We start from the raw sequence: 133,820 nt of genomic DNA, 5'->3' as shown, positions 1-133,820 counted from the left end.
CCCCCCCCCCGAGAGCCTGATGGGATGGATCTGCAATGGGGCCCAGGAATTTGCATTGATTTTTTTTTTTTATATATAGTCTTCAGAAGACTTTTATTTGACATTCAAATTATAGTCCTAATCACAGAAATGGATTCCTGTGGTATCATCTAAAGTCTCCTGACAGGTCTTTGTCTGAAGACATGTCTGAACAGAGAACCAGAAAGCAGCAATACTTTTGGCAGTCACTGTTTCTGGCCATCTGGTAGCCTGCTCTTCCCGCCCCTTTCTCCGTAGCAGAGCTCCTGTGTGATTGTGTATCTAGGAAAGCTGACCCTATTTTAGCCTCAAAGTGGACGTTGAATAGTCTCAGCCAATCTTGACAATTTCGGCCTCCCTGCTAATGGAATCACCAGGCAGGGGCCGATAACTCTGAAAGATGTTTGGTAGGGGCTTTTGAGAAAGATTTTTCTTCTTGTCGAAAAAGAGACACCGAAAGAGAAACTGCCCTGCCTCTCTTTGAGCAAAGTTATGTGAAGACGTGATGTCCAGAGCTGTGGCAGCCTTTTTTGGAACATGAGTGGAAAGCTAAGAAAAATACGGGGATGCTGCCTGGGAAGCTGGAGCGACCTTCCAGTTCTGTGAAATAATGAAATATTCTTTTGATTAGGCTAGTGATTCTTCCAACTGTAATGTGCATCTGAATCACTTGGGAATCTTGTTAAATTTAAGATTATAATTTGACAACTCTCTAGGCTCCCAGTGAGGCTGATGCTGGAGGTGTAGGGTCTCTACTTCCAGTAGCAAGGTAAAAAGCTTCTGCACAGCAAAGGAAACAGTCGATAAACCTAAAAAGCAACCTATGAAATGGGAGAAGATATTTGCAAATGTCTTAGCAGGTAAGGGGGTAGTATCCAAAATCTATAAAGAACTTACCAAACTCAACACCCAAAATCCAAAAAATCCAGTCAAGCAATGGGCAGAAGACATGAACAGACATTTCTGCAAAGAAGACACAACAATGGCGCACAGACACATGAAAAGATGCCCCACATCCCTCGGCATCAGGGAAACACAAATCAAAACCCCAATCAGGTGTCACCTCACACCGGGCAGAATGGCTAAGATTAACAAGTCAGGAAACAACAGATGTTGGTGAGGATGTGGAGAAAGGGGAACCCTCTTACACTGCTGATGGGAATGCATGGATTTTTAAAGCACCCCTTTTCCATGGTCACTTGCCTTTCTTGTTGTTTAAGGAACCCACAGGGCATGAAGGAGAACTTATAGCTGTTCCTAACTGGAGTTAACAAGATGTTCCCAGGTTCATCACAGAAACAATAGCCCACTTTTCTTCATCAGTTAACTCAAAACATCACGTTGAGTCCCCTTGTTTTGGTAAATAGGAGCTTCGGTCTCTACCTTTAAGAAATCTATATTGTCTGTCATTCTCTTAATCTTCCATGGTAATAAATAGAATGATTTGAAAATGTTATCTTTTCCCACACATCAACAAAGAGAAATGTCAAGAGGTTTTAAAAAATTGGTTTCATACCATTATGCTGTTCTGTAAACCGAATATGGCTATTTAACATATTTCAGAAGCTAGATTGATTGCAGTATTGAGACAGCGAATTGATTGAAATTACTCTAATTCAAGAAATATTATCTATCTGCTAAGCATAATGTATTTATATAAAGTTTTATGTATCACTTAAAGCACAACTAGAATTGAACCCGACATGGGAGAAGTCACAGGCTTCAGCTGATACGGAATTACTTTATCCTCTGCAGAGCTTACTAACTAGAAGGTGCTTGAAAGTTATTATATTGATTATAATACCATAAATAACTGTAAAATAATGGATTTTTCCCCCTTAGCACACACGTATTTTCTCTCTTTTATTCCTAATGCAGGGGTAAGCAGAGAGGACATTTTCATCCAGCTACTCCACGTGGGCTCTCATCCAACAAAAGGGACATAGACACTAAAGAATGATCCTACAAAACACTAAATATATCATTTCCCATTAGCACAGCGCAGATCCTATTCCTGGTAGTAGAAATTAGGCCATGCTAATGTGAGAGCCTAATAATGAGAGCATAAAAATTAATACACATCTCTACAATGAGTTTCAAGTTTCCAAGAATCAACTACTTCTCTTTTTAATACGCCAACTGGCTTTTGGTGAAAGAAGAAGAAAGAATAACTCAGTGATTAAATTTGTGTCAACTTGGGTGGTCGTGGCACCCAGATATTTGGTCGAATGTTATTCTAGATATTTCTGTGAAGGTATGTTTTAGAAGAAATGAACATTTAAATCAGTAGACTTTGCATAAAGCAGATTATTCTCCATACCATGGATGGGCCTCATCCAATGAGTTGAAGGCCTTAATAAAAGAAAACTGACCTCTCCAAAAGAAGAGGGAATTCTGCCAGCAGATTACTTGTGCAGTTGAACCGCAGCATCAACTCTTCCCCTGGTCTCCAGCCTGTCAGCCAACCCTGCAGACTTAGGACTTGCCAGCACCCGCAATCACATAAGCCCATGAGCCAATGTCTTAAAATAAATCTCCATCTCTTTCCCTCTTGGTTAGATAGATAGATAGATACATAGATAGATACATAGATAGATACATAGATAGACACGTAGAGATGTCTATCCTATTGATTCTGTTTCTCTGAAATAGTAAAGGGTTTGCAAGTAATACTTGGAAGTAGGCATGTGGGAGGGAGCAAGGAATGAGCCCTAGAAGGAAGAGGCAACTCTCTTAGCAGCTAACGTATCTGTAATGAATTGAGCAATCACACAGACATCAGACCAGTCGAGGCACCTTCCAGCTGTGACACAAGTCTTTAACCCCAGGCTAAACCATGCAGCCGGCCTGCAAGTAAGCAGCCAGCAACAGCAAGAGGGGGCTCAGGGTAACTCAGCCCTATTTACCACAAAAGTTTGAACTCTCCCAAATTGCCCCTGCTTTGTTTCTTGAATATATTCAAGTGTAGGGGAAGAAAAATAATTTTCCCTTTTAGGTTCTTGGTCGAGACTTTCCTGTAATATAAAGACAGATTAACAGAAGAAAAACAAATTTAATTATGTACACACATATAAACATACAGGAGCCCCATAAAGGTATGAGACTCAAAGAAGTGACCAGAGCAGGAAAGTTTTATACCTTTTAGACAAAGAAACAATAGATTTGTGAAGAATTGACAAGACAAATGGGTTTGAGCTAGGGGTAGTAGAATGGTGAAGAAGTAACAATGTTTGTTTATGTAGCCTTCTTAGCTGTAAATTCCCAGACTCTGGTGATAAGGATGTCTTCTAGCCTCCTGGCCCAGGAAGGGTACCTTTCCTGTGGGAGATTTATTTGCTGCATTTTGGAGTGTACTTCTTGCACTGGCTCCAAAATGCATGTTTGTGAGTGACATATTCTGAACTCTGGCACAAATTAGCCTCAGGTTCCATCTCTGGCCGCCACCTCCCCCCTCTTCATCACCATCATCCCTACCACCTGATGATAGCTTTTGTTTCTTCCACTTAACCCTTGGCAGGCTTCCATGGACATGTGACATGTGTCTTCTAGCTTTATCTACTCTTGACATTTCTCCAAACAGGTCCCAATCTCAACCCTGTTCCTAGGATGCTGACCATTCATTAAGGAGAGACTCATATTTGGTCACTTAATCTTAGCAGCAGGGTTTTTCTTCACTGTAGGCTGGTAAGGCTCTCTTGGTTCAGGACTCTCATCTTTTCTTTACTAATACCTATAGAGACTTTATAAAGGAAATAAAGATATTACTTGTAAAGAGCTAAACCTATAAGATGGTATTAATAAAATATAACTTACTAGATGGCTAATTAAAGTATATATATATATATAATATATATATATATATATACACATATATATATGTATATATATATACACACACACACATATATATATAAAACAAATGCAGCTGACCCTGGAGCAACACGGGGTAAGGGGCCGTTAGGGGCATCCTATACAGTCGAAAATCAACTATAACTTTTGACTCTCCCAAAACTGAACTACTAATAGTCTATTGTTGACCGGAAGCCTTACCCGTAACATAAGCCATCGATTAACACGTATCTTGTATATGTATTATATACTGTATTCTTACCTTAAAGTATGCTAGAGAAAAGAAAATGTTATTCAGAAAATCATAAGGAAGAGAAAATACATTTTTAGTACTGTACTGTACTTATTTTTAAAAATCCACATATATGTGGACTCACACCGTTCAAACCTGTGTTGCTCAAGGGTCAACTGTACAACAGATATGACTACCATTTATCTTCATTTTATGGAGGGGAACACTGAGGCTCAGAGTTTTCCAAGAGATTTGTCAAGTCTCACATCTGGTTTTAAATCCATATTGGTTATCAGATTCCGGAGCTGATATTCTTAACTACTGCAGAAAACTGTCTCCTAAGATTCTCTGGGAGATTGGGATACTAACAACAAAAAAATAACAACAACAACAAACTTCCCATTACGGTAGAGAGTTGAAGGGAATTTGGTATCCTTACAAATCTTTATAAATGACTCCTGGAAGATGCATTTCGTTGTTTAGAATATATAAGGCATTTATCAGTAACTGATAAAACCAGAAAAGCAAAAGTGAGCACATCTCTGTAAGGAAATGTTCCTGGAGATAAATGTTTGAATGCATTCAAATGTTTAAATGTGATGATTATGTAGGTCACATGATTTAGTGCAATTACTTCCCAAAGTAGGTTCTGAGGTACAGCAGTCCTGAGAAACTCTCCTTTCCAAAAAAATTCTAGGGTTAAAAGAGTTCGAAACGATTGTATATTTTGGGACACCTGGGTGGCTCAGTCGGTTAAGTGTCTGCCATCGGCTCAGGTCGTGATCCCAGGGTCCTGGGATCAAGTCCTGGGATCAAGCAGGGAGCCTGCTTCTCCCTCTGCCTGCAGTTTACCCTGCTTGTGCTCTCTTTCTCTCTCTCTGACAAATAAATTTTTAAAAAATCTTTTTCTAAAAAAGAAATTTTAAAAAATGATTGTATATTCTTGGAAATTCACAAAGCACTTGCAAATAATTTTGAGAAGCTCTGCAATAAGAATGGGTATTGAACTGTCAGCCCAACATGTCCCAAGTGTATTTGCCTACGGAACAACTTTTTGTCATTGTGACACTTGTTAACAGCCTTTAGGATTGCTGTCCTTCAAACCCATTTTGGAAAAGAACATTTTATAATAATGAAGGAAACAAAAGTAACACTTGCTGAGCACTATTATTCATGCTCCTCAATCCTCATGACAACTCCAGGCTGGTGTCACTGGATTTGGGCCACTTGTTTTTGTTTGAGATCTCATTAAACAACCCCTGAATTCTCAACTCAGGCAATGCCTTCCCCACGTGAGTGCTAAACAAGCACTATCCCTCGCTGTCTATGCAGCGTTTGCCTTACCTGCCGTTCTGGTCATTGCATCCTCAACACATTTGGAGATCCTGAAGGCCATTCAAAGAAATTCTACCATTTTCAAACAAAGCTAAAGAACAGCGACGGGAAGACTCAGAGCCTTGAGGTGGATGTTGACGGCCATTGTGGGTCATAACAATTGGATTTTTTTCTTTATTCTTTATTTTTTAGAGAGCCTTTGGCTCTCTCTCTCATTCTAACAAACCCGCATTAACCTTCCCTTCCCTTGAAGCTTTACTCTCTCTCTCCTTTCTTTCAAAATCAAACTTCTGAAGAGAATCATCACCAGTCGCTATCCTCATCTCTTGTCTTTCACTCAGCCCCCTGCAGTCTGGCTCCTGTTCTTATACTGCAATAAATTTACTTGACAAAAGTCACCCATAATCTCCCAAGGCAATTTTATGGCAGTTTAAAGCTTTTTAATGCGAGAAATTTCAAACATAATTAAATAGACCAATGAGTATAATGTGCTATTTGTCCCAAGTACCCATCCCCCAGTTTCAAACAATTATCAATTCATGGGCAAGCATGTCTGAGGTATACCACCATTCCCTTCCTTCTCCCAGTATTTTGAAGCAAATCCCAGACATGATGTCATTTCATCCTTAAATATCTCAGTATCTATCTCTGAAATATAAGAACACTTTTAAAAAAGCATAACCACAACCTTCATGGCCATTGTCTATTTCTTCTCCCACTCAGCCTCTCTGCATCATCTTAATGCTGATATGTTCTTTCTTCTTGAAACTTTTTTCTCCCTTGTCTTCTTCATTAGTTCTTTCTCCTCATTATTATATTTCTCCTGATGTCCCTCCTCCTTCTCTAGCAACTCTTCCTCTGCCACTGCTACCGCATAATCTCTGCCCCACTTTTCAATAGCCGCCCTGCCCCCTCCCTCCAGTACTGTCCTGGGCACTCTTGTCCTTTTTATTCTGTTTCAGAGCTTCTCAAACTTGATGTGCATAAAAATCACCTGGAGCTAAAATGTGGATTTTAATTCATTAGATGTGGTGTGAGGACTGAGATTCTGCATTTCAACAGGCTTTCAGATTATAACTTTGATGCTGATTATATTAGTTACCGATTACTGCATGCACGTTACTCCAAAAGTTAGCAGCCTAACACAGCAAAGGTATTATTTCACAGTTTCTGATGGGTCCCAAGCCCCAAAAGCTGGATGGGTCTGGATCAAGATCTCATAGAAGGTGGTAGGCCAAATGTTGACCACAGCTGTAGTCATGTAAAGCTCAAGTAGGGCTGGAGGATTATGTGCTGCGAGAGTATCTCACCCACATGACTGGTGGGAGGAGCCCTCAGTTCCTGATCCCTGGGTAGTTCTAGTGTCCTCAGGACATGGCAGCTGACTTCCTGCAGAGCTAGCAATTCGAGAGAGCAAACCAGAAGCCACAACATCCTTTATGAACTCTCCTTAGAAGTCACACTGTCATTTACACAGCATCATGCTCGTTACACAAGTCAGCCCTATTGGTTGTGGGAGGGGACAACACAAGGTCATGAACACCTGGAGGTGGGGAATCTCTTGGAGGTTGACTTTCACGCTGGTCTGCAGGCCGTGCTCTGTGGAGCAAGACTTGAATATATTGCACATTGACATCACTGGATGCCAATTGGATATCCCAATACCCTTGGAAGATTTTGTTGTTGTTACTCCTATGGCACCAGATTTCATTTATATACAAATAAATCCTAAATTTTTTAACAACCCCCCCCCCCAATTTTCTTGTGAGTTCTATGCTTGTAACTGTCAAATGGGCATATCTTACTATTTGAGAAGCACTTCAAACCCAGTATGCTCCAGAACGAACTCAAATCTGCCCTCACCTGTACCCCTCTGCCTGAGCCCCATCATCTTAGCATAAGATAGAGTATCACCATCGACACAGGCATTCAAGTATAGAACCTGACAGTCAGCGACTCCTGTTGTATCACTTTCGAACATCAAAGTGGTTGCCAAGTCCTGCATTTTTGTTTTCTAAATACTGCCCTTCTTCACCAACCACAGTGCTCCCGCCCTAGGATCAGAGCAACCGGCCTTAAGACAATTTTCCTTAACTAATTCAACTATGATCAAACTATTTACATAGTCACCTAAAATTCATCTGAAACATTCCATATATGACAGGTAAGCGTCTGTTCCTTTTAAGAATTTCTGCACACTTTCTCTTTCTCGGGCGGGGGGAAGGTCTCTATTTCACCTACTATTTAGCCTTAAAGATTTTTTTAAGCATATCTGTCTAAAGACGTTTCCCTTTTCTTCCCTCAAGATTTATTTATTTATTTGAGAGAGAACGAGAATAAGAGTGTGCGCACGCATGCACAGGAGAGGGATGGGGGAGAGGGCTGACCGTGGAGCCCAAGGTGGGGTTCAATCTCATCATCACCTTGAGATCAGACCTGAGCTGAAACCAAGATCAGATGCTTAACCAACCGAGTCACCCAGGAACCCTTAAGGACAATGTAATCAATGTTGTTCTTCTAGTATGGTTTTAAGTAATATTGATGCATTTATACACAATATGATGTCAATCTCTTTCTGAATATGTATGGTTTTGTTTTTCTATTTTGAAAATTTCAGACTTAGCTAGCCAATGATGCTCTTTTTTATTTTCAAAATTTTCATATATTTATCAAATCTGTGATTCTCAAATCCAGTATGTCAAATGTTTTCAGTATTCTTGCCTTTGTTCAAACTTTTTTCCTGATTATACATGTATATCTTTGCTACAAAATGGGTTTATTTCATAAAAATAGCACATGCTCAATGTTGATTTCTGATTACTTCAGCCTTATGTGCCAAAAGTAAGAGTAAAAAGATATTATGGATATATCCAGTGTAATTTTAGTGTACTCTTCTGTTTTTCATGCTATCTAAATCATAAAGTGATGCTGGATTTGAAAATACTTATCAATATAAGTAACATCTTTTAACCTAATCTTTTAAACAAAGTGTTTTTTAAAGTAATATAGTTCATTTTCTTATTTGAAAGATACATACAAATTTTAAAAAATCAGTCATCATTAGGGCCAGGTTATGAACATTAGAAACCCTAAGCACTGAAAAGATTGCTTGTCCACTCCCAGTGTAATTCTATCTAAACCACAAAAACACAAAACTTACATATGTGTTGATACTGAACAGGTTATTTCTAGACTTTTTTGAAGCAATAGTTTGAAACCAAACTTTTCTCTCTCCTTCCTTCCCTCCTTCTCCCTCCCTCCCTGCCAGCCTTCCTCTCTTTCCTCTTCTCTTTCTCTTTCCCTGTTTGCTTTTGTGTGTGTGTCCTGTCTTGCTATTGTCCTAACTGTAGGTTTAGTTCACTTACTGCAAAATCCATTCTTTTCCGTGGCCCCACTCCTTCACTTAACTATATATATATATATATATATATATATATATATATATTATATATATATATATATATATATATATATTATATATATTTAGACATCTGCTATGAGCCAGGTGTTGTATCAAGTGCTAAGAATACGACGGTGAGCAAAAGAGAACCAGTGCCCGTGCTCTTGGAGCTTACAGTCAGGCCTGAGTGTTACTTGTTAATCATCATCATCATCATCTCATTAATAAATATAGAATTTCAGTCTGTGATAAGCATCTTGAAGGGACAAGGCAGGATGCAATGAGAGTTGATTCCCTCCTAATTTAGGGTGCCAAGGGAGCGTGCTTTCATGAGAAGGAGGTAATTTTTATTTTATTTTATTTTATTTTATTTTATTTTATTTTTAAGTAATCTCTACACCCAAAATGGGGCTCAACTCACCACCCTGAGATCAAGAGTCTCATGCTCCACCGACTGAGACAGCAGGTGCCCCAAAAAGGAGATATTTCTGAGTGGAGGCATTAATAAAAGATAGGCGCTAACTACACAAAGAGAGGAAGGACTGAGAGCAGTCTAGACAAAAAGAACGGTACGTGCAAAAGGCCTGAGGCATGAAGGATTTGCTGTACTTGCAGATCAGCAAGGAGGCTGGTGTGGTTGGAGGATGAGGGGGAGGGACAACCAGAGAGGCAGGTGAAGTGGGATCTTGCACAGCTTTTAGGTCTCAGGAAGAGTCTTGGTCTTTATCTTTCCTTAACAATTGAGAAACCACTGAAGGAGTTTAAGTAGGGACATTATAATATTTGTATTTTTAAAATATGCCTCAGGCTGTGGAGTCATGAATGATCGGGAGGGGAGAAGAGTGAAACAGATGGATGCTTTAGGACAAAATCAACCAGCTATGAAGGTAGCTTGGGCTAGGCTGGTGGCACTAGATGGGAGATAAGGGACACCTGATGCGTTTTCAGAAGGTACAGCAACACTGGAAAATGACTTATTCCATATGGAGGCAATGGGGAAGAAGCAGGTGTCAAGGCATAGAGCCAAGAGTGGTCAACTGGAGAACAGAATCTAGCAAAGAATTTATACATGTAAATATAAAGATAATTTGGGTATCAGTTATGTGTGAAGCATTTTCTCTAATCTTTTACAACCTTGAGAAGTAGGTGTCATCTCTATTTCTTGAGAGAGGAAACTGAAGGTCAAAGATGGCATGGTAGCCACTAGCCACATGTGGCTATTTATTTTCAAATTAAATGAAATAAGACTAAAAATCAAGTTCTTCATTTGTACTTGCCCCACTGCAAGTACTCAATAGCCGCCTGTGGATAGTGGCTACTGTACTGGCCAATGCTAAATTATAGAACATTTCCATTTGTGCAGAAGTGCTACTGGACAGCCTGATCTAAGTAATTCAACTTGATCCCATAGCTGGTAAGTCATGGAGTGGTGGTTTAAGAGCAGATCTGTTTGACTGCAAAGCCCGTTCTGTACACCAGAGGGGAATGGGCACCAAGAATGCTACTTGATTCTGAGCTAAAGGTGTCCTAGACAAGGACTCACTTAGGATGGCCTGATGTGGCCAGAACCAATCTGAGAATGCGCACGAATGAGATTAAGCCTTAAGGGGCCAAGCAGGTAGCCCTGGTTGAAATAGGAACTGATATAGGAAACAAGCAATTACTGATTTTTTGGCTTGGTCTACCCGCAGTGAGTATATGATTCATAGTCTACTTTTGAGGATGAAAGGGGGCACTATTAAAATCATGCCGGACAATAGACAAAAAGCAGGACCGTGCTGAGCACACCTTGTCATGCTGGTAATCAGGCACCATGGGTGATATAAATACACAAAAGTCACTTTAAATTTACCCTCATTTTTTGCAATTCTTATGCAATTATTCTTTTAGGATAATTAAAAACTGTAAGGAACTTGGGGCACCTGTGTGGCTCAGTTAAGTGTCTGACTCTTGGTTTCGGCTCAGGTCATGATCTCAGGGTCATGGGATCAAGCCCTGAGAGGAGTGTGCTCAGCAGGGAGTCTGCTTGAGATTCTCTCCCTCTGCTCCTTCCCAGCTCACATGCGCACTCTTTCTCTTAAATTAATAAATAAAGAAAATCTTTTTTTAAAAAATCATAAGGAACTTAAAAACACTTCAGCCCGTTGTTCAAGGAAAAATGAATAATTTTACAAATTAAAGGTATAACAAAAGTCTTTTTTATGTCATTAATCTAAACAAAAATGCCTACATAAAGTGACTGAGAAAAGTGCCAATGGTAAGCAGTGTTAAAATGAGAAGAAAATACAACGGTGATCCTTACTCAGAAATACCGCTTGCTTGCTGAGAGTTCTTGGCGAACTCACTCAACTTTTCAGTACCTCAGCTTTCTCATCTGTAAAATTAATTCCCTGTTGCTGCAAAACAAATTAGCCCCAAACTTGGATGCAGTTTAGCTGGGTAGATTGGCTCAGGGTCTCTCGTGAGGTTGCAGTCAAGGTGTCAGTGAGGGCTAGGGTCATCTCGAGGAGGGGCCTTCAGTTCTGCCCTCCAAGATCTTCACACTTGCTCCTGACGTGGCAGCTGGCGTTTCCCAGAGCAAACGATCCAAGAAAAGTTAGGGAGGGCAACTAAGATGGTTGCCCCCATGCCTTTTACAACCCAACCTTGGAAGTGATATAACATCATTTCCGCCATGTACCATTGGTCCCACAGACCACCTGGCACAATGTGGGAGGCAAACAGATAAAGCGGTGAATACCAAGAGGCAAGAATTGGGGACCATTTTGGAGGCTGGCAAATTTGCTTCTTTGGGCCTTTTGTTTTGCCTCAAAAGCATAACAAGAGCTGAGTGGAGAATTACTGAATGATTGATGAGTATTCCAGCTAGATGTTTGCATTAAAAGTAAAGATACTTGATGAATTATACATTGCATTATGCTCCTGAAATCTTAGAGAAAGAAGTCATTGCACGAACAAACTGCCCCGCCACTCAGTTATAACTCATACTTTGAGGAACCATTTGGGGATGCAAGAATGAAAGGGAAGAAGCAATGCAATATATACTACTTGGACATATTTCATTTAGTTGAAAAGTTAACTAAAAGCAAAACTTTAAAAGAACTCAGCTGAAGACTGGCATGTCTCCTTTTGAGGTGCCTCCTTTTGCGTGAAAACCACACAGAGAATCACACAGCTGAACAGGACCCAGAAGATAATCTATTCCTAGTCCGACACCAAGGTCTTCAGACCCAGGGAGTTTAGGAGGTTTATTAAAGTTACAGAGCTGATTCACAGCAGAGGCAAAAGCAAACGTGGCCTCCTAATTCCCAGTCCAGAGTTTATTTATTTTTATTTTATTTTTATTTTTAAAGATTTACTTATTTATTTGAGAGAGAGAGAGAACGAGCATGTTGGGGGGGGGCAGAGGGAGAGAGAAAATCTTGAAGAAGACTCCCTGCTGATCACAGAGCCCGACTCGGGGCTCCATCCCAGGACCCAGAGCTCATGACCTGAATCAGAATCAAGAGTTGGACACTTGGGGCGCCTGGGTGGCACAGCGGTTAAGCGTCTGCCTTCGGCTCAGGGCGTGATCCTGGCGTTACGGGATGGAGCCCCACATCAGGCTCCTCCGCTATGAGCCTGCTTCTTCCTCTCCCACTCCCCCTGCTTGTGTTCCCTCTATCTCTGTCAAATAAATAAAATCTTAAAAAAAAAAAAAAAAGAGTTAGACACTTAACCGACTGAGCCACAGAGGTGCGCCCCGGTCCAGAGTTTATGCACTGCTTATCAACAAGGCAAACCTGACCTGCTTGCTTAACTTCTGTTGCCTCACTGTCCTCATTTACAAAATGGAGATAGTATTAAAGCCTACTTTGTTAAGGTTATTCTGAGCATGAAATTAGTCAAGGCATAGAAGTTAACATTCAAAAAAATATTTCTTTTTATTTGTAAATATTATTCACCATGGCAAATGTAAAAAGAGCAAACAGCACCCTTATTTAGCAAAGGAGAGTATGGCCTGGCTTATTTCTAAGCCTGGTGACTAATCTTCTGTTGGGACTGCCGAGCTAGAACTTTAACTGGGTCACTCACAGAATTTGGAGGCTTAAGGAAAGGGTTAAGATCAAGCCAGGAAAACAAGTTCAATTCAAGTCTCCAATCCAAAGGATCTAGGAGAATTATTAGTAGGCATCTTGGAAGACGAAGAGAAGAGAAGCAGATTCAAATGGGCAAGCAGGAGATAGTTGTGTGTTCATTCCTGTGATGGGGTAATACTCTGGAATGACTTTTGCATATTCCTCATTCATGCTTTTGTGGGAAATCCAGGTTTTTAAATTTTATTTTATTTTATTTTTAAGACTTTATTTATTTATTTGAGAGAGAGAGAGCGTGCACGTGTAAGCAAGGGGAGGGGGAGACATCCAGGTGCCCCAAGGTTTTAAAATTTTAAAAACCATATTATATTTATATTCTTTTCATTTTTACATAAATAAAGTTATATGGCAATATATGATTTTAATTTTGAGCAGTGATTTTTAAAAAGTAGTGATTTTAATTCCAACTAAATGATGTTTTGGAAAAGGCAAAACTATGGAGATGATAAAAGAGCAGTGGTTGTCAGGGGTCAGTGAGGAGAGAGCCATGAATTGTCAGAGTATAAAGGAGTCTTAGGGTAGTGAAATTATTCTGCATGATATCATAATAGTGAATACATGTCATTATACATTCGTCCAGACCCATAGAACGTAACGCCAAGAGTGAGCCCTAGCATAAACGATAAACTTTGAGTAATAATGATCTGTCAATGTGGGATCATTGATAGTAGCAAATGTACCACTCTGGTGTGGGATGTTGATAGTGGGGTACACTGTGTGGGGGGCTGGGGGTTAGTGACAAGGGATATATGGGATTTATTGATTGATTGATTGATTTCACCCCTAGCACAGAGCCCAATGCAGGGCTTGAACTCACAACCCTGAGATTAAGACCTGAGCTGAGATCAAGAGTCAGAAGCTTAACCAACGAGCGACCCAGGCACCCCTTCTCTGTACTTTCTGGTCAATTTTACTATGATCCAAAACTGCTCTTAAAAACTAAGGTCTTCTTTTTAAGTATTTTTTTCTTTTTTTAGATTTTATTATGATTTTTTTTTCAAAAATACAAAATTAGAAAAAACAAATTGAATCCACGAGGCCAGCTTCAGTAATTATCAACACATAGACAATCTTGTTTAATCTATACTCCCACTCACTTCCCTCCATCCCCTCCACTGGGCTATTTTGAAACAAATCCCAGATATCAAACCATCTCATCAAGCCAAGTTAATTTTAAGGAGCTGAGAAGAGTGAACCAAGCATATTAGGTACTCATTATAACAGAAGGTCTCAAAAGTCCTCACCATTTTCTTCAGTATGCAATGATAGCTAAAAGTGGAAATCTCAAAAACTTCAATTTATATTCAGGCACCTAAGCTAATAATGTGAATTATTTTACTGTATTTTACTTTTAGATTTTTTCCCCTTTTATGTCTAAACATTTTTGGATGGTTTTTCTCTAAATTCACAGTAAGCCCATCCTTTTCAACTTCCAAATTTAATTTTTTCCATACCTTCTAAACAAAATCTGTTTATAAAAATTGGAAAAATATCATGACTACTGTCCTAACCACGTGAATAATTTACAAAAGCTCCAAGGGAGAAAAAATAGAACATTACAAAATAGTGTCTAGGTTGTCTTATGACTCTTTCATAAGTTTTAAGAAGTAAAACCTATGCTTTTATTATCATATTTTCTTGGCATCAGGACATCTCTTTATGGGCAGAGTTCTCATTTACCATTCAAGTGAGCTATTATGAGGCACAACTTGGCCACCATGCCTGGAATGCTACAGTCAGTGACCTGAGCTTCCTCAGGGACGAGCTAAGTAACTTCACATGACATGTTAAGGAACACTTACAACAATATCACCTGCTAACGAAAGGCAGGGCTGGGCATTTTCTGATAAATATTATTATAGGTCTTATTGCAATAAGGATCTCCGTTTACACATGGTATACTTAATACCATGTTTATCAGCACTACCTACCAAAACTCCACTGAAACTACAGGAAGGGAATTTTAAAAGATATAAAGCCAAAAGAATCAAGATAGAGGGAAAGAAAGAAAGAAAGAAAGAAAGAAAGAAAGAAAGAAGAAAAAAAGAAAGAATAAGGAAATGAGAAGAGAGCAGATGAAATGTCAACAAAATTTTGGAACCTGGGAAGTAGATAGATGAATAATAACTAAGGTAGCAGCCCAGAGAAAGCTGAGATTGAATTGTTACCAGGGAGAAAAGCCAATACAACGTAAGGTATTTCTCATACAAGGTACTTCCGCCTCTTATCCCGGTCACTGAGAAGACATGATTAACACCACACCTGCCTGCGGATGGGAAGTTGGGAGTAGGGCGAAAAACCGGAGGATTTCTTGAGATGCCACATAAGGAGCAGATATGATATAAAGGGTTCAAGATCCTCATGCACACCCTGTGTAGCCAGGCGAGCACCATTCCCCACTCTGGTGGAAGCGGATGGATTCTTTTTGAATCCTGGAGTCCATGGACTTGGAGATCCTAGACACAGGGGAAAGCAGTGGGAAGGGACTGAATTGAAAGCAGGTACAGAAAGCCACATCCTCAAAAGTGAGCCTTCCAAATCTGCTCCCCGCCACCACCAACCTCCATACAGCTTCTAGAACACAAGAGGCAGACTTCAATCTGTAGGCAGATGACTGAAGAATTTCTCTTTGGGGAAATCAATCAAATCAAGGGTGGGGTGGGGGGAAGGACATCGACATTCAATACTCGATCATGTGGTAATGAAGTCCATCGGTCAGCAAGGCCTACCATGCGCACGGGTTCCCGGAGGGTTTTTAGGGACCATGTTGCTGGCTGCAGAGCTTCAGAGCCTGGCTCTCTGACTGTCCCAGAGATTTGTTCAGCTGCTCAATAGTCTCCCTCAAATTCTCTTCTGTTTAACCCATCCACGGGAAATTCTGTCATTCACAACTAAGAATCAACACAAATACCGTACAATGGAAAACGGAATGGTACTCCCACATTAAAATTATAAAGTTCATTGATATGTCCTCATATACAAGGCGCTCCAAGGTGTACAAAAAAAGAAAAGATGCAGAATGATGTGTAGTATTCAAAAATAAGTAAAATAATATAAGAAGGACCTTTGGACTCACTGACTTGATAAAGTCAGCGAACTAACTTGGTAGCACTGCAAAATATCACCATACACTGGGAGTCAGGTTGTCATTGTGGAAAGAACAAAACTTTAGCATAAAATAGACCTGATTACTAGCTACTAAGTCCTTGGCAGATCTCTTATCCTTACCCTCTCTGAAGCTCAGTTCAGGCGCATGTAAACTAATGACAGTATCTGGTGCTGGAATAGACCATGGGACTGCATCAAAGCTATGTGCATACCTGGCAATTATACCTGGGCTGTGGGACCTTAGCATTATGAAAGAAGAAAATTGGCTAGCATTTTCCTCTCCATTTCCTCATCTCCACGACGGTCTGAAAAACACACTATAAAAATGTACAACCAGTGAAGGGGGTAGGCGCGGGTGACTAGGGGAATCAGGACTGAATAGCTAGACTGTCCAGACTTGAGGTGAAGTGATTTAAAGTGCTACTCAGGATGCAATGCAGTGGATAAGCCGGGAAACCAGCAACGAGCGGGTGGGTCCCGCAGACACCTCCAGCTGCCCCACAGCCCAGCCACAGATGTGACTCTGCCACATCATGCCAGCTGCTTGAAGGTCCACTTCACAGAAAGGTAGAATTAGGAGAAAAACTCTTGCATAGTCCAGTCCTTAAGAGTTCTGCTTAGGGCAATATCCACAATAGCCAAACTATGGAAAGAGCCCAGATGTCCACTGACAGATGAACAGATGAGGAAGATGTGGTGTAAATAATACAATGGAATATTACGCAGCCATCAGAAAATGAAATCTTACCCTTTGCATGATGTGGATGGAACTAGAGGGTATTATGCTAAGTGAAATAAGTCAATCAGAGAAAGACAATTATCATATGATCTCACTGATATGTGGAAATTGAGAGACAAGGCAGAGGATCATAGGGGAAGAGAAGAAAAAATGAAAGAAGAAGGGAGGAAGACAAACCATAAGAGACTCTTAATCTCAGGAACCAAACTGAGGGTTGCTGGAGGGGAGGGGGTGACTTGGTGATGGACATGGGGGGGGGTAAGTGTTGTGGTGAGCACTGTGTATTGTGTAAGACTGATGAATCACAGACCTGTAACCCTGAAACAAATAATACATTACATGTTAATAATAATAATAATAATAATAATAATAATAATAATAATAAAGAGTTTTGCCTAGGAAACTGCTTATGATATACCACTAAGTGAAGGAAAAAAAAGGTTAAAATGCAGTACATGGGCAGATACACGTATTTGTATGTGGGCATGTGTCTGTATGTGCATGTGCATGTGTGTATTTCCATAAGTGACTAGAAAGGAATATGTCAAAAGATCAACATTAATTTCAAGTTTAAAGCAAGGCCTCAGAAAAATCCAAATCCTGAGGAAAGAATAACCATTTGAAAGGGTAAGAGTTAATAAGCAAGCCAACCAAAACCCCATAAAATTCACTCCAGTTTGGGCAGAAATAAAAAATTAAAGTGGTCATCCTAACAACAATGAAATAAATCACCCTTCGGCTGCTGGTGTTCTGTTCGTCTCATTATTCATGAGGCCTGCGGATTTGTGGGCTTCGGTTCTTGGTTAGATAATGATCTTTAAGATTGTTTCTGGGTGTGTCTGAAGAAGGCAGCAGGGTGGGAGAAGTGGGAACTCCACAGTCCTACAATTCTTATTTTTGTTTCTCCCTCGCCCAGAAAGCTGATACTCTGGGTTCAGTCTTTTCCATGTATTGCACGGCTCAAGAAGAAGAAAACAAAGAAAACTTTTGCTGATAAATATATTGAAATGAGTTTGAAGTTAAGCGGTCATTTTCTGCTTTTAACTTCCTCCTGGAAAGAGATACTGTTTGTGCTTAAGGATTTTTCACGGCAGCAAATTATGTGCGGCGCTGTGAGTAGCGTGTGAAAACAGGAATAACATGTTTAAAGGGTAACATCCTACTAGCTATAATTAAAATAACACCTTAAAAAAATTTTTTTTACCTGTCCAGCTGAGCCAATGGTATTCTGTAACTAGAATGCCTCCATAAAATTGCCAATTAGAATGATACCAAGTCTTAAATACTAGAGTAAATAGGAAGTATTTGTTGGACAAGCATTTGAGTTCTATAGTATAATTCATTCAATTTTACAGATGAGAAAACAGGCTTATGGAGATTAAATAGCTTGCCCAAGGCCACATGTCGGGAAGTAAAAGAGCCAGAATTACAAACCAGGACGGCCTACCTGGGAAATGTTCCTAACCACTGGATGGCATGGCCTTACCAGAGCTGGGTTTCAGAAGCTGTTGACCTAAAAGTAAAATAGCTGGGTATTTTACCAGCAAAATGTGTTTATTTGGGAACAGCAGAGGAATTGCAAACAATTAGGGACATGCAAGCTACCACTGAAGTCATAGGCAAATCCAGAAAACAAAGGCCAAGACTGCTCTTTAATAGAGGAAAGGGGTGGTGGTGCCAGCGTGGCTGTTATAAACAGAGTCCATAGGCCTGAACTGGGAGTTTGACACGTAGCGACTTTTCATTGGCTGAGTTGTGACGGCCTCTCATTGGCTGAATCGTGATTGTCTCTCATTGGCTGAGCTGTCACCCGGCAAGGAGAAAAATCTTCCTTACGCTAGAGGGATAGTAAGAACGGAAAGTATGTCTGCTTTTGTTGGATCTACAAAGGGCTGCAAGGAGCGATAGGGTGTGAGAACTCCCCCTTTCTGGCCTCCCAACTCCATTTTAAATGAGGTTTCTTTGATTTAGTTTCACGAAGCCAACCGTCCAAAATGGCTTAAGTTGTCCAGTCACCTTTTCATCCCAACTCTTGGTTTCCCATCGCCTCCCTCCCCACCTTCACTACTGCTTTTTACACACTGATAAGGATGGCCAGGGCAAGTCGAGAACTATTGAAAAGTTCATTCTCCTCAGCGCAGATGGAGTGAGGTCAGAAAATAGATATTTCCTTTAAAGTACATGTATTTAGGACTCAATTTAAAATTAGTCAGGAGGGACTTGTTCTCTAAAGTAATACCATAGGGCACCTGTCTGGTTCAGTTGGTAGAACATGCAACTCTTGATCCTGGGGTCATGAATTCAAGCCCATGTTGGGCATGGAGCCTACTTAATTAAAAAAAAAGATTAAAAAATACCATAAATAAATAAATAAATAATTTCGAAGGCAATGATTGCATGTGGGGTGTGTGTATGTGTGTGTGTGTGTGTGTGTGTGTGTGTATGCATATGCATGTTGATTTGGGCAAATTTGGATTTCTTGGTATTTGGTTTGGATTAATACATTGACTACACCCTTACAAAGTACATCCAGAATTGAAAGAAAATACAGAATGAAAACAAGATGAAAGGACCACACTGGATTTATTATGAAATAGAAAACATTTTGTTTAGAAAAAGCAAGTGGAGTGAAAAAAATGCTTAAATATTATCTATGAATAAAAAACAAACAAACAAAAACTACTTTAAAAGATCTTTATACAAAATGTACAAAGGAATCTGATTAAAACTGCCCCTTATTCTGAAAGGGACAAAGTGAATTACTCTCTGGAGACAAACAAATCAGCTAGTATGCTGCACGGTGAATAATACTGGATGCCCGCTAGTTCAATGGCTTTCGGGTAAGACTGATTGGTTTCTGAGAAGTTGAAATCTTCTGAATTCTAAGAATTCTTAACATGGAAAACAGATAAGTAGGTAGTAAGTCATAGTTTACTAAGTTATTTTAACCTTTTAACTCACAAGTATTGGCGAAATGTTTTGTGCAAGGATGCCACATCAATAAGAATGGTTTCATTAAAAGCTTAAATTGATTTGGATTCCAAGCATAAGCACTTTAGGCTATCATTAGTGAATATTTTTATCAATATCTGTGGTGAAAAAATAAACTGCAAATATGTATTCACGTGTTTTAAAAGTTAATAAGTATATTTGCCTTTTATTAATCAATGTTGGGGTTTTGTTTTGTTTTGTTTTTTTTTAAAGATTTTATTTATTTATTTGACAGAGATAGAGACAGCCAGTGAGAGAGGGAACACAAGCAGGGGCAGTGGGAGAGGAAGAAGCAGGCTCCTAGCGGAGGAGCCTGATGTGGGGCTCGATCCCATAACGCCGGGATCACGCCCTGAGCCGAAGGCAGACGTTTAACCGCTGTGCCACCCAGGCGCCCCCAATGTTAGGTTTTGCACATAGCATGTATATTAAAGGAAATAGCAGCTGAGAATATTATAAGCTCCAGGAGGGCAGGGACCATGCTTGCTTTGTTCACAGAGAAACTATACGTTATAAGAGAGTGGGCTTTAACGGTAAACTGCCTGAGCTTCATCCTGCCATTTATATTTTCAGGGAATGTGAGCCTGGCAAATTATTCAGCCTCTCTTTATACATCCAGATGGGTGATTTTCCAGATCACCCATCTGTAAAATGGTGATGATATTAAAGGACCTACTCGCAAGAGTGCCGTGAGAGTCGGATGACACTATCCCCTCGGAGCAGGGGATGGCACAAATGAAGACCAGCTGTCATTCCTCAAGCTATATCCCCAGCCAGGCTCACACGCTATTGCACCAAAGCAAATCCTTGGTGGCTGTATCAGTGGATGACAAAGAATCAATTCCTTTTTTTCCTCTTTTGGATTTGTTAGCGGGTATAAACTGTATGGCAATTCCATGGTGTTGACGTACAATAGGCCCTGTGTACTGTTGATACGTATAAAGATCTTAGATCTAGCAGGAGAAGAAGCCCAAGTTACGAAAAGCACAAATCAACGTGTATCCTATCCATCTCCATTGCCGTCGTGTTTGGTTCTGATTAGGTATCTTTAATGGTTTTATGGAGAAGAAAAGGGGCCTGAAGTTAGTAGAGTACTATGGAAGTGAGAACGTGAGTAACCTAGTAGACAATTAGGTTGCCTCAGTTCTTAAACCACGTATTTAAAATTAAAGAGAAGAGGCTTTAGGCAGACTTTGAGTAATCACTTACTTGGTTTCAATAAATTTGAAAATCACAGAATTGATCCTAATTTTTAATTGGATAGATTTAGCCAGCAAATGCTCAAATTCAGTGTGAACCCAGATAGCCATGAGACACCCAGACTGAACGTACAGCACAAATAAAACTCAGTTTAGCTACAAGTCATGCTCCATTCCCTGGGAAGTGTGGGCGTCCTGTCTCCTGTTGTCCACAGTATCGGAGTACTCAGGAAGTGTGGTTTATAAATATCTCCAAGTGAATTCAAATGGAACAGAATCTCAGAGGCAACATTTCGTACTGTTTCTCATTTTGTACAATCACTTGCTGGGTTGAATTAATTTGAATTGTCAAGTCAGAAAAAAAAGATGATCTGAACTCATCTGTCTGGTACAGTTGCCAGATAAAATACAGGATGCCTAGTTAAATTTCAATTTCAGATCAACAGTGAATATTTACTTTTAGTAGAAGTATGTTTCAAATACTACACGGGACGTACTTATACTAAAAAGAAAAAAAATTGTTGTCTCCAAAAAATTGACTCTGAAATTCAAATTCAACCGGGAAGCCTGCATTTTTATTTGCTAAATCTGGTGATCCTATTTTCTGCTCATAATAAGCACGTACCTTTTTGCTGTAGCCACTGCTCCTCTATCCGTTCATGGGGAAGGGGAGGGATGAATGCCAGCCTAAGAGGGAGTGGAAAAGATTTCATATTTGCCTTGGCTTCGATCAAAAAGAAAAGAAATGGAGAAGGAAAAAAGAAAATAATAGCTTCGCGATGAACATTTTTGTCACATTAGGGCAGTCAGCTGTTTTCTACTTGCAACTAAAGTCTGTTCAACTGAGACTATTGGATCCTTCAGAAACCTCAAGTTCTCTGCAGTGGCCGTGAAGGAGAAAGGGACAAAAGGTGGCAGGAGACCATGAAATGATTTTCTCAGAGGCTGAGCCTGCAAGGTGGAGGCAGTGCAGGGAGGGAGTACGAGAGCCATCGCACAGAGGTTGCGGCCGTGGCTTTCAAAGTTTAGGTTCGTGGAATGTATTTAACTGCTAACATGGAATAATGGCCTTTTTCCCCCTTTTAACTTTTTTTTTTTTATAATAAACTCTGGAACAGACTGGTAGAGTTCCAATTCCAACCCCACTATTTAACAACTGTGTAGTCTAGGGTGAGTTACGAACAGCCATCTACAATTTATTTGGGAATACCAGGTCTGCAAGTGTGTGAGATTCAGTAAAAATAGGCAAGGCGCATCCCTGAGCCTCACACACAATGAGGATTATATGATTGTACAGAAACTCTGGGTTCTCAAGTGCGTCCTCCGGATTAGTGCGAAGGACCTGGATTCTAGGGTTTCCCTAATCTGGATTTGATTACCAGCTATGTAATAATCTCAACAAATTATTTAACTTTCGTAAGTCAGCTTCCTCATCAGTGAGGAGAGGTATAATGTAACAGTATGTTGATCCCATGGTTGTTGAGAATTTTAACTGAAATAATGCACATCATTATTTTTTTTACTTTATTCTAATTCCAGTATAGTTAACACACAGTGTCATATTCGTTTCCGGCGGACAGTATAGAGATTCAACAGTTCCATATATCACCCTGTGCGCACCACAAGTGCCCTCCTTAATCCCCATCACCTATTCGTCACAACCCCCCCGGGTGACCATCGGTCTATTCTCCATAGTTAAGAGTCTATTTCTTGCCTTGTCTCTCTCTCTTTTCCTTTGCTTGTTTGTTTTTTTCTTAAATTCTACATATGAATGAAATCATATGGTATTTGTTTTTCTCTGACTGGCTTATTTCACTCATAATGCATGCCATTATTAAAGGTTTGTAAGTGTTAGCTATTGTTGTTCTTGTTGAATGTTTTTCTTTTTTGGCATCCACAGTGGTTTAACATTCTGACTCTGTTCTTATGCCTTCATGCTAGTTTGCTTGTTGCTGCCCCCGGATGCTTTCCTTTTCCCTGCCAAAGCCAGTAAGCCTTTTACACACTCACCCAGTCTCTCCCTCCCAGCCCCCACCTCCATGCTGGCAATTCCTAAGTCTTTTACCTTCAATCTGTTCTCCCTCTTACAGCACAGCCCCATGCAACCCCCACCACCCCGATGTTTTTACTTCAGAGTACTACTATCCTCTCAAAACACGCACGTCCAAATAAAATTCTCGGGTCCCACTGGCTACTACTTTTCATTGGGGTTCCAGAGGAAGTAGCAGCTCTTTTGGATTTCTCTGCTTTTGGCAAACACTGTCATTCTCTAGCGGTCTCCACAGTAAAAACTTTGAAGTCACCTTTGACTCTCCATTTCTATCCTCCTTCTTGTCCACTTAATCACCACAGCACTAGGCCACCTACCAAATACCAGGAAAAGAGAAATCAAAATCCCTGACAAAAACAAAACTACCATCTTTACAAAGATACATCTGACAGGAAAACAAAATTAGTTATTATTTAAAATCTATTTCTCCCTTTCTCCCCCCCATCTTATGCACACACTCCCTCCACCCTTCTCAGAAGGGTAGATATTGATTGGTAATCGGAGTATCTTTTGTTTGTCATTTTCAGGATAAAGGCTTTTGCACATTTGGAATAGTAGGTGTGAGAAGCACACCTGAGAGAGCTGAGAAAAGTTAACCTGTCCTTCATGAAAAGGATGGGAGGTGGGGGTGGATGAGGTGGAGGTGGGGGTGTGCCAGGGGAAGGCTAAGGAGACCACGGCAGCGAAAAGCAGCCGAAGACGAACTCCAAGAGAAAACAGTTTTCTGACAAGCTCTTCCGGTAAGAGTGGGACCTGGGTTGGATCCTGGCGGTGCCACTGTGATGGCTAGCTACATGCGTCAACTTGACTGGCTGAAGGGATGCCCAGATAGCTGGGAAAACATTACTTCTAGGTGTGTCTGTAAGGGTATTCCCAGAAGAGATCAGCGTTTGAATCTACAGGGTAAAAGTCGCACTCACCAATGGACAGGCATCATCTAATCTTTTGAGGGCTGACAGAACAAAAAGGTGGCAGAAGTTGAATTTGTTCTCTTGCTTGAACTGGGATATCCATCTTCTCCTGCTCTTGGACATTGGTACCCTTGGTTCTTGGGCCTTCAGACTTGGATGGGAATTTACACCTTCACTTCCTGGCCTTGGGCTTTCGGACTTAGATTGAGACTTACACCATTGGCTCCCCTGATTCTCAGGCTTTTGAGTTGGAACTGGAACTATACCACCTGGCATCCCTAGGCCTCTGCCTTTCAGACAGCAGATACTGGGATCTTTGGTCTCCATAATCCCATGAGCCAATAACTTATAATAAATCTCTTTCTAGAGATATATATCGTATTGATTTTATTTATCTACTATTGAATTTTTTTTTCACAATCGTATTTTCCATTTCTGAGAACTCTTTCTTATTCTTTTTTCCCTTTTTTCAAAAGCTGTGATATAATGTTTTCTGAGAAATATATATATTTCTCAGGTATATTTGGTCTTTATCCATATTGCTGAAGCCATAAAGGTGACACGGATGTCTTGTTACTAATGAAGGTGATTTTGGATTCCACCGAAGGGTGGAGGCTACTTGCCAGGAGGACCAACCATGTGATTAGAAGGTTGGACCTCTCAGCCTCACCCCCTGTGTGCAGGGAGGGGAGAGGAGCTGGAGGTAGAATCAGCCAGTGGCCAATGACTTAGTCAATTTGACTATCTCATGAAGCCTCCATAGAAACCTAAAAGGACTGGGTTCAGGGAGCTTCTTGGATGGTGAACAGGCGGACACGCAGGGAAAGTGTCATGCCTGAAGAGGGCATGGAAGTGCTGAGCCCTTCGACCATACCTCCCCCTATGTATCTCTTTATCTGGCTCTTGATTGGTACCCTTTACCATACTCTTTAGTAAACCATGTTTCCCTGAATTCTGTGAGCCATTTTAGCAAATCGAAAGAACCAAAAGAGGAGGTCCTGGGAACTTCTGATTTATAGCCAATTGGTCAGAAGTACAAGGTAATAGCCTGGACTTGCAACTGGCATCTGAAACCCAAGGAGGAGATCACTGGAACCCCCAATCTGTGGCAGGCTGGTCAGAAGCACAGGTAACAGCCTGGGGCTGGAAACTGGTGTCTGAAGTGGAGCGTTTGGGGCAGTCTTGTTGGACTGAGCCCTTAACCTGAGGAAATTGGTGCTATCTCTGGGTAGATTGTGTCAGAATTGGGTTGAATTCTCTGACATCCTATGGGTGTCTGAGAACTGCTTGGTGTTGGGCAAAGGAGGGGGGTTCCCCTGCCATTGGAATTGGGTCCAGGAACCCTAAGAGTTTGTGTCAGTAAAACAGCGCTCTGTTCTTATTTCAAAATTCTCTTCTAGTTTTTAAATTACCTTTGCCAGGGGTAATTGTTACTGCTTAGATAGCTATATCTTCATATTGTAGCATGCTTTCTTTAAATGTCTGGTGGCTTTTCCCCCCTTCATATTAAAGAACAAGCTGGAAACATTAGGCTTGTTACTGCCTGTGGGAGGAGTTGGTCAACTAAGGGAATTTGCTTTGCTCTGAGAACTGCATGAGATGCAGGCACTGGAGAGATTCCCCCCCTCCCATTGCACTGGTTCATTATCTTTAGAAAAAAAGTCTTTGATATTTGCCAAGCATTCTATGCACAAGGATGAGGTGGAGACGTAATGGGATGAAGTTAATTCTTCAATACACTGGTTTCCAATGTCCATTTTCAATTTCATTTCCATCCTGACAGCTGGCATTTTATTAAATAATATGCTCCAAGGCATATTATTAAGTTAAAAAGTATGTTACAGAATATTATATAGCACATATATATGTATATAACACATAATGTATATATAGTGTGTGTGCGTGTATATGTATATAATGTATATATTTCTATGTATGTGTGTATCTGCAAGGAGGTCCAGCAAACAGTTAAACAGTGGTTATTTCTAGGTAAAGTAGTATATTTTTAGGAAGAAGGAAAGAAGACTATATGTTACCATATACTCAGGATAATACAGATTGTTTAACTTTTTAACTTTGAGTATATATTCGTGTATCATTTGTAATTGGATGTGCGTGTACATAAATAATAAAAAACAAATCCAAATATTAGGAGGGCACATGCTGTAATGAGCACTGGGTGTTACATGCAAATAATGAATCATCGAACAGTACATTAGAAACTAATGATGTACCATATGGTGACTAACATAACATAATAAAAAAAAGAATTTCAGTTGGTTCTTATCTCTGAATTCCATGAAGTGCCTAGTACAGTGTACTTGTGTATTTGTTACATAAACAGATGAGTATCTATGGAATGAAAACAGATATGCATTATTATTGCTGCTAAAGTATAATTTCTAAAAATCATGAATCATGAATCTCGTAAAAATATTAAATGAACCCATGTCAAAGAATTTAATGTATTAATTAATGAGGGAGCCAGAAAGATATTAATATCAAATGGGATTTTGACTTAAAATGACTTAACATTCTCTATCAGACAAAATTCGCTTACGTTGTCATGAGCAAGAACCATGTCCATGATTATTAGTTTTCCACAAATCAACTTTCATCTCTACAGAGTCATAAAATAGCCTTAGTGATCAACCACAATTGCTATAGACTGAATGTTTGTGTCCCCTTCCCAAAATCATATGTTGAAACTGTACCCTCCAATGTGAGGGTCTTAGGCCGTGAGGCCTTTGGGAGCTAATAAGGATTAGATGAGGCCGCCAAGGCTAGAGTCCTCGTGAATGGGACTGGTGACTTACAAGAATCATTAGACAGTTTGTTTCCTCTCTCTGCTCTCTGCCAAGTGAGGATCTGAGAAGTCAGCAGTCTGCAACCTGAGAGGGGGCCCATGAAAGAACTCAACCAAGTTGACACCCTGATCTTAGACATCCAGCCTCTAGAACAGTGAGGAATAAATTTCTGTTCTCTATGAGTCACCCAGTCTGTGGTATTTTTGTTACAGCAGCCTAAGATGACGAAGACAACAAAGGTGCGTCCCTCTACAGTATCAGATAACTCCCAGGGAACCTGCTGGTAAAGCCCAGCACCCACTGCAAGGACGGCTAAGAATCCCTTTAGCTCCCTTCCAAAACATTGTCAATTTATCCTGACACCGTTAGGTTAACAATCATCTGTTGTCTTGATGTTTTGAAACACTAATTAATCTCTTTTCTAACATATGTCAATGATTCCATAATTCTGAATAAATTCTTAAATCCATATATATGCAAATTGATACTATTCATGCATTCTCTTGACAAGATTGCCAAATGACAAGGTTGTCTAAATTTGGTTTGCAAGTAAGGCAATTCAAAGTTTTGCCTTATGAAAAGTTCAGTGTCCTTGTACAAATTTTTTTTTTATTGCACTACTTACCTCATCAGAAATGCTGGAAATATCTTGGCAAAACCCGGTTTAAGTCATTCTGGCACTTGTTCCCTAAACACAACAGTACAGTATTTATAGTCTGAATGATATGTTGCTAAAGCCAAGTTTGTTGACAAAAACAAAAACCTACGCTACAGTGTTAGGTCTTTCTTAAATATCTCAGGTTAACAACCACTCCTGGCCCACCCAGATACTCTCACCAATTTCCTATTCTAGGCTTTTCCCAACTGCTTGGAGGCTACAGACCTTTTCTGTTCTCATACATTTAAACACAGACAAATGCATCAAATACTCATTGATCAAGACATCACTTATTGCTGTTAAGAGGGTGGATGAGATCAATTCTTTGTAATAATTTGGGATATTAATATTAATTTGGAAACAAATAAAATCTCTTAAAATATGATGAAAATATTTTTAGTAGACAAATTGTAAAGGGGCAACAGACAAGAGATATTACCAGAGATACATCTAACATTAAAAGTCTTTTTTTCAGGGACGCCTGGGTGCTTCAGTTGGTTAAGCCTCTGCCTTCGGCTCAGGTCATTCTCAGAGTCCTGGGATTGAGCCCCCAGCGAGCACCCCAGCAAGCACCCAGAGAGCCCCGCCTTGGGCTCCTGGCCCAGCGGGGAGTCTGCTTCTCCCTCTCCCTCTGCTCCTCCCCACTGCTCACAATCTCTTTCTCTCTCAAATAAATAAATAAATAATCTTTAAAAAAAAAAAAGATTTTTTTTCATATGCAGGAATAAAATAGATTCACTAATGAAATAACTTTTTAAACATGTTTGCTGATGATATTTTCCAAACCAAAAATTAGGCTTCATAAAAATTAGTCTAGCAAAAGTTGTTTTTGGTTTTTGTTTGTTTTATTTTATTTTATTTTGCTGTGAGAATATGTTAATATGGCAACGTTTTTCAAGTTTTTGAAACCTTAATAATATTATAGTTATATATTGAACAAATACCCTTTACTGAAAAGAAAAAAGATACATGTAATTAGGACCATCTGGAAAATCCCAGACATGTGATCTTCCCAACCAACGATAGCCAATCTTTAAAGTGCTATACTTCATTGACTCAATTAAACCATCACTTTTTAAATGCACCATTATTTCATGTACTGCTAAGACAAATAAAATGGCCAATTCAAATATGACACAATGTTTTCTTACCACATCAACTGTAAGACACAGTTGATTTGCATGATTTCAGAAGGGTTGAAGTGTAAATAAAAAGGGAGTCCTAGAAGAAATAGGGCATGTGTTATGTCTTCCAACAGACATGAACTATAGCTTTTATTTCTCTGATCAGAAGGATTTTTTTACAAAGCGATCTTATGGTTATTATTGCATCTTTTCAAATTATTTTCTTCCTTTTTTCTTTTGAAGTATAATTAACATACAGTATTATATTAGTTTCGGGTATAAAACATAATGACTCAACAATTCCATACATTACTCAGTGCTCAGCACAATAAGCATAGTTACCATCTGTCACCAAACAACATTATTACAATCTTATTGACAATATTCCCTATGCTGTACTTTTCATCTCCATATCTTATTTATTCTACAACAGGAAGTTTGTACCCCTTCACCTATTTCACACATCCCCCCCACTCAGCTCCCCTCTGGCAACCACCAGTTTGTTCTCTGTATTTTAGAGTCTGTTTGTTTTTTTTTTTTTTGTCCCTTGGTTTCTTTGTTCGTTATTATTGCATCTTATAAGGAAATGACCCCCATTGTTAAAGTATAAGTAAATCAGAGTTTGTGAAGAAAAACCTAAGTGAGAAAGAGCCAGCCGTGGCAACTGTGGTCCCCAGTGGCTGCCGCCCCCACAAAGATGGTGCAAGCTATGGTGGCCTGTCCCAGTGTGTCCAGCAGTGGGGACCTCAGTTGGCTGATTTGGGGTATGGCTTGGACTCTACTCCTGGCTGCAGCTTAGCACCTTTTGTTTGTACCAGTTTTCTACGTGGGTTCTTCAGCTTTCCAAACAGTTCTATGAACTTCTTACCCTTTCAGTAAATCCCTTGTCTGCCTACACCAGCCAGACTTGGCAACGAAGAACCTTGACTGGTACCTCTGGATTTCAGCAATTTACTGACAGAGCTCACTGACGTAATTTGAAATAAATCAATAATTCAGCCCCTCTAAGGGCAGTTAACCAATCTCTTTCACTTCTCTAAATGACCACCTCCAAAAAAGATATAAATCCAGCCAGATTTAACATTAACAGAATAGTCGAACCATGCAGTATCGAGAGGACACATATATCTATTTTTTCAGTACATAACTTAAAAAGTTGAGAGTTCTTTTACAAGAGAATTAAATCACCAAATAATTTGCTGAGAGTTACTCTGATTCAGTGGAGAAGCTAGAAAGAGAAGGAACTCTATAATCACCACACCATATACAAGCTACCTGGCAGGAATCGATTCCAGTTAACAACAGGGTCTGCTGGTTTCGTTAGTCTTACTACCACTGAAGTATAAAGCAAAAATTAATTGGATAAGCTGATGTTTTCTTTGTACTTATTTGCAAAGTTGCCCTACCCCATTTATAACTTTTACTCACCTCAGCAAAGCCATGTTGGCATATCCTGTCTAATTCTGGGGGAGTTGAAGCTTCAGTGAGTTTAGAAGTTGAACATTGTTCTTGAGAAATGCAGCTTTTAATAATATAAACAGTGATCACAGATAACACTCCTGTAGTCCTTCACTATGAGCAGGGACAGCCCTAAGTATTTGAACCAATCTCATCTTCGTAAGGATTCTAGGAGGACAGTATTATTACCCTTATTCTCATTTTGTACACGAGGACACTGAGGCACAAGGGAATTAATTGACTTGACTGAGACACAGACCAGTAGGGGGCAGAGCTGGGATTTGAACTCAGGTTGGCTCCAGGTTTGTGCTTAGTTGTTATGATACAATGCCCCCTCTTAGAAGTTGTTTCTGCCGCCACCTATTTGCAGTACAGAGTGGACCTGGCAGAATTTGAAGTTTTCATACTTATTTTATACTTTTTGAAGTTTTTATACTACTTTATACTTATTTTTATACTTATTTTATAGTTATTATAAAAACCTACGTACGTTTCGATCCCAAACCCGGGCAGTTTACATACCGAACCTCAGGCGTTTTTTTCCTTGTGAAGTGGGAATAATAATAATTGTCCTGCCTACCTCATTGGTTGTTGAGTAGAACAAATAATGAATGTAAAAGTGCTCTGTGAAGTGTTTCACGAAGAGTTATTCCTTCAACTTCGAATGGTCATGTCAGTTAGCATGCGGCTGCAGCTGCACGTGATGTTCCACACAGTAAATTGGGTGACCGCTAGAAGATGGCGGAGCTGTGACTAGAACCCATGCCGCCCATATGTAAAACTTGTGCTTCTAACTACACCTCTGCACTCGCCCCTCTGATACTCAGTCACTGGAATATTTGCTGGTACACCATTGATTTCCCATGTCATTTCATTAAAAATAAAAACGTAAACATAAACTGTCCTTCAAGAATTTCCCACAGAATGTTTCTCTGGTAGGCCTACGTCAGAAATCCCTAACTCCAACTTACAAACTGACAGAGGGCAACAGCGAAAGACCAGTCAAGTGAGGAAACTATAACATGGGTGTCCAAGCAACCAGAAATGCTGCTTGGCTGAGGAAGATTTCTTCTTCCCCTGGCAAGCTGGGGACAGTCCAGTCAGGCACCTTGGAGGCTCTGATGTGGAAAGCAGCTGAAATTCCCACACAAGAGGAGAACGTTCATCAGTCTGGGAACATTCTGAGGATTCTCAGGGAAGACAGTGGTGACAGGTCTTTCCATTTTATCCACTTACCACTCCACACAAGGTCTGTCCATCTTTGGGTAAAATCAAACTAAAATGAAAACCATATAAATAATAATGTTAGTATTCTCTCTCTTTCCCTTCTAGCAAATCCCTTGCTAAGGGTTATAAATCATTCCAATATCACTAGTAGAAAATCTATAAACCAACCAAGAAGTATTGGCAAAGTGTCTCCTATGTGATTAGTCCATGCATGCGCTTGGGGTTTACAAGACGCCCTTTAGCAGATTAAACTCTCATAAAACTAACAGGTGAGGATTTAGAAACCATTATATGCCAGATTTTGTGTCACCGAACACAGTAAGCTCCTCGAATGAAGAAAAATGAAAGCTACCATGAAAAAGCACACCTGAAACAAATGTAACATTGTGTGTCCAAAAAAATGGGGGGAAAAAAAAGGCACCAAGAAAGTCTGAGAACATAGAGCTCAGGAAGGCCATTTGTGGTTGACTATATCATAATATATCTTAAGTAAAATGTGCAAGTCATTACTAGAACCCCTTTTAATATATATTAAAATCAATCTTTCTCTTTTCATATAAAGTGAAAAATGACAAGTAGGTACCTATCTGAGTCTAAAGTAGACCTTTTCATTACAAAACCACAAATACCATATGTCTTTCTTTGGTTATGCAATACGTCTGTCACTCATTCATTTCTTCATTCACCTCTCCAACAAATGTATTAACTATATGGGAGTGGGGGCCAGCACTGTGGCAATGGCTTGGCCTGTAAAGAGGAATAAACTATGGTTCTTGCCATCTGGGCTCAGTGTGATCATTTGACGAGTGGCAATAGCTATAATGAAGAAGACAAAGAAATTACTATCTCAGCTGAAATCCAAGAAGCAGGCAGAGCTTAAGGAAGGGTAACGTAACATAGTAAACCAGTCTATTTTGACAGTCTCTGAATTGGTCCCACTTTTCCTAGGTCAGGGAATACTATTTCTCCTTTCATGCACTTTTATTCTCTGTTTTTCCCTCCTGCTACTTGCCTTACTCTCCTTTCCTCCTGCAGCAAAAGAAGAAAGTCAAAGGAGCTATCAGGTTGACTAGGGAAGAAGGAAGGAGGAAACCTTTCAGGCACTTTGCTATGCTAGGTACCCCTCTCTTGAGGCATGGGGGAAAGGAAGGACTGGCCTCTGAAAAAGTGAGACTTCCGTTGCAGAATCCTGTGTGAGCTGAGAGGGACCACAGAGGCCATCCTCCCTAGTATCCACATTATAGCTGGGGACATTGAGGCTTAATGACTAATTCAAGCCAATGAGTTGCATCAGTGACACTAGAACTCAGGCTTCTTAACTTCCAAGAAGGCTAGAATGGACCAGTTGGAGCACTTCTAATGTTCCCTCTTGCCGAGTTGGGTGAAGGAGCCAGAGATGGAAACTTGACTACTGCCTTCAGCAGCCTCTTCAACATTATGTTCTTGACAAGCAGGCAGTCCTTCATGTCTGGTCCTCCAAAGAAATGGAGGACAACTGATTAACCTACTCACCCCATAGTGTTCTGTTCCTTAAAGTAAACCACACCATGACCGTCCCTCAAAGGACTTTTTTCATGTCTTTTATCATTTTTGTTACTTTTCCCGTGAATCTGATCTCTCTATATCCTTTTGAAAATATGATGACCCAATCTGAACTCAGAGCTTTAAAGATTCGTTTTGGTGAAATAAAATGATGTCCCTGTGCTCTGGTTTTTAATGCATCCTACTTTGACTTTTTGGTTTTGCTTGTTATTAAATTTTCAGAACAACGTGTTAGTAATGACCTTGAGAAATTTATATTGTTGATTCATTTCTCTTAAGCTGTCTGTTACTGAGTGGTGTTCCGTTTGTGTGATGGCCTGTCTCCCCTCACTCCCCCCCCCCATTCGTCAGCCTATCAGTAATGGCCAGGTGGTGGATACATGTCAAGAAAACTAATCACCTTCTAACAGGATTTGGAATGGAATTAATGCGGATCTTGCGCCCTTCCTGTTCCAACTTTAGCAACCCAAGGTTCTCGATTGCTTAGAGATTAGCTGGTTGGCAACTGCACCCCGTGACATTTTAGGGTCTGGGTTCTCTCTCTGGACCCTAGGCAGTGAATTTTGTGAGATCCAATACTCGAGTTTCTAGGAGACAGAGCTTGGGTTTGTGACTGAAACTGGCCAGTCCGTCCCAGGACACCCAGTGTTTCCGCATCTATTTTCAAGGTGATGACACTGGGCTCGAACGCCGCGAAGTCAACAAGTCCATCCTGCCAGACAAGTTTCTGCTTCTGGACGCCTGTGAAGCTCCGGCACGCCGTGGTGTACCAAGCTGATGCGGCCGTGGAGTCATTTCAAGGGGGTAGTGTGTAGCGCTGTCAATAGTTACCAGGCGTCTTCGGGCAGTTCTTCCAGCCCTCTCGGTTGCTCGGGAACGAGTCTACAAGTTCTCAACTTCACGGCTAAGCACCGTGCTCGGCAGTCCTCCACCTTCTCGCTCCTCCCCTTTTGTCCAGCCCGCGCCGCTCCCACCTTTTCTCAAGGCCCCCACCTGCGTGCGTGCAGAGACCGAGGTGGAGCCGGGGGGGAGATCGTGACGTCACCCCTCCGCGAGGGAGGCGGGGCTGTGGGAACCGCAGTGCAGCGCAGAGGGGCGGGCCGGGGCGGGGCCTGCGGCGCGTGACCTGGCTGCGGGAGGCAGGAACCCAGAGAAAGGTGTAGGGGGGCCGGGACCAGCCCGCTCTGGAGTCCGGAGGCGGGGCGGGGAGTGCCGGGGCTGAGGCGGCGGGCGCCCGGTGAAGCGCTAAAGCGGGTCACGCTTCCTCCTTCCCTCCCCGCCCCTTCTTCTCCTCCCACCTGGGCCTCTGCGTGGAGACGCGCACCTGGCAACCGGCGGCCGTTCTCAGTCGCGTCCCCGCCTTCTCTGCTCGGGCCGGGCGCCCCGAGCCTGCGCCGCACCCCGAGCCGACCCGGCCCCTGGCGCTCGCTCCTCGCCCTTCCGGCGGCGCGGCGCTCGCTGGAGGCGGCCTCGAGCGCTCGCTCGTTGATGCCGTTTTGGGGGTGACCCGGCGCGGCGGCTGCGCCTCCATGGTGGGGGCGTGTTAGTGGCCGCGGCTCTGCCGGACGTCGAGTGCGCGGCTGCGGGGTGGCAGAGCAGCCAGCCAGTGAGACCCCGCGCGCAGCTCGGGTTTCGGGGCGCTGGAGGAGGCCGCCACGGCCGCGCGGGAGCGGGAGATGTTGGAGCTGAGGCACCGGGGAGGTTGCCCCGGCCCCGGGGGAGCAGTGGCGCCGCCACCCCGCGAGGGAGAGGCGGCTGGCGGTGACCACGAAACCGAGAGCACCAGTGACAAAGTAAGTGGAGCCGCGAGAGGCGCACACCTGCGCCCGGGCTAGGTCCTCGTTTGGGCCGGGACACTTGGGAGCCAGGGTGGGGCCCGAGGAATGTGTGGTGAAGCTGAAGGCTGCCCGCTCCGCCTTCCTCCGGCCTGGCATTCTTTCCTCCTTCCTCAAGTGGGGTTGAGAACCCGGGCACCAGAGATGGTGCGTTTCCCAGGATGACCACGACTGCTGCCCAGCATAGCTGGATGATTCGACTTGACTACAATTCAGTTTCTTCCCATTCCGCTTCCCTTCCCTGGCATCTGAGGCCGAGGATAGAATCAGGACGGGAGCTGGCACCCTAGGAGCTGCCACCTAACACCTCTTCTCCATAGAGGAGCAAAGTTGGGAAGGACTAAAGTTAAAATATGCACCTTCGTTTCTAACATGTCTTTGGATCCTGACGCTGGAAGCTTGGCTTGCCCCATCAGCACTTTTTCGTTTTCTCTGCCCTCTCCCGGTATGATAGATTTGGGGGTGGGGGGTTGTTGAGAGTATCATGCACGTGACACAGTTGTAATCCTCCAGCTTCTTTTGAGTCCAAGACAGCGCATTTCTTCAGTCTATAGTGGATTTTTTTTTAAAGATTTTATTTATCTATTTGACAGAGAGAGAGAGACAGCCAGCCAGAGAGGGAACACAAGCAGGGGGAGTGGGAGAGGAAGAAGCAGGCTCCTAGCGGTGGAGCCTGATGCGGGGCTCGATCCCAGAACACCGGGATCATGGCCTGAGCCGGAAGCCGAGGCTTAACTACTGAGCCACCCAGGCGCCCCTATAGTGGATGTTATTTGACCTGACGTGGTAATTCCTGAGGACTTTTAACTCCTGTTCAATTTAAAGGTAGAAAAAGAGTCAAAGTTTGGCTTATTCCATAATACAGTGATCAAACTAGGGATTTTGGGAAAACAGAGCACTTTTATGACCTTTTAAACTAGATGGTTTAGGAAATTGGGCCAGAGAATAGACTGTTTCGTAAAATCTGTTTATACAATTCCATTGTATTTTAGAAGCTCAAAGCTCTTAAACTATTCCTAGAAACATTCTTCTTTAGAAGAAGCAGGTATTGCAGTTTGAATTACAGAAGTGAAGTGGATTGCCCAAGGTCAAGTCAATGGCCTTTCTGAAGTAGAACGTGTTTCCTGATACCCTTTCTTCTGGTTTGTACACACTCACTGGCAGTTCTGATTTGGGGAGGGCTCCACCTGCAACCTGATGTTGATGAGCTTGATGCAGCTCAAGTTTCAAAGCCCTGGTAGGAACATCACAGGATGTCATGAAGTAATAAATTTAACAGTGATTTTAGGAATGAAACTTTAGAATCAGTGGGATGACAGATCCTTTTATTTTCTACCCTTGATAACAGGAGGAATAAAATGAGTATCTGTGATAGAACATATGTGTCAAGGAATTACGCAAAATATAACAGTTTCCAGTTACTGAAGGTTGGTGTTACAAAGCTAGAAACAGTGGGCTGAGAATAGTCTTTGTGAAAACTGCCTTGGAAACTAGACCAAAAATAGAATTAATTAGGTTGGGATTTGTTTTGTTTTAGCACTGGTATAGTTTAGAATCAAGGAAATACCAGCTTCCCCATGTTGACTTCCTTAACCAGCAGAAGCTAACAAGCTTTTAATAAGAGAAAACATGTTCAGGAAGTCATGCATAAAATAACTTTTGAATGAATTTAGTTTCTTAACGCCCTAATGTATTTAAAATGGAAACGACTGTGATTTGATTTAACTCATTAGAACTGTTGTCTGTGACTGGGTTACCTCACTGCATATTTATTTATTTATAAATACCGCACTGTTGGTTTTTCACTAATATGTACCCAGCTGGATTTTGTTTTCTGGGAGAAGATGTTGCCATAAGTAACCCAGTCTGTTAAGATTCCTTAGACAATGATGAGCATTTTCAAACTGTCTAAAGTATCACTGCACTTCCAGAGTTTATCACAAAGAACTCTTTTTTTTTTTTTAAAGATTTTATTATTTATTTATTTATTCGACAGAGATAGAGACAGCCAGCGAGAGAGGGAACACAAGCAGGGGGAGTGGGAGAGGAAGAAGCAGGCTCATAGAGGAGGAGCCTGATGTGGGGCTCGATCCCAGAACGCCGGGATCACGCCCTGAGCCGAAGGCAGCCGCCTAACCGCTGTGCCACCCAGGCGCCCCAGGAACTCTTGACTGGGCAAGTTCTGAGTCATTGAACTCTATCCCCTATCTATCCTTTCTTATCAGGGTTATATTTGAATGCACCTATATTTTCAGGTCAAGGGCTGTTTTAAAATCAGTTTGCACATCAGATGCTGGTTAATATTTCGTCCATTTAAACTATTTAAATCCCTTCTCTGTTCAGGTAGAAGTAAAGGCAGAACTCTTGGGGAATTAATGAAGTGGAGGAGGTGCATTGTATTCTGCTGTTATAGTACACTCCTGTGCCATTTTGTAGTCTTTTTATAATAGTGTTGTTAACATGACATTCTCATTGTTCAGGACCAGGAGACATGCTGGGAGAAGGCTCTGTGCTGCAGAGAATTAGCCAGTGAAAAAGTGTGTCTTACCTGCAGGGGCGTATTTCCAGTTGTTAAATGCTGGAGTAATACTTGAAAGATGACAAGACCAGTCCCTCAACCTCCCAGGAGACATATGAGTTAAATTTATTAGAAGCCTGAACAGGCTCATTGTTAGCATAGAGGGCATAGTTGGACTCTACATTGGAGACAACAGGAAAAACTTTAAAGAGGAAGTGAGGGTTGAGCTTGAAATGAAAAGATTTCTGGGGACTCATCAGTGTGCAAGAGTTGGGGGCAGGGCGTTCTAGGCAAAGGGCATGAAGAACTGTTTCTTGAGTCAGCATTCTAGGCACAGGAAACTGAAATTAGTTTGATAATCCTGGAACATAAACTGTGTATGTTTGGGAGGTGAGGTTGGGAAATTCAAAGTCTTGTGGAGGAGGTTAGGCTTTATTTTATGGACCCTGGGAAGCCACTGGAATGTTTTTACAGAGGCATTAGCCTATCACTCTAGCAGCAATCTGGAGAAAGTGTTGGAAGTGGGAGATACCTGCTGCAAAGGAACCAGATAGGAGTGTATTGCAAGCCTGATAGATCTGAAATGATGAGGGCTTGTAGTAGGGGCAGGGAAATAAGTGTGGAGAGAGAATGTATATTTTAGATAATTGTTGTGGGACCTAGACTAGGGTGATTAGAGTAAGAGTAATACAGGAAAAGCCTGCTGGCAGACATACTTTGATCTATAACTTAAGATATTTTAGGGGAAGAAGCAAAAATTTGGGGGTAGTTTTGCAGGTTGAAAGTGAGCATGAGTGAACTGGGCTGGGCAGGGTTTGTCATTTTTTTTTTTAAGATTTTATTTATTTATTTGACAGAGAGACAGCCAGTGAGAGAGGGAACACAAGCAGGGGGAGTGGGAGAGGAAGAAGCAGGCTCCCAGCGGGACAGGGAGCCCGACATTGGGCTCGATCCCCGGACTCTAGGATCACACCCTGAGCCAAGGGCAGATGCTTCATGACTGAGCCACCCAGGCGCCCTGGTTTGTCATTCTTTAAAATAAGAGAGATGATTCAAGGTGGTGATGGAAACTGAGATGAAAGGTCAGGTCTGGAAATGTCAACTTTTGATTAGAATCTCAGAGAGGGGAGAAAACTGAAGACCGGACCTTGGGAGTTGTAGATGTAGGGAAGGAACCAAGATAATGAGGTCCTGCGAAGGAAGAGGGATTGCTTAGAGGATATCATCAATAGTATTTAGGAATAAAGGTGAGGCATAGAACACTGAGTTTGGCAAAAGATCCTAGTAGAAGCCAGGTTTTAGGTTGAAGAATATGAGAAATGAAGTGCTGGTGGTTATTGTCTGGAAGGGGCAGTGAAGGAGAGTACATGATAGCAGCTAGAGAGGATGTTCAAGTGAAGATTTGCTTTTTCAAGGGAGAGGAGAAGGTATTTGAATGAAAGAAGTCAAGGGAGAGTAAAGATGCTGAAGAGGATGGACAGCCTTAGAAAAAAGGAAACAGACATGGTGTGGAGAGTACAGAAGGTGAGGGTATCCAAGGAAAGGAAAGAAGGAATGGAGGGTGGATGTAGAAACATTTTGAAAAGCAGAAGAGGGGAGATCAAAGTGTTTGATGCTTTTGCTTTTTTAACTAGAATCTGAGAACCACGGAGCTTCAAGGGATCTTAGAAACAATTTAGTTCAACCCAATCTTTATATATATTTAAAAATAATAAACTTGGTCTAGAGAGTGGTTGTTATTGCCCAGAATGGCCTAGAGCAAGCAGCAGAGCTGAGCTAGAAGTCATCTCTGACTGGGACCTGTTTGGAGTGTTACTTTAGGGAGTGTGATGTGAAATGACCAAGAGGCAATTAATAGAATTATCACTCAGTGAAGATTCAGTTGAGCTAAAATAACACAATTTTGTTATGGATCAAATTAGCATAGTTCTTAACTCAGTAGCAGTATTGGTCATAGTAGTTGATGCTTGTAGAGTGATTTAGAGTTCACAGAGTACTTTCACATTATCGGGGAGGAAGACTTTCCTCTGCCCTTCAAGGTCCTCCTAGTTGGAGTAAGAATGAAATTGACATAAGACAGATTAACAGGAGAAAATATTCATTTTGTATGTACAGGGAATCAAAATAGACATGGAAATTCCAAAGACAGGCAACATAAGGTATACATGGTACATGAGGAGAAGGGGGTATATATGGTATATAAGGAGAAGAGGAGTAGGGATCTGGGGAGGGAAGGAATGCAATTTCACAGAAACATGAAAAAGAGTCAATGTTCGGTCAACAAAATGTTTGCTGGGCCACTGAGAAACAATGGGACATTGAGGACTTTGATCAAATAGGCATAGCCAGGTTCCTCCGTATCAGACCTTGTTCATAGTATAATATAGTTATCTGTGGTGATAGCTCTCTACCTGCAGCAAGTCCTCGATCTAAATTCTTTTTAGGTGGCTGAGGGGGAGATAAAGAGCTTTTCCTGAGTCTGCTGGGTTTTGATTGCTTTTAATTCAAAATAATCTTCATGTCAAAGTGGCCCATCTTGGGGCTGCCTGCTCTTGGCTGGCCCCTGTAGCATTGTACTTTACTTGTTCTTCACAGCGACTGTATGTGTTCGGCATAGCCACCATTTAATAGCTGAGAACAAGAAAGGCACTAGGTGTGATTTCGACCTGGGAATGCCAGGTCAAAAATGCCAAAAGAATGAAATCAGCAAGGCCAGATTGAAGTGGATGACCACAGATGAGGGTAGGCGGGGAAATGGACTGAAGGCCAAAGTGGGTTATTGAAGCTCTGGATGAGCTGAGAGGGATTGAGCAGTTGGAAGTCAAGCTAAGACCTGATTCCTGGACCAAAAGTGGGAGAGAAGGGGGTGCACAGGGAAGTTGTGGCTAGTAAAGGGGAGCACATGTGAAATAGTGTGCTGTAGGACAAGGTCCCTGGTACGCTTGTATGAGAGGCTGCTCCTTCAATACGGATTTTGGTTTGTGAGGTTGAGGGTGACATTCTGGGCAGTTAATTTCTGTCCTTCCCCATTTCAGATGAGTGTCGTTTCTTTTGTAAATAACTTTAGTATTTTTTTTAAATAAACTTTTAGCTTTGGAACTTGTGTTTCTATGAATTCTTCATTTTGGCACACTTCTCTATGGGTTGTCTTGGTATCACCTGTAAGTGGTAATAAACATTTTCTTTCTTTTTTTTTTCATTTAAATCTAGGCCATTAATAAATACTAATATTTAAATATAGACATCTAGAATACTGTTAACACTGATACTCCCCAATTGTTGATCAATTGTTAGTATTACCACCTAAGTAATTTTCCATGATTATTTTGTCATTTGCAGCATATTCATTTTATTTAACAACATTTTTTGAATGCTGGTTCCCCAAATATCACCAACCAACCAATTGATAAGACAAAGGTGAGTTTATGGCTTTCTGCGTTGAGGGAGAACAGCACCTCAACAGAGCTTTGGCAGAGTCTTGGAGTGGGAAAGGCAGGGTTGGATTTTAGTGAGAATTGGAAGTTTGGCTTGAAGCAGGTCTTTCAGTGCAAGGGCTTGTTTAGGACTGAGTAAAGATCACAAATAACAGTTTGGGTTTGGTGGCAATAGCCATGTAATGATTTTAAGACAAGGGTTCAAGGAATCTTAGAAAGAAACTTGTTTGTTGATGCTTCCTATTAAAGAGTTGATGTGTGTCTCAGAAGTTCTTTTGGTGAACAGTGATCTCCAGATCGAGTGTCCAGGAATAATACAGTTATGCTAATGCAGACAGTCACATTTTAAAGTCATGGTAATGGTAGGCAGTAAATTTTGGAGGTGAGAGAGGGTACTTTCTTCTCCTGTCTTTAAATTATTCTTGGGACATCTAAAGAATATGCTGGTGTCCCCATGTGAGTTTTTACTTAAACGTTTGTGATCTTGTCTTTAAACAGTTTATTTTCTTAATATTTTGAGAAATTTTATCATACAACGTCATAAGTTGCATCAGGCTTTGGGTGTGTACTGTGATGGACATTTTGATGCAAACACTGTTTTGTTTATCATAAATGTACTGGGGGAAAGTGAGACAATTTAAAGTAGTACTCTGGAAATTTAGCTCATATAGAAAAATTATGCCGTGTACATACAAAGTATGATTCTCCTTTATGTTTAACTATATGCCTTTTTGTTAAACATCTTCACATGTTTCTTCGTGGATGGCACAGCTAAAAATGAAGGTTTTTTTCTGTTTGTGTTTACTCTGTGGTTGGGAATGTCTTTTTTAAAAAGCCGGTTTTGAGTCAGTATAAGGAAAATAGGTCATTTAAGAATTTGTATACAGACACATTTCATGAGGCTTGGCTTGCTTCTCTGCATTGAGTAAATCCTTGTTGGATGCCTATTATATTTGAGGTTCTGATTAAATGTCATCTTTTTTGTGACTCTGTACCTTTGAGAAAAGGGGTGAGGCCGAGATTTGTTTGTTGCTCAATGAGTAATTGTAGAATATATAATAATTTCTTGGACTGTGGACTTTAACTGTATGGAATAAAGGTAATAAAGTAATTTATGGTTTGCAAAATACTCACTTGTATATAATGCCAATTTGAATCTCTTAACAATTGCGTAGACAAGGGAAATAGCCTTAGTTTACCCCTGAGGAAACCTAAATTCGTTTCCCAAGGTCACATGGTATTAAAAACTGGGATTTACCCTAAATTTTCTGAGTGAAAAAATGTAAAGGAGAAAACTAGGTATGTGGTCCTAAATTTATAAAATTAATGAAAATATTTACTTAGGAACTTATTTATTTATTTATTTATTTATTTATTTATTACTGTTACCACTTTGTGTGATTTTTTAAAAAACTAATTTGGCTTTTCTGAATTTGGTTAGAACCTTTTAGCTGAAAACCTGTAAATCTGTGATTTTAAGCAGCTAAATTCAGATCAAACAAAATAGTTTCTAGGGGCCTCTGGGTGGCTCAGTCCATTAAATGTCCAATTCTTGGTTTTGGCTCAGCTCATGGTCTCAGGGTCATGAGTTTGAGCCCATGTCAGGCTCCACGCTGGGCATGGATCCTGCTTAAGATTCTCTCTCTTCTTCTCCCTCTGCATCCTGCCCCCCCCCGTTCCCCCCCTCCTTGTGTGTGCACATGTGCACATGGTCTCTCAAAACAACAGCAAAAAACCCAAAATAGTTTTTCTTTTCTTTCTTTTTTTTTAAAGATTTTATATATTTATTTGACAGAGAGAGAGAGAGAGCGCGCGCACAAGCAGGGGAAGTGGCAGGCAGAGGGAGAGGGAGAAACAGGCTCTCCACCGAGCAGGGAGCCTGATGCAGAACTCAGTCCCAGGACCCTGGGATCATGACCTGAGCCGAAGGCAGACACTTAACCAACTGAGCCACCCAGGCGCCCCCCCCCCCAAAATAGTTTCTTATTCACTTATTTTGTGATTGATTAGGAGAAGAAATCATTTGTTTTTATTTTACAGGTGTTTATACTTTGATTCATTTAGTTGGGAAATGTTCCAGAAGCTATTTAATGAGAATGATGTCACATTTTGAAGTGACTCCAGAAAAGGAACTAATTTCATTAGTGACCAATTGGTTGTTGATCATATGCCAAGTTTAGTTATCTTTCTAAGTGTTTACTAATTTTCTTATCCACAGGGAGAGGTCAGAGTGATTTTTCATGTCATGTCATTGAATGTTTGTTTGCTTAAGACTCAGAGCTATCCACACTGTAAGCTTTCCTTTAAATATAAAATTGGAGTGCACAGGAAGGGAGAAACAAGAGTCAAGGCCAGGATGAGGAGCTCACAGCAATGGACATTTAAAGTTCTTTTGTGCTAACTTGGTGGCTAGAAAAGCAGTGTTGCTTTTCTGTTTCCTGGCTATGCTTGCAGTCCCTTTTATTTGCCAGAGCCTATGGCCAGCTATTGAAGAGCTTTATGTAAGGCTGATGAAGCCAGTCTGACTTCATCATCTGTCTGGCCCAGGTGGGACCAAACCTTGGCAGTTAAGATTGGGCTCAGTGCCACCTTCCTATTCCAAGCAGGTTATTTGAAAACAGCGTATGCTGTGGGTCAGCAAATGTTTATTAAGCTCATCTGAGACTTCAAATTTTACCTCGAAATACACAAATCCAGATCTGGAAAACAAAATTAGAATCCTCTTTCAAGGCTTGGGCTTTTCTTTTCACCCACTTACTGTGTTCATACTTGAACTGTTTCTGTGTTGTCTTTGAACGACCCTGGGGTGCCATTCATGTAGGATTTAATGTAGATGGTGCCTTCTGGAATTCTGCACATTATTATTACTTATAATAATTTATATTGTTATTAATAAATATAGAACTGGTACAAAAGGGTCATGATTGTAAGGAACCCCTTAGGCACCTAGCTAATCACAGCTTGAATTTTATATTCAGTATTTCCGTCTCTTGATAGGTTTACAGCATATTTGCATCCCCAAACAGTGTATTGCTTAGTTTTGAATCTTTTCCTAGCTTTTTATTATAAAAGTTTCTTTTTTTTTTTTTTAAGATTTTATTTTATTTATTTATTCGACAGAGGTAGAGACAGCCAGCGAGAGAAGGAACACAAGCAGGGGGAGTGGGAGAGGAAGAAGCAGGCTCATAGCAGAAGAGCCTGATGTGGGGCTCGATCCCATAACGCCGGGATCACGCCCTGAGCCGAAGGCAGACGCTTAACCGCTGTGCCACCCAGGCGCCGCATTATAAAAGTTTCTAATGTAGAAAAGTTAGAAGGCTAGTATGGTGATTATCTGTACGCTCAGCACTTAACAATTGTTAAGATTTTGCCAGATTTGCTTTATCTTGCCATATATGCATATGCAAATATTTCGTTAATGAACCATTTGAAAATAAGTTGCAGACCTCGCAGCTCTTCACTTCCAATATTAAATCATACATCTCTTAAAGACATTCTCCTTTGTAACCACAATACCATTATCATATTTAACAAAATTAATAACTTTCTTATCTACAAACAGTCCATATTCATATTTTCCCATTTGCTGCCAAATGTGTTTTTGAGATTCCCCTCTTCCTCTGCCCTTTCCCTTCAAACCAAGATCCAAACATGGTTCATCCTTTGCAGAAAATACCCAAAGACAGGTTGTTGTTACTGTTTTTAAATAAATGCTGTTTTATTTTTATTTTTTTATTTTTTAAAGATTTTATTTATTTATCAGAGAAAGAGTTTGGGGGTGGGGGAAGTACAAGCAGGGGGAGTGGCAGGCAGAGAGAGAAGCAGGCTCCCTGCTGAGCAAGGAGCCAAATATGGGACTCGATTCCAGGACCCTGGGATCATGACCTGAGCCAAAGGCAGATGCTTAACTGACTGAGCCATCCAGGCATCCCCAAGGACAGGTTTAATCACCCTTAGTGCATATACTTGCTTTTCCTTCCAAAAGGCAAGAAGAGCTGTAAGCATTATTTCTCTCCCTATGGAGAGCCCAACACTAACATGATCTCAGATAGAATGCAAATTTGTGATGATAGTAATATTTTACGTTTGAATACAATTTCTCAAATTTCTGAGTTCTTTTGTATTATCCCACGGATTTTGACTTCAGGGATCTTTATTTTTAATTTGGAATTTAACACTCATATAAATGAGACATAGTATGATTTTAATGTATAATAGAATCGGGTGTCATTGGGGGAAAATCAGAATGAGCCAAAGTTTTAGCAAAGACTTAAACCAATAATTTTAAAGTGCTTTTGCTCTTATTTTCTACGTGTACTTATACTGTAGAAATTAAATTTACAGGGTAATAAAGAAACTTATTTCTTCAACTTTTAGCCATCATTTCCTAGACACATTTTCATTAAAATTTAGTATTTGGAAAATAGTAGTCCTTCGTAGTCAGAAGCCTTCATTTTACGTAAATAAATGCATCTGAGTTTCCACGCGAGGTAACTTGGCCAAGACTACTCAGCTAGCAAGAAAAGATGAGATCTTCTTATTTTAATCTTAAAAGTTAGCATGAGTTGACAGACTCAATTCATTCAGCACATATTTATATCTGTCTAATAAATGTCAGCCACGGGGCAATTCGTCTGCTGACTTCTTGGGATTCAAGAGTGAGGCCAGTAAATGGTATTTTTTCTTCTCACAAAGGCTATGGACTCCTGGAAAATGAAGATAAGCAAACAAATAACTTTAAACTAATAGGTAAAAATTAGGGAGATTGTGGAAACACAGTTGAAGAGCAGCTAACCTGGAACTGGGGGTCAGGGAAGACATTTCCAAAGGAAACAACCTTGAAGCTGAGGTCAGAGGGTGAGTGGGCAGTAACTAGGTTTGAGAAATGGGAAAGAGAAGATTGGAACTGGGATGAGACCAAAAGAGAAAGTATACAAGTTGTACTTTGTACATAGAACAAACGTCTGGATTCAAGAGAGTATGGCACTGTGTGACAACTGGGGAGTCATCAAAGAGTGGCTGGAAGAGCAGGGTCCCATCATGAAAAACAGTAAAAGCAATGCTAAGTAGTTTGACTTTATCCGGTGATGTTGGGCTGTGGAGTGGTAAAATCAGATTTGCAATTTAGAAAGATTCTTTTTATGTTGAAAATGAATTAGAGGAGCGCCTGCGTGGCTCATTTGGTTAAGCGTCCGACTCTTGATTTCAGCTCAGGTTATGATCTCAGGGCGGTGAGATCTAGCTGCATGCTCAGTGTGGAGTCTGCTTGAGATTTCTCTCTCTCCCTCTGCCCTTCCCCTGGTTGTGCAAATGTGCACGCTCTCTCTCAAATAAATAAATCTTTTAAAAAAATGAATTAGAGAGTGCTGGATGGAGGGCGGGGGACGAGCTACGTGAGAGAGGGTGATGCTCAGCAAGGATGGAGTGGTGGGAGAGGATGGAGATGGGGGAGGATGAATGACAGGCTTGGTCCTAACTGAATGCGTTTTGGTCAAAGGAGATGCAGGTGTTAAGCTGATAACCAAGTTTCAAACCTGAGTTAATTGTTGAACGGTTTTGGTGGTGGTGTTTTTACCTGAGAAGGGAATACAGAAGGGGCAGCAGGTTTGGTGTGGAAAAGATAGGTCAGTTTGCTTATGTTGAATTTCAGATGATGTTCATGGAAAGCCCACCCGCCTGGAAATGGCATATTGGAAGCTAGAGATGCAGGTCTGTTGGGAATTGTGAGTTCGCAGAGAGATGAAGAGGCAAGCTACCATGGGATCACCTGGTAGGTGGTGGGAGAGAACAGGGCCTAAGAGGAAGAGTGGAGAATCATCATCTTTAAATTACAGGCTTGAGAAGAAGCCCCTAATTTGGTTTTCTTAAACATTTTAAGTTCCTCCATTCAGCAGGCACCATGTTTCATGGCTCTGGTTGACCATTGTACTACTATTTCCTTTTTTCCCAGGATCTCCAATCACACTCATTTTCTTTGCGAGTTTTCTGTCTTTGTGACAGAGGATCCATACAAGAAATACAGCAACACAAGAGTCTGCTATTCACTGCAGTATTTGAGTAACATTGCTCTAAAATGTCATTATTTTGGAATTATCTTTCATTCTTTAGTTATTAGAATGGAATTGAAGAAGCCTAGTTAAATCTTAAGTGTTTCATTTTGTGTTTCTCTAAGGTATATAAATTAGAAATCAGAAGTTTATAAATAATAAAAATAAAAGCAGGGCAGCTATTTTGAGAACGTGTGCATGGGGACGGGGGTTGTGGCATGTCACCATTATTGCCAAGTAGACTTGGAAGTGGCTTGCTGAGAGCTTTAGTGTTTGGAGGAGCACAGTTTGTATTCTAGTTCAGTGCTTTTGTGGGAAAACCAAAGGCTGAGTTTCTTAACCAAAGGGCTGAGTAATTTGGCTTTCTTCACAGTAATGGAGTAGAAGTGGAATTAGTGCTGGCAACTTCTGATTCCTAGTCTAGTGCTCTTTTGGCGCATGGTGATGTTGCCTTAGGGAGCCACGGCCATTAGTCACCATCTCTACTACTGCTCACACCACGCCTACAACACTGGGTTACTGAAGTTTAAAAAAGAGTAGCAGAGAAAAGGAAAAAAAAAAAAGTGGTGGGTTCCATTGTCCTAGATGTCAAAGACCTGCTGGCGAGTCAGACTGACGGCAGATGCCCTGAGATTTTCAGGGGATGTTCTGTCTGGTGGTTTATTAGTCAGTATCTCTCTCTGTTTAAGCTGCTTTGGGGACAACTGACTCAGTCACAGTGGGAATTCAGCATGTCTATTTCGTTTGTCATTTTTGGTATGATGACACATTTAATTTAATGATTATTTAATAAGAAAGTTATAGTTAGTAAACAAGTTTATTATTGCTTTATGAAAACTGAATATACTCCCCCAAGGCTAACCTTTTATTTGGTAAGCTACTTAATGAGGAATTGGAAGACTTGGTACAATCATAATCATACCTTACTACTTCTTTGACTTTACTAAGGCCTCAGCATTCTATTAAATGCTTTTGTTTTATGGATGAAGAAACAGGTAAAAAGGGTGCTGAAATTTACCAAAACTTTGTTGCCCACGGGGACGGAGCTGGGTTTGAGATTCCTGAACACTCTAACTTCCTAGGCACTCTCATTCCTAGGATCACTTCTGGCTCAATGTTCTGCTCAATGCTCCCTCTACTTGTATTCACCTCCTGTGAATATTCTCTTCCTCCCCAGTTCAGCCCCTTTTGCCTCAGTTTCCCCCTCTGTAAACCACTCTTCCAAAGCACATGTATGTGTTGCACTCTTTACTCAAGGTTGCTGGGGGTGGGGGGTGGGGGGTGCAGGAGAGGGAAAGACATAGGAGTGGAAACACGTTACAGCAGAGCAAACAACTTTAAAACAACATCAGGCAGCTCTGTTCTTTTTTTTCTTTTTTTTTTTGAAGATTTTATTTATTTATTTGACAGCAAGAGAGCATGCACAAGCAGGGGTAGTAGCAGGCAGAGGGAAAGGGAGAAGCAAGCTCCCAACTGAGCAAGAAGCCTGACGCGGGGCTCGATCCCAGGACCCTAGGATCATGACCTGAGCCGAAGGCAGATGCTTGTCCGACTGAGTCACCCAGGCACCCCAGGCAGCTGTGTTCTCAAAATTCCTTGGCCACTCTAACCCTGGAAATTCCACAGTGACCACCTTTGTCTAAAGGCCCCAGCGTACACACACAGCTCCTGTACATGTACTCTTAGAAGGCAATTTGGGTTTTAAAACTTTATCAAAAATATTACCATCAAAGCAAATGCTTTTGATCATAATTACTTATCAGTAAAACAGAGATGATAATGTCTGTTTGACCTGCTTCACTGAGATTGTCTCTTGAGGATCTAATAAAAATGAAGGAAGTGAAAAATGCTTATATATACACATAAATTTATAAAATCCTATGCCAGTAAGATTCTGCATTTATTGTTGATGCTTTGATTGTAATCAAATAAAAAAGGGACTGTGCACAGTTGATCAGAATTTACATGGAATTAATACCATGTTTTCCCAGTTAAGTAGCAAAACAACAAAAATTTGATTCTTGTTGATAAATTTCTGATTTAGATACTATGGGAAGTTTCTATTTGTGTGTTTTGTTCAAATTAATCCTTTATATTGATAGATTTTAGCTAAAATCATGAAACTTTCCTAACGGGAGTACAACAGTGTTTGGTTATTCAAGATAAGTTAATAGTTGTTTCTTTGCTTCGAGTTACATAACCGAGATTTGACACACTGAGCAGTAAATAAATGCGTTGACAAGCAAGTGCTTTTTTTTTTTTTTCCAATTTTGCAAAGTGATTTTCCTTTTTACTTAATTTTAGGAAACAGATATTGATGACAGATACGGAGATTTGGATTCCAGAACAGATTCTGATATTCCAGAAATTCCACCGTCTTCAGATAGAACCCCTGAGATCCTCAAGAAAGCTCTATCTGGTTTATCTTCAAGGTATGATTGGATGAAGATGACTGGAATGGGTGCTCGAGAGAAGTTGTGAGGTTATTCTGGTTGATGTCATACATCTCACTTTTTCTAAGTTTTGGAGCTGTGAAAGAGAAGGCTTATACTTTTTCACCATACGTGAGGCATGGTACTAAGTGCTTGGTGTACATTCTTTCCTTTAATCCTTACAGTCTTGTGAAGTATGAGGAAACCAAGTCTGAGAGGTTAACTGGGGAAGGTTTCAGAGCTAGGAAGATGCAGACCTGGGGCTCTTGCCCTAATTTGTCAGATTTCTCAAGTGAGTGATCCATTTACCAGATCAGGTTACCTTTTCTGGTATTGGAACATCGAATAAAGAAAATTCCATATTCTCTGTTCCCTGTTTTTCAAATGCCAGATAGAAATAGGTCATTTTTTTTCTTTTAACTGAGTTTTAAATTATCAGCCCAAACTCTGTAACCCATTACCATTTTATGTTTGCTATAGTTTTGAATGTTTGGTCACCACCAAATTTGAGCTACTCTTATATTGCCCTCCATTGTATGCTTTACTAATATGAATTATAAAATTTATAAAAGCAAAATAAATATAAGCTTTTATCCTGATTAATGTGTGAAATCTTAAATGTTGGTATAGAACAGTGTTTTTCCAGCTTTTTTGACTGTGACACACAGTAAGAGATACAGTTTACACCACATCCCGAGACACACAAATGTGTATTTTAACTGTTGCAAAAATATTATAAAGCAGTTCTCGCTATTACTGTGTGTGATACCCTCTGATTTCTTTTGTTTGATATTCTATATTGAACAAAAATGCTGGATGTGACTTACTAAGTTGATTTGACTACCCAAAGGTCGTAACAAAAAACACTGGTTAGTCATATCTAATAAATGTAATATAAGTTTTTCTGTTTTTAATTCCTAGCAGATAACTGTATTTGAATAGATTGGTTCAAACAGAAGTTTTCATATATTTTTAACCAATAGAACAACTTTTTGCTGTTCAAGACGGAAAGCATGATTATTATTTTGATAGTTCTTCATCTCAGTTTTTCCGACCTCATTCACAGATGTACGTTTGCTTTAAAATCTTATCAGGTCTATCTCAGATCTGAAATTTTTTTTTATTAATGTTATATAAGAATGATGCTGGATTCCTGTGTGTCATCTATAGTAGATTTTCCTTAATAATGAGGGTTTTTTTTTCCTGGCATAAAGTAACAGTAGCAAGTAATAGCAGCTGGTATTTATTGAGCACACGCTATGTGCCAGGCACTACTCCAGGCTCTTCACACACATTGGCTATTCTCACAGCAACCCTGTCACACAGGTTCAATTGTATAAACCTGTTTTATACATGAGGAAATTGAGGCACAGAAATGTTATGTGCCACGGGTCATGCAGCTAGTAAGTGACAGAACCACATTGGGACCCTAGGTGTTGTGCTCTGTTCATAAAAGAATTGGTTTTTAAAAATGAACAATAATATAACCAGTTTCAGTCTTCTCAAACTTTGCCCTAAAGGCTACATGAATGTTTCAAAATCTATCTTATTTTAGGCTCTTTTTAAAATGATCAGTCTTACAAAGATTTAGAAGTTGTAGATGCATGGGATTAAACATACTAATTACATTTTAAAAGTACATGAATTGCAGGGGGAAGAGTCCTATAATCCTTCCCCCAAAATACTGACATTTATAATATTGTAATATCTACTGTTCAAAGCTTTTTTTCTTATGCATTGTGCATATATGTGTGTGTGGGGGGGTGTATAATATAAAAATGGTATTGTACTGTTTCCTACCTATTTACATTTTCATTCTGCAGTTTTAGGAGCAACATCATTAAATATGCTTAAATATTTGTAATGACTGCATGATATGTTCCATTGTATGACTGTAGTTCCATTTACTCAACTAAACGGTTATTGCTGGGCATTTAGCTGGTTTCCAAATTTTAACGATTAAAAACAAGTCTGTATTAAGCGTTTTTCTTTGTAGCTAGGTTAAGATTATGCTCATTTTTAAGTCTTTAATATAGAATATCAAGCAGAGCATAAGCTGTTGAAATTGGAAGAGGCCTGAAGGTTTTCAGTCACTTGGCAAATTGTCCCAGTCTGTTTTGTGACTTGTGTGTGGGTCTGTGTGAATGAATAGTCATTACCAGTTAAGTCTGGTTGTCTGTTAGTGAAGCTCTCCTTAAGCTATCAGTCTAGGTTAGTAGTTCTCATCCAGGGACAATGTCTTGACCCCCCCCCCCAGACTACACGAGTGGACATGTGGCATTTGATCATTTGTGGCATTTGAGACATTTTAGGTTGTTAAGAGAGAGAGCGCTATTAGCATGTAGTGGGGAGAGACCAGGGAGGACGTTAAACATCCTGCAGTACACAGAACAGCTCTTCACAACAAAGAATTCTCTGGCTCAGAATGTTATTACCACTGAGATTGAGAAGCCAAGGAAACATCCAGGCATAGCCTTATACTTGGTGCTCTTACGCTGTATGATGCATTTTTCTTCACTCAGGAACTTGCACACTTCCTGTTCACTTCCTTCAAAAGCTGATAGATGGATTTTCTCAAAACTCTTTGCCAGATGGTCCACAGAATTCTTGCTCATTCTTGACGAGTATCTCTGTATACCAATTCTTGGCTCAGCTGAACTGCCTTGCCAGCCCAGGTTCTTGATGACTCATGATGTTTGTGCCACTAGGAAAATAATTTTTTTAAAAAATTGTCATTACTTTTGAAATAAAAACCACTTAATGTTTGTCGTAACAGTAAAGCATTGTACATCTCATGAACGATTTGAGCAATTAGTGTATAACTACTTTAGATAATCACTTTTAAGGATACTGCTTAATTATATACTTTTTAGAAATCTCATTTCTAACTTATGTAGGTCCTGGAGACATGAGACTTGAATGCAGTTCTCCTTTACTGATTCTGAGTTCCTTTTTTCAAAGCAATCATGAGGTGATGACTTAGACTCAAAATTAAGACTTTTATTAATGTGATCATGGTAGTGTGGTAAACGAAATCAAGAATTTTGAATTCAGAGTCAGGCTATCCTCTGGTTTTTAGTAACAGTGTTTTTTTATCCCTCATATCATGCTCTGTTTTGAATTTAGTGGTTCTCTCTTAAAAGATGACTTTCTGTTGCTGCATCAATGGATATATATGTTATATTTAAGTATATTCTTTTATGTGCTTACCTTAGTATTAGGTATTCTTAGGAGATTTGGGGAATCTATTAGAATAATCAAGGGAGTTAACTCTTTGACCTTGTTGGGGGAGGGGAATTTTTCTGGAAGGGGGAAAAGCCATATAAAAGATAACCAGATAGGATATGTTCCTTGAGGGCTCAGGTTATCAGTTACCAAGGAATTTGTGGATGATATGAAGAAAGTAGGTTTTCTGTTTAAGATCTCTGGTTCTCAGCAGGTACCATCCTCTGAAGTTCAAAGCCAGACATCTAACAAAGGAACATACGGATATTGGCAACATTCACCTGGGGACTGATTTTTTTTTTTTAAGACTTTATTTATTTATTTGACAGAGAGAGAGACAGCCAGCGAAAGAGGGAACACAAGCAGGTGTGGGAGAGGAAGAAGCAGGCTCCCAGCGGAGCAGGGAGCCCAATGCGGAGCTCGATCCCAGGACCCGGGATCATGCCCTGAGCCGAAGGCAGACGCTTAACTCCTGAGCCACCCAGGCGCCCCAAGGGGACTGATTTCTGACACTTACATACTGTCCTCTTCTGTAGGTTCTGAACAATTCCGAGTCTGAGGATCAGTTATAAAGGAGAGCTAAATATGCTTCTGGGTTTCATGCACACAGGACAGGATTATTATCAGGAGACTGGGTTTTGGTCCTTTACCTCTGACTAGCTCTGTGACCTAGCCCAGTTCCCAGTCTATTCACTAATCCACAAAGAGTTATGTCTATAAAACTAAATGGAACCTTTCAGCCATAGCATTTTTTGATTCTCTGCTCACTTCAGTTCTGTCCTGAAACTTACAGTCTCATGAGAAATTTATGAGTCTACATAGTTTGTTACACAGTAGAGGGAAATAAAGTCAGGTAAGTACAATATGGCCACCTTATGAAAAACCTGGGAAGCTAGACGAAAGAGTTTCAACTTAATGTTGTTGGCATTTTAGATCTTGAGTGAGGAAATGACATTATAAAAGGGATATTTAAGAAATATCTAGACTGGGGCACCTGGGTGGCACAGCGGTTGGGTGTCTGCCTTCGGCTCAGGGCGTGATCCCGGCGTTGTGGGATCAAGCCCCACATCAGGCTCCTCCACTATGAGCCTGCTTCTCCCTCTCCCACTCCCCCTGCTTATGTTCCCTCTCTCGCTGGCTGTCTCTATAGCTCTGTCGAATAAATAAATAAAATCTTTAAAAAAAAAAAAAAGAAAAATATCTAGACTGTATAGGAGAGTGGTTGAAAGCAGGGAATGTAGTCAATACTTGATAAATGGATGAAGTCAGCTAGTATTTCTTTTTATAGACAGGAGGGTGAAGGCCTGTGTTTAGAACACAGCATATATATGTTACTGTACTTTAAGGTGAACCCAGATCTCTTGTAACATAATGTCAATGTTGTCATTTGAATTAAGAGAAATCAGAGAAGTCTTAAAGGAAAACTTTACTGTGAGTTCAGTGTAAAATGAGTGTAGAATAAATAAAACCAGGAGGAAGACAATTTTAGATTCAGAAATGTTCATATATAGGTATTATTAGAATCCTTTCGGTTTTACACAGTGGCAGCTGGCATTTTTCATAACATGGCCACAGAAAGAGTGACAATATTTGTAAAGTATGCTGGGGATGAAGTGTGAGTGTCCCGGGTGTGGAGGGAGGGCCACTGGGCAAAACCCCGGCCCTTCTGGCAGCCAGAGGACCGAGGGAGATCAGGCTCAGCCTAGCTGGGCAGACGGCAGAGCTCTGCTCTGAGGAACACGCGGAGGCCCAAGGGTGAGGAAGCACTTTTGTACTTACGGCCCTTGTCCCTAAGTGAGGAGAGCCAGCAGCACGCTTTGAGCACTAGAAGGAGATGACCGTCAGTCTGGTCTTGCCCTCAGTGACTGACCTTCTCGTGCCTTCTTCATGTCGCTGAAGTCGCTGTGCTCTGCAGTTTCACTTCTGCATTAACCTTTCTTTACTTTCTGTCATTAGAGGGCTGTGTTCTCTGTCTAAACCACCTTAATAAAATCGTTATTGTTTTTTTCCTACCCCCCCCCCCAAGGACAGAGTGACTTTTCAGAGGGCTTTTGCACCTGCCTTCTTCCCTTCCGAATGACCCTGGTGGGATGTGCACATATCCACACTGACCATCTCACTGGCTAGCCTAGTGATTCATCCTTAATCACGCTTGAACAAAAATTCCTTTCTTTCTTTGGCTAACATGATTTTTACACTTAATTTAGCTCCGAGTAAGTGAAGAGATGCTGTTTGTTTGCTTTTGGTTTTTGTTGTTATTATATAAGGTGAAGTAAGGGATTCTTAGAGTTAGGGAAAATCCATGTAAGTCTGGTGATACTGAAACCACACAAAAAAACTTTAAGAAAGAATACATTAAATACTAACTTTATAAACATTTTCTTTGTAGGTGGAAAAACTGGTGGATCCGTGGAATTCTTACTCTAACTATGATTTCAGTGTTTTTCCTGATCATTTATATGGGATCCTTTATGCTGATGCTTCTTGTAAGTGTTTCACATTTCCCTGAGTATCTCTTGCTTTGTTTTTCAGCACTGATTTGATTGAAGTAATATGAGCCTGTCATAAAAAAGAAGGTAGTTCATGGTTTGGTAACAGCAAATTTAGTTCCCTTAAGCATCTTCTAGTTCATGAAATTACCTGGACCAATCTTTTCTGTTTGCAAAATAGCCATTCAGTGTGTTCGCTCAGCAGAGACCAAGTATGCATAATAAATACATTTTGCCAAGCGTTGAATATTGCTAATGAGTTCACACACACACGACTTTATCGTATAGGACTATTAGCTAGATTCTTCACTTCAAGGAACTCGTCTAATGGCAGAGATATAGAAGTGACCATATGAGTAAATAGTATAGTACGTAAGTGGGTGAGTGCTGTGATAGAACTTGTTGGTTGAGCACAGTAAAAAAGTATCTAATCCAGCCTGAGAGAGAGAGAGAGAACAGGGAGGACTTCCAGAAGAGGTGATGCCAACGTTGAGTCCTGAAGAAGAGACTGGACAGGGGAGGGCAGTCCAAGGTGGGGACATCAGAAACCAGACGTGGAGGTAATGAGAGAATGCGGTTTGTTGGGGGTTTGCAAGCTGTGCCTTTGGAGGGTACCTAGGGATGAGACCAGAGAGGAGCAGAAGCCGTTCTGGGCGTTTGGGATTTTGTTGTGTATGGGAAGTCTTGAAGCCAAGCAGATATTTTAAGCTTTTAATTCATTCATTTAGCACATGCTTCCAGGGTGCCTGCCATGTGCCAGGCATTACCCTAATTCGGGGTATGGGATGGGGGTGCTGAGGAAAGCACACTCATCTCTTCCCTCAGGGAGTTTACTGTCTACACTTTAAAGAACTGATCAGAAACATAATTACAAACTGCAATAAGCATTTGAAAAAAAAAGAATAAGATGCTGTGAGAGCAAGGGGGGAGACAGAAGACTTTCCAGAGGTATTCTGCCCCACCCGTGGGCTGCAGTTTGAAGCCTCAGCAGGTGAGGCGAGAGGGGGAGGAGGGGGCAGGAGGGTCACAGCAGAAGATTCCCGTGTATAAAAGCCTTGATATCCAAAGACTCATGAATACTTGAAGCCCAAAGTGGTGGGAGTGGGAAGGAGAAATGCCCTTGTTTGACAGATGCATCAAGCACTTAGTGGGTGCCGAGCGTGTTTCTCAGTGCCCAGGGAGAGCCTGCTCTCAGCCAGATGCACATGTCCCTCTTTTTTGTTGTTTCTTTTTCATCATCTGGTCTCCATTTGCCTAGTCTCTTTCGCACTCACCACCCCGATCTCTGGCTGCTCTTGCCCACTTAGATGCTTACCTGTCTGACCTGTCTGCTCCCCTCCACGCGCAGTCCTATTCACCGTGAGAAGTATGGGCGATAGGACATAGTTTTCCTTTCAGTCTGTAAAAGAATAAATAAGTTCTGAAGTGAAATTAGACACGATTGGGGAAAAAATCCCATCACCTCCTTTTTTTTTCTGCTGTTGATAAAGTTCTCTTTCTTTTTTTTATTATAATAATATTTTTTATTATGTTAGTCACCATACAGTACATCCCTGCTTTTTGATGTAAAGTTCGATGATTCATTAGTTGCGTATAACACCCAGCGCGCCATGCAATACATGCCCTCCTTACTACCCATCACCAGCCTATCCCATTCCCCCACCCCCCTCCCCTCTGAAGCCCTCAGTTTGTTTCTCAGAGTCCATAGTCTCTCATGCCCATCACCTCCTAAAAGCACTTAAAGCAGCTCTTATTAGTGCCATAAAGCCCTTTCACTTTCTTTTTGTCCCCTCATTAATTTTGTACTTCCTTGGGGATATCAGGGTAACAGCAGTGAATAAGAAATCATGTTCTCTGTTCTGTTAGTTTGTTGACATGATAAAGAACTTTTTCTTACAAAGGAACAATGGAGAGTGGATAGGACAGCTTTAATGTGAGGCTGGAAGATGCTGAGCCTACAAGCCAGATAGGCTGGTGTGAGCAGTGCCCAGGTGTGAGCCCATGGAAGAGCCACTCCTAGTTGTCTCAGTGTGAACCCACGGAGGCCGATGAGTGCCAGCGACCACCACCTGCCTCAGAATTTGGGCCTTTCAGGAGTGAGTGTGTGCAGAGCACTTTTCAGTGCTGTGTGCTGAGTGGTAGGCCAGGGGGCGAAGGGATTGGGTGATAGCAGACAGCTCTGTAAGGCTTTGTGGAGGAGGGGACCTTTCAGCGGACCTGAGGGTGTATCAGGGTGGAGTGCGCACGGTGAGCAAAGGTCTGAACGGCTAGATGTGTCAGGAAAGGGCGAGCGGTGCCCTTTTCCTGGAGCACAGGGCCTTTGAACTTGGAAAAAAAATTGGGGATCAGATTATGGAGGGCCTTGCAATACTGTGTGAAGCAGTTTGGGATTTGTGAAGCACTGGGAAGCCAGTGAAAATATTGGGGACCGTTTACATTCGTATTCCCATAGAACAGGGGCATCCTCAGTACACGGACTCAGGCCGGTTTGGGGGGCTTCCTGTGAGTAAGTTCCATTGTTCTCCAAACTAAACTGTTCGGTGTGGTAACTCGGGCCAGAATTTGTGGATGAAGGCTAGTTTTTAACCACCCATTTATGAGAAAATTCAAAACACCTTTAAAGACATCCTTGTATATTTGGATTCTGATTTTCAAAAAGAGACTGATAAGCGCACACCTAACGTGCTTGGGCTTTCTTGTTCATTTTTTTCTACTACGAAAGGGAAATACATTTTATTACAGGTTCTTCCTTTCCTCGGTGAGCTTGATCAGCGGAGAACGTTAACGATGTAGTGAAGGTAGCTTTGACCTTACTGCTCTCATTCAGGTTAATTGTACGCACGCACGCACGCATACGCACGCGCACTGTGCACATGCGTACGTACGTCGTATTTGTGATACTCATGTGAAGGAGATGTGGAGGACATGCACGCACACACATGTGCACACTGTTGGTACTCAATGGATGTGTTTTAAAGTCCTATTTATACTCATATCCCTAACTAGGTCATTTATGTTTTGAGAATTATGCATCGTGTCTAGCTTGCATTTGCTCTACGATATCAGCACTCATAAATGACTAATTCAAGAGAGTCTTATTAAAAACTTATTTCTAGGGAATGGTAGCTACTACTTTAAGATGGAGCTCATAATATGAGTAATGAATAATAAGATGTTCCTTAAAATAAAAGGAGCTTTTTTCCCTCAGCCTTCCACTTGTAATACTTTTTTAGTTGTTGCATTCATAGCTTACAATCATACTTTCTAAGTGATGGAGATACTACAGCATATTTTGATTTAAAGGCAGAGAGTATAAGAGGTTTCCCCCCTCATTTTCTTGGAAATTTCTATAGGTTTTAATTCACATTATGTAATTTAGTTTTAAATAGTTTTTTTTTTCTCTCACATACACGAGTTATACAAGTGTGTTAAAATTACTTTGGGAAACCTATCCCTATCATCAACTACCAAAACCCAGTTAATAGTGCTACTTAGTATATTTTCTTTTATCCCTTTTTTATGCTTTAAAAATCATAGTTGTAATGATAATGTGATTAGACTTTTGTATCCTGCTTTTTGAACTAAATATTATATCGAGTGTTTTGTGTTGTTCCACCGTCTTTACAACCATCAACATCATTAAAAAAAAAATTGTTTTAGGGACGCCTGGGTGGTTCAGTCAGTTAAGCATCTGCCTTCAGTTCAGGTCATGATCTCCGGGTCCTGGGATCCAGCCGTGGGTCAGGCTTCCTGCTCAGCAGAGTCTGCTTCTCCCGCTCCCTCTGCCCCTCCCCCCGCTTGTGCCCTCTCTCTCAAATAAAATATAAAATCTTGTAAAAGACAGAGCACGCATGTGTGCCAGGGAGCAGGGGGAGGAGTAGAGGGGGAGGGAGAGAGATTCTGAAGCACACTCCTCACGCAGCTTGGAGCCAGATGTGGGGCTCCATCCCACAACCATGAAATCATAATATGAACCAAAACCAAGAGTTGGACCCTTAACTCACTGAGCCACCCAGGCACCGCCTCCCACCCGTCAACTTTAATACCTTCATGGACTTAGTGGAATGGAATGCATCATAATTATGAACTACTGTGTTATTTTCAGACATTCAGGTTATGTTTTGGTTTTTCTTTATGGTAAATAACACTATCCTGAACATATTAGAATGTAAACCTTTTTCATATGGAGGATTATTTTCTTTGAATAGATTCCCAAAGTGAAAATAGGCACTTTTATTTGGATAACTCATAGAGACCATAGTTCAAACTCAGCATATCCAAATCTGAACTTCTGTTCCATCCCCAGTCATTCTGTATAAATCTGTTTACTTTCACAGAAGCCTTCCCTGGTCTTATTCCACGTTCCCCGTTCTCCCTTAGACCCCCAGTTTCCTCAACCACCAATTCCAGCCAGTTCTATCTCCTCGATGTCTTACTCCTTATACCATGGCCCTCTGCCACTGGCCCAGTTAAAGGTTCATCTACACTCGACCGGTGGTGGTATCTTGCTGCCTTCCTGTCTCTACCCTTGCTGCCTCTCCAGTCCGTTCTTTCCACCTCTCTTATCCCCAACACCTACATCTGATCATGGCCTTTAGTGATCAGCATGAACTTCTTTGTGTAGTGCTTCATACTGTTTGCTGTGACTCTGTGACCAGGCTTGTCTCTCTCTGCTTCTCACCCCCATCTTCATGTCTCAGCAACTCTGAACTTCTTGTAGTTCCCTAACATGCCTCATCCTCTCCTTTATTTGTGGTTCTGTACATCCCTCTCCTCTGTCCCAACCGCAGCCTAGCCCCAGCGCCTGCCACAGGTGTTCTGTCTGGCCATGCTTACATCCACGTGCCTGTTTCCACACAGTGTTGTAGCCACCTGTGCCCCCTTGACAGACTACCCCTCTCTGAAGACAGGTGTCCTGTGTTATTTCTCTGAATCCTCAGTAACTAGCAGAGTAGGTATTTACATATTGGTGGTTGTTTTTAAGGCTCTTAACATGTTTATTGGGCCAACAGAGTCCTACCGATGTGCTTTGCTACCAGTATTGATGGCCTGGAATATCAGTGTCTGTGTGATCACCCAGCCTGGAAGATACACATATATTTTAAGGATTTTAGCTCTGTTCTTTTGAATCCCCCGTTTTCTCTTGTTTTCCAGTAGCTCTGTATTGATTCTACTTGCAAACTGTAATTGACAATCATGTACATATATGTGTATGTGCTATTAAAAGTAGTTCCCCCCCCCTCAGTAAAATACCACGTATAGTGCTAATGGTTGTTCTTGAACAAATGTGTTCATTTAGCAAATAGAAATTGCATCAGTGCCTCTGGTATTTTAAAAGCCCTTGGTTCTATAAATAGCATGGCTTTGCCATTTATTTTAACATCTATCATTGTCCCCTTTCTGTGATTATTTTAAAAAATGACTTTCAACATTATATTCAAAGCTGATTTGAAAGACACTATTTGAATTTCTTCTTGTCTTTATGTTATAAAGCAGTAATGATTTTTTTCTTAAAAAAACTATTTATAGTAGTTTGGCCTAATATTTTCTTATCATGCGGCTGGGGGACACAATTACTTTATGTGGTTGGACATGTAATAGGTATAATGGGGAAACACAACTTAAGAACATCCTGAACAGTAGCTGTGGGAAAGCTAAACTGTGGAGAGCTTAAAAAGAAATATCGAAGTATATTCTTGGGCAGAGTTTGGTAAGCTTCTTAAGTAAAGAAGCAGGTAAAAATATTTTAGGCTTTAAGGAAGCATGTATCTCTTTGTCACATCATGTTTGGGTTTTGTATGAAAAATATAAAATCCATTCTTCGCTCCAGAGCTGTACAAAACCAAGCCCTTGGGTATACTCTCTAGAGGCTGAAATAGTTTGTGTGCTATATTCACAAAGATTTTAATCTCTCGGTTCATGACAATAAGTGTTCAACTTGTCACTTGCTCTTTGAGTGTTGGAATTGTCTTAAGCCAAGCACTGGATATGATGCTACATCCTCAGGGATTACCTAAACTCAGGTTGGTGGATACGGCAGTTGGAAGGACTACTAAGTATAAATAGACCATCAAAAAAGGATTCATAAATATTAACCCATTTATTATGAATGTACACAGGACACTGTGCAGAAGAAACTGCATAGAATCAATTGGCTGGCCGAAGTGGCTGCAGATGTGGGAGGCTGTTTTCTGATTTGCCAGCGTAGCCCCACTTGGATTGATGAGAGCTGTGTGCAGCTGGCTATGTGAGAGTTGGCACAGCTGGAAGAATGAAGAGACCATGCCCAAACCCTGCTGGGTGGCAGGGGAAAGATGTTTTAATCATTTGTTCTGCCAGTATCTCTATCCTTGGAAAGCATACTAGGATGTATGATTAAAAATAAATATTTATAAGCAAACTTGCACATATGATCGTTTTCCTATGGTAACTCAAAAAATAAAATGGACGAAAAGATCATCCATCTTAAGAAGGATGAACTCAGAAAATGACGTAGTAATGAGGGATAAAGCCTAGTCTGTGACCAACCAGACTGTATCCCTCAAACTTTAAGCTACAGTGCTCCCTCCTACCCCAGGAAGGGGCTCTCACTTTTTGGATAAAACATTGATTTGCTTACCCCTTTGAAATATCACTTGATATTTGAGTATCATTCAAATAGCATTGACTATTCAGTTTTTGCAACTGACATTCAGAATAATTAAAAATGGGTAGGCTAAAGATTTTTAAAATACTTATGATAACAAATTGCATATTAAATGATGAAGCACAAATGTAAACACTAAGAGATGTATGTTAATGTGTTCTCTTGGTTTCAGGTTCTAGGCATCCAAGTGAAATGCTTCCATGAAATTATCACTATAGGTTATAGAGTCTATCGCTCTTATGACCTGCCGTGGTTTAGAACATTAAGCTGGTAAGTAATTTAAAACTGTTTCAGGTAAGAAACTAGGGCTCTTTTCTGAAGTTTGTAAAGGAAGCACCCTGATCAGTCAGTATCACACAGGTGACCGTGTAGATTGATTTTTGGAGGAAGATAAATAAAAAGAATGTAATTGGATTTTGAAAAGAAGACAGTCACCTTTAAGTCTCCCATCCCAACACAAATATTTTCATAGCTCATCTTTCAGTCTTTGCAGAGATACTTTATATCTGTATATACTCATATATACACTATTGTCCTCTTTAAAAAAACATTATATTGGGCACATTTTTATATCCTTTATAATTACAGTTTTAACAAAGTTTCAGTTTGTAAAATGTTAGAAATATGTGTGATCTTTTGCTTTATTTTGCCTCGGTTGACATGAGACCACACACAAAATCAGATTATCTCTACAAAGAGTGAAAGATGAGATATGAACATGGTTGTGGGTATTCTGTTCTGTTTCTTGAGTGATCAGCGTTTTGTTGAAGGGGAGGAAAGCCCAGGGTGAGTATCTGTCTCCCTCCTACCCTCCCTGGCCTGTCCCTGTAGGCCCTGGGGGCTGGGCAGGGCAGTGAGAGGAGAGATGAGACTCCTACCTTTGTTGTTCTGGTTTGATCTCCGTTCAGGCCCTGGGCCCCATGACAGGCTACACGGAGGGTAGTCGGAGGGAAGAGTAAGACTCTCTGAGGGGGCCATGTAAGGCAGCCTCGTAAATAGCACTGGTAATTACCAGCCCATGGAATATTGTGCGGGTACAAATGCATGTAAAAATTAGTAAAAAAAAAAAAAAAAAAAAAAGTTATGTGATTTTATTATTTCAAGTTTTATGTATCTTCTTACAACTTTTCAGGTGTAATTCTTAAGTTATCAAGACCTTGACCGGGAAACATGACAATATGATTGTTCATAATTGACCTAACTGGCCATGCCTTTGAGTATAGTTATTCGATTAGTATCAGCCAGAGGGGCCGGTGTCTTAAGAAAACAAATGTATCACCTTTGGGGTTTAGAGTGGTCCAAAAATAGTTTCTTGGTTTTGGTGATAGCTAATTTGTCCTTATAGCAGGTTTTTCCACGAAGGGCAAAATTATGGGGAATGTTAGATAGAGTAAGCAGTTGGAGAGTAATTAAATGCTAACCCATGCAGGATTGATAGATTCTAAGTGTAGGGGGGAAAAGGCAGGTTGGGATGGGCTCCAGTGATTGTAGAAGTCTTTGTGGAGAAGGTGAGAAACAAACCAGCACTTGAACTAAAGACAAGTTTTGGATAGAGAGGAGTGTTCTGCCTTGGCGAAGCTGCACCCGTCAGGTTCTGGACAGGGGACCGCCGAGGCACGTGCCGCAGATGGAGAGATGTTCCTGGCTCTCCTGAGCACGATAGTGGGCAAAAAAGTTGGGCTGGTGGGCGAGAGGGGGCCTTGATAGCCTTACAGAGGGGTCAAAGACAGATTCCATTGTAGGAGAATAGAAAAGGGTAATGCAGCTGATAGAAATGAGAATACTTTACTTTGAAAACAGTGGAGTCTGATTCCATCCATGACAGCTCAAAGGGAAATCGCTCCTTTCCTCCGCTGCTCTCCTGGCCACCTGGGACTCTGCCCTTCAAAGAATGAGCACAGAGGAACTCTGAGGCAGTATTTCTCAGCCTTTTTTCCTGACTCACACAAGCTGCCATCAACGAAATGTCGTGGGTTCAACCTTTCCCTTGGCGGAAAGGGCATACCAGAGCTGGGGGGGGGGGAGGCAGGTGATTTACACAGTTTTAAGAAGTTTCTCTCAGAGATGTTTACCTGCTGCTTGCTCCCACCCCCCACCATTACCTCTTAAGCATTACTGTGCCACTGGAGTCCATCTGGAACATGGAGGAGAGGGAGAAAGACACCAATATGCACAGGGCAGTGAGGAGAGAGGTCAGAGGTTGAATTACCTCTTCCTGCTTTCCCTGTTGATCTTCCTCAGGGCAGGTGGGAATTTGGCAAGGATCTCCACTATTAACAAGCTTTAGAGCTGTGAGTAGTTGGGAGCGAATTTTCATTATAAACAGTACTGAATGTGTGTGTGTGTGTGTGTGTGTGTGTAGTATTTTTTACATTGTTTCCCAATTATCTGTCTCTGGCATTAGACTTTGACCTAAGTAAAAAAAAAAAAAAAAAAAAGAAGAAGAAGAAGAAGAAAGAAAAGAAAGCAAAAAGAAAGATTTTGACCTAAGTACAGGCATGAGCTATATTCAGTAAATTTTTGTTGACTGATACATTTGAAATTAAGTTCAAAAGCAGAAAACGTGTTTTGATGGAATATCCTGAACGTGTCTTTTGAATTTGGTTTTTGATCTTTGTGTCATCAAAATGTAAAGAATAGTTTCGTTGAGTCTGAGAGGGAAAAAGGCTTCAAGTATAAAAAAGCTAATTGTTTTTAAATTATAGGTACTTTCTACTGTGTGTAAACTACTTCTTCTACGGAGAGACTGTAGCTGATTATTTTGCTACATTTGTTCAAAGAGAAGAGCAACTTCAGTTCCTCATTCGCTATCATAGATTTATATCATTTGCCCTCTATCTGGCAGGTAAGGAAAATAGTCAGTATTGATACATAGCTAGTATATTTTACATCTTTATTTTTACTTACATGATTTAAATTCATAACACCCTTCATCTGTTACAGTTTAACCCAGCTTCTCTTTTTAATTGTCCCATATATAAAGGTGTTTCTCTCATTGTGGTTTTAAACTGCAGTTACTCCCTAATGTGACTAATAAAAGTACATACTTGTTTAATAGTCCACAGCTTTCAAATTTTCTTTGGAAACTGTAGTAAAGAAACTTTTAAATATATGGATTGATTGTTAACCAAGTATAATTTACAAAGAAATTTTTGCATATATATTGTTTTATTTGTACCTAGAAAATAGTGTTCCTATAGCCTCAATCAGGATATTTAGTTTTACTGACATGGTTTATTATATATTCTTTGTATACATTTATATATATATATATATATATAAACTTATATAAATATATATACATATTTGTTTATAGTATACTTTATCATCTGTTTTTATGATTTCATTTTTAAAGATTGTATTTATTTTAGAGAGGGAGAGAGAGAGGGAGCGAGCAGGGGGAGGGACAGAGGGAGAGGGAGGGAGAGAATCTCAAGCAGACTCCCCACTGAGTGTGGAGCCCAACTCAAGGCTTGATCTCAGGACCCTGAGATCGTGACCTGAGCCGAAATCAAGAATCGGACACTTAACTGTCTGAGCCACCCAGGTGCCCCCACTATTTTTCATTTTAAAGGAGGATATGAACTTTGAGTTTTTACTTTAGCTCTTAATTGTTACTGTTTTAGATCCTAAGAGTTTTTCAATAAATAAATTCTTCTCCGTACAATTTTGGGGAAACTGAGCATGATATGGGTGACTCTTTTCCATTTCTCATTAAACTAGAAATACGCAGAGTGTATGGGAAGTACGTCAGGTCCTCTAGAATTATGTCGTTTTATTCAGTTGTTGTGTTCTTCATGGTGCTTCCGCTTTAATAAAGCCTTCTTCAGATCCTGGTCTCGATTTTGTTTCTGAATCTAGGAAGTCAGAAAGTGAAATACAGTCTGAAATGATAATAGTAATTTTCAGAGAATTATTTTTGGGGGTAGGGGGAATCTGTATTTTCTAAAGAGTTTTCCTCTTTTTACATTCAGGATTTTTTGTGTGTTTAGTCCAGTTTTCTGAGTTTGTTACAATATTTTTAAAAATTATTACTAAGGCATCTAAAGAAAGTATATTCTTGGGAAAAGACTGAAAGGTATTTCTATTCTTTGAAGGTCACAAGAAATTACTCATTTTAGGTAGTCATTCAGTTTTAAATTTGAATCATTTTAGAAGAATCATAGATTAATGATGACTGATAACAGCTAAAATTTGGAGAGAAAAACACGACACTAATTCTGTTTTTATCAAAGTACATTTGTGACATTTTTTTTTTCTTGGTAGAAACTTTGAGTGGTTTACCACACTTACCAAGCTAACAGGTTTGATTTGCATTGTTAAATGTAAGGTAGATTTGGGGATGGATTGTTACTGTTACAAGAGAGAAGAATACAGTGCCTTCCCATTTATGTATAGACTGGCAAGACTGTATTGGTATTTTGAATTTTAAAAACAATTTTTAGCAAGAAAAGTGCCTATAATGGCTCCTGCTACTGAACCCAACAATTTTACATTATTTCATACGACCATTCTTGGAATTGCTGAATAACAGCATTAGGATTAGTGAAAATATAAATCATTGTAGCATTAATACATGTCCACTTAAAAAATCAGTTTTAAAACAAAATGTAAACAACAACCTGCACCTCACCACTTACAGATTTTTTCCCATTTTTTAAGCAATATGCTCATTTCTTAATTTATATTAGGTGTTACCTGTTGACTTCCTATTATAACTTTGTCTCTTCTCCACAGTTTGTTATTGTCGTTGTTGACATTGTTAAACAGATACCTAAAACATCACTTCCTGGAGCACGAAATAGTATCTGTGATTGCATTTCTGTTCTTACACAACTTTTTGCTTTTTCTGAACTTAGTAACTGCTTCACCTTCTCCTTTCCACATCCATAAATTTCCATGTAGGAATCCTTCTTTTCTCTTCTGGGTCTATTCAAATGTGTATTGGTCGTTTTTTCCAATGTTCACAAAAATCAGTATATCAGTTTCTTTTTTACCTTGAGACCTCTGTCCTAGAAACTCTGTAGCCCTGTCACATTTGGACTGTCTGCTTGTAGCCCAGTGCCTCAGTGTCCTCCTGATTTGGCCACCTCGTTTCTTCTATCCCGCATCTTCCATTTCTGGGTCGACATCCTTGTTTTGTGGAAGCATGGCCTCCAGTAGTTTCCTGTGAAATGTGCTTGGAAGGTAAATGTTGTGTGTTCATACATTTCTAAAAATATTCTCGCAGTTGACTGCTTTGGCTAGGGCTTGCAATCATTATTAGTAGACTTTTACTTAGTACTCCAGTCTGGGAGCCTAGGCCCTACCTGGCCTTCCAATGAGTCTTTTCTGTTCAGTTTTCTCTAGAAAATACTACTAGTCCCTGTTTTCTCAGCTCTGCTAAAAGTTATCCTGTTCTCCAGCTTCCAATTTTGCAGCCATGTCTCTTCTGTTTTCCTTGACATTTCTTCAGTTTTCTTCACTCTGTGAGTTTTCACCTTAATTTCTTTCTTTCTCTTTTTTTTCAAGTAGTCTCCACACCCGGCCTGGGACTTGAACTCACAGCCCCAAGATCAAGATTCACATGCACTACCGACTGAGCCAGCCAGGCATCCCCTTAATTTCATTTAACGTGAATTTAGTGGACTGCCGGGATTGAATAGAATGAATGCATGTAATCAACCTGCATTTGAAGGCGGAAATCCTTAACTAGTTTTGCTGTTTTTTCCTTGGCTTAAAACAGTGTATTGTTTCTCTCCTGATCCCGTGGATTGGCTTGGCTTCACCGGGCAGCTCTGACTTAGGGCCTCTCTTACGACTGCGGTCGGACGGAGGTAGTGCTGAATGTCTGAGGTGGCTCGCTCACGGCCGCAGCCCGTGCTGGCTGCTGGCTCCAACAGCACGTCTGGCCCCTCCTTGGGGCTTGGATGTCTTAGAGCACCAGGGCTGGTTCTGAACAGAAGTGTGCCAAAAGCCAAGTGCTTCAACAGTCCTTAGGTGGGTTGTGTTTTTTTGTTTTAACTAGATTTTAAAAACAAACATCTCATACATGCCCATAGTAGAAATTTGGACTAAAATGGAGTATTCAGTGAAATCCCCCACCTGCCTCAGAGCTTTATTTATAATCTCCAGGGCCTGGCCACTACTATTGCAGAAAGTTTGAGTATTCAAGCTTACATATTTATATCTTCTCCACCCTCGTTTTTTAAAAATATACAAATGAGAACGGACTATTCTGTATCTGTTTTTTCCCCACTTAATGCCGTTTATGGATGGTTTTATATCAGCACATCTAAAGCTCATTTTTTCATAGCTGCAGTTACATCTTTATTGATTTGAGTATAGCAATACTGGAGGTAGAATGTGAGGAAATAAGGTGACTGCTATTTCCTTTTCTTACTTTCCCTTTGGGATTTGCTGCAACGAATATTTGAGAATAACTTCCCCATTGAGTGGGTAAAGACAATGGAATTTATTTTCTTTGTTTTATTTTACATGTGATATATGCGCTAAATTTTAGGAATTGTTTGCTTCATACACTAAACTTTCTGACTCTGTTTTTCCAAAGTAAAATCAATATTTCTTCTTTTTTTCTGACTAATTTCTGCCATAGAAATAGCTTACCACTTGGTATTTTAGGCTGTTGGAATCATAAATGCTCATTCCCAGTCATCCCCATGTCATTTTTAAGCAAACATATGAGTGCTTTCCAAATGCTAGGTACCATGAGTGGTGTTGAGGACAGAGAGGGAAACAAGGGTGATAGCATGCCTTCCGGGGTCTTGGAACTGGTGGGACATGAGTTCCCTCGTGCACTGCTGAAATGTGAACAAGGACCTGTAAGTACATGCAGGGTCAGGAGGACTCTGCTCTGTTGGAGACCATAGAAGGCCTTGGAAAGGGGTGGTAGGTGTCACGAAAAGTTAAGAACAAGCAGGATTTGCTAGGTGGATGGTGGGAAGGGGCATTCCACACAGAGGAAGCAGCTGTGCAAGCCTCGGAAATGAGAGAGGATTCCATGTTCAGGGCTGGGAGCACGCACTAAAGCTTGGAAAGGGGGGCAGGAGCACATCTTGAGAAGCCTTACGTGTCATGGGAAGGGTTTGGATTTTATCCCTAAGAAACCGCGGGGGGATTTTGAGTTAAGAGATGGTATAACTAGATCTGTAGTGAAGTGAAGGATGAGTTGGGAGATGAGCAGACAGGAAGCTGCTGCTGTAGCTTATGCTAAATACGAGGAGGGCCTGAGCCACTGAGGTTTGTATTTAATGCTAAGAGGGTGGGTTATACATTAAAAAATAAAGATATTGTGGGTTGATCTTAGAAACCAGCTGCTCTTTATGACAGTCTATGAAAAATTGCTTTTGTGTCCCACATTATTGGCTTAAAATGTACTTTTTGTTGAGATAATCATGTATTTACATGTAGTTGTAGGAACTGCCAAGGGTATCCCTTATGCACTTGCCCAGTTTCCAGCAATGGTGATATTTTGCAGAACCACAGTACAGTATCACACAGGCTATTGGCACGATTAGAGTCCTGCGAACGTAGTTTCCTGACGCAAGCTTCCTAGGAGCTACTGGGTTAAATGATGAAGCATCTAATAGAAAGCATGCATAGTATTTTGTATCTGTTATCATTTTACATGTGGCCTAAATGTGGTCCTGTGAGACCATAAACAACCTTCGTCGTGTCTTTTATTTTTTTAATACCCAGCGCCTCGTGCCAGGCCTGGCATTTAGGTTCCCGGTACGTACTTGTCGGATGAACGGGCGAGAGGCTGAGAACACGCACATTCACACACAGTGCTTCTCAGAGATACTTTCCCAGCTTCAGTGTTTTGTTTGCTGAGTCTTGAGGCCTTACTGGTGATTCCTGAAGTGGTTAACAACATTCATGGGCTTAGTCTAGCAGGTGGAATTTGACTTTAGAACAGGAGTGAGGACAAAGTGTGCTATGTTGACACATGTATACCTTTCTCTCAAATTACGCTGTGAAAATCTTTGGAATTGTTTTGTAAAACAATATTCAAAGAGTCCTTCAGAATTTTAGTTCTGCAGTGGTCAGGTGACTTTTGGAAGGTGTAGGTCTTAGCAGATTTAAACAGCAGAGACAGCCCAAGCTATTTCATTGATACAGAATTTTATTTTATTTTTTTTAAAGATTTTATTTATTTATTCGACAGAGATAGAGACAGCCAGCGAGAGAGGGAACACAAGCAGGGGGAGTGGGAGAGGAAGAAGCAGGCTCATAGCGGAGGAGCCTGATGTGGGGCTCGATCCCATAACGCTGGGATCATGCCCTGAGCCGAAGGCAGACGCTCAACCGCTGTGCCACCCAGGCGCCCCCGATACAGAATTTTATTAAAATAGAATGTAGTTTATCTCCAGGTCTGACCCCCTCACCATGGCCCATGAGACTAAATGACTTGTCTAATATCATACAGAACGACTCACTGACAAAGACCCAGAAAGTCATTCTGACATTTAGATAATTTTGTTGTAAAATGAATTTGCCTGATGGCGAAGAGAAAATCAATGAGACTGAAAATAATAAGGCAAACATTTTCTCTAGAGTCTAGATACGTTTTTAAAAGATCTTGGTGATTTGGACTTGAGGCTCTTTGAACCAGAGCAGCCATGTAATTACAAATGAGTAGTGTTGAGTGAATAAGCTTAAGATGTGTGACTCTTAATATCATCACCTTACCATCTCTTTAGCTGACCAGTGATATGCATGTTAGTGTGTATGCATGGCTATTTTGATTTTTGTTAAAAACCCTTAAGGTGGGACACCTGGGTGGCTCAGTTGGTTAAGCATCTGCCTTTGGCTAAGGTCATGATCTCAGGGTCCTGGGATCGAGTCCCACACTGGGCTCTTGTTCAGTGGGGAGCCTGCTTCTCCCTCTCCCTCTGCCTGCCACTCCCCCTGCTTGTGCTCTCTGACAAATAAATAAAATCCTTAGAAAAAATAAAAAAAACCATTAAGGAGAAGGTATGACTTGAATACTTTGAATTTGAGAAAATCAGTGGATATATAAAATTAAATTTAGCTAAAATTAATTCATAATTAAGAATTTTTTCCCCAAACATCCTGGATATTATCTCAAAGGATATTGATGAAATCTTTAGAAAGATGTTACAAATAACTGTTCACAGAGGACTGTACCTCCAGAACCACTTAGTTTTGGAGTGAAGACTATTAGAATCTGTGCACTATGCCAGTGTTGTTCTACACTTTATTATTTAAAAAATTTTTTTTATTATGTTCAGTTAGCCAGCATATAGTACATCATTAGTTTTTGATGTAGTGTTCAATGATTCATCAGTTGCGTGTAACACCCAGTGCTCATCACCACACATGCCCTCCTTAATACCCATCACCTGGCTACCCCATCCCCCCCAAGCACCTCCCTTCTGTAACCCTCAGTTTGGTTCCCGGAGTCTAGAGTCTCTCATGGTTTGTCTCCTTCTCTGATTTCTTCCCATTCAGTTTTCCCTCCCTTCCCCTGTGGTCCTCTGCGCTATTCCTTATGTTCCACATATGAGTGAAATCATATGATAATTGTCTTTCTCTGCTTGACTTATTTCACTTAGCATAATACTCCCTCCAGTTCCATCCATGTGGATGCAAATGGTGGGTATTCATCCTTTCTGATGGCTGAGTAATATTCCATTGTATATATGGACCACATCTTCTTTATCCATTCATCTGTTGAAGGGCATCTCAGCTCCTTCCATAGTTTGGTTATTGTGTACATTGCTGCTATGAACATTGGGGTACATGTGCCCTTTCTTGTCACTATGTCTGTATCTTTGGGGTAAATACCCAGTAGGGCAGTTGCTGCATCGTAGGGTAGCTCTGTTTTCAACTTTTTGAGGAATCTCCATATTGTTTTTCCAGAATGGCTGCACCAGCTTGCATTCCCACCAACAGTGTAGGAGGGTCCCCCTTTCTCTGCATTCTTGCCAACATCTGTTGTTCCCTATCCTGTTAATTTTAGCCATTCTGACTGATGTGAGGTGTATCTCATTGTGGTTTTGATTTGTATTTCCCTGATGCTGAGCGATATTGAACATTTTTTCATGTGTCTGTTGACCATTTGGATGTCTTCTTTGGCGAAATGTCTGTTCATGTCTTTTGCCCATTTCTTGATTGGATTATTTGTTCTTTAGGCATTGACTAAGTTCTTTACAGATTTTGGATACTAGCCCTTTATCTGCTAGGACATTTGTAAATATCTTCTCCCATTCTGTCAGTTGTCTTTTGGTTTTGTCAACTGTTTCCTGCATTTCCCTGATGATTAGTGATGTTGAGCATCTTTTCATATTTACCTACTGTATGTCTTCTTTGGAAAAATGTGTATTCAGGTCCTCACCCATTTTTAAACTAGATTGTTTGCTTTTTTGGTGTTGAGTTATAGAAGTTCTTTATGTATTTTGGATATTCATCCCTTATTGGATATATCATTTACAAATATCTTCTCCCATTTAGTCAGTTGCCTTTTGTTTTGTTGACGGTTTCCTTTGCTGTAGAAAAGCTTTTAATTTTGAGGTATTCCCAATAGTTTATTTTAGCTTTTGTTTCCCTTGCCTTAGGAGACACATCTAGAAAAATGTTGATGTGGCTGATATCAGAAAAATTACTGCCTGTGCTCTCTTCTCAGATTTTTATGGTTTTGGGTCTCACATTTAGGTCTTAAATCCATTTTGAGTTTACTTTTGTGTATGGCGTTAAGAAGTGGTCCAGTTTCTTTTGTCTGTAGCTATCCAGTTTTTCCAGCACCATTTATTGAAGAGACTGTCTTTCTCATTTTATATTCTTGCCTCCTTTGTCATAGATTAATTGACCATATAATCATGGGTTTATTTATGGGGTCTCTATTCTGTTCCATTGATCTATGTGTCTGTTTTTGTGTTTGTACCATACTGTTTTGATTACTAGAGTTTTGTGGTATATCTTGAAACCCAGGAGCCTGATATCTTCAGCTTCCTCCTTGTCCCCCAAGATTGCTTTGGCTATTTGGGATCTTTTGAGGTTCCATACAAATTATTTGTTCTAGTTCTGTGAAAAATCTTGTGGGTATTTGATAGGAATTGCATTGAATCTGTAGATTGCTTTGGGTAATATGAACAATTTAACAATACTATTATGATCCTTGAGCATGGAATATCTTTCCATTTGTTTGTGTCATCTTCAGTCTTTTTTCATTAATGTTTTTTTGTTTTCAGAGTCCAGGTCTTTCACCTCTTTTGTTAAGTTTATTCCTAGGTATTATTCTTTTTGGTGCAATTGTAAATGGTGTTGGTTTCTTAATTTCTCTTTCTGCTACCTCATTATTAGTGTGTAGAAACACTACTGATTTCTAGGTATTAATTTTGTATCCTGTAACTTTACTGAATTCATTTATTACATCTAATAGTTATTTGGTGGAGTCTTTAGAATTTTCTATGTGTCATGTCCTCATCAGTTTTAACTTTTACCAATATGGATGCCTTTTATTTTTCTTGTCTGATTGCTGTGGCTTAGACTTCCAGTACTATGTTGAGTAAAAGTGAGGAGAGTGGACATCCTTGTCTTGTTCTTAATCTTAGAGGAAAAGCTCTCAGTTTTTCATCATTGAGTATGATATTAGCTGTGGTTTGTGTGTGTGTGTGTGTGTGTGTGTGTGTGTGAGTGTATGTGTATAAATACATACTCTAACCTCACTTTGTTGAGAGTTTTCTTTTTTTAATCATGAATGATGTTGCCTTTTGTGAAATGCTTTGCAACTATCGAGATGATCATATGATTTTTATACTTCATTTTGTTGATGATGGTGTATCACACTGGTTGATTTGTTGATATTGAATCATGCTTGCATTCCCGGAATAAATCCCACTTGAGCCTGGTGAATGATCTTTTTAGTGTATGGTTGTATATGGTTTGCTAATATTTTGCTGAGGAGTTTTACATCTGTGTTCAGGAATTTTGGCCTGTAGTTTTTTTGGGGTTTTTTTTTTTGTTTTGTTGTTGTTGTTTTGTTTTGTTTTGGTTTTTGGTTTTTTGTGGTATCTTTGTCTGGTTTTAGTATCAGGGTAATGCTGGCTTTGTAGAATATATTTAGAAGTTTTCCTTCTATTTTAAGGAGAATAAATGTTAATTATTTTCTAAATGTTTGGTAGAATTGACCTCTGAATCCATCTAGTCCAGGACTTTAATTTTTTGGTGGTTTTTGATTATTGATTCAGTTTCTTTACTTGTAGTCAGTTTCTTCAGATTTTCTATTTCTTCCGGATTTAATTATAGAAGATTACATTTTTAGACATTTATCCATTTCTTCTAGATTGTTCAATTTGTTGGCATATAATTTTTCATAGTAGTTTCTTATAATCTTTTGTATTTGTGTGGTTTTAGTTATTACTGCTCTCTTATTTCTCATCTTATTTGGGTCTTTTCTTGATGAGTCTGGCTAAGGGTTTATCAATTTTGTTTATCTTTTCAAAGAACCAGCTCTTGGTTTCACTGATTTTTTTTTCCTACTGTGTTTTTTCGTTTCTATGTCATTTATTTCTGCTCTGAGCTTTATTATTTCTTTTTTTTCTACTGACCTTGGGTTTTGCTTTTCTTTTTCTACTTCCTTGAGGTGTAAGGTTAGGTTTTTTATTTGAGCTCTTCTTTCTTGAGGGGGGCCTCTATCACTGCTTTCACTGTGTTCCCAAGATTTTAGATCATTGGGTTTTCATTTTCATTTTTCTCAATGTATTTTTTTTTGTTTCTTCTTTGATTTATTTTGGCCCATTAATTGTTAGGATCATATTGTTTAGCCTCCATGTGTTTGTGGTTCCATTTTTTTCCTTCTGATTTATTTCTGCTTTCATACCATTGTGATTGGAAAAGATACATGGTATGATTTCAGTCTTCTTAAATTTATTGAGGCTTGTTTTGTGGCCTAATATGTCATCTCTTCTGGAGCGTGTTCCATGTGCACTTGAATGTGTATTCTGTTGTTTTATTTTTTTTATTATTTATTTATTTTTAAAAGTTTATTTATTTCTAATCTCTACACCTAATGTGGGGCTTGAACTCACAACCCTGAGATCAAGAGTCACATGCTCTGCCAACTGAGCCAGCCAGGCATCCCTATTCTGCTGTTTTTAGATGGAATGTTCTGTTTGTATCTGTTATGTCCATCTGGTCCCATGTGTCATTCAAAGACACTCTTTCTTTTGCTGATTTTCTGCCTGGATGATCTATCCATTGATGAAAGTGGTATGTTAAAGTCCTCTTAATATTATTGTATTACCGTCAGTTTCTCTATGCCCATTAATATTTAGTTTCAGCATTTAGGTGCTCCAGTGTTGGGTGGATAGTTGTTTACAATTGTTATATCTTCTTGTTGGATTGACCCCTTTATCATTATGTAAAGCCCTTCTTTGTCTCTCATTATAGTCTTTATTCTAAAGTCTACTTTTAAAGTATTGCTACTCTGCTTTTCCCCCCCTACTTTCATTTCCACGGTAAATGCATTGTCATCTCTTTACTTTCAGTCTTTATGTGTCTTTAGATCTGAGGTGAGTCTCTTGTAAGCAGCACGTAGATGGGTCTTGTTTCTTTATCCATTCTGCCATCATATATCTTTCGATTGGAGCATTTAGGCCATTTACATTTAAAGTAATTATTGATAGCTATTGCCATTTTGTTATTTGTTTCCTGGTTGTTTTTGTAGTTCTTCTCTGTTCCTTCTTCTCTTGTTCTCTTTCTTTGTGATTGATGAGTTTCTATAGTCTTATGTTTGGTGTTCTCTCTTTTTATTTTTTGTTTATCTATTATAGGTTTTAGGTTTGTGGTTACCATGAGATTCATATATGACATCCTAAGTAAATAGCAGTCTACATCAATTTAATAGTCATTTAAGATCAAACACATTCTTATTTAAAAAAAAAAAACAGAAAAAGAAAAAAAATACCTTTTTCTCCCCCCCTTTTTTACTCCCATCTCCATGTTTTATGTATATGTGATCATATTTTACATCTTTTTTTTTAAAAGATTTTATTTATTTGAGAGAGAGCGTGTGCATGAGAAAGCATGAATGGGGGGGAGGGGGAGAGGGAGTAGCAGACTCCCCGCTGAGCAGGGAGCCCAACGCAGGGCTTGATCCCACAACCCTGAGATGATGAGCTGAACCAAAGGCAGACGCTTAACCGACTGAGCCACCCAGGCATATTATACATCTTTTTTTTTAAAAGATTTTATTTATTTGAGAGAGAGCGTGTGCATGAGAAAGCATGAATGGGGGGGAGGGGGAGAGGGAGTAGCAGACTCCCCGCTGAGCAGGGAGCCCAACGCAGGGCTTGATCCCACAACCCTGAGATGATGAGCTGAACCAAAGGCAGACGCTTAACCGACTGAGCCACCCAGGCACCCCTACATCCTTTTTCTTTTTTAAAGACTTATTTGTGGGACACCTGGGTGGCTCAGTCAATTGAGCGTCTGCCTTTGGCTCAGGTTGTGATCCCAGGCCCTGGGATCGAGTCCCACATTGGGCTGCTTGCTCAGGGGGGAGCCTGCTTCTCTGTCTGCCTGCCGCTCCCCCTGCTTGTGTTCTCTCTGTCTCTCTCTAACAAATAAGTAAATAAAATCTTAAAAAAAAAAAAAAACTTATTTGAGAGAGAGAGGGCGTGAGCAGGGGGAGGGGCAAAGGGAGAAGGAGAGAGAGAATCTTAGGCTCTACACTCTACGTGGAGCCTGATGTGGGGCTTGATCTCACAACCCTGAGATCATGACCTGAGCCAAAATCAAGAGTCCGAGGCTTAACTGAGCCACCCAGGTGCCCCACATCTTTTTATTCATAATTTTCTTATGTCTACTTATGGCCATTTCTTTTCTACTTAAAGAAGTCCCTTTAACTCTTCTTGTAAGACTCCTTTCTCTTTTGTCTGAGAAACTCTTTATCTTTCCTTCAAATTTAAATGATTACCTTGCCAGGTCGAGTATTGTTGGCTGTAGGTTTTTTCCTTTCAGCACTTTGAATATGGCATGCCAAATGCCACTCCATTCTGGCCTGCAAAGTTCCTGCTGAAAAATCAGCTGATAGTCTTAGAGATTTTCCCTTGTAGGTAACTTTTTGTTTCTCTCTTATCAAATAACTTTCATTCAGCTGAAATTCAGGATCTGTTTTTGTATGTGCACGTATTTGCAAGGGACTAATTCACTTAATTAATGCAGGGAATGTTTACTGAATTTATACCATGGAATATATTAGGCATTTTGGAGAATACAAGATTATTTCACTCAAGAAACTTTTATTTAAAATGTTTATTATGAGTTGGAGAGGTGGCCTATGAGTAAATGCTGAAGTATAACTCGGAGCGGTACAGAAAATGGGCTTTTTTGAGCTCAGCGAATCTTGTATTTTGTAACAAATTGCACAACAAGCACATGTTTTTTGTTCTTAAACAGGTTTCTGCATGTTTGTGCTGAGCTTGGTGAAGAAACATTATCGTCTGCAGTTTTATATGGTCTGTATTAACCATAACTACATATAATAAAAACGTGCTTACTTCTATTTTATTTTTTTTTTCTATAGTGAGATCCAATCTGCTAGTTGATGTTTTCCCTAAATATGAGGGGTATTTCAATTTTGGATGACTATTAAATACAAAAGGTTTAAGTTGGACAATTTTTGAAGATTTAAACATTTTAACTGGTTTCAAAGTGTCTACCATATTTTTCTATGGAAATTGTTTATTTGTCCTTAGCCTGAGCATAAAGAGAACAGAACATATATTTTCTTGGTAGCTATGGTCAGTCACACAGTTAATTGCATAATTCTTTTTGCCCTAAGGTGTTTAATGCAGTTTATCATTGAACTGTGTTTAGTATTTTATGAAATTTATCACTGTGTATAATGAACTTTTCTTATTTTCTTAAAAGGTAGCCATATTATAAGATTGTAAAATGGAAAATGTAGTATTTAGATCTGTGCATTCATGTGTTAGTAAGGCTTGTCTTGGATTTGGATCTATGTCCTGTTCTTTATGCTTTGCTTTTCTCCATTGAGACAGTCTGCTGAGCACCATCACTGGGAAATTGTAGTATTTCTTATATTTCTAATTTTGGGGGATCTGAGAGGAGAGTAAAATTATCCATGAAAATCTGGAAACCATCAAGACAAGTTAGAAATAATGGAATCTCCTATGAAAATATAAATGGTGCCTATTGGGAAAAAAATCATTTATGCATTTTGAAGCAACCAAGATAAAAGAGAGTTGGATCTTTATGCAGATAAAAACAAAACAGAACAACTAATATATTATTTGCCAAAATGGGAAATAGGTTTATTATGAACAAATCCAAATCTTAAGAATTTTGAACATTTTACAAATTCCAGTCAAAATTATGAGACAAATATATAGAAACGTTGGGTTTTTTTTTTTTTCTCATTCACAGTCTACTCATACTGGTGATGCTAAAAGAATTACTAAAGTGGCATCTCCCAGGCTAGATGGACTTGATGAAACACACAAGTTTGAAATTCTGAAATTGAATACTGTCATTGAACAGTACTGTAAAGATCAACTTTCAAGTATGGAAAGTGGTGTTCAAGGGTAACTGGTCCCTGCTGGTTTGAATTATTTGAAGATAGAAATAACTCTTTATGGGAAAAAGTTACCATAATGAACTCTGAACGAATAGCTTTTAGCATTTTAATGCAGAATGCAGCCAGAGTAAAATGGTCCTCTCTAAATGCTGTAACAACACCAAAACTTTCTCATTATCATTTTAAACTAATGATTCAAGGTTATTGTATATTTTTTATATGTTTTTAAATTCAGTAGTCTTTCTCAGTATTGTTAGCATTCCATCTGTATAGAAATTAAGATTACTTTGTTAAATGTCTTCATGGTTTTAAGGTTCCAGTAGGCACCAAAATGACTATAATTTACTAACCACATTTATTTTGTACATCCCTATCTTACAAAATTTGACCAAAAGTCATGCTAGAAATTTGTGTTTCAAAATTGCTATTGCTCCAGGGCTGCACTGATCAGCTGTGTTCACTAATTATTGTGTTGTTGGGCTATTAACAGTTCGCATGGACTCATGTCACTTTACTGATAACAGTTACTCAGTCACATCTTGTCATCCAAAATCTGTTTGAAGGCATGATATGGTAAGGGGACGGCGTTATGCTGCTTTGTATTTATGTCCTAGCTTTTTTAAAGCTCTTTCACACTGGACAGTGTCTTGTAGATTTCTACTAAAATGTACTTTGTTGTTGCTCTATTTCACTAAAATATCTTACTGAGTTTTGCTTAGTATTTGACAACTGAAGACAAACACTTTGTTAAACAACTTGAAAACCCTTTTTTGGGTTCCAAATAAAATGCAGGAAGTCCTCATAAAAGCTCCAAAAATTAATTACATTTTCAGGTGTTACTACACCTTAATGTGGCTTTTTACAAAACATACGTAGACTTTAAAAAGAGTATATTGTTTTTGTGGAATGCAAAAGAACATGAAAGGTTGCTTGTTAGCAAACTGTGTGCTGGCAGTGTATTTTCTCTGGGTGAAAGTTGGGTAGGTTCTGCTCTGCCTCTATACAGGAGTGGGTGTCCAGATTTCAGATGGAATTCCTTACTGTCTAGCAGTGCCTTGAAGATTGAGAAAGCATTTTTATTAGTTTAAAATTATAAAAATTATTCGTTAAAGATCAGAGTGGAGAAAAACAATTTAAGAAATCTGACCATATTATCCCCACATTCTTTTTAACCCATTAATTAAAATCTTTTATAGTTGGTAGGTTTTGTCAAAACCCTTCACAGCTTTATGTTTTTTTTTTTTTAATAACAAGTTGTGTGTGTGTGTGTATGTGTAAAACAGAATCATTTTAAGATTGTCTTCCATATGCAAACTTTCAATTGATAGGGAACAGTTACTGAAATTAGTAGGTTCTGTACAATTAGTAGGGTTTAATGTAACTATAGGCTAAGGTAGAAATAAAATTGATAGTTATTCCTGAAAAGAATTTGTATTAAGAGCTTGGTATAAATTTATGAGATTATATTGTCTAAACAAATGACTCATTTCCATTTTGAAAGACTGCTTTTTTAAATTCCTTGTGCTGTTATAACTTGTTCCTCATAAAACTGAAATTTGAAAGTCCATAGCTATAGAAATGGATTGCTTAATATTAAAATTAATTTTTTAATATTTTCCTTAGCAATATTCTCCTGGTATGTTGGTTTATTTATAGGTTTTGCTCTGCTGAATTGCATTAAGCAGATCTGGGCAAATTTACTTGATATTTATCATTTCTACTAATGTTTTGGCAAATGTTATGTTCTGGATGAGGCTGCAGTATAATCCAAAGGGTTATTGCATTGGTTCATTATGAGTCATAACCTGTATAAATGTTTGCCACTTAATAATAAGGACTTTTTTTCTGATTTCTTTAAGGTTCCTTGTTCCAATATCAAGTGTTATCTGCAATGACATAACTGCTTACCTTTTTGGATTTTTTTTTGGGAGGACTCCATTAATTAAGGTAATGGAACAACATCTCAAGCAAGCCATTACCATAACCTTAAAGATGAGCCACTGGAGAAAATTTCCAACAATTCGGTGCTGTTGCACATGTTTATCTGTGAGGTGCTTTGATTTTCCCATAGCCGTATTTAACAGCCACAGTGTAGGGGCAATGAGCCATATTTCCCAGGGATTCCATCTAGATTCTTCATGAGATAGTCTCTTGGCTCCTCAATAAGGACCTGACTCCATCCGTTATCCTCCATCTTGTGAAGGCTCATTTCATTTTTCTGCTGCTTTCTTTCCATTAGGTACAGTGCAAGTCTTCTTTCTTCCATTCTCTCGCAGCCCTGCAAACAAGCCTTTCCTAGACTCTGCTCTCCCCCAAGCCATTTCATCTATCACCTCCTTTACCAGATGTTTTGAAAGTGTGCACTTACCCATCTTCACAGACTCATGTCCATTCATAAAACTTTTACACCCAAACTCATTTCAAAAAAACCCCTGAGGCCCTACAATAAAATAGTGGTAATGCAAGTAATAAGTGAAAGTTAAGATAAGGGAAAGAAAATACATATGAGCAGACCATGTTATTTTGCCTTTGATTTGGTTCTACTCACAGTCAGTGGAGGCAAAGAAGGAAAAAAGTTATACAGTTCTCATTTTGGGGAAGAGAGAAACCAATTCCTCATGGAAAAACAGATTTTTTACTAGAACTGATTAAAAAAAAACTTTTTATGTTGGGGCTTTAGATTCAATTCACTCCATTCACGTATTGGGCAAAGTGTTTAATAATATTCCCACAAATATGTTAATTGGCTATTTTGATGTTACTATATGAAGGCAGTTTGGAGGGATGGAGACAGTTGTACAGATACAAAGCCTATTTGATCAGAATGATACAAGAGTAGCATAAGTGTTTCCAGAGGAAAGCATGGACTGCTTCTCTTTCAGGAAAATCTTCCATAAATTCTTCCCCTCCAGGCTGAGCTGTAGGGATACTGGCAAGCAAGCCATATATATATATATATATATAAGCATTTCTAAAGCTGTTTCAGCATAAGAGCAAGTGATTGAATATTCAAGGCTTCTATACCAGATGAGAAGTTTTTGGCTCAGGAAGCCTTCAAAGAGGCTGTTACGGTTGTAGAAGAATGTTACTGTCTGATTTTGAACATAGACTTCTAGTGAATCTACCGGCTGGATTAGTTGTATAATGTACCCGTATGTAATTAAACAAGTTAACCCCTAAATCAATTTGATATAGATCAATTTAATTTGATGCTACCTTTATTTTTTTTTAAGATTTATATATATTTGAGAAAGAGAGAAAACACAAGTTGGGGGGAGGGGCAGATGAAGGGAGAGAGAATCCCCAAGCAGACTCCCTTGCTGAGCACAGAGCCTGACACCGGGCTCAAGCCCAGGAGCCTGAGATCATTACCTGTGCCGAAATCAAGCGCCAGATGCCCAACACACAGCCACACAGGTGCCTGATAAATCATCTTTAAAATAATCAACAGGCGCTTTTGAATTTGAGTCAACTCCTACTTCGTGACAGTAATACTGAATTATCTTAGGAAATGGTGTATATCAGTGTCTTCTCTGTGGCAGGATTGTTAACAGATTTGTCAAGAAACTGTTTCTGTCAACACTTTTGCCTTTGGGCTTTATGGACATCATTAGGACAAGATATCTGTAAAGAGATCATGTAGCTTATTTAGCCTGTCACCTATTTCTGTCTGCATAAACTTCTGTCTGATATTTATTTGGCTTCTGTCCACACCCAGCCACTGAAAGGGTCATCATGGAGGTCATCAGTGATCTCCTGATGACCAGATCCCCCGTATATCAATCCTTATCTTATAGGGCACCTCAGGCAGTTAGCGCTGTCCACTCCCAAATCTTTTCCTCCTGCCCCTGCATCACTGATTTCCAAACTTTCCTCCAGATATCTCTGCCTGAATGCCCCATTGACTGAGAAACAATAGCCGGAATCTGAAACAGTATCTATTCTTAGAAGCACAACATGTTCCTTTCTTCATGGAGACAGACATAGATTGTGACCAAAGGGAGAAGGATATGTGAATACTTGTGGAGCAAATACTGTATCTGGAGTGTTTTGCCATTTCAGAAAGAGGTCTGTTGTATGCATGGCATTTTTGGGAATATACGAAAATCTGGTGTGCTGCAATGTCCGTGTTTTGTTATACTCATTCTATTTTTTTGTCAGTAGTAAGTCAATACAGACCAAATGCACTTGGAATGAGTACATCGTATCCTTACTGCAAGAACTACACTATTGTGGGGGTTTGTATAAGCATAAAAGTCATGGGACAATGATTTCAATCTAGAGTTGATCATTCTTTGAGAGAGAAAAAAAATAAGTTGAGGTTATACAGAAACAGATATATTCAGAGTATGTCAAATGTTTGAGGGTCTAATATGTTAGATATTACTAGAGAAATTTGCACAAATAAATCAGGATCATGGAATGAAGGAAAAAGTGTTGCAGAACCATTCCAATAAGAAAAAAAATAGAGATATACAAGGTATTGTGGGAATTCACTGAAGAGAGTTTGCATATGTATTTGTGTGTTTTGTGAGTGCAGTAGTAACTCTTTAATTTATCTGGACTTTTTTAGTTGTCTCCTAAAAAGACTTGGGAAGGATTCATTGGCGGTTTCTTTTCCACAGTCGTGTTTGGATTCATTGTGAGTTTTGCTGGGAGTTTTATTTATATTTTGAAAAATGATGGCAAGTTTTATTAATCTGTTCTAAACCTAAAAAACTAGGTCACAAAATGTTAATAATGTATTTATTGAAACCCACTAACCAGAACCAATTCTGTACCCCAGTAGCTCTGATCATGGTCTCACATCTGGATTACCTGGGGATCTGATACAAAATCTGTGTCCCAGCTCTATCCCAAATCAGTTAACTCCCCCAGCTGATTCTAATGTACAGCCGGGCTTGGGACCCATTGCCGTGCTGTTGTGTTTTGGTAGTTTCTAACAGTTGTTCTGCCTTAAGGGGGACACAGGTGCTGGGGACGAGTAGCGGCTTTGAGTAAAGCAGAGAATGCAAATGATGTTGAAGAACTCTGCCTCCTTAACCCGTACCGGCTAATTGACTTAGGGGGTGCTGTTGTGAGCCCAACTTGCGGAAAAAGTTTGTTAAAAATAATTGACATTTAGCTATGCATAACAGATAATGTTTTAAAAATTAGTGTACAGTTACGGAATTTAGGTTTTTATTAAAAGAGGTGAGAATCAAAGGTACAATAAAATGGCTGGATAAAAGATAAGTATACAAAAATGTTAGTTTAATTTTTGAAGAGTCTAATGAAAAGGGATATTTATTTATTTATTTATTTATTTATATAATTTTTCCCCCCATTCAATGTTTCATGGACTCTTGCTTTGTTATTCAGGCTGCCTACGTGTTATCCAAATACCAATACTTCGTCTGCCCAGTGGAATACCGAAGTGATGTAAACTCCTTTGTTACAGAATGTGAACCCTCCGAACTTTTCAAGCTTCAGAGTTATTCACTTCCTCCGTTTTTAAAGACAGTGTTGAGACAGGTAAGATAAACATGGTTAAGGATCCTGTATCCCAAAGATTAAGGTTCATTTAAAAGTAGGACTAAACTTTTTACAAGAAATCAATTTCTACAGAATTTTTAACTCTATGATACAGAAGTGGTATCACTGTCTGCTTAGCCTCAATAATATTTTCTGTCCCCTTGTGATTTCCCTTTCTTGAACATAAAATGAATATTACTATCACAAATGAGTTGTCTGTTAGGAATTTACCTACCTGGTGGTTTGGATGATCACTGATAGTAATTTATCTTGTATTTGTTTTGAAAACATTTTTCAGTATTCCGTAGATTTCTACCAATCAAATGGGTTACAATGAACTTCACTTGTAACTGGTAGGCACCGACTCAATTTAAAGCTTAATTAAATCAACAGCTCAAAGAATCCTTGATTTTTAGGGGACCTTTAATAGTACAGAAAGCTCCTTCTTTTTTTTTTTTTTTTTAAGATTTTATTTATTTATTTATTTGACAGAGATAGAGATAGCCAGCGAGAGAGGGAACACAAGCAGGGGGAGTGGGAGAGGAAGAATCAGGCTCATAGCGGAGGAGCCTGATGTGGGGCTCGATCCCATAACGCCGGGATCACGCCCTGAGCCGAAGGCAGACACCTAACCGCTGTGCCACCCAGGCGCCCCTGAAAGCTGCTCCTTCTAAAGTGTCAATTTCCCTTTCAAATTCCCTTTGAAATGGCACACTGTTGCCATTCAAAGGCAGTGTTGAGATCTCTCACTGAAGCATGTTGACATGCTGTCCATTAGAACCCTGCTGATCTATGCCGTCAAGACTGGGAGGTGGTTGGTCCGTGTGTGTGTGTGTGTGTGTGTGTGTGTGTGTGTGTATCAACTATTTTTAAAGTCTGTAATTTTTGAGGAACAGGTTAACCAACAATTTCTCTCTCTGAGTGAGCAATACATCGAATCCAAGAATTTTTTTCAACGTCCAAGCCATCTGTTTTCTGCTATAAAACTTTTTGATCCTACCAATCTTTGATTAGGGGTAAGGCCTTTGCTTTGAGAACAGGTCCAAAGATTGGTGTTCTGAATGATCTTTCTAAAGCCGTACCTATTTATGCACTGACTACAAATGGTAGTCAGTTTATTTAAAGTGGAGCAAGAACCAAGAATTTAAAAAAATAATTTGCCTGCAGAATTCTTCTTAATTTGTATTATGTCCTTCCTGAATCTTTTATGACTGTCTTGCTGATGCGCAATTTGGTGGTCTTCTTTAAAGCAACTTAAAGACAAACTTTTCCCTCATTTTGTCATATAAAATCAAAGTAAAATAAAATACAACAGTTATGATTATAAAGTTCTACGGGTAAGAAATTCAGAAATTAACTCAACTGATTGTTAGTGTAAGTCTACAACTCAAGTGTTGTAGACGTTTCTAGATGAACTAGAGTATCTTGCCAACTGCAAGATTTTGGTGTGCCCGGTGCTGTCAGTATGCTTAGGGAATGGAGAGTGCTAGCTAAGTAGAGGATGGGAATGAGAGCTTACAACATATTCTTCTCCCGTGATCTTGAAAGTTTATGAAGTTAACAAAAATGTAGTATAATGGTTTGACTTATTATTTGTATATCATGGTTCTTAGTTTAGGTGGCATGCTCAAATACAGTTTTAATGCAGTTAAATCCCTTCCCCCTTTATTTTCTCTTTAGGAAACAGTGAGCTTATATCCTTTCCAGATACACAGCATTGCTCTTTCCACATTTGCATCTTTGATTGGCCCTTTTGGAGGCTTCTTTGCCAGTGGATTCAAAAGAGCTTTCAAAATCAAGGTGTGTGTTTAGAATCTTTGTTACACTAATAAAGAATATGATTAGAGAATATAATACAGTTGTAATTTGGTTCTCTCTTGGTCTCCCACATTAAGCCTCTGGGCAAAAACTTTTATATCCTGTTTGTTTCAGCCTCACAGAAATGCTTCCTGGCTGACTTGAATATATTCTCTCTCGTTAAATTTTGGACATGCCATGTTAATACATTTTAAAGTGTTACGTCAGCCTCATTTATAGAATTGGAATATGTCACTTAATGTTGGGACAAGCACAGAATCTTGGTCCTTCAAGTGCTTATCCAAAAATCCAGCTATGAATTGTCTGAAGTTTACTTGTTGTGCCATAGTCTCACTTGAAGAGATAAGCAAGGAGAGCCTTTGGATATAACCATCCATCTACTAGATCTGGGGTCAGTAAACTCTTTCTATAAAGAGAGAAATCATTTATTAATCATGTTGCAACTACTCAACTCTGAACTCTGCCACTGTACTGCAAAGCCTTGTGGGCAATATGTCAATGAATGGACCTGACCGGGTTTTAATAAAACTTTATTTACAAAAACAGGCAGTAGATTAGACTCGGACTACGGGACATAGTTTGCTGATCTCTCTTCCAGATACTTATAATTATCCCTATATTTCGTTTAATTTGGATTCTCATAAAGTCACATATATTTACCCTGTTATCCCCGCTGTCCTCACATGCCTTCACTAGGACTGAATGTTGTGCCGTTGGGCATCAGAGAGTGGCCCTGAAGGTGGGGTGAACAGGGCAGCCTTCTCTGGAGGAGGTGCATTTGAGCAGAGGTCTGAGAAAAGGAGAATGAGTCCTACAGAAATCAAAGGCAGAGAGTTCCAGCGAGTGCAAAGGAGAGGAGGAACTTAGCCTGTTTGAAGGGGAGTGAGAACAGGGTGACTGTGGTAGAGAGGCGGCAATCAGACTGCAGAAATTGGTGGGGCCAGATCCCACGGGGCCGCAGAAGCCAGGGAAATAAATAAATGAACTTGGTGAGGACTTAAAATGGGGAAGATACTATGTTAGGTGGAATGCAGTGTGCGGAAGCGTATTAGATGTCCCTGTTCTCGAGATGCTCGCCACCTAGTAGGGAAGACAACGTGTGTCCGCAATGAACCACAGCAACAGCTGTGCCTGAAGACTGTGCTGTCAAGGCTGCAGACAGCAGAATGGAATGGAGTTACTGTGGCTCCCTTGTTGCTTCAGAGAGTAGGGAAGAGAAGGAAGGAAACGTGTTGGCAAAAAGTAACGGAAGAATTTTTCAATAATTGTTTGAAACAGAAATGTTACGTTTAGAACGGTATTTTCTTTAGTGGTGTCTAATGCAAGCTTTCTTCTTGAATGATAGATCATTTTGCATGTCTGAAATGAAGGTATAATAGCTGTTGCATTTCGGTGTTTTTAGGTGGCCTGCGTACGCTAGACGAGCAGTCCGTCATTTCCGTATATTTAGCATCCAGACACGTGGCTATGTCTACAGAGTCCACCTGAGAGACTTACTAACCATTCCCCCCGCTTGGCCATTTAATGGACTAACGTGTCCCACATGATCTATTTTGATTCTCTTTTACCCCAATACTTAAAGAAGAATATATATTGTAGTAGCAAAATATTTCAGAGTAGAAACCATTAGGATAAACATGAGTTAGAACTCGCTGTACATCTGTCAACACTACTAAAAAGAGCGCCCCAAATAATTTCTGGTTAAACAGAAAAGTAAGCTAGAACAATATTAGGTTGATAATAGCCCATAGTGCTTTTGATTTAGAAAAAGCTTTATTAACTAAAAAAAGTTGGTGCTAGACTTAATTAATATTTAACTAGTGTTACTTGGATGCTTTTGGTCAATTTGGTAATCATTCTAATGAGGGTACATATTTGAAAGATGTGTTTTTAACTTATGAGACACATTTTAGTAAGTCTGTATTTAGTGAGGAAATCCAGTAGTAAAGTATTTTCCTTAGAGCCTCTGATGCCAAGAGACATTTACAGGTAGGAGTTTTATAGCAGGTGATTTTTTGAACATTTACTTATATGTCTGTTTGTTTCTGAAGGATTTTGCAAACACCATTCCTGGACATGGCGGGATAATGGACAGATTTGATTGTCAGTATTTGATGGCAACTTTTGTGCACGTGTACATCACGAGTTTTATAAGGTACTTTTAGATTTTTAAAAAATGTTTTATTAGATGACTTCTTGGAGTTCTCATTTCTACAGGCATTAGTTTGAATGAGTTACTTTTTCTGTCAATAGTAATTTATAGTATAAAGAGGGAATGGTGGCCCCTGGAGTTTGTGTCACATTGTAGCCCTGAGAAGTATGATTAAGGAGAAATTAAGAAGAAGTAATTAAATTATAATTATTTTACACACATTTGAATAACTTAAATAATAGTATATGTCATGGTCTTTAGTAGGACCAAGGTAAAATGTAGGTAATGTGGACGGTACTGGATTGAATCATCAGTGTTCCCATTTTCTGTGGTATGTATACAGCGACAGTGAGTACTAACTAAAAAGGAGGAGGATGTAGTAATTCCTCCAGTCCACCAGTTACTGCTTGAGAGCCTGTGATGTGTTGGGGAATGTTCTAGGCATGCGTACAGCAAAGAACAAAGTGCCCGCCCTCAGAGCTTACATTCTTACTGGGGAGCTGGAGAGAGAAGGGGCAGAAACGGGCAAAAAACAAACCCAGTTTGCTAGCTGGTGGTAAGCGCCATGGAGAAAAATAAAGCAGGCCAGGGGATTATGGTGGTATGGGGGGTGGAGAAGTGGGGTGAATGGAGGGGTGTTGCTTTTTGATATAGGGTGGTTTATTCTTGTTACACCTGTAAGGTTTTGGCTCCGCCGCACAATGCTAGTTTGAGGTGCGAAAGCAAACTACCGCAAGCACGTGTTCCCTTTACTTGCCGTGGTCTCTACAAAGTAGCTGACCGCAGGAAACATGGATTTCCTTCAGAGAGTACTTAGAAACTCATATTTGTAGATCCCCAAACACATATTTTAAATATATACCCAGAGCAGTGTAGGAATTTTCTATTTTTTATTTTTCTTGAGCAGTCTTGTTAGGAGTTTATTTCATTAATCTTTTCAAGGAATCAAATGCTGGCTTTGTTAACGTTCTGTGTCACTGATGCCCACCTGCACCTTTCACTCCTTCATCTTTCTTTAGATGCAATTTGCTGTTGCTTTTTGAGATTCTTGAGATAAAGCTTAGGTTATTGATTTTCAGCCTTCTTGTCTAATCATCTAAGACTGTAAATTCCCTCTTAAGTACTGCCTTCTTATCTTACTGTTATGTTTGCATTTTCATCATCAATTACAAATATTTCCTGATTTCCAGTGTGATACCTGCTTTGATATGCGGATTATTTAAATGTGTATTGACTGCTTTCCAAACAAATGGAGATTTCCTCATTCTCCTTCCTTTATTGACTTTTGCCCTCATTCCATGTGGTCAGAAAGCATACTCTGTATTATTTCAGTTTTTGTATTTGTGGAGACTTGTTTTGTGCCCCAGCATATTGTCTGTTCAGGTATGTGGCCACGTGCCCACGGAGCGCATGCGCACCTGCGTGTCGGGGATGCAGGGCTGTACACGCCCATTAGGTGAGGTTTAGCTGTCTTCTGTACTGATTGTTTGCTTTGTTTTTTTCAACTTTTTTCAGGAAGAGAGCTTTGTCAAAATATCCCACCGTGATTGTTGTTGTTTTTTAAACATTTATGTATTTATTTTAGAGAGAGAGAGCACAAGCAGGGAGGGGCAGAGGGAGAGAAAGAATCCCACGCAGGTTCCACACCCAGTGCAGAGCCCAACTAGGGCCCAACCTCACAACCCTGAGAGCATGACCTGAGCCAAAATCCCGAGTTGGACGCTCAACCACTGAGCCACCCACGCCCCTCCCCTCCCAGTGTGATTGTAAATTTACCTAATCCTAGTCTGCCAGTTTTTGCTTTGTGTATTTTGAGGTGGTTTTACGTATATACACATTTAGGACTGTCCTATCTCCCTACTGAATCGCTCCTAATGTCATTCTATAACGTCCATCTTTATAGGCCACTTGCTTAATACCTATTTTGTTGAGCCTGGGGGGCTCAGTCATAAGCTCAGTCATTAAGCGTCTGCCTCCAGCTCAGGTCATGATCCCATGATCCCAGGGTCCTCGGATCGAGCCCCGCATCGGGCTCCCTGCTCAGCANGAAGCCTGCTTCTCCCTGTCAAAAAAATAAATAAAATCTTTTAAAAAAAAAAAACCTATTTTGTTGGATATTGGAAGAATGGCATCAGCTTTCTTTTGGTTAGTATTTATATAGTGTTTCTTTGTCAGTCCTTTTATTTGTAGCATTCCTTTATCCTTATATAAAGTGTGCTTCTATTCTAACAAGCATATAGCTTGATTTTAGTTTTTTCTAATAATCCAGATGACAACCTTTGTCTTTTTTTTTTTTTTAAGATTTTATTTATTTATTTGAGATAGAGCAAGAGAGAGAGCACAAGTGTAGGGAGTGGCAGAGGGAGAAGCAGCCTCCCTGCTGAGCAGAGAGCCCAACCCCTGGAATCATGACCTGAGCCAAAGGTGGATGCTTAACCCACTGAGCCACCCAGGCGTCCCCAACCTTCGTCTTTCTAATTGGAGCATCTAATCCACTTTATATGGCAGTTCCCGATATATCTGTGTATTAGTAATTAATATTTAAATCATTAGAACTCTATTTTCAGATGGTAAAGCTTTTAGGGCATTAACTCACCTTTTTTTTTTTTTTTTTTAACCTGCTGTTGTCTCACTAGAGAAAAGTCATGCTGAGCCCTGTTGCCTACCATTTGAAAGCAAGTATTTAGACTATTAGGAATACAGGGCTAGTGCCAGGGCACATGGAGCCGCGAGCACCTGCTGACATAATTTTGCATTTAGCTGAACTTGTTATATCTGTGGGCCCTACTCTGGGTTTGTTACGAAGTTGCTGAATCTTTTGAAGACATGAAAGACAAGCTGTGCCCCGGCTTGAGTAGACAGTGGCTGTGAGAGACATCTGGCCACACTTCTGGCACATGAGCTGAGCCACGTGCATGAAGTTAACCCGTGGGATGGCTAGTCTGTGCTGTGGTGTGGTTTTTTAATCAAAGACTTCTGTGATATCCCTCTATAGCAGACATTTCTTTTTGTTGCTGGGTTTTCTATTTCCTATAATTCCGTTTGAACTGAACAGTCCTAGTCATAAATTTAGTTACCTGTGTAAATGTCTTTCTCGGAATTCGGTGCCCTTCTCCATACATCATTTATGTCTTGCTCTTCTCCATTGGATTTTACTAATCTCTGTTTACAAGAAGTGAACCATGATCTGTTTCTCGTTTTCAAATGGACTGTAGAAATTGCAGAGAACGATACATGGACATTAAAATCTGAATTCAGTTCATTCTGAATTTGACAGAATAGCACTGTAGAAGATCACACAGGTGTGAATGGATTGAGTTCTAGAGTCCGGGTGGGGGCAGGTAGGGGGGAGTTAGGAATCTCTGACTGTAAAAGTGTCAGAGCGGGGAAAGGGTAAGAGGCCTGTTTAGGACCTTTTCTGACTCAGAGTGCAACGCAGAAGGGTGGGAAGAGGAGGGCTGGAGGGGGGACGTTGGGGGAGCAGCTGGAGGAGGTGTCCCTGGGAGAGAAGGGGGAGCGCGTTGTACCACTGCCTCGTTGCTGCCTCAGCTCTCCCCGGGCTCGCTTCGCCACCACTGGGACTGCTGGCAGGTGGGTGAGGAGGGCCGGCGGGCTGCCTCCTCGCCCTCCTTTCAACTAGAAAAAGACCCACTTTTTACTATATTGGGGTTCACCGAAGACTGTGTTTGGACAGACGCTGGGGCATCTACTGTAGATCCTGGGTAGCGGTTGCAGTGCTGGGTTAGCACCTCGGTGTCCTGTCTCTCGAACATTCATATACCCCAGGGGCACTACTCAAAGTTTCTTTGAAGCTAAAAATTTAAAGTATTATTTTTCATGTCCTCTTCTGGCTTACCTTCATCCATTGGGACTTTTGCTCCTTTTCTTACCGGATAGTTTTTGTGTCTTGTCCAGTCAGGATTTGTTCCCTGTCCCCACCTTTAACTCAGGTTGCCGTTTTGAGAAGTTTTGTAGAACTCAGATCTGCATCCCCTGGATTGCCTAATGTTGTTCCTGGGTTTTGTGTTTGTGCATTCTTCCCAAACCTAGACTGAATGCCTCGTGATGCAGAATATTTCTGGGGCTTTTTCTCCTTCGACACTAACATTGGGCACTGAAGTGAGCTTGAGCAAGTGAACACTGTTACTCTACACTTAAGTGCATGATTTAGTTTCAGTTGGGGGTATATGCTTCCCTTGGCTCTCTTCAAATAGCATGAACTTGGCCTTTTCTGCTTCGTTATCAGGGGTCCGAATCCCAGCAAAGTGCTACAGCAGTTGTTGGTGCTTCAACCAGAACAGCAGTTAAATATATATAAAACCCTGAAGACTCACCTGATTGAGAAAGGAATCCTGCAGCCCGCCTTGAAGGTATAGCTGGATCCACAGAGGGAAGGACTGACCATAAGGAATTCTACAGAAAAGCACTGACAGATGAAATTTTGTAATTGTACAGAAACCTGGCCGAAAATGCAATAGATTGAAGTTTTGCAGACACGAATGTCTCTTCTCGAAATTACTGTGAATATTTAACACTTACTTGATCTAAGTTATGAAATAAGTAGCAAATTATCAACAAAAGATCCTGTACTTTTTCTAGAGTGTATTTTCTGATGTTAACTTCCTTCTCCTGACTTGCTAGGTTTCATAATGTAAAAGACTTGTGTTTTAAAGAGTCAAACAGAAAAAGAGTAAACTGAGGATGTCTTAAGATTGCATCTGGCGTTGTGCCCTTTGCACAAATATTGACTTCTGCACTTGGAGCCGCTCTTAATTTTAACAAAATGTTTTATGTAAGGCACAATAGGAAGTTAGTTCTCCTGCACTTCCTCCTCTTAGTCTGAAGTCCTTTCTGAAGGGCTGAGTTGGATCCAAAAAGGAAAAAAAAAAAAAAAGCTTGTCCGTTTTTCAAAAGAAGTAAGTAATCATTTGCCAGGGGAAAACGTTCCACTTTTAGGTAGGTTCAAAAAGAGCAGACATCAAACTCTACTCCTGATAAAACTGTTTGCAAAAACACGACAGACAGTTGCAAGAAAAACGAAGGAGAATTCTGCTACGAAGAACGTAAGGTCCGCCTCCTCCACAGATGATCTGCACAGATGACAACAGCTCGGGAGGCAGCGGGAGACAATGGCGCACGACCCCGGCCACCTCTTGCTCGAATTCTCTGCCTTTCCTCGTTTCCCCCTGAGCCGGTTTCCATCAGTTCCGCAGCCTCCAGCACCTAAGATGCACGCAGAGGGCAGCGAGTAGGCGTGGTGGCCGACGCAGAGCGGGGTGCGGAGTGGCCTGTCCCCGGGAGGCTCTGCGGGCCTGTGTCCCGGGGGCCTCCCTGCTGGCGCCCTGGGCCGCCCAGGGCACACGCAGCTGGCGAGAAGGAAGACGTGCCCGGGGACCGAGGCCCCGCCCAGCTCCCTGCTAACAGCTCACCTTTGCCCCGTCCTCTTTCACATCATGTCGTAAAATCCGAGGACTGCAGCTGACGATTTTTTTCCTTCAGGAATGAAAATCAAGCAGAAGTGATTCTCCTCAAGAACCAGCAGCACACGAATGCCAGCGCGTCCCCGTGGACCGGCCGCTGTAACAGACACGAGGCTGATTCTCCTCCGCGAAGGGAAACGAGCCACGCTCCGAGCGCCCCCCACGGCCGCATGTACTGTGCTGCCCGCGTGGCCCGGAGCCCTCCGAAAATTGCCTCGTGCTCCTCGGCCAACTCTTCAGACAGGAGAAAAACAGATTTTTAAGAGTGTTTTGCTAATGAAAAGAGTAAATATTTTTGTTTAAATCAGAAACAGATTTCAGTTATTTTCTATTTCCGTTCTACTACTATACCCGAAATAAAAGACCACAGACCTGCCCGGGGTCCGTGGATGTCGGTCTGGAACGAGCTGCTTCGTCGGGTGCGCTCCGCGATGAGTACGGCGCGTCTGGTTAAGCTCGGTGCGCTCCGCGAGTACGGCGCGTCTGGTTAAGCTCGGTGCGCTCCGCGCGTCTAGTTGCTCGGTCTGGCACGCACGCGGTCAGTTCGGCCGCACGGGATGTGCTCAGCCAGCACTATTTCAGACCGTCCCGTAAAAACCTCGAATTGGCACCGGAAATGTTATTACAGGAGGGAATGATTCCTCTTAAAGTCAGGCTACCTACAGGTTTCATTTTCAGCATCTCTTGTGTATATTTGCCTCATTAAGAGCTCCAAATGCTGATCATAAAAGAATTTAGATTAGCAGAGGTTAAGAAATAAGATGAAAAATTTGTCACAGGAACTTACATTGAAAACTTGGTGATTTGCACAATAATAAAGAGCTGCTTGGAGATACACGGTTCCCTCCGCATTTTTCTTGGAAGTGATTGGTGAGGCACGGCGACGCAGAATTATAAGCATTACTGAATACACGTATTATAAAATCAATCCTATTATAAACAAAATACGAAGGTAGAAATATTTGGGGTCACAGTAATTGCTTTCCTCAAATATACTTTTAGAGGTGGGTGTACATTATATGTAAAAAAGTAAATTCTTAATTTTAACAGAGTTCTAACGATTGACCTTTTTAGTGTACTTTTATAGCATGTATATTAAAATAGAATATATTTTAGCAAAAGATTGCCATAAAACCCTGACTTTGATCATTTTTATACTTGCACTGTGAAGAGAGCTTAAATTCCAGTGTAGGAATGGGCTGGCAGGAAAATAAGACTGGGGACTTCCTTCACAGTAATGGCTAATTGTTCCAGATTTGCTATTTTTGGAGGTAACTCTACTTGTGTACTAATTGCTTGACTTTTTAACCTGTGGGATGCAAATGTTTCCTCAGTGCTTGTCCCCCTGTGGTACATACACATTTACTGTCTGTGAATAAAAAGACCACACCTTTTACCCTCCCCCCCTTTTTGTTTCATTTGTAATTTCTTTTCCTTGGTACTTTCATTTGAACAAAGACAGTATCACCTTGTTCAGTGAAAAAGAAAAAAGTAGAAACAGTGGACATATACTGTATATGGGTGGGAGATAGCTTATGATTTGTGTCAGTAAGTTCTCCGAATCTTTTACTGAAACAGAGACAGGAAAATAAAATGGAAACAAATCACATTTTGACTTTGTTGTGCCATTTTTTCATTGGAGAAGAATCATTCGTTCATGTGGCCGGTGTTTACAAAACGACCACAGGTGCGTGGACTGCACACTGTGTACCTTCCATCGCCGGCATCTCCAGTGATATCCTCACGGCGGGGATACCTACTTCTGTGAGGAGGGAACGTGTGTGTGTGTTGAAAGGTGTCCTCTTACTAGAAAGAGTACTGAATTTTTATATTTCCCATAGTTTATAATGACGCATTTACTTCTGCGAATCTCTGATCTGGTCCCCACCAGAGCTTTAAGCTATATGGCCGCTGGACGGCAGCGGTTTCCATCAGCCATCGTGTCCCTGGTGTCTGTCCGGCTCCACGCCAGCACCCCTGAGGCCCTCAAGCTCCTGCACGATGAATGGGTTTGGAGTCTTAAGACCCAGCTGTGCACACTTCCACTTGTCTTTCTTCGGCAGCCCTTCCCTGCCCACCCGTTTTCATTCTGCGTGACTCGAAAATGGATGTCAGGAGTCCTAGTTTGTAGGGTTAAGGATCAGGTAAAAAAATCCATAGGAACGTACCATGACTTGTGTCCAGCATAGAGAAGCTGATTTGTCATCCTTAGTTTCCCTTCTTCCTGTCTGCTCCTCTGCTGTTGCTCAGATCCACTGCAAAGTGACGGTCTGGTAGAACGGACCGAAAAGGTAACCACGTTCAGCCACTTACGATGTAGGTGGTGTTAACATTGAGAGTTCCTTGAATGGCAGACAGCCCGTCCATTCGTTTCAGCAAACCCACAGTGTCTCCCACACAGCCAGCACTTGGCTTTGTCCTGGCACCAAGAATAAGAACTCTAGTTCTCCGCCTAGTCACAGAGACGAAGGTGAATGCCATATGAGGTAGATGTTGATTGGGGCGGTGACAAATGTATAAAGCAGAGGGGGAAATGGGAGACCACCACTCTGACCTCCACGGAGTATCTGTCGGCCCTACAGACAGTCCGGAGCCAGCTCTCTCCACCTGCTCCAGAAACTTCCCAAAGTTTAAAAGTCACTCCTTAAAGAGGGGCTCTATTTGGGAATCTGTATGTTGTGGCTGCAAATAAAAAGCAGGTCTAAGCAATTGAAGCAAAATCAGGAACCTGTCCTACCTTAATTCCATCGTCTTCCTTTTCCCGTACCAAAGGGGAGAACGTTCTTGAATCGTTAGATAACATCAAGAGTCATTTAGTAAGGGTTAATGAATGGAACGTTATTTGATAATGGCAAGTGAGCTTCTAAAAGGAGCTGAGAAAATACAGCCTGGCTCTCTAATGTGTACAAAAAACATGGGTGGGTAGAGCAAAAGCCTGGTTGCCCAGATAGGGAGAATCACTGAGGGACAGTCCACCCAAAGGTGTCCTCCCACTGCCCTCGAACTTACAGCACAACCTATGGTTCCTGGGCGTGAGCTCTCAGACCCCCCTTTCCACTGTGCGCCCAGCTTGAGTTCACTGGGTCCAGCTGGTATTCTGTTCCGGAATGTGCGATGTCAAACTTCAGACAGGACCTAAAAGGGTGATAAGTTTGAGAACATTTCTGAGTCATCTATGAAGTGTATTTTCGATCAGTTTTAATCTCAAGATTTGTGAGGAAAAGAAACCCAAAGCCTTTAGCTGGTACAGCTGAGACAGACACAACTGAACCGTCAGCAGTTCTGTTTGTTTGTTTTTTTCAGCAGCTTTATCGAGATAGAGTTTATGCACTGTAACACCGTGCAAACGTCCCCACATCCAGGTTAACACGATTTCCATCACTCCGCAAGCTCCCTGGTGCCCACTTGCACCTAATCCCCACTGCAACCCCCAGGCTTCGGCACCCGCTGCTCTGCTGTCTCTAGAAATTTGCTTTTCCTGGACATCGCCTATAAAAGGAATCATACAATATGTCGTGGTTTGCATCTGGCATAATATTTTTGTATGTATCAGTACTTCATTCCTTTTTATGAATACCGTATTTATTGTACTGACTGATTTACCGGTTGATTGGCATTTGGGTTATTTCCAATTTGCTATGAATATTTGTGGACAGGTCTTTGTGTGGTCATGTCTCCATTTGTCTCAGATTTCTAAAGGTGGAATTGCAGGGTCATATATTTATGTGTTAACTTTCAAAGAAATGGTCAAACTGTCCAAAGTGGCTGTGCAACCTGACATTCCTGCCGGCAGTGTACCTGGGTCCCAGTTTCTCTACACCCTCGCTGAAACCCAGCATGTCCGTTTTGGTTTTCTTGAGAGAGAGAGAGAGAGAGAATCTTAAGCAGGCTCCACGCCCCTTGCAGAGCCCACGCGGGGCTCAATGATGCGGGGCCCTGCACCGGGCCCTGAAATGATGACCTGAGCTGAAATCAAGATTGGACACTTATCCAACTGAGCCAGCCAGTTGCCCTGACGTGTCCATCTTTTTAATGAAAGCCATTTTAACTGGGGCACAGAGGTATCTCAGGATGGTTTGGGTTGCATTTCTCTATGGCTGCTGGTGCTAAGCATCTTTTCATGTGCTTATTTGGCATTTGTGTGTGTACCTTGATGAAATGTCCATTCATATCTTTGCCCATTTTTACATGGGATAGTTCTTCTTTGTATTGTGTTTCTTTGTATTGAGTTGTAAGAGATTACATCCTGGATGTAAAACCCTTATCGGATACATGACTTGCAATTATTTTCTCCCAGGCTGTGGTTTTTTTGTCTTTTCAGTTCCTTTTTTTTTTCCCCTTCATTCTTAATACTTCTTTTTAAAGATTTTATTTATTTGAGAGAGAGACAGCTAGCGAGACAGGGAACACAAGTAGGGGGAGTGGGAGAGGAAGAAGCAGGCTCCCAGAGGAAGAGCCTGACATGGGGCTCGATCCCAGAACCCCGGGATCACGCCCTGAGCTGAAGGCAGACGCTTAATGACTGAGCCACCCAGGCGCCCCAATACTTCTTTTTAAAGCAGTTTAAAGTTCACAGTAAAACTGAGGGGAAGGTATAGACCTTTCCCATAAATCCTTTGCCCTGCACCCCCCTCCCATCTATCTGTCACCACATTCATAGCCTCCCTATTATTCACATCCCCAACCAGAGTCGTGCATGTGTTACACTGATAAACTTGCACTGACCCATCATAATCACCCAAGTACACAGTTTACATTAGGGTTCATTTTGGTGGTATAACTTCTTCGGATTTGGAAAAAAGTATGATGCTACATACCCATCATTGTGGTAGTATACAGAGTATTTTCACTGCCCTAAAAACTTCCGTGCTTCCGCTGTTCATTCCTCCCTGTACCCCGAACCCTTGGTCTTTTCGGGAATCATAGTTTTTCCTTTCCCAGGGTGTCCTACAGCAGGAATACAGTTGGAGCCTTTCAGACGGGCTTCTTTCACTTAGTAGCGTGCATTTAAGCTTCCTCCATGGCTTTTCATGGCTTGAGAGCGCATTTCTTAGCACTGAAAGATATTCCATTGCCTGGATGTACCACAGTTTATCCACTCACCAGCTGAAGGACATCTTGCTTGCTTCCGAGTTTTGGCAACTATGAATAAAGCTGCTGTAAACATCGGTGTGCTACAAACATCGGGTTTTGGGACAGACCTTATTTTTCATCTCCCTTTGATAAATACCAGGAATTGTAGTTGCTGAATCACATGGTAAGAGTATGTTCAGTTTTGTAAGAAAGTGCTAGGCTGTCTTGCAACATGACCATACCATTCTGCATTCTTAAGCAGCACTGAATGAGAATTCCTATTTTGCACACGCGTGCCAGCACTTGGTGTCGTGGGTGTTCTGGAGTTGAGGCGTTCCGGTAGGTAGGCGTGGGGTTTTAACTTAATTTCCCCAATGGTGTGTGTCGTGCGGCATCTTTTTCTTTTTTTAAATAAGAAGTTTATTTAAACGACAAGACACTTGAAGGGAAAATGATCTAGGATTCATTTATTTTAGAGTAATTTATCCCTACTTAAAGACATTGCCCTACACGTAACAGCTGCAGACAAAAAAGTTATAACATTGCCCTTGGTTCTACAGTGATCAATGAAAAACACTAATATTCTCCAATCAAACAGGGTATGCAAGGATTTTTATGTTCTTTTTTTGTTAAAGAGTGAGCACAAAGTAACTTACTGGACTATAAAGGTAAGAGCTGAGTGAGCATGCCACAAATGGACAGAAGGGGCATTTTCACAGAACCAGTATTTTTCCCCATCCCGTCTCCATCTGATGTTGATCCAAACATACCATTGGCCATTTTGTAACAAAAATGCAGTATGCAGGTGCACATACAGCTACTGTATAATAAAGGAATGGGAAGGAAAAAATGAAAGAATAGAGAAAGTTCTGCTGTAGTGGCCAGCATGTGGTGGGACCAGACTGCAGTTTTCTAACTGCGAGTGTCATCTTGGTCTGGAGGGGCAGAGCTCAGTGGTAATGCAGCAGGCTCCCTTCTCGGTCGATACCTCCCGTCTGCTGCTGGAACCGCCAACTCCGTCTTCATCCTCCCTCTCTGATGGTGCGGTGTGTCTATTTCACTGATTGGCTCAGGGAGTCGGGATCTGATCTGCCTCATTGACAAACCCTTTCAAAGGAGCAGCAGCCCAACTTGCTTCAGAAATCCACACATTTCTGATTCTGTATGAGAAATGAGCATATAGCTGTTTTCAGCTGCTGAAATCAATCTGAAAGATGAAAAATCCTTGGGCTTTTCATCGGCCACGGTGAGTGCCGGAGTCTCCCCAGCTGCCACTTCCCAGGGAGCTACCAGGTCCGCACCCAGCGAGCACGAGCAGCACAAGAAGCGGCAGGAGGAGGCAGCAGCCAAGCATCTTTTCATATGCTTGTTATCTGTGTACCTTCCCTGGTGAGATGCCTGTGAAGGTTTTCGGCCCATGTTTTTAATGGGGTTGTTTTCTTTCTTTTTTTTTTTTGGTTTGTTTTTTTAAAGATTTTATTTGAGAGAGAGAAAGAACATGAGCAGAGGGGAGGGACAGAGAGGGAGAGGGAGCAGCAGACTCCCCACCGAGCAGGGAGCCCGATGTGGGGCTCGATCCCAGGACCCCGAGATCATGACCTGAGCTGAAGGCAGACGCTTAACTGACTGACGCTTAACCACTCAGGTGCCCCAGTTGTTTGTTTTCTTATTAAGAGTTCTTGTATATCTTGAATGACAGTCCTTCATCATGTGTCTTTTGCAAGTATTTTCTACCAGTCTGTAGCTTATCTTCTCATTCTCTTGACATTATCTTTTGTAGGACAGAAATCTTATTATTTTTTAAAAATATTTATTTATTTATTTTAGAGAGTGTGTGTGCAGGGGAGGGGAAGGGGGGGCAGAGGGAGAGAGAAACTTCAGCGGGCTCCGTGCTGAGCCCAGCTTGGGGCTTGATCTCACGATCCTGAGATCATGACCTGGGACCTGAGCTGAAACCAAGAGTCAGTTGCTCAAGTGACTGTGCCACCAAGGCACCCACAGAAATTTTAATTTTAGTTGAGTCCAGCTTATCAATTCCTTCTTTCATGAACTGTGCCTTTTGATGCGGTACCTATGATGTAGTAACTATGAGGTAACAACGACTTAGATGTTGTCTCTGCCATACCCAAGGTTATCTAGGTTTTCTATGTTATATTCTAGTCTTATAGTTCTGCACTTTACATTTAGGTTTCTGAGCCATCTTGAGGTACGTTTTGTGAAAGGTGTAACATCTGTCTCTACATTCGTTTTCTTGCATGTGGATGTCCAGTTGTTCTACCACCCTTGTTCTCTTTGCTCCACTGTATAGCCTTTACTCCTCTGTCAAAATCAGTTGACTATACGTGCTCCTACTTCTGAGCTCTGTGTCTTGTTCCATTGATCTACACGTTTATTTTTTTTGCCACTACCACACTGTCTTGATTATTGTAGCTATAAGTCTTACTTACAGCTCACTATATGTAAGCTTATGACTTATAACTTACTATAAGTAAGTCTTCAAGTTGGGTAGTGTCAGTCTTCCAACTTTGTTCTCCTATGATACTGTGTTAGCTATTCTGGGTCTTTTGCCTCTCTATATAAACTTTAGAATCAGTTTATTGATATCCACAAAACAATCTTCTGGGATTTTAACTGGGATTGCACTGAGTCTATAGATCAATTTGGGAAGAACTGGTATTTTGACAGTATTGAGTCTTCCTATCCATGAACATGGAAAATCTCTCCACTTATTTAGTTCTTTGATTTTGTTCATCAGAATTTTGTAGGTTTCTTCACAGAGACCTTGTACATACTTTGTTAGATTTATACCTAAGTATTTCATTTTGGGGGATGCTCATGTAAATATAGCATTGTGGTTTTAATTTCAAGTTCCACTTGTTCATTGATGGTATATAGGAAAATGATTGACTTGTGTATATTATCCTTATATCCTGCAACCTTTCTAAACTTGCTTATTAGTTTCAGGAGGTTTTTTCCCAATTTCCTTTTGACTTTCTACATATGATCATGTCATTTGCCAACAAAGATAGTTTTATGCCTTTCCAGACTGTATATTTTTATTTTTCTTGTCTTATTGCATAAGTTGGAACTTCCAGTATGATTTGAAAAGGAGTGGTGAGTGGGAACATCCTTGCCTTATAACTGACTGATCTTAGTGGTAAAGCTCTTGAGTTTCTCACCATTGGGTATGATGTTAATTGTAGGTTTTTTTCATAGATAGTCTGTATCAAGTTGAGGACGTTCCCCTCTTTTCCTAGTTTATTGGGAGTTTTATCACGAATGGGTGTTGGAGTTTGTCAAGTTATATTTTCGCATCTATTGAGATTATCATATGAATTTTCACTTTTAGCCTATTGATGTGATGGCTTACATTAATTGATTTTCAAATGCTTAGCCAGCCTCATGTTGCATACTTGGGATAAGTATCACTTGGTTATGGTGTATAATTCCTTTTATACATTGTTGGATTTGATTTGCTAATATTTTTTTTGAGAATTTTTGCATCTAATATTCATGACAGATAATGGTCTGCAGTTTTCTTGTAATGTCTTTGTCTGGTTTTGGTACTGGGGTAATGCTGACCTCATAGAATGAGTTAGAAAGTATCTGCATCTAATCTCCAAAAAAGACTGTAGAGAACGGATAGAATTTGTTTCTTAAATGTTTGGTAGAATTCACCAGTGAACCCATCTAAGCCTGGTGCTTTCTGTTTTGGAAGGTTATTAATTATTGGCTCAGTTTCTTTGATAGATATACGTCTATTCAGACAATTTGGCAATTTGCTTTGGCAAATAGTGTCTTTCATGGAATAGGTCCATTTCATCTAGGTTATCAAATTTGTGGACAGAGTTGTTCATAGTGTTCCTTTATTATTCTTTTAATTTCCATAGTATTTGTAGTGCTATCTTCTCTTTCTTTTCCGATATTAGTAATCTGTATCCTCCCTTCCTCTATCTCTCTTTTTGTAAATATCCTGGCTGGAGGCTTACTGATTTTATTGATCTTTCTAAATAACCAGCTTTTGGTTTCACTGATTTTCTGTATTTTGTTTTTCAATTACACTGACTTCTCCTCTAAATTTTATTTTTGCTTTTCTCCTTCTGCTTATTTCGGATTTAATTTTTCTTTTTCTGTTTTCTTAAACTGGAAATTAGGTAATTGATTTTCGATATTTTTTCTAATATATGCATTCAGTGGTATACATTTCCTTCTAAGAACTGTTTTCACTACATCTCACAAATTTTGGTATGTTGTGTTTTCATTTTCATTTAGCTCAAAATATCTTTAAATGTCTCTTCAGATTTCTTCTTTGGCTAATGTGTTATTTCAAAGTGTGGTACTTGACGTCCATGTATTTTGGGATTTTCCTGCTAATGGTTTCTAGTTTAATTCCTTAGTGGCCTGAGAGCAGACACTGTATGATTTCTAGTCTTTAAAAATTAAGATGTATTTTATGACCCAGAGTGTGGTCTGTCTTGGTGAGTGTTCCATGTGAGCTTGAGAAGCGTGCACATTCTGCTGTTGTTGGCTGAAACAGTCTATAGATATCAGTTATACCCAGTTGATTGATGGGGTTGAGTTCAACTATATCCTAGCTGATTTTCTGCCTGCTAGATCTGTCCACTTTTGATAGTGTCATGTTGAAGTCTTCAACTATGATAGAATTTCAAGGAGAAATAGCTGAATGCACTACCAGTTTTTGCCTCACATAGTTTGATACTCAGTTGTTAGGTGCATGGCTTGATTTTTATTAATGGTGTCTTTGGAAGTTTGATGCCTTTTAATTTTGAAGGTATTTTATTAATCACTTTTGCCTATTGAGGATACTGTGGGCAATGTCAAGGTCAGCCAGGAGTATGTAGATAAGTGAGACCTTCTTCAGGTCTCCACTGTGCGTGGGCATAGCCTCATCCAAGAATATGCTTGACTCAAACACACAATTCCAGGCTTATGGGGCCATTAGCTCACCCCACTCACTCTCTGCTGGGATGGCCATTTCCACTGACAACTTCCCTGGGTTCAAGTTTCATCCACTGTTTCAAATCTAGTGAATCCTCTTGGACTGCTGGGGTCCTCATAGTTCTGTCAAGCTCTGACCAAACCTCCATGTCAACTAAGCTGGCCGGGGAATGGGAGTAGCCTGGGGAAAGAACTGCAAAGACTCCCACTGTGCACCAGTTGTTCAAGCATAGATGCTTCTCATATTGTTGTAGATCTTTCTTTGATTTCCAGAGCAGTGAAATAATTTTGTCCAGCTTTATAGATCCTTTCTGGGGAGAGGTTATGCCAGCCTCTCCCTCAGCCGTAGCTGGAAATCCCACGCTGGCAATTCTATTTTAAAGCAGGAAGAGAAGAGATAGGTCTTGATTCAAATAGGACACCCTCAGCTGAGGAACAGTGACCAAGTGTACACGCTAATATTAAAAAAAAAACAAATAAAACCAGTGCCTACAGAACTTCTTATCAATTCTCAATGAGAGCCTTCAGATACACCCTCCTGCCCTCTAAAGAATTTCTGGGTTACTTGGGGAGACATTGTTGAAGGTGCTGTGACTGTGGTCTCTGCAGGAGGGGCCCTCGCCTGGCTGGATCTGGGGAGGGAATGAGGAGGAGAGGTGGCAGGAGAAACCCAAACAGGAGCAGAGACTCTGGCGCCTTCAGAGGCTGCTGGTGCAGGCTGCCTCCTACTTCCTAACCAGGTGCCTTTCTTGAAGGTATATTGGAAAGTGGCTTGTCTCGAAAAGAGACGTTCTAAGGAGGGCCTGTACGGGACAAGGAGGGGGAGTGCCGGTTGGTTGGTGCTGTTCCCTGAGAGGAAAAACTGACTGGATACACTGCTGGAGGGAATGTGAAATGGAACGATGGTTTTGGAGATCAGTCTGGTAGTCCCTCAGAATGTTACATGTAGAGTTACAGTATGATCCAGCAACTCCACCCAAGAGAAGCCAAATGCCCTTCCACACAAAAACCTGTACATAAATGTTTACAGCAGTGTTATTCCCAAATAGTGAAAAAGTGGAAACCACGTCAAGTGGTAAATGAGCAAAGTGTAATATGTCCATGCAGTGGACTTAGACTCAGCAATAAAAAGGAACGAAGTTCTGATCCATGCTACGATATGGATGAATCTCAAACATGTGTTAAGTGAAATAAAACACAGTCACTAAAGACCACATATTGCTTGCCTCCATTATACAAAATGTCGGAATAGGCAAATCTGTAGACAGGAAGTAATTTGTTGCTGCTAGGGGTAGGGGACAGGGAGGATGGGAAGTGACTGCTAATGGTATGGGGTTTCTTTTGGGGTGATATGCTCTCAAATCACATTGTGGTGATAGCTGCACAACTCTGTAAACATACTAAAACAAACTAACAGAGTCATACACTGTAAACTGATGAATTTTATAGTATGTTAATTACAGCTCAATCAAATGGTTTAAAAATCTGATTTAGGAACCTGTAATGATGGGATCTGCAGGGTAGGCTATTCTGGGCTTTGGGAGGATCAGAGAAGGGCCAGCTGGTTCCATAATGGGACCCGACAATGGGTCCCACCTCTCTGTGAACTGTCTGATGGGCAGCACTGAGGGGCGGGACCTGCGCTGGAATATTTAACACCCCCCCCCCCCCCCCCAGTGAGGTGGGAGTAGGAGGAGGAGGGCTGGCTTTCTTCTCTGGTGTTGCTGCAGAGACCCTAAGGCTCCTACCCTGGGCTGGCAGGCAGCTGCTTCTCCCCATAGGGCCAGCGTGCCTTGCTCAAAGGTACCCTCGAGAGCTAAGGAGATTTGAACGTTTAAGATCAAACTCCAGTGAGAGTTTGAAACACAAGTGCTCGGGCATGTGGTCTATGAAAGCTCAAATTCAACACATGAAAGAGGATTTAAGACCTCCCCCAAAGCGGATTACATTAAGGCTGAAGCTCCCCAACATTCCGCTACGCACGATAAGCCCGTCACAGGACAGAGACGGCAGGATTCCCCTCACCGGAGGCCTCTACAGAAATCAGACCCATGAAGTGGAGGGTGGCATGGTGTCTGGCCGGCGCGGCGTGGGGGGGAACCGAGAGCTGCTGCTCGGCAGGCACAAGGCTTCAGTTATGCAGGGCGGTCAGGTCCAGGGCTCTGCTGTGCAACACCGGGCCCACGCTAGCAGGACGGGATCGCGCACTTCGTGCGCCAAGAGGGTAGAACTCGGGTTAAGAGTCTTCCTACAGTAATAAAAACAAAAGCTAAACGTTAAAGATTGGTAAAGGTTGGTCGTCTGCCTCGAATTCTCTCACTCAACAAATCCGCCAGCAGCTACCCTCCCCGCCGGGGACAGGCGCGAGCCGGGCGGGCGCCAACGTCTGGCTCCGCGGAGCTGCGCTGCCCGGGAGCCGCCGCCCCCACGGCGTGGCCGGTGGGCCAGACTGCGGGACGTGCCACGGGCAAGAACAACGCGGACGAGGGCCACCGTGGAAAAGCGAGGGGCCGGCCAACTGCGCCAGTGCAGGCTGGTCGGAAGAGGCCCCTCGTAAGGTCACTTGAAGACTAGAAGGGGGTGAGGCGGGAGGAGGGGCGCAGCGGGGTCAGGCCGCTCCTGCCCGGACTGGAGCGCGACGGGCCGCTGCGGCTCCTCGGCTGGGAGGCACAGAGGCGGGCGACGGCGGAAGCAGCCGGCCCCCCACCTGACGGAGGGGCCGGGGTCAGGGAGAACGCACGCGCACTGCGTCTCAGGGAACTTAAGCCTCGGCCGGAGTGACCGTACTGCAGAGGCGGAGCACATCAGTGGGTGACGCCCGTACGGAACGAAGGCAGGCGGGCCAGCGGGCAGACACGGGCTGCCAAAGACCAAAACCCGGCCTGGAGGGAACACAATCCCGGTAGAGAGAACGTTCTGGTAGGGCTTTGTAGTATATGTAACTTAGAAGAGCATGAATTCAATTCATATCGAAGATGAGGTGACAAATGAGCAGGGTGATACGAAGACCGCAGAGCTAAGAAGACAACTGTGAAGAGAGTGTCTTTCTTACTGAATTAGAAACTGAGAATAGACTTGCTGAAAACTGAGTTACAGAAACCTACATGAAAGCACGCCTTTTGTTTACGGCTAGAAAGGTCCTGAAGAGGGTACTCGTGTCGTTTACGATCATCCTCGAGGCCCAGTGGTAGAGGTACCAGCAGGAACACGAAAACCGCCTTTGGAGACGGCAAAATACGTCCGCATGGGCGGACCCACATCCGAGCCAGACACGGACCTGATACCATGTTTTCACAGATCTGTTTCTTCCTTTTGGCAGAATCAGCCTGCAGAGCCCGACGGGATGATCCTTAACTTTGCAAAAACTCCTTAGGCTGAACTTCGCTCTAGGGTTTGTTTCTAATGAGGTTACAAGAGTGGCTCCCTTTTGTGGCTGGAAATAGCACTTGGGGGCGCCTGGGTGGCTCAGTCGGTTAAGCGTCTGCCTTGACTCAGGTCATGATCCCAGGGTTTGAGCCAGGGATTGAGCCCCACGTCAGGCTCCTGGGCAGTGGGGCATCTGCTTTCCCCTCTCCCTCTGCCCTTTCTCCCACCACCCCAGCTCATTCTCTCTCTCTCTCAAATAAATCTTAAAACAAAAGAAAGAAGAAATAGCACTTAGGGTATAGCTTTGGTTTGAAATTTAAAGTGGTGCTTGAGGACAAGTTAATGAATAACTTGTTTGTCCTTAAATAACTGTCCTCTGCTCTGGAATGCAGCCTGCACCTTTCCTTCGTAGAGCTGGAAGTGTGACAGCGGAAGGCCAAGGCTGAAGTTCTAGTGTTTTATTTTCTCAATAAAGTAAGGCATGATTATGCATGGATGATACTGAAAAAAAAAAAAATCCTAAGCACATTTTCACTGCAGTCACCAGCATCAAACAAAAAAACAAAAAAGGAAAAGGCAAACCGGGAACCGTTGGTAAAGAGCTTCGGCCTGGGAGTCAGAGCTGAGGGGTGGAGCTGAGAGGAAACTCAGCACCGGCGCAGCTCTGGGACCAGCAAAGCCCTCTCTGAATCCCTTTCCTCCAGCGTTAAATGAGGGTCTGGACAGCTGATTTCTCAGGCCGCTTCCCACACCTACCGTTCTGCCTGTTGTGTGTCTAAAGGAAGAGTTACCACCTGCCAGGCTCTCTTTAGGCTTTTACAAATGTTTCAACGCATTCCTTTCATGTTCCTATTTCCACCCGGACACGATATACTGAGAACACACGTCTCAGGCGCTACCTGTCCCCTATCTATGTAACCTGATTTCATTCTTGTAACAGTTCTCTGGGGGCAGGTGTCATAATACAAAACTTACATGTGAGGAGACTCAAATGCAGAGAGTGAGCCCAATTTCACAGTACGAGGTGGAACGGGAGCTGAACCCCCGGACCGACTGCCACCAGGCTCCTCACCAGTGTATTACACCCGGTAGAACCGTCCCCAGCATGAAGATTTTTTTTTTTTTTGACACAGCAAGCGAGAGAGAGCGCACAAGTAGGGGGAGCAGCAGAGGCAGAGGGAGAAGCAAGCTCCCTGCTAAGCAGGGAGCCCAACGCGGGGCTCGATCCCAGGACCCTAGGATCATGACCCGAGCCAAAGGCAGATGCTTAATAACTGAGCCACCCAGGTGCCCCTGAAAATATTACTTAAGCTTTTTTTTTTTTTACTTGATCAAAATTTGAAAGTCTTGGCTAAAAGAACTAACATGACACTAGAAACTCCAATGCTTCAGAGATAACACTCTTGGTCTCTGCGCTCCTTTGAGCGGAGGTGGTATTCCGATGGCTGGTGTGGCCGCCCACGGCGGGCGGACGGCAGGTGGGGCCTGGTCTTGCACTGGGCAGGTTTCAGTGGGAGCCCCGTTGGAAGCCCCAGGCCTACGATAAGGAACACTGTTCTCAAGTGAGGACTGCACGCAACATGCTTCTTGACAATTTGGGTTCCTTGGACTAAAGCTTCTGCAAGTCAGGTTCACAGAGCCCTGGGAGTTCTGAGTGCCTTTTGTGGAGTCTGCAAGATTAGACTGCTTTCGTAATAATACTAAAAATGTGATTTGCACTGATACTTGTACTGAATGAGGTGCAGAAGCAATGGTGGGTAGAACTGCCGGAGTCCACACACACATCAAGCCAGGGGCGCCAAACTGCTGGTTAGGACCACGGTATTCTTTATCTCCAGCACTTGCTATAAAGGAAAAAAAGTGCCGTTTCACTTAAGAATGTCCTGAGAGAAGCAGTAAAAATTGCTACTTTTATTAAATCTTGAAATTTAAGTTGTGTGACGCAAACTGAGAAGCTCCCATAAGGCACCCCAGCCTGAAGTACAACGTCGGTCTTGAAGAAAAGCGCCGTGGTCACCGGGTTGTGAGCTGAACTAGCTGCTTTTCTCACCGCTCACCAGGTTTACTTAAAAGTACTGACAAATTGTGGTTCTTGGGCAGAGACGTTCTTGAAATTAACAAAGTGAGCCTGTTGCTTCAAAGGAGACATTCAAAGTATATACTGCTAATGAAAAATTATAGGTTTTAAGCAAAAATTCTACTAGAAAACTCATATCCATCACTGTTTGGCTCAGAATTTCCCAAGACAGCTGGTGATACTTTGATGTTCCACTGGATTACGAAAATATCTATTTTGTAGTGAAATAGTCAACACGTGGACTTTCTCTACACACGTCAGCTGGAGCACTGGTGTAGTTCACTACCACATCACTGACCCGATATTGTCTAAATGACCAGTGCAGGCTGTAAGTCACGCACGGGTGAACGTGGATTCACAGAGCAAGACAGACCGAAAGTTCACTGATGTAGTTCTAGATGCCATACGGTAACCAAAATTTAAGAAACAAACTATTATCTTTAAAAAACAATAATCTGGGCAGGCTATTAATATATCCTTCCCCCCCTTTCCAACCACATACCTGTGTGAGGCTGGATTTTCCTCATATGCTTCGACCAAAGTGAAGTACCCAAGATGGAGTGTAGAAGCAGATAGGAGAATCCACCTGTGTTCGATTAAGCCAGACATTAAAGAGATTTGCAAAATTGCAGAACAATTCCACTCTTCACTAAATTGTTGTTTTTGGTTTTTTTGGCTTGGACGATTTTTCCCCGTGGAAATATATAATTGATCTTAATATATAATGGTTTTATCATTGTTATTTTTCAATGAATTAACATTTTTAAAATCTGTTTTGATTTCTAATACAATGATTATTGATAGACGCAAACCACATAAACAGCAAGTGTAGGGGTCCTTGATAGTTTTTAAGGGCCAAAAGGTCCTAAAACCAAGAAGCCGAGGAAGCGCGGTCTTAACCCCCTCCCTGCTCCCGGGCAACCGCGGACACAGGAAAACCTGACGCACTGAGCTGCTTCAAGAGGGACATCTCAAGTTCACAAGCAGGGAGCGGCTGCAGCCTCAGGCTCTCAGCTCCTACTGCGGGGCTCTCCAAAACACCATGCTGGCTCTCAGTGTGGAGCTTGGCTTGCTGCCATTCTAGCAAAAGTCAAAAGGAACAGTAAATAAAAAAGAACTTTGCGACGTGTGGGGAAAATGAGAATAGCGGTAAGGAGACTAAGCCAATGCTATACCAATTCTGCTGGCCTGCTTCTTCTCTGATGCTTCAAAGGGGCTAAAATGCGGGGTGCACGTGTCCTTTTATCGGAGAGAAGCAAATGGCCGAAAAGGGACTTGGTGATCGTTTGCATGTGTGCCCTTTAAATCCTAAAAGAACTTCAGCAATGCCCATCCTGGACTACAGAGCTTCTGGAGGTGACTAGAAACCGGAGTAGTACTGCACTAGAGGAATGGGATTGACCCTGTTTTCTCTTACCATTGACTTTGTTGTTGAAGAAATGGCTGTTTGCTCTTAGAAGTTCTTGGCATTCCTTCATCTTTGCCTCTAAAGGGAGTTGCACTGAGGTGGGATTTGTAACAAGCACAATATTCTCAAATGTGGGACTCAGCCGTTCAAGCTTACATGGGACTGGGATTTTGTTAGCATCTTTAGAAAGAGGAAAATTAGAGTTGCCAAAGCAGCTTAAATAAATATAAAAAGTGTTTTCTATACTCAGAAGGCAGTTTTAAAACTAAATAGGCTAGAAACATTAAGAATGGATTTGCGAGTTCTTAACTCTCAGCCTGAAGACTGAAATGGAAAGACCAGCTTATGACAGTAGGTGCCGTGCTTCCAGGAAAAGGGCAGGATACCAGAATATTCCTGATGTGAATATGGCAGGGGTAGGAGACAGACGATTTACTGTTGCTTACTTTTCACAATGTGATGGACAGAGAATGAGGCTCAGTGAAAAAGAGCAGAAACCACACGACGCAGGCTTTGTCCGTGGGTCCATTCGCGTCTGCAGGTGATCTCCTGAAGTCAGCTGTCTCTCCCTGCGGCCGTCCACACACACTCATCAGCCCCAGGAGGCCAGCACCATTGTGAAGCTCAAGGCAGACAGCATTGAAAGATGGATCGAACTAGAGCTTGAGCCAGACCCTAACAGCCAACATTTCTGCAAGCAGGAGCTTCTGAAAGAGACATTCACAACTTGAAAAGAACTACACAGAGTTTAGGGAAGTATCTGCCTTCTGTGTTGTTTTGTTTCTCTTTCCCTGAATAAACTGGCTTAAAAACAACTTTTTTTCTTTGGGTGGTAAATAGTAGGTATTTATTTGAAATGAAAAAAAAAAGTACCTGGACTATTGCATTTAATCATGTATTGTAATTGTGTTACTCTACCTTTTTGCATCAGAGACAGATATACAATGAACATTCAGTTATCACAGATTGCACACTAGATAGTAATTCTTCAGGCCTTTTACATAACCACCAAAGAACAGATATGGATTCTGCAGTATAGTACAAACGTCCACAATCAATCCAGTCTTAGCCAGTATCTTCAATTTACTTCTGCTGCTGTACAAATAATTGGCCACTACTAGGGCTTACAAGTTAATAACAGGACAAAAAAATATACATTGCACTGACACAAAAAGTCAGCTGTGTTAATAGTCATGCAACAAGTAACCAAACTTGCTGAAATTAAAAATACTTTCTAAAAACAGTTTTAACGGCATAAATATTTTATACACAGTTCATTTACCAAAACAAAATGTATTTAAATGATACAAAGCAAAAAATAAGTTTCTACCAACTTTATACATAAGAAAGTGCAAAATAACTTATCTAGAGTGTTTTGCTATTATCCAGACGGATGGCTGCTATGGGCAGCTATTTTCCTCTTCCGAAGCGTGACGTTACGGTTGCACGCTACACACAAATGTTAGCATAGATGGACGGATGAACAAATGAAGTACACGGATCAGGCAGGAGCCCTGTGAGGTACTCTCAGAGAAGGAACACGGACCACACGAAGTGGGTGCACATGCTGAGAACAGATGTTGGTAAACAAATGTACACGAAACACAGAAAGACATCCAGAGAAACAATTAGTTTATGTATGTGAGTGTACTTGCATGTGTGAGTGATTTGTGATTTCTGCATCAGAAAGCAAAAAGAAAAGAAACCCCACCGAATAAAACAGTTGCCCACAGCACCAGCTGCCAGAGGAAATACTATCATGAGGGTTTTGGTTTCCACCTTCTAGTTACGGAAGTTGTGTCGGAAAGTTTAAAAGTGTTCATCCCATATGACTTCGTATTACACAGAGGAATAACCTTCAAGTAACTACATACACACATTCATATATTCAACTCTTTAAAGAACACCTCTGCCATTGGGTTTGGGGTAAACATGGTTCATAGACACAAGGAGGACGCTTCTTTTAAAAAGTGTAGAATAACACTGCTACAACTCATCTGTAGGGCCGGACAGGGGCAAAGCCCACGATTATGTGATAGCACAATTCCTACCACTGTTGAACATCCAGCATTATTTATTAGAATTGAAGTAAGATGGTGGGTGGGGGGGGGCATGGGGAGGAGTTAAGACACAGAAAGGAAAACAGAACACAACTTTTCTTCAAGTTAAAGTATTAATGCCAATAATCCTTTTATTAACAAGTGTATCTGAACTTTTAGAAATGGAAGTGTGTTAATCAATTTTGATATGTAATCATAAATAGACTGTAGGCTCAAACCTCGGTAAATAAAGGGTTAAATTTAGTAAGCATAAGGCACTAAAGCAGCCTTTATATTTTCTCTTGGAGACCTAGTTATCAGGAAGAACAAATTTGTTCTTAAGCTGGTTTCAGCCCATTAGGTACAAGATTACTATTGTACCAATGCCTATTTTTGAATGCATGTGCATATATGTGCATTTTAGTGCATAAGTGTGCCTGTCACCAGGGCCTAAAGATGGAAAGTTGGGAAAGCCAAAGCCACTGTCCTTTGTACGATACCTCCACGAGGCTGTGAAGGCCTGTCCTTCCTTGCTTGGGCCATAAATAATTCTACATTTTTTCAAATCACAGGGCTTTTAGAATTGTTCATAATATTATCACTAAATATCTGAAAATGTTAAAATCTAGATTAATTGTTTCATTTGTTTTTTATATATATGTGTATATATATATATATATATATGTACATAACACACATTTTAAAAAATCCCACCACCAAAGCCTTTTTTCTGTAAACTAAACTTCTCTCTTAAGCCCCAACCAGCTTTAGTCTCCCTGGATTTGTGTGTTCTGTATCCAACTAGTAGAACAAATTAAATAACTAAATATTAAAATACTGTAATTATATTCATAGCAAAAACAAAAAAATAGACATTGATACAGTATAAATCTCACTGTTTTCAGGTAGATGGCATTAAATGGTAAAGGTTAATTATAAGCAGTTCTGACATGATCCAGTTTTACAAGGTTTATATGTTAATTCTGTACACTTTTTTCATTTTTTACCCTTTTTTGAAAATAAGCTGTAGTAGAACATTGGTGTCACCAAAGACACACCCTTATTATGTTCTATGCAAGAGAAGCTAATGTGGGCTACATGCAAATATATTTCCATTAGTTGAGGCTGTCTCCTGCACTGCATCGATCACCTGACCATCTCCGTGCAGCGCTCAGAAGGGACGCTATGGCCACACGGCAGTCCAGATAGGAGTTTACAAGGGGCCTTAGGACACTGGAACAACACTGAGGTGGCACGTAGCCAGCTGCAAGATGCCCAGGTATTCCCAAGGTATCTTATGGCAGGACTCTCAGTCTCCCACACTGTTTCCTAAAGAAGGTCCGCATTGTTTTGGTTACTAGCCTAGTTTAAGTGGAGATACTGTGGGCAACTTGAAAGAAAGGACATCGGGCACACAGGCTGGGCTGGAAAGGGGAGAGAAAAGACCACAGATAATGTCTTTGAGGATTTAAAAAACATATTTATAATTAATTTGTGAGAGATGTCAGACAAACCATTAAGTAGTTCACTGAGTTAGTGGTTTAGTTTGAAGTCTCATGTTACAGACAGTTAAGTCCTTATTTAGAAAAAAAGGCCTTTATACCTATTTACAATATACACAGTTACTTGCAAAGAAGTCAGATTTACAACCATTTTCTAAAAGCCTTTTTTTTTGTTGGTGGTGGTTTTTCCAAATAAGGATGAGTAGATCTATAAAAATGAGACGCAAGAAAAGACAGTTAGTAAGTGAGGATTTTCTCTTGGAGACAGCTACTGGTAACAGGGAGAATGGGATACTGGAAAAGTCGCTCCTAGGAACCACCTCCTGTTCTTCTTGTGCTGTCCCCTGAACAGTGTCCGCCCCACTGCTGCACTCTGCACCCGCTTATTCACTGATCCCACTGAATTCGACGCTTCAAACACGTGGTATGAAGAGAGGCGTAAACGGAGACTGCTTCGACGCCTTCGAGCTGTGAGCCGGGAGCGGGGAATCGGGAAGGGGGGTTACAGACCGCGATCGGCAACCAGCTTGTCAAATCCTCAGCAATTCCGAGGACCATCCTCCGAACCCCTCTCGTGCTGTAGGTTGTAGTAACAGTTCTGACACACGCGCACTGGCGATGAGATTTTCAAGCGTTTGATTTCGGACTGAAACCGACTGCACCTAAAGGAAAGGCAAAATCAAGTAGTTACAGGTCCTCTCCACGTTTCATCACTGGGCTGAGAAACAAACATAAAAGCTGAACAGAAAGCCGGCACCATAATGCCCAAGACCAGAAGTATGACGCCAGAAGAATGCCAAGGACGCACTGGTTTGCGGCGTGCGGTTCACCCGTGACCAAACACAACACCATATTATTTGTTTCGGTCTATGAAGAAAAGTAATATTAAACCAAGGCAAGCTATCTGTGTGACTGAAGAGATTTTTCTTTTTTTTTTTTTTTTAAAGGCAACATTTTCCTTCGGGATGATGCCAAAGGGTCTGAACAGCTGTGAGGCCATTCTTCCCCGTGCGGGACGGGCTCTCGTACCCTGTAAACCCGGGAGGGATGCCAACGTCTTCACTTGGAGCTTAATTTTTTTCTCTTGGCAGAAGATTTACTGATCATTTTAAAAGACTATCAAGTTCCTCTGGGCTTTGAAGCCCTGTTTGATCTACCCCTCGGTGATTTCTTGAACAGTAGTTTGGCTTTTCTGTCTGGTCCAAAAGTTCTCATTTTCTGTTTATCTTGATAGAACTCCCTGAAATAGACTCTACTTCAGAGGTGTTCAAATTCTTTAAAAAGTATTCCTCTTCCTGGAATAAAGCAGGGTGTGACCTTGGATGTGGCATTTAATCACTTTAAGCTTGCCTTTTCATGAGACTGAAATAGAGAATTATTATTAGTAGTAGTATTTTTTAAAGATTTTATTTATTTGACAGAGAGAGACAGCCAGCGAGAGAGGGAACACAAGCAGGGGGAGTGGGAGAGGAAGAAGCAGGCTCCTAGCAGAGGAGCCTGATGTGGGGCTCGATCCCATAACGCTGGGATCACGCCCTGAGCCGAAGGCAGATGCTTAATGACTGTGCCACCCAGGCGCTCCTGAGATAGAGAATTATTTTTCCTCCAATAACCTACCAGTAAGGTGTCCAGATAAACAAAGTGTCACCAGCTTAAGGGATTTAAAGGCCGTTCTTGGACCTGGGACTTTGACGAGACCCTCAGAAGTGCTGACAAAGTCTCAGGGGTGCCTGAGTTAAGCGTTGGTTAAGCCTCTGACTCTTGATTTCGGCTCAGGTCACGATCTCAGGGTCATGAGATTGAGCCCCACATCGGCTCTGCACTCAGTAGGGAGACTGCTTGAGAATCTCTCCTCCCTCTGTCCCTCCCCACTGCTCACACTTTCTCTAAAAAAAAAAAAAAAAAGAAAGAAAACTGTTAGAAAAAAAAAAAGAAGTGCTGACAAACTCTCTCACCAATGAGAGGCACAAAGAACGTGGGCAGGGCTCTGCTCTGCCTTCTGTGTCTGCTCTATCATAATCAATCACTGTTGGTTTGGTTTTTCAAATACGGCCTCCACCAGACATCTGAAAGCAATGGATAATTTAAAGAATTATCTACCCTTAAATAATATTTGGAAAGTTAAACATGACAAGGAAGAATGTGTGCCAGGGTACATTTGGGGGGTGTTGACTACCAAAAATTACTAGGTTACTAGGTTTCATAAAGTGGGCCTCTCCAAGCACAGAAGCATAAGACAGAACCCTCTGCCAAGCTCATACAAAGTCCCATAAGGAATGGCTGGCACCAACTGTCTACCTCACTCATCTTGAATCAGACTTCTCAGGAAAAAGGTTTAAGACATTAATCTGGAAAGAAAGAAAAAAGAAAAAAGAAACTATAACAACATCTTTTACTGAACACCTATATTGCCAGACTCCATACTCGGTGTTTTATAAAATTCACACACATAATTTCACTGTTCTCACAGCACCTCCAGGAGGAGAGGTATAATTATCCACATTTTACAGATAAAAAAACAGGCCCCAGAGAGGGTCAGTAACCTGCCTGAGATGACATTATGGACAGGAACCCAGGGAGCATCCGGTCAGTATAAACCCAATGGCCACACCCTTTTCAATACGCCGGTGCCCGCAAACCGCAGTAAGTGGCTCAGAAACAATTACACAGCTCATGCTCCCGTGACAGGATCTCTAGAGTTGGGCAATGTCAGCATGAGAGAGTGCTGCCTGCAGGTCCTTCCCGTTGTCGGCCACGGAGCGAGAGGACTGCACACGCACGTAGGCGACCCCGTGCAACAGAGACCACATCCAGATCAACAGTGATGGGACAACATACTGTCCACAGAAGGGAACTAAAAAGGGTCCCCACGACGAAGCACACCTCCAAATAAACTCCAAGTGTATCTGGACCTCAAGACCTCCGCGTGGAAAACAAAACCCTGAACCTTGTAAAAGAAAATAAACAAGGCTGTCTTTATGATCTCAGGACAGGAAAAGATTTCTTAAGCCACAAAAAGCAAAAATCACAAAAAGTAAGAAATGTGACTACATCAAAATTAAAGACTTGTGTGTCAGAAAAAATACATATAAAGCGCAAATGGAGGCCACAGACCAGCAGAAGGTACCTGCAAGATGCAGAAAAGACAAAGAATTAGAACCCAGAGTGAATAAAGAACTCCTCAAGCACGGGGGAAAAGAGAAAAGACAAGCAATCCTAAAAGGAAAATGGGCCACGTTAGCCAAGTGCAAACTCCAATGGCGGAGAAGCAAAGGCCACGCGGCTTCACCTCTGCGCTGCGAGTTACAGCGGCTCCGGGAGTGACAGCGTGCGGCAATGCCGCGGGAGTGACAGCGTGCGGCAGTGCCGGCGGAAGAACCCGGACAGCCTGCGGGCCCGCCCGAGCCCGTGTCGGGCAGCACCGCGGGCCGAGACGCATCCGGCCACAGCCAGCGCAGCTCCAGCGCGTTCGGATCTGTCCGTCGCGGCCGGAGGCGCCTCCTCGACGCCAGCGCACCGAGAAGAGGCGGCTGCGAGCGGTCCTGCGGCACCGGCCAGGGGACGGGCGGCGCGCCAGTCTCCCCCCTACGAGTCCGGCAAGGGCAGCAGTGAACTCTGGTATGCTCGTACCAAAGATCCACGACAACGGCCACAATGAAAATTCTAGTGATTTACGCGGAGTTCAAAACCAGTGTTGAGTAAAAAAGGAAGTTCTAATACAAGGTACAGTTTGCTGTACTTCTGTAAAACGGAAACCCCACGCCACGATAACACGGTGCTGTTTATGGAGACCACAGGCACCCCAAGCAGAAGACGTGGCGGACGGGGTGACAGGCGAGTGTGCGCACCCACAGGGTTTTATACGCAAACACGACGGAACATAGCCCCTTTCCGTTCTGAGTCTCGCAGGACCAGGTGTTTGTGAGGATTCTTAACAGAAGAAAGAATTTCTCACAATTGTGAGAAAAAGGAACAAGGAGAAAGCGAAGGCTGGTTTAGACCATCGTGGCATCGTGTGCTGGGGACCCCGGAGCACATGAGCAGCTCCGTGCAGGGCACAACGCACATCCTAGGGGCCTGACCCACAGAAACTCAAAACGCTCGCATCTCATCTTACTTCTGGCAGAAGAGCTGGCCGCAGTTCCTGCAATGGTGCCGTCTTTCCGTCAGAGAAAACCGCACGGAGCAGCCTGAACAGCTGTCCCCTCCTTCATCCTTCACCCAGTGGTCAGCAGCAGAACGTCCTGGCTGGTCACTCACGGACCAGCTGAACACTCGGCCTCGACTGTCACCAACGAGGATCCTGCTGTGATCCCTGCAGGAGACATGACACGACATGGAGTTACCTCGGGGAAGGCCTCCGCACAGCCACGTGGCTGAAGAGCGCTTTCTGTGACTGCTGAGGTTCTCCACGTTTCCGTGGATGTGTGTGCTGGGGTGAGGGTGTGTGTAGGAAGAGACAAAAATAGAACCGAGCCCGAATTTACACTTTCATCTCAAGTCTCTGGATCAAACCTTAATGTAACCTCGAAGAACAGAGATTTTAAACTCCATGCACTGGCAGGTTTCTTCCTCTCACCTGTCTGTTCAAGCAACGTCTGACACTGCAAACGGAATCTGTTTTCTCCGAAGACGGGTCTGGATGTGTGGACCCGGGCTAAGCAAGTGACTCCGTGGGGGGAGGAGCTGGCAAGGTCGGGCACTTACTTGGAGACGCCCAGGGCGGTGATCTCTGCCGGGTGCGCGTTGTCCTTCCGATCGAAGGCTGTGTGCATAGTGAGCTTGCTCCTGAACACCAGCTGCCGTTCCCAGCGGTACCCTGGAGTGCAAAATTGCAAGACATTACACCCTGAAGCGAGAGAGGCCGGCACTGGGTAGGTGCGCCCTCATACAGCGCTCTCCAAGTTAGGGCGCTGCATCGCACAGTTAGAGCAGCTCTCCCTGTCGCCAGCAGCCGCGGCCTCGGCGGAAGGTGAAGCTGTCTTAGCTGAACACCGGTCATGGGCCGGGGCAGACAATGCAGAGATGGGGAAACCTTCAATGCAAGAAGACAGACTCTCTCCAATTGAGAACCTTGCCTCTAACTCTCTAACAGACAAAGCTACCCGTAAATATAGTTTCATTTATCTGTAATCAATAACTTGCCCATTTTCAAAAGCTTTCATGATGTGTGAAGAAAGGAAGTTTCTGGTGTGAGGTGTTTTTCTTTAAGAAATGCCCAACATAGAGCAAACACCGTCGTGGGGTAAGACATTGAAGAGGCCTTCTCTGTGGGTGGCTAAGGTCACAGGGACGGGGTGCAGGGAGAACGAAAGCCCGCTGCCTCACTCTACCAGCCCTCACACCACCCACAAGGAACAAGAAATGGACACCACACGCCTAGTTACCGGGCTTTAGTCTGCTGTAATTCCGCGCTTCCATGGGGTTGGGGTGCGGGTGGTTAAGGGGACCCTGCAGATGGGCTCTGGTCTGGCCCTCTGAATAGTTCACAAATATGAAGCCGTCCTTCTCATCCAGACTGAGCTGGTCGGACCAGCGCCTGGAGTCATCGGAGCCACTGTCGGTGCACCAGACGGCCGCTGCTCGGCAGGAGGCCGCCCGGGGCCTGTGGCTGCTGCTGCCGGGCTGACTGGGCACGTCCTTGGGGTCCTGGCTGGTGCTCTGCTCTTCTGCTTCCGAATCGCTGCTGTCCTCGTCCTGGGCTTCCTGCCCTGGGTAATGCATGGGGAGAAGGAGAAAACACACACACACACACACATTATGTTTAGACCCAGCTCTGTCCCACTGCTGTTTTTCTTCTACAAGGTAAGACACGATACACATAGCATTTTAAGCTAAGTTATAATAATAAAAAAAACACACCAGAATTTTCAGCTAGATTACATAAAGCAAAAAGGAAAAAAAAAAAAAGGAATTTCTGAGTTCAAAGAATGCTTTGGCCAAAATCCTTAGGTTGGCANTCCTGCTTTACCATCTGGCCCAAACCTGCCTTTGCGAACTTCTCAGCGCCTGCCGCACACTCACTACCACAGCTCGGCTGGCCGGCGCCAACTCTGTTCTCCGCAGAGTCCTGCTCCCCCTCACAGGGAAGGCTGTGCGTGCCGCTGGCCCTACTAGCGCCCTCTTCTCGTTGTGTTCCCGTGTTACCCAACCCTCAGGGCACGGCTCAAACACTGCTTTCTCCAAAATCGTACGTGTGGTGGCTGCAGCCGAAAGCAAGTCTCACTCTCCTGGACTCCCTGAACAGCTGTATGCCTTTTGTGTCTTAATTCTCACCCCGAACTATTACCTCTGGATAATCTTTCTACAAGATAGTGGTCAGCTTGAGAGAAGGGGCCCCAAGCACGGTGCCTTCCATGTGGCAGTCAGCATAAATGACAATCTACGTGAATCAATTACTGATGGAAGCTTTAATCTGCTGTGGGGTTTTTCCTTCGTCCCGTTGTTATCATGCATTTCCTCGACTCAACTCCCTACTCTCTTGCGATAGAGTCTGCTGGAGAGAAAATTTATAAGAAACGAATACACAGAATTGGGAAAAAAGGAGAGCAGGAACAAGTCTTTAAGTACCAGCTCACTCTAATTTTTTTAGCAAGACAAACTACTTAGTTTGCCTTCCTTGTACTAACACTAGTAGTCTAGTTAGCTAATTTTTTTTCATCTCAATGGCTTATGACTCAATGGCTTATGACTCAATGGCTTAAGGTCTTCACTGCCAAGCAGTCTTAGAAGTGGCTTTCATTTCCAGTGACCCACGGGCTTGCATTCCCTTTCACCCAGGTGACTGCCCTCGAGCCTGCCACTCCTATGCTGTCCAAAGTCAACCCTCCCCTGTGGGCTGCTCTCCCCTCTGCCACTTCTATCAAACTCTGTCCAGGATATGAATATATAAGAAGAAAGAAGACATACCAATATCTCTCCTTCCTGAATGTGACCTCTTCTATCTTATTCTTCTCATCTTCTGCTGTTATTCACTTAAAACTTTGTTAAAGGAAAGGACAGACTTCTCCTAGGACTGCTTAATCCAATGTCTGACACAAAAAGGTTTTTGTGTCAATACTTACTGAACTGAACTGGATTTTTATGTTCCCAAATGCCCAGATGACCTTTATAGTGGAGCTGCAAAGGACTATGCAGAAACTTACATTAAGGTAATAAAGTATTAAAATGCCCTGCCCATTGGATCATTTCTGTTTTCTGGCAATGAAAGTAGAAACTATTTTTGGCTTACAAAGAGAAATGATTTATGCCTTTCTGATAATAAGTCCTTTCCTTCATGTCATCAAACTCATGCGGAATTTTCAGTGTACAAAAATTAATCATGGAGAAGCAATCTGAAGGTCAAAGTTAAAACTCTGTTCCTGCGGCGCCTGGGTGGCACAGCGGTTAAGCGTCTGCCTTCGGCTCAGGGCGTGATCCTGGCGTTCTGGGATCGAGCCCCACATCAGGCTCCTCCACTTGGAGCCTGCTTCTTCCTCTCCCACTCACCCTGCTTGTGTTCCCTCTCTCACTGGCTCTCTCTCTGTCAAATAAATAAATAAAATCTTAAAACAAAACAAAACAAAACACTCTGTTCCTCTCGGGGAAGTCTATTGTACCGATTGTTCTACATCGGGTGGGGGGGGGGGACCTTTCCTGGAGATGAGCAGCCCAAAGCGGGTCTCAGCCTGGGTTTATGGCATGGCTTCTAGTCATTCGGTAAAGCAATCATCCATCTCTGTATTCCTCAGATAATACTAAGGGTACAGAGCACCAGGCTTTAGTTTGAGTAAAAGCCCTTTTCAAAGGCAGGCCTAGGGAGGGGATTCTGATCTGCCTCCGTGAATACCTTACAAACATGATGCCACCCTGTCACCCACACGGAGTGTGACAAGCGATGAGCAGAACAGATGTGGGACTGGCGGCCATCAGATTTGTCCACCACTGTGCCCTCCAGACGTGCTTTGTATTTGCAGAACGGAAAGCCCGAGCCTTTGGTACTTTGGAAAGCTAGCAGCTATATTTGCCCTACTAGCATGAGGAAGCCAAGCCCCGACACCAAGCACTGCCTGGTGAGCTGGCGAAGTCTTGGTGTGCCCACCCCACGACCTCCCGTGCTGGGGAGCAGTCGTGCTTCTAACAGCCACACCTGACCTTAGGCTACTGTTCTTGCTGTCTGATGTAAGTTTATCCACAGTGACTTTAAAAAAACAAACAAAAAAGAAATATGAAAACTATGGAATAATTAGAAAGTTTCCAATACCTATTTGTGCTTCTGGACAGTCTTCCTGCATTTCTAGGACTTCAACAGGCTCGGGAGCTGGTGTTTCAGGAACTTGCAAAAATTCCATTCTCCAAAACTGAATTTAAGTAAGTATGAAAATAAAAGTTAAGCAGCTTAAAGAAACAATTTACATGTGACTGGATGAAGATAAGCTCTTGGGGTTAAACAGTTATCTTTTATTATTGTGTCTGATTAAATTTCCCTCTCTCTTGAAAACTGGGGGAGAGGACTGTGTACACATAAGTAGTGCTTCCCGAACCGGGTTCCAGGAGATGTTAATGGGTGTTTCATGGCAGAGGGAAAAGCATGGTGGTCAAGGAAGTTGGAAAAACATTGTTCAACTAAGCACATTTTTTTCCGGCAAAAACCCGAGAGCCTTGCACGCATGAAGGCATGAAGTAAGCAGGATCCCCAAATGCATTTGGCTATGGAGCTTTTCCCTAAATGCCTCAAGAATGAAATCATCTGAAACACCGCTCTGGAGAGAGCAGACGTCGGGGTGTGCCTGTTGTCTGAGGTGCAGGGTGTGGTGTGGCGGGGGCTGAGAGCCTCATCTTCGCTTGGCCGGTGACCATGAATACAGGGCAGCCATCAGCTGCTCTCTGCTTTTACAAAGAGCACAGTTCAAGAAAATAGGCACAAAGGAAAATCTTCCTGAGAGAGAGACCCAAATGTTTGAAAAGACTGTAAAGGTAAATATTCTGTGGATTCTATTTTCTGCAGAAGCCCAAACCAAAGAAAACTATGAAAAGGATAAACTAGGATTCGGGTAAATCTTCTAGGATTCCAGATGGGACTGGAGCATTTTCCAGCTGTGATTCTCTGTAGACAAGAGACAGTCCCTGTTTTCTCCAAGAAACCATCCAAGAGGCCGAAAAGCCAATACTTTTGCAATTTCCATTTTTAGCAATCTACTGTGACACGGAAATCATGTTTAAGTGCCCCTGGGTGAAGCTGTCCAGTGCTAAGTGGCACTAACAGATCAGCTTAGTGGTCAGGAAAGGGGCCAAGTCCCTGACGTTCCCCGGGTCTGAGAACACAGCCGCTGAGGCTTGTCTGAATCTGAGCAAGAGTTTGCTCCTAATACCACAACCTGTTCAGGTGTCTCCCCACCATGGACAGCTCCACGAGTCTCAGGTAAACCGGGCGGCAGACACCGAGCATGCTTCCCGCACAGGACTCACCCGGACCACGCCGTCCGAGTGTCCCGTTACTATGACATTCTGTGTGTCCCACTCGTTCATCTCCGACACGCAGCAGCAGACAATCTGCTGGCTCCTGCCCGTGAACGTGTTCACGCTCACGATGGGGTTCCCGTTGATGCTCCACACGTGGATATACGTGCCAGCACAGGACACAATGTCCCCCTGAGAAGGTAAGACAACCTCGTCACTCTCTTTGCCCCCTTCATATCACATTCTGGTTTCAGAAGCAAAGTGAATCTTTGGCCTAGCTCTCAAAAAACCTTTTAAGTTCTTTGACTGGTGGCTCGGAATTTCTGAGGCAGCCTGGAATTCAGTGCTTGCTGACCTAAAGACATAGCCCGAACAAAGAGACCTCTTACAGAATTCACGGGTGAACGGATACCGTGGCTGGGGTGGTCTTACCTGGACACAAGCGTAGGGGCCCTTCCACGCTCTCGGCTTATGCTCCAGCACACTGCTGTGTCACACTTTACTCCTAGCTCTCAAAAAACCTTTTAAGTTCTTTGACTGGTGGCTCGCAAGGAGCCACCTCGTATGGACACAAGGTAGGGGCCCTTCCACGCTCTCGGCTTATGCTCCAGCACACTGCTGTGTCACACTTTAGTCCTGGGAAAGCTGCCTTTCCTCCTCATCCCTAAGGGGGTGAGGCACTACTCCTGTGCCTCCCATTGCTTTCAAGACCTAATCATACTTTCATTTACAGCCCAAATCCACCTCTGCTTAATTTTACAAAACGAGTCCAATCACCAACAGCACAAGGCAGAAGAGAAATCTTTCAGCCTAGATACAGTTGTATCTCTCTTCAATGTTGGCAACACTATAAAATCCTACTTTACAATTTGTATTCATAATAAGGGGAGGAGAATGAGGAAAAAAAGAAGAAAATTGGAATATAGGTCACTTCTTGGCCAACTGAATAAACCTGCAGACTCCTTAGGCTGTGAACTCAGGTTTTTTTTAAGTTCCAAAGCTAGAAAAGAACAAGCTTTCTCCCTTAAACTCTACCAGGCGGGGCTCAAACTCTACCAGGCGGGGCTCTACCCAACCTGGTGAGAATCCAACCCATTCCTGTTACAGGAATGAAGATGCCTCCGAAGCATCTATCCTGTGTCAGTTAGTGTAGAGGACACTTCTGACATTCCACTTCATCCTTTCAACACCTGTGAGGTCAGCTATTACTAGTAACACGTTAGTAGGGATCAAAGTCCGGGGCAAAGACTTTAAGTAACTTGCCTAACGCCACACGATTAAGATCTGAATCCAGCCCTTTCTGGCCCCCAAGCTTGCTTATCCCTCAGACAGCCTGGATGTCACGATGCTAGGCACTGACTCTGGAAATGACCTGGGGAATCTCGGTACAGTCAGCAGGCACATGAGGACGTATGAAAATAGGAAAACGGCCATCAGAAGCAGGGGGGAACTAGAAGCTTGGAACAGCAGCATCAATTCAAGAAAGAAGGGAAGAAGGGGGAGCCAAGGGCGGCAAGATAAGGAGGCCTGGGGCTTTCCCAAACCACCCTCTGTGCTGGTCTTGCTACTGTTCTCTTTCTCTCTCTGTCCTTCTATCAAGATAGCAAGAACCAAACCAAAACCCAAACAAAAGTGATACTTAGCCAAGCATGGCTGTGTCTACCTCTGATTCAGCCACTGAACCACCTCGGACAACGAGTGTGAGCAGCTGTGCTGTAATTAATGGCCTCAGTCTCTGCAAGAGACGAAAGGCCGCTACTCCATTCTGCCCTGCGCGAGGCTCTCATCCAGTACTCCAGGGTGCCTCAATTAGAGAGCATTAGAGCAAATCCTGTGGCTACCAGCGCAGAGCATAACAGGAGGGGCTAAAGGGCAGCTGCAAGGTCGCTTACGCCCCAAATGCAGACTGAAATAAAGCAGACTTGATACTGGCTGCAAAAACATGGCAGAAACAGAAATCTTTTCATGCGTTATTAAGGGATTACAAAAGCACTGTAAAAGGGAAAAATCAAACTACAGCAATCCATTGCAGAATAACAACTGACTGTAAATAAAATCCTCAGTATTTAAGTGAAAAATAGCTCTAAAACAAAGCACTCAAAATAGTGCCATGAAGCATTTGACTCAGAGCAACCCCGCTAGGTCAGAGCCATTCTGTTGCACTGAGGTTTCCGTAAAGCTCTTAGGGACAAGTGTTTGTCGGGCCAAGCCAAGGTGCTGTTCTAAAAGCATCTTAAACCTTTCAGATATACCAAAAAATGAATTCGACTTTTACCCCTGCACACTCCCCGCTCCTTGCCGGCTCTGATCGCTCTACTATCAGACACTCTACCTGCCATTCACTACAACTGAATTTCTTTTTCCTTCTTCTTTGACTGACTACAAGGTACCTGACTAAGAGCATACTACGTAGTATCTTCTGGCGGAAATTAAGGATGTTGTATTCCTCCAAAGGAAAGCTGTCTGTGTGGACGGTGATAAGATGTGGCCACCTGGTGTCACACAAGAAGACCCCAGAACAGTGCTAAGGGTAAGGCAGGGAATGAGTGTGCATAGCTAAGAAGCAGTGAGACTGGGAGTTCTGCTCAGTTTACAAGACTGATTTGCGTATGTGGGCATCACCAACATACGAATGTGGTCACTTGTCCCTCAGACACCTCAGTCTTTGTATAACCACAAAAACCTGAGCTCGGACAACGAGTGTGTTGCCCTGCTTCCCCACACACCTAAGCAATGACTGTCCTCCCCTCACCCCACCTTAGGCAGGCATGGTCTCCATGGGGACTCCTAGGCCAGTGTATTTATTTTAGGTTGACTCATTTATTTATACATAAAATATTTATTTTTGAGAAGAGACAATATCCTTTGGTAAATCTGGGATAACTTTGAAAATAGTTCTATAACAATTCTGTTTGTCTGGTTACCCAAATGTTATTCTTTTCACCCTACATAATAAATAAAGAATCTGAATGTATTTCATAAAAATTTCAACACAATTTTAACAGATCCTACAAATTCCTTGTTTTTAAAAAAGCTTATTCTAGTTAGAATGTTGTTTTGAACCAAATCTTGCTCTTCAAAGTATGCAGCAGTGAATGGATTTTAAGACAAAATAACCTCTGAGTGACAAACTTTAATATCCATTTGCTTTCTGCATAAGTCAAGGAACATGTACTAGCATTTATGAAATGAGTGTCTTTCAACCCAGAAAACACCAGAGTCATTTTTTGTTTACATTAGCCAGCAACAGTTGTTTTCCTAACCATAAACCAAGTGGGCAATTGACTACTTACTGTTAATTCATTGATACAAAGAGCAGAAACTGGAGCTCGATGGCCTCGGAGCTGGGTTAGGAATGACAGTTTGTTCAGATCCCAAATGATGCAGGTTCGGTCACGGGACCCGCTGACGATTATGTGATAGGCCAGTGATGCTGTGGCACAGGTGACAGTGTCTGTGTGGCCAAGTAAGGCCTATGAAGGAGAACAGAAAAAACCAGGCTGATCACAGTGCGCTCCTTGAAGGGCTCCAGAAGGTCCTGGTTGCACTAGTTATGAGGGGAGCACGTGCTGGGAGCAGCAGCTTCTGCAAAGCCTTCTTTGCCAACTGTCCTTGCCTCATCCCGCCGGGGGGAGAGAGAAGTCTGGGGGCCTCCAGAGGCTCTAACCTCCATTTTTACATCACTTCGTTCCCGGATCTGGGCTAGAATCTTAGAAGGGAGAATGGCAGCTGCCACCCAGCTTGGGTTTCTTCATCCCGTTTCTACATGGAGCTGCATCAGTTATGGTCCCCCAAAAGTACAGAATTTAAACTGGGCACTGATTCTTTTAAGCCACTGTCTAAGGAACTGGGCACTGATTCTTTTAAGCCACTGTTAGTCTAAGGAACTACAGCTGGATGCCCTGCACGGTGATGGTACATGGTCCTAGCAAGATAAAGGCAAAGTGTACTGAGCTCCTATTACTGACCTGGACACATGTGTGCCCAAGAGATCTTCTTCAGACTAGAACAGGAACTTTTGTCTTTTGCTAGAACATGAAGAGAAACAGGACCCAGGGAACTGGCAATGTAGGAGAACAAGCATTTCAGAGAAGAAGATTCAGGTTACTGTTAGGAGTTCCTGAGTATTGGGCACCTGGTGGCTCAGTCCATTAAGCATCTGCCTTCAGCTCAGGCCGTTATCCCAGGGTCCTGGGATCAAGCCCCACATGGGGCTCCTTGCTCAGTGGGGAGTCTGCTTCTCCCTCTGCCCCTCACCCTGCTTGTGTTCTCTCTCACTCACTCTGTCTCTCAAATAAATAAAAAAAATAAAATCTTAAAAAAAAAAAAGAATTCCTGAGTATTTAACTATTTAAATAATGAGTTGACTTACAAATTTTGTCATACATAAATCCTTTCTGTATGCTTAGCAAACCCCAGGAGGTTGTTATAATAAGTGCCTTCTACTGAGGGGTTACTGGCTGGCACACTAGCTTCAAAGCCTATTTTCTAAATGGAAAATATTGTAAACAAGAGAGTTTGGATTAGCGAACTACAATGTCAACCTTGTATTTGCTCATGTCGACACTGCATCTTTTTACGTGGCCCATCTTTAGATTCAGCAACCAATGAAGTTTCTGGCCTATTTACATGACCTGTGGTATAAGAAAAAGGGGTTCCATCCTTTCCACAGCCACTGAAGACACCACTGTCTGAATTTGGCTTTAAAACAGCTTTGGAGTCAGACAGAACTGAATTCACATCCTGGCTCTACTCAAACTGTGACTTGGGCATGTGTCCGAATCTCTTCAAGCGGTGGTATTTTCAGGAAGCAACAGGGCTTATAAACTACGTTGCAGGATTGTGAGGATTGGAGTTTTACATTTTTAAACATCCAGCACAGTGCTCTGAGCACAGTACATGCTCAGTAAATGACAGATATTATTGTTACACTGTTTTTCAAACCCGTGTCACACACTTAGATGTATACTGCATTAAAAAAACTGTATGGCAAATTCACTCACAAATCAAATATTAAAAAAGGATGGCCTAATTATAAAAGGTTTCTTGCGTTAGGTAAAATTCTATGGGAGTAAATACATAGTACACAATCAAATGATAAATGAGGAAAGAGAAAAAAAGAATCAAAGATACTGGTTCGGCCAAATGGAAATCACCCAGAAAGAAAATGAATATGAATCAATAGCAAATATAATTTGGATTAGAAAAATCCAATTTACGTACAACATAGCTAACCCTGAACAACATGGAGGTTAGGGGTACCGACCCCTGATGCAGTCAAAAATCTATGTGTAACTTTTGACTTCCAAAAAACTTAATCACCAATAGCCTACTGTTGACTGGAAGCCTTACCGATAACATAGGTAGTCATTTAACAGGTATTTTGTAAATGTATTGTAGTCTTACAATAAAGCAAGAGAAAAGAACATATTAAGAAGATCATAAGGAAAAGAAAATACATTTATAGCACTGTACTAGATTTATCGAAAAAAGTCTGTATGGAAGTGGACCAGGACAGTCCAAATCCCTGTTGTTCAAGGCTCAACTGTATTACTTAAATATATTAAAAAAAAAATATATATATATATATATAAGATTTTTATTTACTTATTTCATTATTATTATTTTTAAGATTTTATTTATTCATTTGAGACCAAGAAATACAGAGAGAGAGCACAAGCAGGGGAAGAGGCAGAGGGAGAGGCAGACTCCTGGCTGAGCAGGGAGCCCGATGCGGGGCTCGATCCCAGGACCCAGAGATCATGACCTGAGCCGAAGGCAGACGCTTAACTGACTGAGCCACCCAGGCGCCCCTTATTTACTTATTTCAGAGAGAGAGCTCACATAAGCAAGCATGGGGAGGGGCAGAGGTGCAGGGAGAGGAGGAGGGAAGGAATCCCAAAGCAGATTCCATACCCAGTGGAGCCCAATGCGCGGCTTGATCCCACGACCCCGAGATCATGACCCGAGCCGAAGTCCAGAGTCAGGAGTTGGATGCTCAACCGACTGAGCTGCCAGTTCCCCATATTAAAAATATATTACCTGCAGACAGCTTGCTTCAGATTTTACAAAAGGACCAGCTTAGGTCATTTTTAGAAATAGTACCGTCTGATTTCATTTCCTTTTTTTAAAGACCATTTCTAGCAAAATAACATATTTTTTTGATTTTGTCCATTATGCCTGAAACACCCTGGATTAAAGCGGCTTTGTGGTTTCTCTAGAGTGCAGGCTGCTGAGATGGAGTATGTCCCTCTTCCATTTATTCCGTTACCTGTTTGAGAGTGAGGGTCTTAGCCTTTTCTTTCGAGGTGCCCATCTCCCAGACACACACCACTGTGCTCGTTCCACCTGTGATGACCAACTTGGGGTTGGGGCAGATTGCACAGAGAATCTGGCCCCACTCAGACAAACATTCATAAACAGTCACTACCTGTAAAATGAAACAGATGTGAGACGCACACGCCATCAAGTACAATCAACTTCTGAATCACGACGGGCGCACTGAGTGAAGGAGAGCCCCCGCGCAGGCGCCTCACGGACAAATGCCCACGTACATTCTGGGCTGGATTCACTTTGGCTTTTTCACTGAGGCTCTACCCTGAACTAGCCCTATGGCCTCCGAACTGCAGTTGCTGTGAGAAACCATAATAAAAAGGATTTACTCCTACTGGGTGTCTCCAGTTTCTCCAGTCCCGGAAACTGACGTTCGGACTGCGTGATGCTGTGTACGATGCAGGGGATAATCCGCTAGAAGGATGTGCTTGCTGTAGCCAGTTAGAGGTAAACAGAAATCGTAAGTGCTGCTGTTTAACGAGGTTATCTAAGTAGAGTTGTGTCACAGCACAATGCACAGATGTGCGCAAACTAGATCCCCCCCGCCGTTGGGAGGGGCCTGGCAGAGGGCAAGCACAGGGCACCGGACGGCCACGACGTAGGGCTCTCCAAGGGCTACTGTGGGACTCCACACAGGAGCTGCGCCGCCTGGGCGATGGGCTGACAGGTGTTCTACCAGCCACTTAAGAGTACTGAATGGGTAAGTGGGCCAGATGGTGAGCCACACCGAAAGGAGGCTCTTTTAGTGGTCAGGAATGTTGACTACCTGGATGGCTAGGACCTCTTGGAGGAATTCTTCGAGTGGGAGGGAAACTGCTAGAGCTCGGTACACAACTTTTTCAAAAGCGGCTTGTTTTGTAGGAAACCCGGCTTGTCCACTAGCTCCTTTAACCTGATTTGATGCGGTGAAGCTCTCCCTTCCTCTGCGCTCTGGAGGAGCAGGTGACTAGCCCTTGGCCTGGGCTCTTCCCACCCCTTTCAAGCAGGACATCCAAACCACAAAAGAGCAAGATTAAATGAGTGAGCAAGAAACAATGCAAACCTTGTCTGACTCATAGGTTCCCAGCCTGCAGCTGAGGTCTGCATAGCCCCAAGCGAAAGTTTTGTTCCAGGTTGGTGGAATAAGAACCTTATTCTGTTCTACTGCAAGAATGCCTTTATCTGTACACACTATTTGGCCCACAGGCTCTTTAAGTTCTGTAAAAAAAAAAAAAAAAAAAAAAAAAAAAATCAACAGATCAGAATAGGAACAAGGAAAATGAACCTCATGATCCTACAGGGGACTGTCATCTCAAATATTCATGTGAATTAAGCCTCCTGACACGTACATTAGGACAAAATGACCTTAGAGGAAGAGCTTGGCTTTTGAGTCTCCACTGGGTGATGGACAGAGACCCTGACAGGTGTTCTGCAGGGCTTCCTCCCAGACTTCCTGTCTCCTGACACACTTGAGTTTGGCTCCTAGCAATCGGCCTGTCTTCTTGATCATTAGGACCACACAGAGTAATTTGGGAAGCTCTCTGGAATGCCATACACAGACCTTCAACCAACCTAGGCCTGCAGCACCTCCCAAATGATATCCAGCCTTAGACTTCCTGAAAGAAGGACATTCCATCCCCCAAGAGGTCCGACTCCCTGCCCTGCCCTCAACACTGCTCAGCACACCAGTGCTCCATAACTGTCACTGGTGGTGAGTGGAGCTGGCACAGGGCAGTCTGTGTCATGAGCCAAAATGGCAGAGCTGGTAGCCTAGCCAATTAACCAGAATTTGATACTCCAATCTTTAAATTTGTTTAACAGCGCCAACTTCAAGACTTCACAAAAACCTTTCTTCATTCAAAAAAAAAAAAAAAAGTCCACTTGAAAAACTATTTTATTTATTTAAGATTTTATTTATTTGAGAGAGTGAGAGAGTGAGCATGAGTGGGGGAGAGGGGCAGAGGGAGACAGAGAACCAGGCTCCCCACTGAGCAGAGAGCCCAACTTGACTCAGGGCTGGATCCCAGGACCCTGGGATCATGACCTGAGCCAAAGGCAGACACTTAACAGACTGAGCCACCCAGGCTCCCCGAAAAAGTACTTTTAGATAACTCATAACCATGGTAGATAAAAGACAAGATACTTTTAGCTGGCATATTAAAAATGCAGTCTTTTTACTGCTATTTCTAAATTAGCAGCACATATAAAGGAAGATTACAAAGGTTTCTCTCCATACATAATATCAAGCTGAGCTACACGATTTGGTATATTAGCGTTTTTGATATCTTAGGAGGGAGGAGAAACCTGTTTGGTTCTTTTTGATGAAAAATCCAACAGGCAAAAAAAAAAAAAAAAAAAAAAAAAAAATCTAAACCAAACCAAACCAAAAGGAAAAGGAGAAAATCTAACAAGTATTTGGTGACTTATCACAAAAAGTATAGCCCTTATCACCAACGACACTAATGCTGAAAGGCACGTGTGTCACTGCTGAACTAGGATTATTACCTACTCCCACAGAATCATGAAGCAAAGGCTGACTTCCTGTCACCTCACCTTTCACAGGTGTTAGAGAAGGCCTCAGGTTGTCCAGGTGATGGAAAAAGATCTTGTCACTTGTAGACCCCGGGGGGGCAGAGGCGCCCGTACTGTCTCCGTTCAGTCGGCTCCTCACTCGCTTTGGTGGATGAGGTTTCTTAAATAGCTGGGATGAGAGAGGATGACACGTTTTACAACGAAAGCTAACACTTACTGAGCCCTTTTATATGTCACATATTATGCTTCTATTTCACTTAAGCTTCACGATGACCACTAGGCACTACATTGTCATGCCTCCCATTTGAGGAAAGAACTTTTAAGGAGGCTCAGAAGGATGCCAGGGGCCTCCCATCTTCACAAGCAGAGGTGGGACCATGGTACTTTTTAAAAGCCTGGGTTACCACCATGCTCTGTGCTACTCCGATTTCCTAACTTTTCAGGGTAAATCCTCTACTCAAACTGTAGCTGATCAACAATTATTTTCCAATGATTTTAAAAAGTAACGAATTCTTTACAGCCAGGTACCACTCTGTACCACTGAGGGCAGACTGACACTCTGAGTTATTTCTGGCTTCGACGTGGCCTTTCTCTATGTGACACCATTTTCGTGTCTTTTAGATGCTACTAATTTGTTGAAAGTATGAACACTGTTGCCTTCTTTTTACTTTGCAATGCTGTAAGGGGAAAAAAGAAAATAGTCATTTAAGAGGACTATTTTTTAAATACTGTAGATCTTCGAAATAGGCACAGAACCATTTCTGTTAAAAAACTGTTATCTGAGGAAGATATCTGGAAGATCTTAGATAAAATGAGATTTAAAATGACTAGAAAAACTTCACACTTTGTGAGTGTGACATTCTGGATTTCTAGAAGAAAAAACAGAAAAAATGCTTTGTAAAGAGAAAGACATTTTAAGCACCCGAACATTTAAACACCTTGTTCCTATCTTATCTACATATATCAGGGTTCTGTTATTTTCTCTAAATGACACAGACTCTGCAGCTGTATAAAAAGACCCCCCTACTTTAAAACACGTTCACGAATGGACATTTGCTGAAGAACTTTTTTTTAAATACAGATATCACATTAATAAATTCTTTTTTTTTTTTTTAAAGATTTTATTTATTTATTCGACAGTGAGAGCACAAGTAGGCAGAGTGGCAGGCAGAGGGAGAGGGAGAAGCAGACTCCCCACTGAGCAGAGAGCCCGATGTGGGGCTCAGTCCCAGGACCCTGGGATCATGACCTGAGCTGAAGGCAGACACTTAACTGACTGAGCCAACTGAGCCCCTGCTGAAGAACTTTTAAGAGGACCTACGGATAGAGACCCTCACCAGGCCAGGGTATATAACAGTATACGGATATGCTGACTGTTAAACCTTGATCTTCTAGGATGGCATACTTCGAAGGACTCTATCAGTCACTGGAATGTCTCAGGAATATTCAAACTATAGTTCCCAGGCTGTCTGCCTCTTAAACTCAAAAGTGGGACTAAAATCCTATGACAGTGTATGTGTCTTGGTTTTGTTCCGAACATTTGTTTCTCAGAGGGTATGAAACACAGTTCCTGCATTTGTAACCCTCAGAAAAAAAGGAAAGGTTTAACTACAATTCTTCAGCTACGATTAGAGTTTATCAACAAGCATTTCACACTTTAAAAGTAAACACAGTTCCGGGGCGCCTGGGTGGCTCAGTCTGTTAGGCGTCCAACTCTTGGTTTTGGCTGGTCTTGGTCTCAGGGCTGTGGGATCGACCCCTGCTCTGGGCTGGGCATGGAGCCTGCTTGGGGCTCTCTTTCTCCCTCTCCCTCTGCACCCCCCTCTCTAAAAGTAAACACAGTTACTTGGTTGGGGGATCAGACTGCCCTACGCTGGGTGTAGAGATTACTTAAAATAAAATCTTAATAAACAAAAAAATAAAAAATAAAGTCTAAATATGACCATGCCATTTCCTTGTTCAAAGTCAGCACTGGCTTTCTACTGGCCTTGGGATGAAACCCCATATCTGTGTGCTGTGGCCCCCAAGACCCCGTCTTCTTCCCTGATCGCAGGTCTTGTGCAGATCCAGGAAAGTGCTCCCTGCACTCGTCTGTGAGGGAAAATTCTCTATGAACAACATTTCTATTTACATGGACTGCAAAAGGGAGGAGAAAGCAATAATCTTGGAACCTGCT

The 133,820-nt window shown here is 41.6% G+C and overlaps 3 protein-coding genes across 3 annotated transcripts in view; 1 reads left to right on the top strand and 2 right to left on the bottom strand.

Moving 5' to 3' along the window:
* Positions 1–34,042: 34,042 nt before the first annotated feature.
* On the top strand, positions 34,043–92,366 carry CDS1 (CDP-diacylglycerol synthase 1). The gene is made up of 13 exons (XM_008693361.2): positions 34,043–34,577; positions 48,923–49,050; positions 54,665–54,761; positions 61,583–61,680; positions 64,116–64,255; positions 76,834–76,892; positions 78,465–78,547; positions 79,834–79,921; positions 82,548–82,616; positions 83,336–83,488; positions 85,169–85,288; positions 87,358–87,461; positions 91,705–92,366. Exons 1-13 carry the CDS (start codon positions 34,461–34,463, stop codon positions 91,832–91,834), a joined length of 1,386 nt encoding a protein of 461 aa, XP_008691583.2. The 5' UTR covers positions 34,043–34,460; the 3' UTR covers positions 91,835–92,366.
* Positions 92,367–107,551: 15,185 nt separating this feature from the next.
* LOC121101530 lies at positions 107,552–109,891 on the bottom strand. The gene is made up of 4 exons (XM_040625320.1): positions 109,831–109,891; positions 109,362–109,493; positions 108,916–108,999; positions 107,552–108,180 (listed from the first exon to the last, which is right to left on the bottom strand). Exons 1-4 carry the CDS (start codon positions 109,889–109,891, stop codon positions 107,708–107,710), a joined length of 750 nt encoding a protein of 249 aa, XP_040481254.1. The 3' UTR covers positions 107,552–107,707.
* Positions 109,892–110,645: 754 nt separating this feature from the next.
* The window catches only part of WDFY3 (WD repeat and FYVE domain containing 3), a 235,221-nt gene continuing 212,046 nt past the window's right edge, over positions 110,646–133,820 (bottom strand). Inside the window, exons 57-66 of the mRNA XM_008693320.2 lie at positions 131,666–131,813; positions 130,176–130,330; positions 129,072–129,230; positions 126,094–126,273; positions 122,810–122,992; positions 121,605–121,701; positions 118,750–119,073; positions 118,070–118,181; positions 117,480–117,677; positions 110,646–114,024 (exon numbers count right to left, since the gene is read on the bottom strand). Coding sequence (XP_008691542.2) covers positions 113,901–114,024; positions 117,480–117,677; positions 118,070–118,181; positions 118,750–119,073; positions 121,605–121,701; positions 122,810–122,992; positions 126,094–126,273; positions 129,072–129,230; positions 130,176–130,330; positions 131,666–131,813 — 1,680 coding nt within the window. The 3' untranslated portion in view covers positions 110,646–113,900. The remainder of the gene's footprint in view (positions 114,025–117,479; positions 117,678–118,069; positions 118,182–118,749; positions 119,074–121,604; positions 121,702–122,809; positions 122,993–126,093; positions 126,274–129,071; positions 129,231–130,175; positions 130,331–131,665; positions 131,814–133,820) is intronic.

This window comes from Ursus maritimus, unplaced genomic scaffold (genome assembly GCF_017311325.1).
Source record: "Ursus maritimus isolate PB19 unplaced genomic scaffold, ASM1731132v1 scaffold_8, whole genome shotgun sequence".
Lineage (NCBI taxonomy): Eukaryota > Metazoa > Chordata > Mammalia > Carnivora > Ursidae > Ursus > Ursus maritimus.
Note: the sequence above shows the minus strand (reverse complement) of the source record. Positions and strands in the feature narration are given on the sequence as shown.

Coding starts and splice junctions, on each gene's coding strand:
- CDS1 (XM_008693361.2), top strand. CDS start 34,461: ATGTTGGAGCTGAGGCACCGGGGAGGTTGCCCCGGCCCCGGGGGAGCA. Junction 85,289..87,357: donor AAAGAGCTTTCAAAATCAAG/GTGTGTGTTTAG, acceptor TTGTTTCTGAAG/GATTTTGCAAACACCATTCC. Junction 87,462..91,704: donor TACATCACGAGTTTTATAAG/GTACTTTTAGAT, acceptor CTTCGTTATCAG/GGGTCCGAATCCCAGCAAAG.
- LOC121101530 (XM_040625320.1), bottom strand. CDS start 109,891: ATGAAGGAATGCCAAGAACTTCTAAGAGCAAACAGCCATTTCTTCAAC. Junction 109,494..109,830: donor CTTCAACAACAAAGTCAATG/GTAAGAGAAAAC, acceptor GACTTTTGCTAG/AATGGCAGCAAGCCAAGCTC. Junction 108,181..108,915: donor GAAAATCCAGCCTCACACAG/GTATGTGGTTGG, acceptor TTTCCTTTATAG/CAAGTGCTGGAGATAAAGAA.